Genomic DNA, 122322 nt, shown 5'->3' with positions numbered 1-122322 from the left:
TGGTTAGAGCGCTGGCTTCTGGGTTCGATTCCCCGGCCGGGTGGAGATATTTGGGTGTGTCTCATTTCACGTGTAGCCCCTGTTCACCTAGCAATGTAAATGTATGTAAATCGAGGAGAGGAGTTGTGACCTTGTTGTCCCGGTGTGTGGTGTGTGCCTGGTCTCAGGCCTATCCCAAGATCGGAAATAATGAGCTCTGAGCTCGTTCCGTAGGGTAACGTCTGGCTGTCTCGTCAGAGACTGCAGCAGATCAAACAGTGAAACATTACTGAGTGACACCAGCTTGTTTCAGCTTTGAAGTTGTAACTTGTCTGGCGTCTGGCATCAGCAAAGTGGCCACAACCCGCGAGTGAAAGGATTACGAACAAGATAAAAAAAAAAATAATAAATGAATTAATAACAACTAGTTGTACTTTTTTTTCTTTGCTAACAGAAGGATGAAAAAATAGCTATATGTTTGGAGAAATAGCCAATAGCGCGTGTCACCATAATCACCTTCTTTCTCTAACCCCTCAGTCCCGTTCAACTTATGCAACCTTTGCCTCTATCTTTCTTTGTCATTGTGTTTCTATATAAACTGGTGCATTTCCGAAGTTATTTCCTGAATTACTATAACTTTTGTTCCTTCTCTCCATTGTTGACCAATACAGTGGCTTCATAATAATGTGACGTCAAATCAGCTGGTTGGAGCTGCGAAGGGAAAGCCAGGAAACGAGGAGAGCGGGCGGAGCATGGATATTAAGAAATTGCTCAAAAAATAATAATACCAAACTGAAATATCGACAAAAAATTACCAGTACGCGGTATATTGAAAACAAAATAATCACCAGTAGTGATATACCGAAGTGGCTCTGATAACTAAAATATTGATAATACCGAAGCTAGAATACCGGTTATTTCAGTGTCTCGAGATCTCGAGAAAATTATTCCGTTATCTCGGGAAATCATTTCTTATATTGAGATAACGAGATAATTAACTCGTTATCTCAAGTTAGTTCGTTATCACGAGAAAAGGGAGGAAATATAATGTATGAATGTATGGTCCTTCTTGTCTTCAATAGATACGAGGTAGGTGTTAATTATAATGATTTCAACTACGGTGTGGCATTTCCTGTATAACGATTAGTCAGTCACGACACAATAGGCTTATTCACATTTAATCATTGTAGAGAATAACAATTCTTCTTAATACTAACCCGTCAGATACAAGCACGCTGTTTATTCACATATATAAGAGAGTCAGTGACCTTGCCATAACTGAAATGGGTAGGGTTAACAGGAGAGCGCTACATCTCCCACCGGGTAACTGGCAAGGATTCGTGCCCGGGTTGCCCACACCGGAGGCTCGAGCACGAGCCGCCTTATTAACCAGTTACGCCCCCCAAAGAATTTACTGAATCCATGACGCCACCCAGCCCCCTTGCCGTAAATGACAGGCACACGTGTAGGTATAGTATAATAGCACTCGGAAGTGACAGCAGTTCGAGATTTTCTAAGTCCAGCTAGCTGTGTAGCGGTAACATTATGATTATAAATAGCATTGCCATAGCAACATATAAATGTTTAACTAACCATTCCATAGAAATCATTAACACAGTTAAGAGAATTTAACCGTGACTGAGCGTCTAATCTACTCCCAAGGTGTGCACGTGAACATTGTATCGCTGAAGGGAGGAGGAAAAGAAGTAAAACACAAAGTCTTGACTTCACTTACCACAATCCTGCCCGGACACGGCCTTTCGCATCTTACTTCACCTTCACAGAGATCCACATTGACAAGTGACGAGTTTCATGTTCTTTGTTACGAATTTCCTAGGAACAACCCTCGTTTTGAATCACTGACATGACTATATATATATATATATATATATATAGAGAGAGAGAGAGAGAGAGAGAGAGAGAGAGAGAGAGAGAGAGTGTGATAAACATTTCAGTCAACACCAGTACATATAATGTGAATTTCTATACATTCATTCTAAGTTCCCCATTCTGTCATAAGACTACACACCATTAGACACCACACAAGTACTTTCCAGGAATTTTATTCACACCAATCTACACATTTCCTTTTTCTTCTGTTTCATCAGCTTACTTTGTTGGTAATGTCAATGATGGCCTACTTCTTTGAAGACCATGTGCTAGCTGATGTAAAAACAGACCTTGGTCTACTCTTCACTAACAGTATTGTACTATGTAATCCAATTACAAATAAAAGATGCTTTTTTTTTTTCAATTTTCCTAATGACAACTAAATGTAACTCTTAAAAGTGCATCCAAGGTTAGTATGAAATGTCTTCATTTCTACTGTTTTGCCTTCAGATATATCAAACAAGTACTTAACTTCTTGCATCCTTTGTGTAATCAAGACATGATTCTGTAAATATAACTGTACTCAACTCTCATCCGTTTTGTTTGTGCATATTCAATGTGCTTGTGTGTCCGTTGCAAGAAAAAAAATGGGAGCAGGGGTGAGGGACATCTTTCTAAAGCAGTGGTTCTTAACCTGGTGGCACGCCCACACCCTCCATAGGGACATCATTAATTTCCAAGGAGGCACAGACCCTTGGGAAAAAAGCAAGAATTTCTCTAGTCATCTAATTATATTTGTTATTCTCTTTAATGAGAGCATGGTCATGTAATAAGTTTATGAAAAATCTAAATGTATCACCTTTTACTTTTAAATCTGGGATGGAATTGTATTCATAGATGCAAGGGAAGCATGAAGGAAAGGACAAATTCCTAGCAGGAACATGGTAGTAAAAAGAATAAAACTGGCAAGATACACACGAAATCCAAGAACGGATAAATTTGAGACAAAGATTTTAATGCTCTTCATCATTCCTTACTTGCAGATAGTCACTGAGACACAATTATCATCATTCTACATTAATGGAAAATAATAGAAAAGACAAAAAAAATTTAATTTTTACTAGCACTGATGACTTGTTCAACCTAAGGCTTTATTATTAATTCTTGATCAAGTCACTATGTAACAGTTATATAACTTCTTTTATTTCACCATTACTCATGACCTGTCAAAAATAAGTTTTCATTACAAGTCCTTCTTAATGGTTTTATCCTCTATATAGTAAAAAGACCCTTGAGGAAACCATAGCATAAAAACAATAACACACAAATTGGATATAGAAAAATCTGTTTAAAGTTACTACAAATATATTTACTGCATCACATTCTATAACAACCTGAAGCCATCCATCCTCTCTTCTTACCTGGGAAACTTCATCAGTCTGAAAAAAAGAAAAAAAACTAAAATACTATTTGCTTATCAGTAGTAAGCGCACGCACGCACGCACACACACGCACACACGCACACACACACACACACACACACACACACACACACACACACACACACACACACACACACACACACACACACACACCACGTAGTGTAGTGGTTAGCACGCTCGATTCATAACCGATAGGACCCGGGTTCGAGTCCAAGGAGCAGCGAGGCAAAAAACCAAGCCTCTTAATGTCTAGTCTCTGTTCACCTAGCAGTAAATAGGTACAGGATCTAACTTGAGGGATTGTGGCTTTGCTTTCCCAAAGAGTATGAGCTCTTTTCGTAAGAAAAAGGTTGGCTGGGTCACCAGCAGGTGACCATGGTGAATAACTAAAACAAACAAAAAAACAAATAAACAAACAAACAAACAAACAAACAAACAAACAAACAAACAAACAAACAAACAAACAAACAAACACACACACACACACACACACACACACACACACACACACACACACACACACACACACACACAAAACAAAAACAAAAAAAAAAGCACCACTCTGACAAAATGTGCTAAAATAGCTCCTAGGGGAAGCACTACAGCATGTGTTGGAACCTACAGTGACCTAGACTGTATGTACAGGTGGATAGAGGGCCATAAGGTTCTCCAGTCTCCAAAATAAGTAAGATTTGGGTACCATACAGAGCAGAAAAATAGAGATATAAGGAACTAGGTGGCGCTGCCAGACATATTGGATCAAAGCAAACGCCATGCTTTGAAAACCAAAGGTTTATCAAAACACTAGCTGGCCTGAAGAGACTGGTTGATGATAACACAGACAAGGATTTTTCTGGATTTAGAGAGGAAAGAGGTAATATGAGGAGGCTGATAAACATGGAAAAGGCGATAAGATACATAAAGGAGGTGATGTTAAGTATGATGAAAAAACAATGTAAGTTAATAAAAGAAAACACTGAACTAAAGGTGAGATTAGAGGAATGTGAGAAAGTAGGAGAAATCAATCAAGAGATGAAGGAGGAGATGCAAGAGATAAAGAAACAAAACGATATACTAAAGGCTACATGTTTTGACTATGAAGAATCCTTATGGAGCCTACAGAAAAAAATACAGGAAGAGGAGGATAAGTAGAGAGTGAAATGGGTGAAAGCAAATTGGAAGAAATACGAAATGCTGGAGACAGGAACAGGAAGAAAAAGTTAAATTTTTAGAGGTAGAAAGGAAAAAAAATACAAGACCTAAGATGCTGTCATACAACTAATTAAGAAGAAAGAAGATCTAGTAAGGGATAGTGGATTAGAGGAAATCTATCTTAACTTTGGGATGAAGGAAAAAATCCAAACAAGTTCGTGAAAGAGCAAGGGGAGAGAGAATTGGCCAAAACTATTATCAAACAGGTCCAAGACAGCACACAGGAGTTAGACCAGAAAGTGGAGGAAGTGCTTAGGTTGGGAGGATTTAGTGAAACGGGAGAGACCAATGAAAGTGAGAATGGGATCGCAGGAGACAGTGTAGGAGATTATGACAAGAAAAGGGAAACTGGCTGATGATACTGAATTTAAGGATATATGAATAGAAAGAGATGTAAACCTGGAAGAGAGGGAAAAGGAGAAAGTGCTAAGAAATTAATCTAAGGAAAAAAAAACAAAAAAAAACACGGATCGAGAAAAAGAATTTCTACTGAAGGGTTCTAGATATAAGACTGAAGTGGTATCTTCAGAAGGAGGAGATGGTCATGGAAGAGGCAAGAAATTAAAAATGACTTATACTAATACAGATGGGTTGTTATCCAGTGTGTTGGAGGTTATAGACATTATTTGAGAGAAAAAAAAGACCAGATGTAATGTGCATAGCAGAAACAAAACTAAAGCAGGAAATCCGTGTTAGCTTTAAAGAAGACAGATATAATAGCTGGAGAAGAGACAGGAAGGGTAAAGGGGAAGGATGAGTGTTAATAATGGTTCATGATAATATATGTGTGGAGGAAGGTGATGGTATGGTGGAAGAAATGGGAGTAACAATCAAGGGGAATAGGGGAAAAAAAAGGAAAATCGTAGTTACATATGTGCCACCTAAGACAAATACATGAAGAACTGAGGAACATAAGGAAATGCAGAGAGGTGATCAAGTGCCTAGATAATATAAGAGATGGAAAAATACTATTAGTAGGAGACTAACTGTAAAAGAGTAAACTGGAGAGAAATGGAAGTAATGGGTAATGCTGGTGTTATAGTTGACTATAGTGAATACACTGGATCAGTGGGTGGAAGAATCAACACGGTACAGGGGGGGAAGAAGAATCATCATTGCTCGACCTAGTACAGTGGAGACTCAATACTCGAACATCTAAATACCCAAACTTTTCAATACTTAAATGCAAAAGTTCTATTTAATACTCAAAAAAATACCTGATAGTTGAACGTCCACACACATGGTTGTAAACAAAGGCTCCCTGGCATCCCCCTTCCCCCTCCACCAGTTGTGACTTGTGCTGCCATGGTCATCAGAATAACATTCTCATGCATTCTATCTGTAGTTTTTCTTTTACAAACTTACATACCACCAAAGGTTTATTTGTAGTGAAAATATCTGGTAATCAAACGGCTGCACATTTGGTCATACACAAAGCTCTGTCATCTCCTTCTAGCAGTCGCCACTGTATGGTTCTGATATTGTATGACTGGTAATACCGGTAATACCGATATACTGGACACCAGTGTGCATCCCTAGTCGTGCCACAGTCTTGAGAAAAACAACATTCTTCTACATTCTGTTCAGTAGTTTTTCATTTAGAAACTTACGATGGCACCAAAGATGCCTGTTAGTGATGAAAATAAGGAATCTGGTGAGAGTGCAACTGTTAGAGAGCCACAGCACTCCATTAGTGGATTCACAGGAATCACACCAGAAGAAACTTTATGGATGGTGACTTATCCTCCAGCGACCTTCCTCCTCCTCCCCATCCTTCTCCCCTCTTCTTCTATGTTATCCATCACCAGCCTTCACTTACAGTATGTACAAATCAAAATTGTAAAAATAAAAAATACATTGAAATTTATATAAACTTGAGGTTTTGGTAAGATTAGAACAAATTACCTAATTTATAGGTATCAATACTCGAACAGCCATTTGGAACTAATTAAGTCCAAGTATTGAGTCTCCACTGTATTCATTAAGCCAGAGCCCTCTCCCAGCATACCAAACCTTAGTCCAATAAGAAAAAGTGATCATGTAACATTAATGTTGGAAAAGCAGGAGGAGGACTGGATGAGATACAGAGAAGACCACAAAAAAGAGATTAAATTATGCATGAGCAGATTTTGAAAAGTTAAGAAATTTTTTTTGTTGATACTGAATGGAGACCCATTATGAATGGAAGGACAATACAGGGGAAATATGAAATATTCCTACAGAAATATAATGGAGTGAACAAATACCTACTTATCCATAGAGTAAAGAAAAGTATACATATTGGTACAATGCCAGATGTATACAAGCTAAAAGGGAAAAAAGATAAAGCTTGGAAGACACTCAAAAACCAGAGAAATGAAAACAACCAACAGCAGTATAAGGATAAGACAAATTAATATATTAGAGTAAGGAGAGAGAAGAAAGAAACTTTGAGAAAGATGTGGTGCAAAAAAGCAAAGAGAACCCCAAGCTTTTCTACAAATTCATAAATGGTAAGATGAAGGATAAAGAAACAATAGAAAAATAATTAAAGGAGGGAAGACATACCAAACAGCAAAGGAAATGAGTGAAATAACGAATAAGAGTTTCAAAACTGTGTTCACTGAAAAAGAGATATTTACAGAACCAAATAGGGTATTGCATTGCCGAGGATTGCAGGAAATCATAGTGCACAATGAAGATATTGGAAGACTACTAGATAATTTGGATGTCAGAAAAGCAAAGGGGCCAGATGGTGTATCAGGCTGGGCACTAAAGGAATGTAAAGAGCAGCGGTTAGACCCAACTTTGAAATGGTTACAAGTTCATTAAAAGAAGGCAAAATACCACTGGAATGGAAGAAAACCAACACAATCCCAATATTCAAGGGAGGAAAGTCGACTGAGCCATTAACCCCCTTCCTCACTGCAAGACTGTTTTGTGGTATGTGTGTACCACACACAGAAACAACCTTGTGGTACCGTGTATTATGGCTGTGGTACATGCATACCACACTAATACATTAATGTGTATCACCAAAGCCTGAATGTGGATTTTGCCTTTTCAGGCCCCACTTCCTGCTGAAACAATAACAAACGCTTGAGGCGTTATCTTTAGCCACCCCTGCATCACAAGACCTCCCCCCCCCACCATTAGACAATCAATACAGGGGTTCATATTTCATGCAGAAACTAAAGTCAATCATTATTCTCTTGTTTGAAAATACAAATATTATTCCCATACTCCACTTGAGAACATCAGTTGTCTATTGTTTGCCTTGGAGAGATTTATCACTTCTAGCTAGATCATGACATCTGCTTCCTCATCTAGCAGTGATCATGATTATCATAACTATGAGATAGACAGTGATGATATACTGGAAGACTCTCCAGATGAATTATTTGGATTATGATCCTGGAAAAGAGATAGAAGACAGTGAAATTGACAGTATTACTAGTGCAGAAACACTTTTAGCAAGTGAGGGAGAGCAGTCTGGTGATGATTCTGCCTTAGGGCCACCCGACCCCAAGTACATCATGTTTCACCCTCTTATCTGACCCATTTGCTGATAAGCAACTTGATGTGCTTCCTTTCTTGAAACAGGAATTTACTAATGTGCATCCTGAGATTATTACACACCATGAAACTGATCCAATGTCTGTCCTTCAGTATTTCAAACTATTTGGAGAGTGACATTGTTTCGTCACTTTGTTCTTGGACCAACACTGGCACTACTTATCATTTCTGTGATAATCATACCAATGATCCACACAGATTTATGGGTAGGAAGTGGATCAATGTGGCTGAAGATGAGATGTATGTGTTTGTTGCTTTACAGCGACTCATGGGCCTCAATCCTCTACAGTCTACACAATATAGCTGATTACTGGTTTCAAATAAACGTTAGGTAAAGCAATGGGCGTGAGGTGTGCAGATGCACAGGCATGGGCGTTGGGGGGATAAGGGGGAAATGCCTTGTTTACATCGACAGGTGATTGCAGTAAGGAAGGGGTTAAATTACAGACCGGTGTCATTTACAAGTGTTGTGGGGAAGATATGTGACACTTTTATCAAAGAAAATGTGTTAAACATCTGGAAGAACAGGTTAAATCAAACAGAAAATTTGGGTTCAGGACAGGAAGGTCATGTGTGTCAAACATATTAAGTTCCTACTCAAGAGTAATAGAAGGACTAGAAAGCAGAGATGGATGGGTGGACACAGTATACCTGGATACAGAAGAGGCTTTTGATAAAGATTACTTTGGAAGTTACAGAGCATAGGAGGACTGAGAGGAGCTTTGTTAGATTGGATAAGGCATTACTTGAAGGACAGAGAGATGAGAACCATGATCAAAGATACATACTCATCTTGGGGTAAAGTAACAAGTAGTGTGTCACAAGGGTCAGTGTTAACCCCCACTGACATGCAAAATGGGGTAACCAGTTATATTAATTTGTTTGCTGATGATGCAAAGACTCATCAAAACTCGAAAAGACTGTTTGCTGCTGCAGGACGATATAAACAAAATTAGTGAGTGGAGTAAGATGTGGAAGTTAGAGTTCAATGCCAAGAATTGAATTAGGAAAGAGTAAGAGAAGACAGGTCTGGAATTATGTGATGGGAGAGGAACAGATAATGAAGATTAAAGAGGAAAAAGATCTGGGAGTGGTTATACAGGAAAATCTGAACCCTGAAAAACATATAAGATATTTGGATGATCATATATAAAATGCTGATTAATATAGAGTGGCATTTCAATACATGGACAAAGATATGAAAAAAAGACATATGAAAAAAATAATTACGAGCATGATACATCCAAAGTTGGAATATGCAGGAGTGGTGTGGTTGACGGGCTTGAAAAAAAGATGTAAAAAGATTAGAACTGATCCAGAAGATAGCTACAAAGATGATGCCAGAACAAAAGGATCTAACAAATGAAGAAAGGCTGAAGGATATGGGACTGCCAACCTTACAAGATAGAAGAGAACAAGGAGACATAATAACAATGCATAAAATAGTAAATGGCATTGAAAAGATTAACAAGGGAGGTTTGGTACTGGTGACAGAAGCTGGAAGCAAAAGAGTACATGTAAAGATCAGGATGAGGCAGTGTGTGAAGGATATTGGAAAATACAGTTTTCCACATAGAATGGTGGAAAAGTAGAATGCATTGAATGATGAAGTTGTTATAGCACATAATGTGCATAACTTTAAAGGAAAACTGAATAAATGGAGACATAGAGACAGGACACGATGAGCCCCACTCGAACCCTTTACAATACAACTAGGTAAATGCGCGCGCACACACACACACACACACATCACTGAAAGAGGACTTTAAATAATAAACAGTGGTTTAATAGAAACTGTGAAGAAGCAAAAAAGAACAAAGAAAAGGCATGGAAGAAACTTAAGAAAAACAGTGATGTATTATCAAGAGAAGTTTACAAAACAGCAAGGAATAGATATGTTGAAGTAAGGAGAACAGCACAAAAGGAATATGAACAGAGAGTGGTGGAAAACTGTGATAGTGACCCTAAAATGTTTTACAAATTCATAAATGGAAAACTAAATAAAAGGGAGGCAATAGAAAAGGTAAAAAATGGGGAAGAAGTATATGAGGATGCTAGAGATATAGCTGAAATTTTGAACGACAACTTTTGCAAAGTGTTTACAAAGGAGGAGCATTTTATAGGAGAAAGGCCTACGGAGATAAAGCAAATGCAGGACATCATGGTTACTAAAGAAGATGTAAGGAAAATTATAAGCAATTTGGATATCAAAAAATCAATGGGGCCTGATGGCATATCTGGAAGGTTGCTAAAAGAATGTAAGGATCAATTGTTGAACCCTGTATTTGATATTGTGGAAACCTCCATACGAACAGGAATAGTCCCGAAAGAGTGGAAAAGAGCTGACATTGTGCCTATATATAAGAATGGTAGTAGAATGGAACCGTTAAATTACAGACCAGTATCGTTGACTAGTATATTGTGCAAGGTATGTGAAGAAGTAATTAAAGCTAAGTGGAGTGAGTATCTAGAAAGTGAAAACATTCTGAGTGAAAGGCAGTTTGGTTTCAGAAAAGGAAGATCGTGCGTATCCAATTTATTATGTTTTTATTCAAGAGTGACTGACATACAACATAGAGAGGGATGGGTGGATGCTATCTACCTGGACTTGAGAAAGGCCTTTGATAAAGTACCACACAATAGACTGATGTGGAAACTAAAGAAGATTGGAGGAGTAAATGATAAACTAGCAAAATGGATGGAAAATTACTTAATGGGAAGAGAAATGAGAACAGTGGTGAAGGGAAGGAAGTCCGAGTGGAAGAAGGTAACCAGTGGAGTTCCACAAGGGTCAGTGCTTGGTCCCATCATGTTTTTTATTTATGTTAATGATATGCCAGTAGGAATTGACAGTTACATGAATATGTTTGCGGACGATACTAAAATTATGAGGAGAGTAAAGAATGTGGAAGATTGTAACAAGTTACAGGAAGATCTTGATAAAATATATGAGTGGAGTAAAGAGTGGCAGATGGAATTTAATATAAACAAGAGCCATGTTATGAAAATGGGAAGAAGTAGATACAGACCAAACAGGGATTACAGGCTGGGTGATGAGAAAATTGAAGAGACCAATGAGGAGAAAGACTTAGGAGTAACCGTGCAAAACACTCTGTCACCGGAGAAACACATTAATAAGATATTTGGGAAAACATATAACATGCTTCAAAATATTGGCCTTGCATTCCACTACCTAGATGAAGGAATGATGAAGATATTATGTACCTTAATAAGACCCCAGTTAGAATATGCAGCTTGTGTCTGGTCACCGCATATGAAGAAAAATGTGAAGAAGGTGGAAAGGGTACAGAGGCTAGCAACAAGGATGGTACCAGGACACAGGGAGTTAGACTATGAGGAAAGACTGAGGAAGCTGGGGCTGACCACACTAGAAGAGAGAAGAACAAGAGGAGACATAACTATGTATAAATTGGTGAACAAGATTGACATACTGGACAGAGAATTGATAAAGGTGACCGCAAGTAATTACCTCCGAGGACATGGAAAAAAAACTAATAAAGGACATCTGTCTAAATGACGTGAGAAAGTACAGTTTCCCACATCGTAGTATTGATAAGTGGAATAAACTGAGCAGTGATGTCGTTGACGCGGTGTGTGTCAATCAGATGAAAGAGAGATATGACAGGAGTGGACAAGGAGACAGGACACAGAGAGCTTAGCTCGGGCCCTGTAATACACAAATAGGTAAATACAAATAGGTAAATACACAATTCCCCTACTCAGCCAACACCCAAACACTCTTCCAGCAATAAAAAGACAGTAGTTAAACAAGAAATCACTCACTCACATAATCTATTCACCACACTAAATATGTATGTATATATATATATATATATATATATATATATATATATATATATATATATATATATATATATATATATATATATATTTTGCTACTCAGAAAAGAAACTAAATTTTTTTACAATCTACCACAAAGCCCATTTTATCATCTGAAAATAATCTACAACATCTCCCTGTCAGCTATGTGTGTAATATAATGATCTCTAACTTCATGAACATGTAAAATACATCCTTTCCTGTAACTAAATACAGTGGAGACTCAATAGTCAAACCTTATTTGTTCCAAATGACTGTTCAAGTATCAAAAAGTTTGACTATTGATACCTATAAATCAGATCATTCATTCTCATCCTAGCAAAACCTCAAGTTTATATATATATATATATATATATATATATATATATATATATATATATATATATATATATATATATATATATATATATATATATATATATATATATATATATATATATATATATATATATATATATATATATTTATTTATTTATTTATTTATTTTTTTTTTTTTTTTTTTTTCTAACATACCATAAATGAAGGCTGGTGATGGATAACTTAGATGAGGAGGGGAGAAGGATGGGAAGGAGGACAAAGGTTGGAGGAGGATGAGTCACCATCCATGAAAACGTCTTTGTAACTTTTCTCCTGGTGTGATTCATGTGAATCCACTAGTGGAGTGCTGTGGCTCACTAACACTTGCATTCTCACTAGATTCCTTATTTTCACCACTAATAAGCCTCTTTGGTGCCACCGTAAATTTCTAAATGAAAAACTACCAACAGAACGCACAAGGATGTTGTTTTTCTCAAGATTGCGGCAGGACAAGGGATGCACACCGGCATCCAGTATACTGGTATTACAGTAGTACCATTATTACCGGTATTACCAGTAATATGGTATCAAAATGGGACAGTGACGGTTGTGAGAAGGGAGAGGACAGAACTTTGTACAGGGGATCCTCGTGATTCGACCGTTCGCAGTTTGAATTATCGCCAATTCAAACTCAGTTAATTAATACCCAATCCTCAAGGTTCGACTGACTGACTTGCCAATTCAACATCTCGTGCGCCACCCACCCGATCAAATCTGCCGCCACCCCAAATTCGAGGTAAAATTCCTGTAAGGAGTTATCACACTGGCCTATGATACGCAGAACGAGGAACATCCGCTCCAGACAGCTGGAACTTTCCCGGGATTAGCAGCAAAGTTGGGATGGCTTCATATCCATTCCAGTTCTTCGTATGCTATCCTAATGAAAAAATAAACATGAGATATGTAATAAAACCTTATCATTCAAACTAAAAAGAAAGTGTCTGAATTTTTCATATATTGAATATTAAATATTTCATCAGCCTAGAAAGATTAAATATATGTATATCATGTTGATAGTTTGGGTTCATGGCAACCATCCCCCAACTCCAAAAGTTGCTCATGCGCAGCTCTTGGTTCTTCCCTAGTTTCCTTTTCTTCCTTTTCTTCAATAACTGGAAGTAAAAGTGCAATGGCAACACGAAGCACAGGTTGAGATATAAACGGCATGGTTTTGTTCTGGTTTGTTTTGATTAGGTTTTGTCTTGGTTGCTGGGCCGTTTGCCTAGCATAGCAAGAACGCGACCAGCTTGTGTGTGATAATGTTCCTGGTTTCACACCAAGAACCATAGCTCGCATTCTGTGTACCATAGGCCAGTGTGATACTCCCTTAAACCAATACTATCATGTGCAATATAAATGAAGCCTTTAATAGTACTAATTTAGTCTAAGTTCATGTCTTTTTAGTGGTTATAGTGATGTTTTGGGGGAGTCTAGGCTGGAGGTTGGTCCCTATCCCTCCTAATTCATAAGTATCTTATGGGAGATTGCTTCATGATTTAAATAAACACTGATTTGACCGATGAAAAACCGCCCTAACCCCGTCGAATTGCAAGGATCTCCTGTATACGACCAATTGTGTGGCCATTTGATTACCAGATATTTTCACCACTGATAAACCTTTGGTGTTAATATAAGTTTATAAATGAAAAACTAGACAGAATGAACAAAAGTGTTATTCTGACGACTGCAGCAGCACAATTGATGGAGGGAGAGGGAGAGGCCAGGGAGCCTTTGTTTACAACCACGTGTGTGGGCATTCAACAATCAGGTACAGGCAACCCCCATTTAACGAAGGTTCACACAACGAAATTTCGCTACAACGAAGATTTCATTTTACTACCATCTGCTCGTTTAACGAACACCAAACTCGCTTTAATGAAGTTTTATCCAGGTAATTTTTTCCAAATTTGAAAGCCCCACCGTATCATGCAAGCTGACAGGCTTTTGAATACATCAGGAGCTGCTGGTACTAAGGCCTGCCTCAGGAGAAATCCTGAGACACCTGTAGAATAAAGATCAAGATCAAGCCTCTTGTGGACAACACAGGCACTGTCGATAAAAAGGCCTGACTCGGAAGAAATTCAGCATCACCTGTAGCATCAAGATCAAGATCAAGATCACGCGCACCACTCACTCCCCAGTCAAAACATAACAGCGTCACCAGCAGCTCATCTTCCCTAGTTCAACTTACCACCAAAACGCTCTGCAATGTGGCCTAACGTTAATAAGAAGACCAGGAAGTGTCTTACTCTCGAAGTGAAGCTGGGTATTATTCACAGACACGAGAGGCCAGAAAACTAATAACATTGCTGGCCACCATCTTGACTCCATCTACTGTCTACTATTTTCAAGTCAGCAGACTCTATTAAGAAGGCTGGTGAGACCGTATCTTCCTTGCAAGCTAAAAGAACCACCTGAACTCGTGACTCTACAATGGATAAAATGGAAAGCCTTGTGGAAATGTGGTACATAAGTTTTGTATGCGGTACCATGATGCGCACTTTGTTTACATTCCACAGGTTGCCAATTAGTGTATTTCCCATTTCACTCTCCTTCCCTTCATAAAGTTAAGATCATCAACATTATAAAGTTACGTACATACATACATTAGTGTACATTATAATGACTTAAATTAAACTACCTAAATGTTTAACTTCATAACTTTTACTTTCATTAAACCTTTTACTGTACTATGATGCACTCTCGCTTTGCTTACTCTCGATGTAAGTTCAAATCAGGGGTTAAACTTGTTATAATCGGTTCGCTTAACGAAGTTTCGCTTAACGAAGTGTTTTTTAGGAATGTAACCCCTTCGTTAAACGGGGGTTGCCTGTATTTATTTTAGTATTAAATCGAACTTCCACATTCAAGTATTGAAAAGTTTGACTATTTAGACGTTCGAGTATTGAGTCTCCACTGTACTTTTCTTGTATGTATGTCACATGACTCATAAATGTCCTTCCAATCCTAAAATTATACTGCTTCTCACAAATGACTACCTTTCCTTCTCAGACTTTTTCATCAACATTAAACCATGCATCTTATTTACAAAGCACATGTGCTTATTTTCCTTTAACAAATACATTCATATTAATCATTATTACCATTAAACAGAGAAAACATACATGTATTTGCCCAGTCACACTGCACAACATTCCACATGAAGAGTATATTCATCAATCCTATTGACTAATCAAAATTGTTACTTAACTGTTTTTCAAATATTTAACTGCATACTCATCTAAACCTGCAATTTACCTTGCTTCCTCACTACCTCTGGCACTTCTTTATCAAAATCAATAATTTATCTATTCTTACAATCCGAAAACATTAATCTCTTCACTATTAACAGGTTATCATAGTATTCTGCAGATATCACCTCTACAGAACTGATGAATTATTCCTGCAAATCACAGCCCTAAGTGACAATACACAAGGCTTCATTTTACTTATTTGTGACTCATGACATATTGACAAACTAGCACCATATCATAAGTTGCAAAACAAAGGCGGTGGGTGGGAAGGGGATGATGCCATGAAATGCGTGATTGACACGTGTTGTATGTAGCCTGTCATTCTCATCTGCATCTAAGAGCAAGTTGAAGTGTGAAGTGATCATTGACAATGACTTAAAAGGATCAGATATTAATGAAATTCAGTTAGACAGTATCATACGTAACTAATATAAGGAACATTTGCCAGAGAATAACACAACAATTACAAAACCACCAACACAACCACTCCATGTATCCCAATCCTTTACACATATGATTTTCTTTCATAAAATATGCACCTTGTAGATAAAATCTACCTGAATATCTGACAAGTTTCATATTATAAATGATACAATGAGTGTGTAGGGATAAATATAAACTGCACCCACAAAATTAGGAGAAAAGTGTGGAACATTAATAAAACTAACCTAGCTTGAAGGAAACACATACATATGAACACATTTGAATTTTCTGCTGCAATGACTCTGAAGACATTAGATAATATGATCCAGGGTTTTAGTAAAAGTCTGTATGTTTTACAAAATCATAAAAACTTACAAGCTTAATCACAGAATTTGTGAAGACAGGATGGCTGAGGAAGTATCTCATTTATGATGAGGCTGGCAGGTACACTTCCTGAGCACGATCTGCCCAAGCTGTCACTCGATAGAGCACCAGCAGAAGCCTCTGCTTCTGACTAGCTAGTAGCATGTGTTGGAGCCACCAAACACATAGGTATCACTGTAGAAATAATAAGTGCAATTAGAAGGTGGCATTGGTAAAATGACCTGACCAACTTACCATACAAATACTCTAAAACATTCCACACTGGGTAGGCTAATTCTACTTTGTAATTTTGTAAGTGCTTCGCAAGGCAATATATAAGAAAAATCGTTTTATAGCACAGAAAATTTTGTACAAAAGCACTGTTATTCATGAGCAAACTCATTTAATTTAAAATTTTACAATAAATCAACACATATTACTGCAGTGACAACAAAATACAGCATAGAGCTGGTGAAACAAGTCAGCCAGAGCTGATAGGCAACTTTACCTGCAGAGCCACAGACCGATGCTGATTCCGGCAGCTAAGATTCTTGATATAAGGGGCATATTTTTGTTATGCCACTATTAGATTAAAATAATCAAGCCATGTCACCAGAGTGCACAATGATCCTGAGGGTGATACTACATCTAACAATAATCACTCAATACAGCAAAGGTGAAGTTTGTCATTTCAAGGGCCGACAGATGAGGGCACACAGGTGACATGGTTGTGTAAACCAGTGCTTACTAATTGCATTTTAAATTAACTAAAAAATGAAAATCAGGTGAGGGAAATAATAAGATGAGAAACAAGAAAACACAGATTTCAAAGTATATGTTGGGTGAGTCAAATGAATTAGCCCAGGGGATTCTGACAATGCCTTATCCAGACAGGAGAGGACCATTCATCCTAAAGGAGCCATGATCCTGTGCCTAGCTAGCACCATCTAGGCTGTCCCACATCACAAGTTTACAGAGCCACAGGCAGACGGGAGACACAAAGCAGAGGCTGGGTAGAAACAAGTTTGTTGTGAGCTAAGGTAAATCTGGAAGATCCACTTGTGTTGGTATTGTCAATGACCCCCGTGACACAAGTTCTCTTCCTTCAGATAATGTAAAGCAAACACCACTAAGGTTGCATGAGCTAGTCATTTCTAATCAACACGTTTGGGGATTAAGGTTTGCATTGGCTGTTTCCAAGTTTCCCCACTACAGTAACTTTTTGTCAGTCATGCAACCTTTTTTTTTAGAGGTATGAAAATTTACCCACTGGGAGGCATTTCCTGCCATAAACATGCTACTTTTTATTTAAACACCCATTCATTTTACTATAAATTTATTTTCCTTAACCTATATGAAAACATTGAAAATGAGCCAATGGTCTCAATTGCACAAAAGGTAACTATGTAAAGTAAGAGATATTGATACAAGATCTCATAGCCTTAAGTTAAAATCAGTTATTTGATCTGAACAATAGAAATAGATTTGCGTCTCATATAAATAGAATTTGGCAAAGATTTAAAGAATTTTTACGTTACTTTCTAAACTAAAAATTAAGAAGAATTACATGAGTTCAAAATACATTTTGAAAATAAGATAGATTTTAGCTACTTAGAAAGTAGCACAAGTGGCAGGGTGGGCTGAGTGGTCACGGCTCAGAGCCTATTGACCAGGTATTACATCCGCTTGGCTGTCCCCATTGCTCTCCGAATTAACATCCCCTACTATTTCTGGGGCCTGGGGAGCCATTGGTACATCGGTGTTTAACTCTTTCTGATCCTCTACATCCTCCCCGTTCTCCTCTGCCTGGTCCATGGCCTGGGGTTTTGCCCCCTCCCCCTCGGGGGCGTCCGAACTCTCCGCATTAGCTTCACTAGTGGCTGACGCCTCCCCTTTATTTTCATCTTTAATGTTGCCTTGCATGGCTGCTTCCGCCAATATTTTATCCACATCCTGTAAATTGTGTGAAATATAATGTTAATATGGCGTGGGTCGGGCCAGGGCCTGGTCCACTACCGGAAGACCAAGAGGAGGGACCACTTACATCACAACCAACAACCACAACAAAAATTTTGTTTTAAATCAAATTGAGAAAATAACATCAAAAGTTAGAACTATACAGCATCATGCTGAGATTAAGATTTAACTGCATTATTAATTTATTCTGTGAAAGCAAAGCCTGTAAATTTAAGGCACTTTTGTATAATCTTTTAATTCTACTTCTGAAAATTTACAATTCAAGATCAAAGAGCAATGAGCTCATGCATCAGTGGTTCAGATAACATACACTTGACAATCCCGGACCAGTTCCCACAGGAAGATTAGGTGATGTTCTCAATCCATCAGCATAAAATGGATTTGGCAAAATACAGAGGTTTAATTAAATAATACTCATAGTAATAAATATACTATGTACTTAGAAAATATATTTGAGTGGTTTGTGACAACATCACCTTACATCACAGTCGTCTTGCTTCTTGACCATCAGGTCCATGAAGAAGGATGGTTGGTCACCCATTATTTATTTATTTTTTTTTTTTTTGTCAGTAATTAGTATGCCAGTCAGGAGGAAATGACTGTCTCCAGTTTTGTCAGTAAGATATTGACTAAACTAAGCTTCAAGTGACCAATGATTTGAAAAGTTAATGATCAACTTGTTCCCAATATCTCTCTTCTCCCTCTGCCAAAGAACCACTACAGCTGGGTGGACCACACCATGCCTCCTCCACACGCCCCACCTCGAATAGCTACCCACACTACCAATCAAGAAAGACTTACCTCCTCTGGATGGGCCCCTATGTACTCAAGCTTGGCCTCCCGCAACATGGTGGTCACCTTGTTCCTCTGCTCCTTGAATTCGTCCCAATCTTCTTTACTCTTGGTCTTCTTTGCCTTCTGGTGTAACTTGTGTTTCTTCATTATTTCATTCTTCATTCCATCTGTTACCCAAGGTTTATTCATTTCTCCCTAAGAGAAAAAAAAATTACAACTCAAACTAATGAAGAAATGTGACAGTGTAAATATGCATATAAAGACACTATATTCAGATGTAGTGTAATATATCTATGAAAGTAAAAGGATCTGAACAAGTCACACATACTACATATTTCCTAAGTCCTAGCTATACAACATTACTTGCCTGAACAAGTCACACATACTACATATTTCCTAAGTCCTAGCTATAAAACATTACTTGCCCACTCAGGATTTGATCCTAAGAAGCAAACTGCCTTTGCACAAATGAATCACATTAACATTAGTGGTTGTGAAAAAGGTGTTCTTTTAAGTGGGAGGCTCTCACTTTACTAGTCACTTTCATGTATGTAGGTTACACAATCAATACTTCCCTGTCAGGGAGTTGATGCATAGTCCTCTTTTTGTTGTAGTCCCACTCCACAACAGTTGTAGAAATGCAAGTGAAAATATTTTATACTGAGCATTTAGGCATGTCCCCTTTGGAAATTAGGCTTTCTGCTGCCCTACTGAATACATATACAGGCAACCCCCGCTTAACGAAGGTTCACACAACGAAATTTCGCTACAACGAAGGTTTCCTTTTACTACCGTCTGTTCATTTAACGAACACCAAACTCGCTTTAACGATATTTGATCCAGGTAATTGTTTCCAAATTTGAAAGCCCCACTGTATCACGCAAGTCGACAGGCTTTTGAATACACCAGCGCCTCTCGTGGACAAAACGGGCACCACTCACTCCCCCTAGTTCAAAACAATAACAGCGTCAGCAGCAGCTCGTCTTTCCTCGCTCTACATGCCACCAAAACACCCTGCAATGTCGCCTAGCATTGCTAAGAAGACCAAGAAGTCTCTTACTCTTAAAGTGAAGCTGGATATTATTCACAGACACGAGAGAGGCAAGGAAACTAATAGCATTGCTTCCCACCATGACTTGACTCCATCTACTGTCTATCATTTTCAAGTCAGGAGACTCTATTAAGAAGGCTGGTGAGATCATATCTTCCTTGCAAGATAAACGAACCACCTGAACTCTTGACTCTGCAATGGATAAAATGGAAAGCCTTGTGGAAATGTTGTACATAAGTTTTGTATGCGGTAGAAGGTTGCGCCCTTTGTTTACATTCCAGAGGTTGCCAGCTAGCGTATTTCCCGCTCCAGTCTCCCTCCCTTAATAAATTTAACCCGAAAACTGCTGTACGCCTTCTGGGTGGCTTGGCGGCAAACTGCTGTACGCCTTCTGGAAGCACTCTTTTTAAACAGGCACCATAAAGTTTCCGTGATTTGTATTTCTTTGAAATTATTTTTTTGTGTTCTAATAACCTTTCTTTTAGTAATTTATATCTTTCTAATAAGAATTTGGTTATTTATATCATATTTATAAAGGAAAACAATGAAACCACTATGTTTTTATTTTATTTAGTCGACATTGCATTCCTTTCATAGATATTAGAGTTTGAGTCTCATGTATGGTAAGAGGAAGCTATAATTTAGTAGTATAGAAGTTGTTTTTGTATAATAGAAAAGAGATAAAGCAAATAAGATTATGTAAACAAGACCATCTTCACTAGACGTTTGTAACACTGTCAGACGTGTCAGCCCGGCCCGCACCACGTGTCATGAGTCATGACTCATCCTCTCTCTCTCTCTCTCTCTCTCTCTCTCTCTCTCTCTCACACACACACACACACACACACACGGCCCGGTAGCTCAGTGGTTAGAGCGCTGGCTTCACAAGCCAGAGGACCAGGGTTCGATTCCCCGGCCAGGTGGAGATATTTGGGTGTGTCTCCTTTCACATGTAGCCCCTGTTCACCTAGCAGTGAGTAGGTACGGGATGTAAATAGAGGAGTTGTGACCTTGTTGTCCCGGTGTGTGGTGTGTGCCTGGTCTCAGGCTTATCCGAAGATCGGAAATAATGAGCTCTGAGCTCGTTCCGTAGGGTAACGTCTGGCTGTCTCGTCAGAGACTGCAGCAGATCAAATAGTGAATTACACACACACACACAACACACACAGATATATAGTATGATATGTATGTTATTGTGGCTTACACGGAACTAATATTTCGTTACTTTATTTATTGTGAACCAAGCAAAAGAGTATTTTTGTTTCACTTATTTATTTTGAACAAAGTGTGAGAGAGAGAGAGAGAGAGAGAGAGAGAGAGAGAGAGAGAGAGAGAGAGAGAGAGAGAGAGAGAGAGAGAGAGAGAGAGAGAGAGAGAGAGAGAGAGAGAAAAAATTGTAAAACAATAGGAGGTAATTTTGCATTACCATTACCAGTGCATATGCATTTTTATTTGACCAATTTATCCATTCCATATGTACGTTATTTACTCCATATACTTTGATGCCATTTACTTTATTTGCGATTCAAAATATTAGTCAGAATATATTACTTATACGGAAATTGCCATTATAAAAATAAAATACTTTTGTTTTATCATTTATTTCTCTTGAAGAGAGAGAGAGAGAGAGAGAGAGAGAGAGAGAGAGAGAGAGAGAGAGAGAGAGAGAGAGAGAGAGAGAGAGAGAGAGAGAGAGAGAACATTCGAGCGTTGACAACACTGTCCCATCGACGAACAGTGGCAACAAGCAGTCTGTGTGTATCCCCCCTGCTGCCTCTCCCTACCTCCCATCTCCCATCCTGCTCTCCACAATGCCTCCAGATACTGCCAGAAATCCATTTTTGTGGCAAAAAATACTTAGAAATATTGTAGCTACAGTAAATTTTGACTTACAGAATTGTGAAATGAAGTATCTGTGACACATCTTTATAGAGTATATATCTTTCATTGAAAGTCAATCGTTCGCTCAGTGCACTTTTTTTTTCTAATTCCAGTTCTTGTTGCCCTTTGCCATTTCTCTCTTACATAAAAAAAATAAATGAAATATACATACATTTTTAGTCACAAAGAAGTTCAATCTTACAATGGTGAAGCACACAGAGGTGCATGGCCTTAAAAATCTTTAACTGTCTTTGCTTTCATGTGTTCAACCAAGTAGCTCATCAATATAGCTAGTCAACATTTTCGTTGCAAAAAAGTAGTAGGTAATTATAGTTTCTTGTGTATTTTCCTGAAAGCCAAGCCAGATTGTTCAGCCTTTCACATGTCTTCCTTTTCTCTTATACTACAAGAAGTAGCCTTAAGTGAGTCTTGCCCAGCTTCTAAATTTTGAATTTACATTGACATCTTAGACATGCTCATTTTAGTGAGCTATAGTCTGTTCAATCCATGAATGAATGAATATATATATATATATATATATATATATATATATATATATATATATATATATATATATATATATATATATTAATTTTTTACTTTTTTTTGCACACCACTTCTATGAGGTAAAAGTAAGGGTTTTAGCCATGACACTTGACCTGACTCGAACTGGGTGAGGAAACTCAATGGACTTCATAGATGGAACAGACTACAGTATGTCTTTTTTCAGAAAAGCACAAAACAAAATTACAGTAAATATCATCACATAGATTCAGAGCAGAAGACATCCTCAAGATGACACTGAGTTATTTCCAGCATCATTCCATTACACACAGGTAGGCAGAGAGGACAAAAGAGAAAAGAACTACTTAAAAAACCAAGGTTATTTTTATTTTATTTATTTTTTTTTTATATAAGGGAAACCTGACCAAGGTAAACAAAAACTGAGATTAAAAAGGTGCCAGTCCCCAAACAGTTTGCAAGAAGTGTTGTTGGAAGGAGACTCCAAGGATGGTAAAGGAGTCTTTTTTTTTTTTTCCAAAATTCTAAATTTTGCATGATCTAAATTTTGCATGAACAATGTATGTGTACTTAGATGCATGTAATTTTATGTGAAGAAAGAGAGTTGTCTTTAGAGGGCAGGCTGTGACTGCCCCTTTGTGTTATGGGAGAAAAAAAAAAAAAGGAGAAATGGTCAGTGAGGTCACAGTTGGCTTTAATAAAAAGTTCACAGCACCCCCTGAACTAGTGCTATTAGACCTCACTGGGAGGAAGTATCATTTCAGCAAGTGTCTACTGCCTCCTCCATGAAAATTGGAAACAATATCCCCCTTCAATTCACCTGAAGCAGTGAGGGTTGGGAAAGACACATGCAATGTAATGTGTGATAGTGCATTTAAAACATAGATTATAATGGGTCAGAGCTAATCTTTGGGTGAGGACAATGCCTGACCTCAATTGCCTAGTATACATTACATGTGTACATGTATAGTACATTAAATTATCTTTATATCAAAAGACATACTGACATGTTCAAATCTAGTACATATGCTTATAAGGTTCAAATGTAAGTTATTTGTAAGCTTCGAAGAAATCACTTTGATCTGTTTTATTCAAATAAAAGAAAATACTGGTATGGTGCAAGATGCACCATACCATCATTTTTTCTTTTTAAGAAATACATGAAATGTGAATACCTCATCATATCCTTCACATTTGCTGTTTTATTTTGCTGACTACATCAATTTTGTGTACTGATACTTGATTTCCAGAAAACTAGTCATTTAAATATGCGACAAAACTATTCTATTCAGACAGACTATGATGTGATTTGAATAGATATCTGTTTCTCAGCCATATCACTTACATATATCTTTACTGAAACATACTTGCTCCACAATGGTAGAGTCTAATACTTGTGTCCCATCTAATCTCCATTCTGCTATGCATAACTGTCATACAGCAATCCCCTAATGGCAAAACAATGAAGCTTATTTCAAAGACCTCCTAATCAGGTACTTGACTCAATTTACCTGACATTTCAATTACAGTGGTACCTCTAGATACGAAAGCTTCTGTATAAGAAAATTTCATTTTACGAAATGATATGCGAAGATTTTTTTGCTTCATATTATGAAAAATTACTCAGCATATGAAAGATACAAAACAAAACTCAAAATTCCTACGTGCAGAAAATTTTAAAATTCTCGCCATTTAGAAACTGAAAAAAAAATAAATAAATACCATATTTTACGGCTAGCAAGACGCTGCATCTTGAAAGATGCACCCCAATATTTGAAAGAAATTTCTAAGAGAAAAAAAGTCATTCTCATACAAGAGCATATTCACAATATACCCGACCACTGAACACAAAAACATCAAAAGCAAGGAATGTGCAAGACACTATTGTTTCAGCATTCTTTATAAATTTGCTGGAGCACTCACCACAAACTTAAAACTATGTAAATAAATACCCCACAAGTAAATACGTATACACAGTGAAACACTCCATCTCTTCTTGTTTTAGTGGCGAACAACAGCATGTATTGTTTACATTACGGAATCCCTTGTCCGATCGCCAAAACTGAATGCGTCAGTGCCACAGTTCGTATTTATTTCATTTCGCAATCGTGCTTCACAGGCTTTATCATTGTGAATATAATTCACAAGTGGAGTTTTGACTCTTGCTTGAACGAGTAAGCCATTTGGATGTTCTATTAATAAAAGTAAAAAGGAACCTGGCATGTATTTACCAAGTTGTATTTACCTAGTTGTAGTTTTACAGGGCCTGGGCTTTATGCTCGTGTGGCCCTGTCTCCATATCTACACTTATCCAATTTTTCTTTAAAGCTATGCACACTCGTTGCTGACACCACTTCCTCACACAAACTGTTCCAAGTCTCAACACATCTTTGCAGGAAACTATAATTTTTAACATCTCTCAGACATCTTCCCTTCCTCAGTTTCTTACTATGCGATCTTGTGCTTCTAACATCATATTCTTCTCCTCAGGATTAGTTTCTCATTATCCACTTGATCCATTCCTTTAATCAATTTATAAACTTGTATTAGATCCCCTCTCTCCCTTCTCTATTCCAGGGTTGGTAGATCCATAGCTTTTAGTCTCTCCTCATATGTCATCCCTTCAAATTCTGGAACCATTCTTTTAGCCATTTTTTGTAGTCTCTCCAATTTCCTTATGTTTCTTTTAATGAGGGGTCCACACTACTCCTGCATATTCCAATCTGGGTCTTATTATAGTACTTATCAATTTCTTCATCATTTCTTTGTCCATGTAGTGAAATGCCAATCCAATATTCCTTAGCAAATTATATCTCTCTGAAAATTCTATCAATATGGCTTACTGGTTGATTATTTTCTTCCATCGTAACTCACAAGTCCTTTTCCTTTTTTACTTTTTCTAGTTCTACTCCATCTCCCATCTTATAGATTCCCACTGGTTGTCTTTCACTTTTTCCCATTTCCATGACATGGCTTTTGTCCACATTGAATTCCATCTCCCATTTTTTACTCCATTTCCAGATCTTGTTTAAGTCTTCCTGCAGTATTTCACATACGTGTGTGTTGCTATTAGACGAGGGAGCCGGCCATTTTCTCCACACGCCGAGTAGGCTGCAGGAAGGATTATGGTATTGGAAATACTTGTAACAGCTAATAATAATAATTTTAAGTGTTTCGTAGAGTTAAGTGTTAATGTTTCCTGCCATTTTCTATATTTTCTGCCATTTGCCCTCCTCCTCTGCTGCCACTTTCATTTTCAGACATAGCCTCACTCGAAAGGCAAGGTTCCACATCTTCATATAATTTTCGTATTATTATTTCTCCTTTATTATTGCATTATGTTCTATTATCTACTTCATTTACAGGTATTAACAGTTAGGTTAGGTATATTGAATGATTCAAATGTATTTGGCTCTTATTTCATTCTGATTTTACCCTTATTATAAAATTTAATGTGGTGTTTTCGTAGAACTTGGAACGAATTAGGCAATTTACATGTAAAACGCTATTCATTATACAAAAAAAAATCATGATACGAAAGCCACCCCAAAACTAATTAATTTCGTATCTCGAGGTACCACTGTACTTATAAATTTCCCAACCTACTTCAATACCCAAGATGCTTAGAATAGTAAGATCTACACAAGAACAGAGTTGAGGATATAGAGTTTGGAAAATATAACTAAGATAAAAAAAATATATATATATATACATATAGAAAAAAAAAAGAAAAGATAAATATCAAACCAAGGCAAGCCACTCTGTTACCTAATGTTTTAGGCTCCGAACTCACAACAAACTTGGGAACTTGGTGGGAAAACAAAATATAAACTGGAGTTATTGCTGCTAATCTTATGGTGGGCACCATCTTTGATATACCACAGAAAATCTTCTGAAATCACTAGTCTATACAGCACTACTATAGTGTAGGCATCCCATCACTTACCTCTCAGTGGCACAGTTTGGGGAATGCCAGCAGTCGTCAGATCTTAGCCAGTACTACAATCTAGAGAAAGAACTCTCTCTCTCTCTCTCTCTCTCTCTCTCTCTCTCTCTCTATATATATATATATATATATATATATATATATATATATATATATATATATATATATATATATATATATATATATATATTTAAGGATTGTGATCATGATATTATGTAGCCCAACAAAGAAGAGCAAAAATTATATATATGTTACACTATTGCACGTGTGTATTTACCTAGTTGTAGTTTTACAGGGCCTGGGCTTTATGCTCGTGTGGCCCCATCTCCATATCTACACTTATCCAATCTTACTTTAAAAGTATGCACACTCGTTGCAGACACTACTTCTTCATTCAAACTGTTCCACGTCTCAATACATCTTTGCGGGAAACTATATCTTTTAACATCTCTCAGACATCTTCCTTTTCTCAGCTTTTTACTTTGCGATCTTGTGCTTCGGATGTCATATTCTTCTCGCAGGATCAGTTTCTCATTATCCACTTGGTCCATTCCGTTGATCAATCTATAAACTTGTATCAGGTCTCCTCTCTTCCTTCTTTGTTCCAGGGTTAGTAGATCCATAACCTTAAGTCTCTCCTCATATGTCATCCCTTCAAATTCTGGAACCATTCTTGTAGCCATTTTTTGTAGTCTCTCCAATTTCCTTATGTGTTTTTTTTTTTATGAGGGATCCACACTACTCCTGCATATTCCAATCTGGGTCTTATTATAGTACTTATCAATTTCTTCATCATTTCTTTGTCCAAGTAGTGAAATGCTACTCCAATATTCCTTAGCAAATTATATGTTTCTCTAAAAATTCTATCAATATGGCTTACTGGTTGATTGTTTTCTTCCATCGTCACTCCTAAGTCCTTTTCCTTTTTACTTTCTCCAGTTCTACTCCATCTCCCATCTTATAGATTCCCACAGGTCGTCTTTCACTCTTTCCCATTTCCATGACATGGCTTTTGTTCACATTGAATTCCATTTCCACTTTTACTCCATTCCCAGATCTTATTTAGGTCTTCTTGCAGTATTTCACAATCCTCTTTTGCTTTATAACTCTGCACAGTTTCATATCATCTGCAAACAGATTTATGTAGCTGTTCACTCCTTCTGGCATGTCGTTAATATAAATGAGGAAAAGTATTGGTGCCAATACTGACCCTGTGGCACTCCGCTTTCTACTGCTCTCCACTTGGACTTCATATCTTTAACTACCGTCCTTATTTCTCTCCCCCTCAAATAATTTTCTATCCATCTCAATGTGCTTCCTTTTAAGCCACCCTTCTCCTCTAACTTCCATAGTAATCTTGCATGTGGCACTTTGTCAAACGCCTTTTTAAATCCAAATAAATACAGTCAACCCATCCTCTCTCTCTTGTACTCTATCAACTATTCTAGAATAGAAACTCAATAAATTAGTTACACAAGACCGTCTTTTCTAAAACCAAATTGGCTATTTGATATTAATTTGTTGTCTTCAAGGAACTCGATCCATTGTTTCTTTATTATTCTTTCACACATCTTGCATATTACACTAGTTAGTGATACCGGTCTGTAATTTAAAGGTTCTTCCTTCCTTCCGCTCTTATATATGGGAACCACCTCAGCTCTTTTCCATTCTACTGGTACTGTTCCATTTTCTATTGAGCATTTTATGATGTATATAGGACTTGCTAGTTCTTCCCTACATTCTTTCAGTATTCTGCCTGAGACTTCATCTGGTCCCATTGCCTTCTCTTCATCCAGTTCCTTCATTAACTCTTTTATTTCAAGCTTGGTTACTTTAATCTCTTTCATATAGACTGTCTCTCTATTACCCTGTGGCCTTTCAAATTTGGATTCCTTAGTAAAGACCTCCTGGAATTTATTATTTAATAGTTCTGCCATACTTTTGGGTCTTCCACCATCCCGTTCTCTCCTTTTAACCTTTCTATTGTTTCTTTTGCCTAATTTTTCCATTTATGAATCTATAGAACAATTTTGGTTGCTCCTTACATTTTTCGACAATGTCCTTTTCAAAGTTCTTTTCCTCTTCCTTCCTCACCTTAACATATTCATTTCTCGCTGCCTTGAAGTTTTCCTTATTTGCTGGATTTCTATTTCTCCTCCACCTTTTCCATGCTCCATCTCTTTTCTCCTTTGCCCTAGCACACCTTGCATTAAACTAATCTTTCTTTCCTTCTTCTTTAGGTCTATATTTCGGGACATATTCCGACTCCTGTTTTGTATATTTCCAAAAATAAGTTATACTTCTCTTGCATCATCTCTGAGTTTTCCATCTCCTCCCAGTTTACGTTTTTAAAATAGTTCTTGAGATTCTCAATATCAGCCTTTCTGTAATTTAATCGGTCACTTTTGTATGAATTGTCTCTATCTTCCTTTCCCTCTTCTATATCTATTTCTAATATTACATGATCACTCTTTCCCAACGGGCACTTATATCTTATATCATCATTCATTTGTATACCCCTTTTAAAAACTAGGTCCAATCTCGCCAGCTCGTTGTTTCCTCTGAATCTTGTGCATTCCTTTACTCTCTGGTCCATCATATTGTCTATCATTAGGTTCAAGAATCTTTCTCCCCAGGCTTCTTCCCCATACCACTTTCATAATTTTCCCAGTCCACTTCTTTACAGTTGAAATCTCCTACTAATATAACTTTTTTCCTTTCTTTAACGATTCTCGTTAGACTCCTTATTGTGTCATCTATCATGTCTTTATATTCTTGATTGGTCCATGAATTTGTTTTGGTGGCACATATGTTACAATGATTGTTAACTCTTTTTTATTAATATGCATCTTAACATACAATACTTCTGCTTTTCCTTCCCCACATTCCACTTGGTTTATCACTATCTCCTTCCTTAACATTATCATGACTCCTCCTCCTCCTTTACCCACTCTGTCTCTTCTCCATACATTATACCTATTATCCAAGTTTATTTTGATTGCCTCATTTAGTTTTGTTTCAGCCAGGCATACAATATCCGGATTTTCTTTCTTTATGTAATCTCTAATTCTAATTTACTTGATAAAACCCCGTCTATGTTCGTATACATCATTTTAGTCTTTTGCCTTTATCATTCTTAGTTAAACTTGTTCCACTTTTCTCTTCCTTCTCGTTTATATACCATTTCCTTATCCTGTCTCCTAGAATTCTCCAAAAATGCCTTTTTTCTTCTTCTGACCTTTCATTATTTTTTTCCCTTACTGCTGCTGCCAGTTCATTGTATCTCTTCCTTTCTTCCTCATTTCTATTTTTTTTTTTTTTTGTATAGATATCCTTGCAGCCTTCTGTTTCTCTAAGTTTTGTTGTTCTATATAATATTTCTTCTATTGCTGCTTGTGATTTTAGTAGTATTTTAATTGGTCTCGTTTTTCCTTCTTGATATGGTCCCATTCTGTTTATTTCTTCTACTTCCTCTTCCAAGTTCTGCCTATCTTCGTCGTTTAGATTCTTCAGTAGGTCTTTGACTGATTTCATTTCTTCTTTTCTCTTTTGGTCTATATTTTATATTTTTTTCTTTTATTCCAAATACGACTACACTTTTTTTTTTCTACAATTTCTCTAACTAGATTTTCTTTTGTCTTGAGGACTCCTATCATTTTGTTTGTCATATTTTCTTCTTTTCTTTAAGTTGTTCTTGAATCACCTCCTGAAAATCAGCCTTATCTTTCTTATCTTGGACTCTCCATGCTTGTACTTCTTTTTTAATCACGTTTCTGTACTCTTTTCCTCTTACTTGTTTACTAGATCTTTCAGCTTCTCTTTTTCTTTCTCGGCTTTACCAAGTCCTTCTTCCATCTGCTTCTTGTAGTTAGCTACTTCCTTTTTTAGTTCTTCGTTTTCCGCTCTTAGCCTAGCTTCGTTTTCTTACACTTTTTTTATCCTTTCTCTCAGTTTTATAAACTCTTTTTCCTGTTCTTCATTCTCTTTCATTTCCATATTCTCCTTTATCAATTTATCTAGTTTATGTTCAATATTTAACACTCTTAAGTAGTGAAGTATTCGCCGTATCGAAGCCTTCGAATACGCGCTTTCCCTCACCAGCATAGTCATCATCAGCTTTCAATCCTTCTCTAGTCTCATGTCTGCATTTTGATGGAATCTCTTTTTCATTCATCATTCCTTAATAATTGCTTTCATGAAAAAAAAAATGAGTCCACACTACCTGCCCAGGCCATTGTAAATACTGTACAACAGGTATGTAGTGAAGATCAGCTGATTGTTGACAGCGTCTCTCAGAAAATTCTCTCAATATGGCTTGCCGGTTGATTATTTTCGTCCATCATCACTCTCAAATCCTTTTCCTTTTTATTTTCTCCACTTCTACTCCATCTCCCATCTTATAGATTCCCACTGGTCGTCTTTCACTCTTTCCCATTTCCATGACATGGCTTTTGTTCATATTGAATTCCATCTCCCACTTTTTACTCCATTCCCAGATCTTATTTAGGTCTTTTTGCAGTATTTCACAATCTGTGTGTGTGTGTGTGTGTGTGTGTGTGTGTGTGTGTGTGTGTGTGTGTGTGTGTGTGTGTGTGTGTGTGTGTGTGTGTGTGTGTGTGTGTGTGTATTTACCTAGTTGTAGTTTTACAGGGCCTGGGCTTTATGCTCGTGTGGCCCCGTCTCCATATCTACACTTATCCAATCTTACTTTAAAAGTGTGCACACTTGTTGCAGACACTACTTCTTCATCATCATGTGTGTGTGTGTGTGTGTGTGTGTGTGTGTGTGTGTGTGTGTGTGTGTGTGTGTGTGTGTGTGTGTGTGTGTGTGTGTGTGTGTTTCACTGTTTGATCTGCTGCAGTCTCTGATGAGACAGCCAGATGTTACCCTCACAGCTCAGAGCTCATTATTTCCGATCTTCAGTTAGGCCTGAGACCAGGCACACACCACACACTGGGACAACAAGGTCACAACTCCTTGATTTACATCCTGCACTACTCACTGCTAGGTGAACACTACGTGAAAGGAGACACACCCAAATATCTCCACCTGGCTAGGGAATCGAACCCCGGTCCTCTGGCTTGTGTGTGTAATTCACTGTTTGATCTGCTGCAGTCTCTGACGAGACAGCCAGGCATTACCCTCAGAACAGCTCAGAGCTCATTATTTCCATCTTATAGGCCTGAGACCAGGCACACACACACACCCACAAGGTCACAACTCCTCGATTTACATCCTCACCTACTCACTGCTAGGTGAACAGGTGCTACACGTGAAAGGAGACACACCAAATATCTCCACCCGGCCAATCAACCCTCCTCTGGTTTGTGAAGCTAGCGAACTAACCACTGAGCTACTGGACCGTACTGAGCTACCGGGCCGTGTGTGTGTGTGTGTGTGTATTTATCTAGTTGTATTTACCTATTTGGTTTTACAGGGCCCGGGCTTTATGCTCATGTGGCCCCGTCTCCATATCTACACTTATCCAATCTTACTTTAAAACTATGCACACTCGTTGCAGACACTACTTCTTCATTCAAACTGTTCCACGTCTCAATACATCTTTGTGGGAAACTATACTTTTTTAATATCTCTTACACATCTTCCCTTCCTCAGCTTCTTACTATGCAATCTTGTGCTTCGACTGGCATATTCTTCTCTTAGGATCAGATACTCCTTGTCCACTTGGTCCATTCCGTTTATCAATTTATAAACTTATATGAGATCCTCTCTCTCCCTTCTCTGCTCCAATGTTGGAAGATCCAAAGCCTTTAGTCTCTCCTCATATGTCATCCCTTCAATTTCTGGGACCATTCTTGTAGCCATTTTTTGTATTCCCTCCAGCTTCCTTATGTGTTTCTTTTTATGAGGGGTCCACACAACTCCTGCATATTCCAATCTGGGTCTTATTATAGTACTTATCAGTTTCTTCATCATTTCTTTGTCCATGTAGTGAAATGCTATTCCAATATTCTTTAGCAAATTGTCTCTTAGAAAATTCTATCAATATGGCTTGCCGGTTGATTATTTTCTTCCACCATCACTCCCACATCCTTTTCCTGCATTTCTATTTCTCCTTCACCTTTTCCATGCTGCATCTCTTTTCTCCTTTGCCCTGGCACACTTTGCGTTAAACCAATCTTTCTTTCCTTCTTCCTTAGGTCTATATTTCAAGATATATTCTCTGACTCCTGTTTTGTATATTTCCAAAAATAAGTTATATTTCTCTTGCACCCCCTCAGAGTTTTCCATCTCCTCCCAGTTAGCGTATTTGAAATAGTATTTGAGATTCTCTATTTCAGCCTTTCTGTAATTTAATCGGTCTTCTTTGTATGATTCATCTCTATCTTCTTTTCCCTCTTCTATATCCATTTCTAATATTACATGATCACTCTTTCCCAATGGGCACTTATATTTTATATCATTATTCATTTGTATACCCCTTGTAAAAACCAGGTCTAATCTCGCCGGCTCATCGTTTCCTCTGATTCTTGTGTTTTCCTTTACTTTTTTATCCATCATATTATCTGTCATTAGGTTTAGGAATCTTTCTCCCCAGGCTTCTTCCCAAATACCACTTTCATAATTTTCCCAGTCCACTTCTTTACAGTTGAAGTCTCCTACTAATAACACTTTTCTCCTTTCTTTAATGACTCTCGTTAGGCTCCTTATAGTGTCATCTATCATGTCTTTATATTCTTGGATGGTCCATGCATTCGTTTTTGGTGGCACATATTACAATGATTGTTAATTTTTTTTTATTAATATGCATCTTAATATAAAGTACTTCTGCTTTTCCTTTCCCATATTCCACATGGTTTATCACCATCTCCTTCCTTAACATTATCATGACTCCTCCTCCTCCTTTACCCACTCTGTCTCTTCTCCATACGTTATACCTATTATAATTATCTATGTCTATTTTGATTGTCTCATTTAGTTTTGTTTCAGCCAGGCATACAGTATCAGGTTTTTCTTTCCTTATGTAATCCTTTAATTCTAATTTATTTGATAGAACCTGATCTATGTTTGTATACATCATTTTTAGTTTCTTGCCCTTATCACTTTTAGTTACACTTGGTCCACTGTTGCCTCTTCCTTCTCTCTTATAAACCATTTTCTTATCCTGTCTCCTGGAATTCTCCAAAAACATGCCTTTTTTTCCTCCTCTGACCTTTCATTACTTTTTGCCCTTACTGCTGCTGCCAATTCGTTGTATCTCTTCCTTTCTTCCTCATTCTTATTTTTCCTTATATATATATATATATATATATATATATATATATATATATATATATATATATATATATATATATATATATATATATATATATATATATATATATATATATATATATATATATATATATATATATATATATATATCCTTGCAGCCTTCTGTTTCTCTGAGTTTTGTTGTTCTATATAATATCTCTTCTGTTGCTGCTTGTGATTTTAGTAGTATCTTAATTGGTCTTGTTGTTCCATCTTGATAAGGTCCCATTCTGTGAATTTCCTCCACTTCCTCCTCTAGATTCTGCCTATCTTCATCATTTAGATTTTTTAGTAGGTCTTTAACAGACTTCATTTCCTCCTTTTCCCTTCTTGGTCTATATTTTACATTTTTTTTCTTTTAGTCCAAAGATAATTACACTTTTTTTTTTCTGCAATTTCCCTTACTAGGTTTTCCTTTTCCTTAAGAACTCCAATCATTTTGTTTGCCAAGTTCTCGTCTCTTTCTTTTAGTTGTTCTTGAATCACCTCCTGTAAGTTATCTTTGTCTTTCTTATCTTGTACTCTCTATGCCTGTACTTCTTTTTTAATCACGTCATGTACTCTTTCCTTTTTTTTGGCTAACTAGATCTTTCAGGTTCTCTTTTTCTTTCTCTACTTTACCGAGTTCTTCATCCATCTGTTTCTTATATTTGGCTAGTTCTTTTCTCAGTTCTGCATTCTCTACTCTTAACCTAGCTTCACTTTCTTCCACTTTTTTTCATCCTTTCTTTCAAGTTGAGAAACTCTTTCTCCTGTTTTCTCCTCTTCATCGTTCTCTTTACTTCTCATACTTTCTTTTATCCAGCTGTCTAATTTTTTCTCCAAAGTTAAAACTCGCCTATGGAGGGCGGTACTTGTCTCATCAAATCCTCTGAATCTAGCCTCTCCCTCATCGTCATCATTATCCTTTTCTTGTACTCCTTCCCTATTCTCATACCTGCTTATGGGGTGTAAGTTCTTTCCAACTTATGGTGCCTTTCAATGTAGTTTCTGGAGACTATTGCCACACGTCACACATTTCCCCAGGTCTCTGTAAACACACAACCTCTGGTATTGAGATCAGTTGATCGCGGGGAGCGTTGGTCCACCCGTCCGACCTTGACCTTGTCTCGACCGAGTGTGTGCGTGTGTATTTATCTAGTTGTAGTTTTACAGGGCCTGGGCTTTATGCTCGTGTGGCTCCGTCTCCATATCTACACTTATCCAATTTTTCTTTAAAACTATGTGTGTATGTGTGTGTGTGTTTATATCCTTGTGTTTACCTAGTTGTGTTGTACAGGGTTCGAGCAGGGCTTATCTCCATATCTCCATATATCTAATTTTTCTCTAAAGCTATGCAGATTATGTGTTGTAACAACTTCATCACTCAATGCATTTCACTTTTTCACCATTCTATGTAGAAAACTGTATTTTCCAACACCTTTCACACACTACCTCTTTCTAATCTTCTTTTCATGTCTGTTGTCTTTCCAGCAAATTCTGTCACCAGCACCAGGTCTTCCTTGTCTATCTTTCCAATGCCATAACTATTTTAAACAAAGTTATTAGGTCTCCTCTTTCTCTTCTATCCTTCAGCCTTTCTTCATATGTTAGGTCCTTTAGTTGCAGTACCATCTTTGTAGCTATCTTCTGGATCCATTCTAATCTTCTTATATCCTTTTTCAAGCTCGGCCACCACACCAATGCTTCATATTCCAACTCTGGTGGACATATCATGCTCGTAATAAGTTTTTCATCATATCTTTGTCCAAGTACTGAAATGCCACTCTAACATTAGTCAACATTTTATATGATGATCCAAATATCTTATTTACATGTTTTTCAGAGTTCAGATTTTCTTGTATAACCACTCCCAGATCTTTTCCTCTTTAGTCTTCATTATTTGTTCCTCTTCCATCAGATACTTCCATACCAGTCTTCTTTTACTCTTTCCCAATACTACCAACATGTGACATTACTTGACATTGAATTCTGATGTCCATTTCTTACTCCACCCATAAATTTTGTTTATATCTTACTGCAGCAGCAAACAGTCCTCTCAGGTCTTGATTATTCTTAGTGATTTTGCATCATTAACAAACAAATTAATATAACTGGTCACTCCATTCTGTATGTCATTTCATCAACCTGGAACATAATGGGGGCTAACACTGACCCTTGTTACATTACTCCAAGATGAGTATGTATCTCTGATCACAGTTCTAACACTGACCCTTGTTACATTACTCCAAGATGAGTATGTATCTCTGATCACAGTTCTCATCTCTCTGTCCTTCAATTAATCCCTTATCCAATCTAACATAATTCCTCTCAGTTCTTCTATGTAGTCTGCTATGAGGGACTTTATCAAAAAGCCTTTATTTTGTCTATGTACACTGTGTCCACCCATCCATCTCTGACCTCCAGAGGAAGAAAGAAACTTCAAGAAAGAAGGAACTGTGTTCACTGAAGAATTTGCAGAACCAAATAGGACATTGCATTGCCATGGACTGCAAGAAATCATAGTACACAAAGATATTGGAAGACTACTAGACAATTTGGATGTCAGAAAAAATGTAAAGAGCAGCAGTTATATCCAATTTGGGAAATAATTACAAGTTCATTAAAAGAAGGGAGAGTACCACTAGAATGAAAGAGTCAATATAATCCCAATGTTCAAAGGAGGAAAGTCAACTGAGCCATTAAATTACAGACTGGTGTTACTTACAAGTGTTGTGGGGAAGATATGTGAAATTATCAAAGAAAAATGGGTTAAACATCTGGAAGAACAATCTATATCAAACAATATGGGTTGAGGACAGGACGGTCATGTGTGTCAAACTTATTAAGTTTCTACTCAAGAGTAATAGAAGGACTGAAGAGCAGAGATTGATGGGTGGACACGATATACCTGGACATTAAAAAAAAAAAAAAAAAAAAAAGGCTTTTGATAAAGTTCCTTATGGCAGACTACTTTGGAAGTTAGAGAGCATAGGAGGACTGAAAGGAACTTTGTTTGGTTATATAAGGGATTATTTGAAGGACAGAGATGAGAACTGTGATCAGAGATACATACTTATCTTTGGGTAGAGTAAGAAGTGGAGTGCCACAAGGGTCAGTGTTAGCCCCATTATGTTCCAGGTATATGTAAATGACATACAAAATGGGGTAAACAGTTACATTAATTTGTTTGCTGATGATTCAAATTGCTAAGAGTAATCAAAATCCAAGAGGACTGTTTGCTGCTGCAGGAAGATATGGAAGATATAAACAAAATCTACGAGTGGAGTGGAAATTAGAGTTCAATGCCAAGAAATGTCATGTAATGGAATTGGGAAAGAGTAAGAGAAGAACGCTATGAAAGTATCTGATGGGAGAGGAAAAAATAATAAAGAGGAAAAAGATCTGGGAGTGATTATACAGGAAAATCTGAACCCAGGAAAACACGATATTTGGATTAGCATATAAAATGTTGACTAATAGTAGAGTAGCATTTCAATTCATGGACAAAGATATGATGAAAAAAATTATTATGAGCATGATACGTCCTAAGCTGGAATATGCAACAGTGATGTTGTCACCAAGCTCTAAAACAGATACAGGCAAGCCCCGCTTTACAAACGGGTTATGTTCCTTGAAAAACCGTTTGTTGCGTGAATTTTCGTTACGTGAACCAATTATAACAGGTTTGACCCCTAACTTGAACTTCCATTGAGAGTAAAACAAAGCAATAGTACATCATAGTAAAGTAAAAATTATGAAATTAAACATTTAAGCAGTTTAATTTAAGACTAGGTCATTATAATGTACACTAATGTTGATGATCCTAAACTAATGAAGGGAGGGAGAGTGGACAGGGAAAAATGCTAGCTGGCAACCTGTCGAATGTAAACAAAGGATGCATCATTGTACTGCATACACAACTTATATACCACATTTCCACAAGGCTTTCCATTTTATTCATTGCAGAGTCAAGAGTTTGGATAGTTCTTTTAGTTTGCAAGTAAGATACTGTCTCACCAGCCTTCTTAATAGAGTCTGCTAACTTGAAAATAGTAGAGACATTATATGGAGTCAAGCCAGGTGGCGGGCAATGATATTAGTTTTCTTGCCTCTCGTGTCTCGTGTTGCTAGCTGGCAACCTGTCGAATGTAAACAAAGGATGCATCATTGTACTGCATACACAACTTATATACCACATTTCCACAAGGCTTTCCATTTTATTCATTGCAGAGTCAAGAGTTTGGATAGTTCTTTTAGTTTGCAAGTAAGATACTGTCTCACCAGCCTTCTTAATAGAGTCTGCTAACTTGAAAATAGTAGAGACATTATATGGAGTCAAGCCAGGTGGCGGGCAATGATATTAGTTTTCTTGCCTCTCGTGTCTGAGAGTAATATCTAGCTTCACTTCAAGAGTAAGAGACTTCCTAGTCTTCTTAGCAACACTAGGCAACATTGCAGGGCTGGTTGCAGGGCATTTTGATGGCATGTTGAGCAAGGGAAGATGAGCTGCTGCTGGAATCTGTTATTGTTTTGAACTAAGAGTGGGGAAGGTTAGGGGAGTGAGTGGTGCGCGTTTTGTCCACGAGAGGCACAGGTGTATTCAAAAGTCTGTCGGATTGCGTGATACGGTGGGGCTTTCAAACTTGGAAAAAATTACCTGGATAAAATTTCATTAAAGCGAGTTTGGTGTTTGTCACACGAGCAGATGATAGTAAAAGGAAACGTTCGTTGTAGCGATATTTCGTTGTGTGAATGTTCGTTAAGCGGGGGTTGCCTGTATAAGATTACAACGGATTCAGAAGATAGCTACAAAAATGGTGCCAGAACTAAAGGACCTAACATATGAAGAAAGGCTGAAGGAAATGGGACTGCCAACCTTACAATATACAAGAGAATGAGTATGACGATGTGGCATGTCAGGACGGGCGACGTTGCCAGTCGACCCGAGGCGGAACTTCCCCTGGGGGGAAGGGGGAGGAGTCAGGTCACCACGCAGGTGCAAATCGACTCACTTGTCATCTAGTCACCACGATGGAAGGATACACTGTCGGATCCTCGTCTATGTGTTGTACAGCCAAACCAAGAAGTTTGTCTACAGGATTCATAAATAAAGCTTGCAAGGACCACTTTTACCAATAAATCAAGCGAGGAAGAGGACAGCAGATGCAGATGGTATATCTGAAGGCACAGTGAAGATGATTTGTCCCAGTGCAAACAAGATATACACCACACAGCATCACAACCTTATCAGCGATTCTTTGCCCCACTCATTATATTACACTGGGTATCTCGAGAGGACATAATAGTAAATATTTGGTAAATTATCAGCCTCATTTTCACTTTTATAACCAGTATCTTAACTATATTTAATTTACCTATGGCATCTTCATGTTTTGTCCATCACTTATATTTTTTTTAGCGAAGTCATGCATTAAAATAAATAAAGAACAGTTATTCCATTTTCCTTAAAGTAATGAGAGATATGGCAGCGTTGCAAAGATTATAGGCCTAGCCCTACAGGTCAGTACAATATATATATATATATATATATATATATATATATATATATATAGAGAGAGAGAGAGAGAGAGAGAGAGAGAGAGAGAGAGAGAGAGAGAGAGAGAGAGAGAGAGAGAGAGAGAGAGAGAGAGATTGTTTCCTACACACACACACAAACATAAGTAAAGATGGAAATTGCAAGAGGCTGCCAGGCCAACAAGTGGCAATCCCTGCATGATTAAAGCTACCTAATTCCATCTATCATCCCCATCCATAAATTTAGCTAATCTTTTAAGGCTCCCTACTGACTCAGCCATGACTACATGACCACTGAGTCTGTTCCACTCATCAACCACTGTTTCTTCCCATTTTTCTCCTAAACCTGAATTTTTCAAGCTTTAACCCATTATTTCTTGTTGTCCCCCCTACTGATCCTAAGAACTTCACTCATGTCCCCTTTGTTATAACCCTTATACCACTTAAATACTTCTATCAGGTCTTCTCTTAACCTAGTCTTTCTAAAGGGGTTATCACACTGGCCTATGATACACGGAACAAGGAACATCCGCTCCAGATAGCTGGAACTTGCTCAGGATTGGCGGAACAAAGTTGGGATGGTTTCATATGCATTCCAGTTCTCCATATGCTATCCCAATGAAAAAATAAACATAATATATGTAATAAAAACCTTTTATTTAAACAAAAAAGAACGTACCTAAATTTTTCATATTGGAATATTAAATAATATTTAATCAGTTTAGAAAGATAAAATAAATATATATCAGGTTGATAGTTTGGGCTCATGGCAACCACCTCTGACTCCAAAATTGTCGTCGCGCACATCTCGGTTCTTCTCTAGTTTCTTTTACTTACTTTTCTTCAATAAGAGGAAGTGCAAATGCAATTCCAGAACGAACCACAGGTTGAAAAATAAGTGGCATGGTTTTGTTCTGGTTTGTTTTGACTATGCTTAGTCTTGTTTGCTGGGCCGCTTGCCTAGCATAGCAAGAACACCGCCAGCTTGTGTGTGATAATGTTCCTGGTTTCACACCAAGAACCATCACCCGCGTTCCACGTATCATGGGCCAGTGTGATATCCCCTTAAGGAATGCAGATTGAGTTTCTTCAGTCTTGCTTCATAGGGAATATCCCTCATCCCCTGTATCTAATAGTGTAACATAGATATAATTTTTCCTCCTATCCCTTGCCAGGCTACAGAATATCATGATCATGATGCTGTTTATAAAAAAAAATAAAATAAAATAAAAAGAGAGAGAGAGAGAGAGAGAGAGAGAGAGAGAGAGAGAGAGAGAGAGAGAGAGAGAGAGAGAGAGAGAGAATCTTTCACTAGATTTGCAAAAGTGTACATCTGGCAACTGCTGACATCCCCAAACTGCGCCAGTTGAAAGAAAGGTAAGTGACAGAATGTCTATACTATGGTAGGGCTGTCTACCCTAAGAACATTAATCTAACCCAGCATTACCTAACCTTATTAGGTTATGTAAGGTAATGAGGGGTTAAGAGCTGAAAACATTAGTAAATAGAGTGGCGTATCTTGTCTTAATATTTACCCATCAAAAAAAAAAATAAATAAATAAAATGCATCAAGGGACTACGATCATGTATCTTGGATTTAAGATGCAACTGCTTGGCTGGAATGATCGCTGGAAATTTTATAAACTTAATTTCAATCATAGTCCATTATGGGCCAGTGGTGTAGTGGAACCATGCGAGCTTTGCAGTCCAAGAGGTCTCTAAGCGCATGCATGGGTTCGAATCCTGTCCACGGTCCGAGTGTAGGTTGGGCTTCCTCACTCGGGGCAACGGTTTCCTAGCGAGTGGGCTTTGAGATAGGAGGTACCCCAAAAAGTACCTCCTTTAGCCCATAAATTCCCGTGAAAAGCCCACATGGTATAAATGGTATAAGTGACAATTACTAAAAACTACCAATAAATAATGTTGGTTCATACAGTCTACATCTTGTCAAGTGGTCCAAATGAATTACCTGCTTGTCTTTGTTCTTGATCATGGATATACCACCCCCTCTTCCCCTAACTGGCCCTCTGCCCCTCACCACACCCCGGCCCCGACCTCGGCCTCTTAAGGGAGGTCTTGGAGGTCCCATCATGCCAGGTCCTGGGGGCCCAAAGGGTGGTCCCATGGGCATTGGAGGTGGTGGCAACATCCCCTGCATTCCACCTCGTCCTCTAGGTCCCATGCCCCCTCTTGGGGGAGGGGGACCCATTCCTCGACCCATTCCCATTGGAGGACCTGGCGGTCCCAGCCTGCCTGGCCCAGGGAGTGGTCGCGGCACTAGGCGACCTGGTGGAGCCATGTGATCAGGTCTACGGCCCGGCCCTGGGGGAGGCATTCGGCCAGGGGGTGGCCCCATTCCCATCGGAGGCGGCGGCCCCATTGGACCCCGGGGAGGCCCCATGTTGTGGGGACGCCTCATGCCTGGTGGGGGGAAAAGGGGACGCGACATGAGCGGCGGCGGCTTCTGGGCGCCGCCGCCACGGCCACCTCGCTGGTTCCCCCTGCCGCGGCTGCCCCCGCCACGGCCGCGCACTCCACCTCCACGGCGGTCTGCGCTTCCATTTACTTGACGGCGCATTACCAACACTTGCTGAGGATAACACTAGCAGGTGTTCTCAGAAAACACTTGTCACAATCTACACGACTCCGGCGTCCCGACCTCTCTCACCAATACGCATGAACGATCGATCTCGCCAATCACAAGACATGTCTGGCCTCGCGTAGGACGACCGCCAGCCAATGGGCGCCTCTTTCTCCTACAGGCAAGAGATCAGGGATGTAATGTGTTATTGATCTGTTTCTGGGATAAGAATTTTTCTTCCATAACATAAAACATGAAGAAATACACAAAGGAACTATTAATTTCTCCAGATTAGAAAGACAGCGTGAGTCAACCAGCACTACGAAAGAAAATATTCAAACTTGAGATTAATAGGACAGGTAATTTTTTGCCAAAAATGACAAGACCTTGAGGAGAAAGTATGAATATCAAGCACAACGATAGCAGACATTGATATGTGAATGTGAAAAGGACTGAAGAGCATGGTTTAGTTTTTTCTAGCAGTACTTCCCAACCTGAGGAACGTAAGTACAGTACGAGTATACACTATAATGGTGGCGAGAGTCTTCCAGGTAGTACAATACATAAGCACTTTTGCTATCATATGCGATTTTTACTTGAATTAATTAATCTCTCAGAAAAAAAAAATAAATAAATAAATAAAAAAAAAAAAATATATATATATATATATATATATATATATATATATATATATATATATATATATATATATATATATATATATATATATATATATATATATATATATATATATATATATATATATATATATATATATATATATATATATATATATATATATATATATATATATATATATATATATATATATATATATATATATATATATATATATATATATATATATATATATATATATATATATATATATATATATATATATATATATATATATATATATATATATATATATATATATATATATATATATATATATATATATATATATATATATATATATATATATATATATATATATATATATATATATATATATATATATATATATATATATATATATATATATATATATATATATATATATATATATATATATATATATATATATATATATATATATATATATATATATATATATATACATATTATTGCCTTACACAAGATAATCTAGAATCTATCACCAGGTGAAGAAACAGATGCATCCCTTGCATTAACATAGTTGAGTTGTTGTTGGTTAATTTATGTTTTCCTTGTGAATAAATCTATATTTGCTGGAACTGATTTTTTTTTTTTTCTGGAACCAGGTGGTAGCGGACCTCCGAGTGGTAATTGCTTAGGAAAAGTTTGGGAACCACTGCTTCTGAGAATCAGTAAGGAAGCCGAGTGAAGTATTGAATACGAACATGGAAAATCTATAATATCTTAACGAAGGCCGTGACTCTGTGATCCAGATGAGAGATTAAAAATTTCTCTCATCCTTGGTCACCATCACGTAATTGAAATAAAGAAAATACATAAATAGACAATAATAATGATAATAATAATAATAATAATGATAATAATAATGATGATAATAATAATGGTAATAATAATAATAATAATAATAATAATAATAATAATAATAATAATAATAATAATAATAATAATAATAATAATAATAATAATAATAATAATAATAATAATAATAATAATAATAATAATAATAATAATAATAATAATAATAATAATAATAATAATAATAATAATAATAATAATAATAATAATAATAATAATAATAATAATGATAATAATAATAATAGTTAATAGTAGTAGTAGTAGTAGTAGTAGTAGTAGTAGTAGTAGCAGCATTATCATTATTATTGTTATTATTATTATTTCATTAAAATTTTATTATTATTGTTATTATTATTATTTTTCATTATTATTATCATCATCATCATCATTAAGATAATGATAATAATTAATAATAATAATAATAATAATAATAATAATAATAATAATAATAATAATAATATTATTATTATTATTATTATTATTATTATTATTATTATTAATATTATTATTATTATACCAGTAAGTAGTAGTAGTAGTAGTAGTAGTAGTAGTAGTAGTTTTTTCATGTTATGACCTATAGCGCCTGTAGGTATACTTGAAGAGTATGGGAACTGCTGTTAAGTTTCCACCCATTAGTGGCGCAAGCAATTTTATTTATAGTGGTACCCATATTAGAGCCCATATCACCACTCAAACGCATCTTTGGTGTAACCACCTAGAACCTGGGTATCATGATGACATGTAGGTAACTTTAAACCACTCCACAAATGGCAAAGTTTCAAAGCAGTAAGTGGTGAGATTCGGACCTACACGTGGACGTCTGCCTGATCCCATGTTCATTATCCACTATGCCACCGAAGAGAGTAGAGTAGATGGTAAGGAATTGTCTAGATATACACAGTAATAGTAGCACCAATAATTATAATGATAACAATAATAACGTAATAATTATAATAATAAAAAAAAATAATAATAATAATAATAATAATATTATTAATATTATTATTATTAATAACAACAATAATGATAATAATAATAATAATAATAATAATAATAATAATAATAATAATAATAATAATAATAATAATAATAATAATAATAATAATAATAATAATAATAATAATAATAATAATAATAATAATAATAATAATGATAATAATAATGTTGATAATGTATATAATAATAATAATAATAATAATAATAATAATAATAATAATAATAATAATAATAATAATAATAATAATAATAATAATAATAACAATAATAATAATGATAATAATGATAATAATAATAATAATATGAAGAAGAAGAAGAAGAAGAAGAAGGAGAATGGTGAGACAATGATAATAACGAATGAAAATAATAATAATAATAATAATAATAATAATAATAATAATAATAATAATAATAATAATAATAATAATAATAATAATAATAATAATAATAATAATATTATTATTATTATTATTATTATTATTATTATTATTATTATTATTATTATTATTATTGTGTGTGTGTGTATTATTATTATTCATTCGTTATTATCATTACTCTCACCATTCTCCTTCTTCTTCTTCTTCTTCTTCTTCTTCTTCATATTATTATTGTTATTATTATCATTATTATTATTATTGTTATTATTATTACTATTATTATTATTATCATTATTATTATTATTATTATTATTTTCATTCATTGGTATCATTGTATCATTATCATTCATTATTATCATTATCATTCACTAGTAGTAGTAGTAGTAGTAGTAGTAGTAGTAGTAGTAGTAGTAGTATTTATCAGTGCAGAAACATACTATGAGAAAAAATGTGCATAACAGGTTTTATTAGTCATGAGAGAGAAGGATGACATTTAAGAAGATCGACAATGTATTATATGCCATTACTTACCTTCACAGCATTTCTTTGTGATTACAATATCATCTACGAGAGAGAGAGAGAGAGAGAGAGAGAGAGAGAGAGAGAGAGAGAGAGAGAGAGAGAATTAATAATAATGACTATAATCGGTTTATGAAAATTGCAGTAAAGTATACATACTGAAAATAAACAAAGGAGAAAGATGGGAGGTTTCACCTCAGCAGCAGGCCCCTCCCGAGTTTCTCCAGGGTTTTTTGATGCCTGGTATAAACAGCTTGGGCAGACTCAGGGCGGTCATGCAGGGCGTCTTCATAGTTGGTATAGGCAGGGCCAAGGATGACCCTGCACGCTCTCTCCTGCACATTCACCAGCTGTTGCTGTTGAGTGGAGCTGAGAGAAGATCATGCTGTGGAGCCATACATAATATTGAGAAAAATGGATAAAGGTCGTTTCACACCAGAGACGAGGCACCCGACGCACGGGGTGCGAAGCTGCGTAGCTGAAGGCCGTTTCACGCCGGAGACGAGGCACCGACGCAGGAGACTTTGGTTGCTATGGGTATGTTCAGTGTTCACACCGGGCGCGATACTATAGGGAAGCCATTCCCTGCGGTGAAGACTGGCTGACTTGACAGTTCTTTCTGCAGCGAAGGTAGACAATACTTTATGGTCCCCTGACGTAGAGGAGGAGGAAGAAGAGCAAGAGGAATTATTGTTATGTTTAGCCTTGAATAGTAAGAGAAAAAAAGAATTGGGTATATTAAGCAAGTATGAAACGACTGGAATGTGGTGAATATCATCACCTTATTTAAGAGCTAGAAAAGGATGAGGGAAATTTGGATAGTATTTCAGACTGACTCCAGCTCAGTCCTCTTAAGTTCTATCATTCAGTGAACAAGATATTAAGAAACAAGGCACCAACAGCAGGACATCCATCAGTTCGCGGTGAAGGGCAATGAGTGAGAGAGGGATAGTTGAGGTGTCAGATCAGTGCGGTCAAAAAAAGGTGTTGGCCTCTGAGACGAAGGCACAAAGGCTGGAGTCCCAAGGAGTGTGAGTCATCGATGCTATGGCCAGAAAAATCGCCTGCCCAGTGATCTTGGAATCGGTGCACGCGGTGTGGATGGCATGTGTCCTAAAGTTTCGCATCTGGTGTGAATACTCCTATTGGAAATACACTGAGGCGATTTTAAGGCACGCTGCTTCCTGCCGCGTGCGTCGGGTGCCTCGTCTCCGGTGTGAAACGGCCTTAAAATCGCCTCAGTGTATTTTCAATAGGAGTGTTCACACCGGATGCGAAATTTTGGGATACATGCCAGCCATACCACGTGCACCGATTCCAAGATCGGTGGCAAGCGATTTTTTTTGGCCATAGCATCGATGACTCACGCCCCTTGGGATTCACGTCTTTGTGCTTTCGTTTGTGTCATTTGTTGACAGAAATAACGACATCCCTTTTATTGTAAGCGCAGAGTATTCAAGGCTGTCCTGACGTCCACCCTGTTATAGGATTATAAATCTTGGCTTAACGGTGAGGTAAAACCTGTTCACAAGCAATACATGTGGTGCATCAAACAGCTATTGGGAGTCCGAAGGACCACCTCAAATGAGTTCTGTCTGCTTGAACTTGGTTACCCACCCTTGCAAGCTTGAGTAAAACAGAGACAGAGAATTTTTTTTTTTTTTTTTTTTCTATTTGCATGTGGAGGGAACGAGGTGGCCTGGAAGACGACCCTTTAGCACACACAATTAAGATAACCATGCATGGACCATAGATCTCTGACTTCCCGCTACTTATACGAGCTTATTCACTCCGATGTGGATGAATTACAACTATCAATTAAAAATATGAAAGAGAAACTTAGGGTGTCAGTCTCAGCAGGGTGAACATGTATAATACAATCAATCCACACTATTCAGTGCATGACATTTACACACTAAAATCGGAGTGAATGAGTTCCAGCGCGTTAGCTGGACTCGCCTGTAAATAAGCGGACACAGTGGCAGTGGATGAGGGTCGGTGAAACAAGTGTGGTAGAGGTCGCTTGCTCATGGAGGAGCGACTATGCTCCTGTGGGCAGGTACAGACAGAGAGACATGTCATTGAACATTGCCCTCGCACCACAGCCTTGCCCCAACACAACGGTATTACCACCATTGAGAGAGAATTTGTTTGTTGAAAGAAAAGATTACAGTACTATCTGTCACATCTGTCATAATGTTTTTTAGTTGAATACTTATAATCATGCACTCCTACTCCCAAGTGTTTTTTTTTTATTTATTTATTTTTTTTTTTTTTACGTTATTCTGTCTTTTCTATTGATGTATTCTTTCCACGTTTATCTTACTTATTTATCTTCAGGTGATTTTGTTTTACATTAGCGTTAAGTTTTAAAGTTTGTTCTAGTTGTATCATATATGTTTCATTTTTAGGTGGCTTCTTGTTTTATATTAGTATTCTGCTTAAGTTGCATTTAATATAGTTTTATAAGTTATGTGTTTTACGGTGTATTTTTTTTCTTGTTTTATTTATTTATTTTTTTTTTTATGAGTGTCTCTTGGTTTTTACTTAGTATGGAGTTGAATGTATGTACCACTTTAATAATTGTTATACGAGAATGATTGCGCTACACACAAATATTTTAACCGGTTATATATAAAGATTGGACCATTTATTAATTTTCTTATGCATCTTATGTATTTCATCAGGTTTGTGGACAATAAAGTATCTATATATCTATGTATCTGTGAAACGGTCTTAAAGGCCGTTTCACACCGGAGAGAAGGCACCTGCCCTGACGCATGTTGTGGGAAGCTGCATGGCTTCAAATCGCCTCAGTGTATTTTCAATAGTGTTCACACCGGATGCGAAACTTTAGGACACATGCCAGCCACACCGAGCGCACTGATACAAGATTTTATTTTATTTTTTTTTTTTTGTACAGCGGGATAGGTGCGCGCCGTCTACTTCAATATAACTTCCTTATTTCATATATGCTTCATATATCCAATTCTTTTTCCTCCTATCAATCAAGGCTAAAAATAATATTAATAACTCCCCTTCCTCCACCTCCTACTACACGTCAGAGGACCATAGAGTACTGCTTTCTTCCTTCGCTGCAGAAGGAATTGTCAAGTCACTCAGCCTCCACCGCAGGTTATGTCTTTCCTATAGCATCGCGTCCGCTGTGAACATACCCTTAACAACCAAAGTCAGCCCCTGCTCTCGTGCGTCGTGTGCCTTGTCTCAAGTGTGAAATGTGAAATATGAAAGATATGATCATACCTTTTCGCTAATCTCTCGATTTACATAAACACTTCTCAACTAAAAAGCAGAGTTGCGCAGTGTTTTTGTAAACCAATCCGTATTTCCACACCTGAGATTTTCAAGAAAAAAAATAAATAAATAAAGACGACAGTCCGCACTCTGTAGCATTACTTTCGGCCGTTTTTGGCGGTCTGTGCTACCAGGCATATTTTCCCGCCATTTGAGTGACATCACTCATTCAGGTTTGCATGCTCTCTCTCTCTCTCTCTCTCTCTCTCTCTAATAATAATAATAATAATAATAATAATAATAATAATAATAATAATAATAATAATAAGTTACAATGACTTCCAATTACTGGTAACCGTACATACATCACAATGATTGCAAGCATACATAATCCCATTTCGTTATATATATATATATATATATATATATATATATATATATATATATATATATATATATATATATATATATATATATATATATATATATATATATGGAGCTCTGATGTATAATTGACTTGTATTTTGTTTGATTTTTCTAGGTGCTGACTAGATTTTTCGGGCGCGCTTTAATAGTTTTGGGTACGGTAAAGGAAGTGCGGAGGTGCGGTACCGGATCGAGGGAAAAAATTTTAGGTGCTGAAGTACTGGTACGGACTATCTACGTTTCGAGGTCCAGCAGAGGAGCGGTACCGGACTACCTGATATCTAGTAACGCGCCCACCTCTGCCTAGTTCGGGTTCGAGCGGGGCTCATAGTGTCCTGTCTCCATATCTCCACTTACCTATTTTTTCTTTAAAGCTATGCACATTATGTGCTGCAGCAACTTCATCATTTAACGTATTCCACTTTTCCACCGTTCTATGTAAAAAACTGTTTTTTTCAAATATCTTTTACACACTGGCTCTTCGGTGTATTTACCTAGTTGTATTTACCTAGTTGTAGTTTTACAGGGCCGGGGCTTTATGCTCGTGTGGTCCCGTCTCCATATCTACACTTATCCAATTTTTCTTTAAAACTATGTACACTCTTTGCTGATACCACTTCCTCACTCAAACTGTTCCAAGTCTCAACACATCTTTGCGGGAAACTAAATTTTTTAACATCTCTCAGACATCGTCCCTTCCTTAGTTTCTTACTATGCGATCTTGTGCTTCTAAAGTCATATTCTTCTCTCAAGATCAGTTTCTCATTATCCACTTCATCCATTCCATTAATCAATTTATAAACTTGTATCAGATCCCCTCTCTTCTCTGCTCCAAGGTTGGTAGATCCATTGCCTTTAGTCTCTCCTCATATGCCATCCCTTTAAATTCTGGAACCATTCTTGTAGCCATTTTTGTAGTCTCTAATTTTCTTATGTGTTTCTTTTATGGGGAGTCCACACAACTCCTGCATATTCCAATCTAGGTCTTATTTTAGTACTTATCAATTTCTTCATCATTTCCTTGTCCATATAGTGAAATGCTACTCCAATATTCCTTAGCAAATTATACGTCTCTCTGAAAATTCTATCAATATGGCTAACCGGTTGATTATTTTCTTCCATTGCCACTCCCAAGTCCTTTTCCTTTTTACTTTTTCTAGTTCTACTTTTTTGCCTCATTCGTGATTTTTTTGCAAGTGGCGTAATTCTTTTTTGTACAAAATCGTTCTATACTTTTAGATATATGTATTCATGCAAAAAGTGTGCAAAGTGTCAGTTCTGTATTACAAAAAAGACAGGAGATATTGACCATGGAAGTGGGAGAAATGTGTTTTGAGAAAATCACGAATACACTTTATTTTCTTACAAGGCTTGAATGCCAATGCTTTAGTGTGCCCTTTGTAATACGACCTTTAGAATATGTATATGATAGAAAACGTAAATTGACAATGGCAATCTATAAAAAATAATTTTACACGAAAGAAAAAATATATATTTATATATACTTGTCACAAATACACCACACATGTTGACACACACACACACAGACTGTATGAGTATGCTGTGCAGACATTGTGTGTGTGTGTGTGTGTATATATATATATATATATATATATATATATATATATATATATATATATATATATATGTGTGTGTGTGTGTGTGTGTGTGTAATTCACTGTTTGATCTGCTGCAGTCTCTGACGAGACAGCCAGACGTTACCCTACAGAACGAGCTCAGAGCTCATTATTTCCGATCTTGGGATAGGTCTGAGACCAGGCACACACCACACACCGGGACAACAAGGTCACAACTCCTCGATTTACATCCCGTACCTACCCACTGCCAGGTGAGCAGGGGCTACACGTCAAAGGAGACACATCCAAATATCTCCACCCGGCCGGGGAATCGAACCCCGGTCATCTGACTTGTGAAGCCAGCGCTCTAACCACTGAGCTACCGGGCCGTTGTGTGTGTGTGTGTGTGTGTGTGTGTGTGCAGAGCTGGCCTATTGCGATGCAGCGGCTGGGATGGGGCGCGAGAGGGGTAGCTTTTGGGGACAGGGAATGGGTTATATGGCTCAGATATGTGTTTCACACTTACCATGTTGTAGTTCTATGGCAAAGGAAATATTTTACCACAAAAATGAAAAATGCAAAATGAAGTGATTTTCGTCAATTATCTGTGTGGTCTCCCCTTATCCAATTTTTCTTTAAAACTATGCACACGCGTTGCTGACACCACTTCCTCACTCAAACTGTTCCAAGTCTCAACACATGTTTGCGGGAAACTATATTTTTTAACATCTCTCAGACATCTTCCCTTCCTCAGTTTCTTACTGTGCTTCTAATGTCATATTCTTCTCTCAGGATTAGTTTTTCATTATCCACTTAATCCATTTCTTTAATCAATTTATAAACTTGTATCAGATCCCCTCTCTCCCTTCTTTGTTCCAGGGTTGGTAAATCCATAGCCTTTAGTCTCTCCTCATATGTCATCCCTTCAAAATCTGGAACCATTCTTGTAGCCATTTTTTGTAGTCTCTCCAACTTCCTTATGTGTTTCTTTTTATGGGGTCCACACAACTCCTGCATATTCCAATCTGGGTCTTATTATAGTACTTATCAATTTCTTCATCATTTCTTTGTCCATGTAGTGAAATGCTAATCCAATATTCCTTAGCAAATTATGTCTCTCTGAAAATTCTATCAATATGGCTTACCGGTTGATTATTTTCTTCCATCGTCACTCCCAAGTCCTTTTCCTATTTTACTTTTTCTAGTTCTACTCCATCTCCCATCTTATAGATTCCCACTGGTCGTCTTTCACTTTTTCCCATTTCCATGACATGGCTTTTGTCCACATTGAATTCCATCTCCCATTTTTTACTCCATTTCCAGATCTTGTTTAAGTCTTCCTGCAGTATTTCACAATCCTCTTTTGTTTTATGACTCTGCACAGTTTCGCATCGTCCGCAAACAGATTTATGTAGCTGTTCACTCCTTCTGGCATTTCGTTTATATGTATGAGAAAAAGTATTGGCGCCAATACTGACATCGTGGCACTCCGCTGTCTACTGCTCTCCACTTGGACTTCATATCTTTAACTACCGTCCTTATTTCTCTCCCCCTCAAGTAATTTTCTATCCATCTCAATGTGCTTCCTTTTAAGCCACCCTTCTCCTCTAACTTTCATAGTAATCTTTCATGTAGCACTTTATCAAACGCCTTTTTTTAGATCTAAATAAATACAATCAATCCATCCCTCTCTCTCTTGTACTTTATCAACTATTCTAGAGTAAAAACTCAGTAAATTTGTTACACACGACCGACCTTTTCTAAAACCAAATTGGCTATATGATAATAATTTGTTGTCTTCAAGAAACTCGATCCATTGTTTCTTTATTACTCTTTCACACATCTTGCATATTACACTAGTTAGTGATACCAGTCTGTAATTTAAAGGTTTTTCCTTCCTTCCGCTCTTATATATGGGAACTACCTCAGCTCTTTTCTATTCTACTGTTCCATTTTCTATTGAGCATTTTATGATGTATATAGGACTTGCTAGTTCTTCTCTACATTCTTTTAATATTCTGCCTGAGACTTCATCCAGTCCCATTGCCTTCTCTTCATCTAATTCCGTCATCAACTTTTTTATTTCAAGCTTGGTTACTTTAATCTCTTTCATATCTATTACCCTGTGGTCTTTCCAATTTGGATTCCTTAGTAAAGACTTCCTGAAATTTGCTATTTAATAGTTCTGCCATACATTTTGGGTCTTCCACCATTCCGTTCTCTCCTTTTAACCTTTCTATTGTTTCTTTTTGCCTTATTTTTCCATTTATGAATCTGTAGAACAATTTCGGTTGTTCCTTACATTTTTCGACAATGTCCTTTTCATAGTTCCTTTCTTCTTCCTTTCTCACCTTAGCATATTCATTTCTTGCTGTTTTGAAGTTTTCCTTATTTTCTGGATTTCTATTTCTCCTCCACCTTTTCCATGCTCCATCTCTTTTCTCCTTTGCCCTAGCACACCTTGCATTAAACCAATCTTTCTTTCCTTCTTCTTTAGGTCTATATTTCGGGACATATTCCCTGACTCCTGTTTTGTATATTTCCAAAAATAAGTTATATTTGTCTTGCATTGTCTCTGAGTTTTCCATCTCCTCCCAGTTTACGTTTTTAAAATAGTTCTTGAGATTCTCAATATCAGCCTTTCTGTAATTTAATCGGTCTCCTTTGTATGATTCGTCTCTATCTTCCTTTCCTCTTCTATATCCATTTCTAATATTACATGGTCACTCTTTCCCAATGGGCACTTATATCTTATATCATCGTTCATTTGTATACCCCTTGTAAAACTAGGTCCAATCTCGCCGGCTCATCGTTTCCTCTGAATCTTGTGTTTTCCTTTACTCTTTGGACCATCATATTATCTATCATTAGATTCAGGAATCTATCTCCCCAGGCTTCTTCCCCCATACCACTTTCATAATTTTCCCAGTCCACCTCCTTACAGTTGAAATCTCCTACTAATATCACTTTTCTCCTTTCTTTAATGATTCTCGTTAGACTCCTTATTGTGTCATCTATCATGTCTTTATATTCTTGATTGGTCCATGAATTTGTTTTTGGTGGCACATATGTTCCAATGATTGTTAACTCCTTTTTATTAATATGTATCTTAATATACAGTATTTCTGATTTTCCTTCCCAAACTCCACTTGATTTACCACCATCTCTTTCCTTAACATCATCATGACTCCTCCTCCTTTACCCACTCTGTCTCTCCTCCATATATTATACCTTTTATCTATGTCTATTTTATTGCCTCATTTAACTTTGTTTCCACCAGGCATACAATATCTGGTTCTTCTTTCTTTATGTAATCTCTTAATTCTAATTTACTTGATAAAACCCCATCTATGTTCGTATACATCATTTTTAATCTCTTGTTCTTATCATTTTTAGTTAAACTTGCTCCATTTTTTTTTCTTCCTTCTCTTTTATATACCATTTCCTTATCCTGTCTCCTATAATTCTCCAAAAATGCCTTCTTCCCTCCTCTGACCTTTCATTATTTTTTTCCCTTGCTTCTGCCACCAGTTCGTTGTGTCTCTTCCTTTCCTCCTCGTTTCTATTTTTCTATATATATATATATATATATATATATATATATATATATATATATATATATATATATATATATATATATATATATATATATATATATATATATATATATATATATATATATATATATATATATATATATATATATATATATATATATATATATATATATATATATATATATATATATATATATATATGCAACCTTCTGTTTCTCTGAGTTTTGTTGTTTTACATAGTATTTCTTCTGTTGCTGCTTGTGATTTTAGTAGTATCTTAATAATTATTATTATTGGTCTCACTGTTCCTTCTTGATATGGTCCCATTCTGTGGATTTCTTCTTCCTCTACTAAGTTCTGTCTATCCTCGTCATTTAGATTTTTTTTAGTAGGTCTTTTACTGATTTAGTTTCCTCTTTTTCCGTTCTTGTGTGTGTGTGTGTGTGTGTGTGTATGTGTTAGCTAACCATGTAATAATTGTTATAAGCCACTGTTTAATTGCATGTAATTTTGTGAGCGAGTGCATTTATTGTATAAGTAAAAAATATCTTTATCAGTATATTGATCATCTGCATGTTTCGTTCATCTATCTTAATTGTAAGCTAGAATAGGCATGGGTAATTTTCGCCCAGCTAGAGGAATGACATCGATGGCAGGCAGGATTTGGGCAACCTATGGCGTTTAGAGAGAGAGAGAGAGAGAGAGCACGAAATACTGTACGTGACGAAACGAAAGGAGGAAGACAAGAAAAAGCGAGTGGAGTCACAGGAGTATAGTTAACGTGCGACTGGCTGATTAGCGCGGGTGCCTACCGTCTCTGAGCCGGTTTTGCACAGTGATTTGTGTACTTCATCGGACTTAAGAAGCTCTGTGGCCGTTTTCAAAATTAACGGCTTTGTCGTCGCCACATCCTGAACCACGTAATGCTGTAAGGTGTCCGTATACCTGCTGGTGGATGTACCATATTTCAGCGTTTCTTAGAATACCTATTATAAATTACTTATTTTCTTTAAAATGTAGATTCTACTGTACTGCTGCACTTTACATTGTAGGTGTTTAAAAGATTTACACGCGTAATTTCCTGCGTGAAATTCATAGTGACAAAGACCATGGTGATGTTCCCAGACCTTGGAACATTGGAGTGCGCCATATGTGATTGTATCTATATAGTTTACCCATTACCGCCTTACTATTTTTCAGTTATTCTTAGGCTAAATTCTTACTAAGTATACAAGATTCCACTTCGTGTCAGCTTCAATCACTTAAAAGTAAAGGACTGTTGCAAATCTCACAATATCTTGGCAACCAGCTCTCGACTTCCTGAATTATGAACAGTACAAACCTAGAGCCCCTAGGGCCTAAAACATTGATATTGGTCACAATTAGAATAGGTACACTTCTCCATACTCAGTTGTTGCAGTAGCTCACTACAGTGCAACTTAACATTTGGTTAATAATGCAAGAAATTCTGTAACAGATTCTTTTATTGGCCATTATCGTTTCTTCTTGCAGTCAAATAAACATCACTGTAAGGACAGAATTTCACCCAGCACAGACTAACCTGACTAACCAAGTGACACCAGGAACAATCAACACTACCACACTGCGACCTGAGGACATACCCATTCAGCCCATAAACTCCAGCATTAAGTTCTTTCTGCACCTACAAGGTGATTTGGACTTGAAACATTTCTAATGGGATGGCATTATAATTTAGCATAACTTAATGTACAGAGAAGCACTTTTACATTGTTCACATATAGTAGCCTTGGGTCTGAATCCAATTTTAGGCCGCCATGCATGCCACTGTCATTCCCCAGACCTCTTCGTAGTAACTTTGTCAACATCTTAGGCACCATCCACCTTCTGCATGTGCTTGACCAGATCAATGACACGGTTGGAATAGCCAAACTCGTTATCATACCAGGAAACAACCTTAACAAAGGTCTTGCTCAGCTGAATTCCAGCCTTAGCATCAAAGATAGAGGACCTCTCATCTCCAGTGAAGTCACAAGAGACGACATCATCCTCAGTGTATCCCAGGACACCCTTGAGGGGACCCTCAGCAGCAGCCTTCATGGCAGCCTTGATATCATCATAAGAGCAATCCTTGCCCAAAATGCAAGTCAGGTCAACCACGGACACATCAGGGGTGGGGACACGGAAGGCCATGCCAGTAAGCTTTCCGTTCAGCTCTGGGATGACCTTGCCTACAGCCTTAGCAGCACCAGTGGAGGATGGGATGATGTTCTGTGCAGCACCACGGCCACCGCGCCAATCCTTAGCAGAGGGTCCATCAACAGTCTTCTGGGTGGCAGTAACAGCATGTACAGTGGTCATGAGACCCTGGACAATCTCAAAGTTGTCATGAAGTACCTTAGCAACTGGTGCCAGGCAGTTGGTAGTGCAGGAGGCATTGGAGACCACCTTCATGTCCTTAGAATACTTCTCCAAATTCACACCACACACAAACATGGGTGCATCAGCTGAAGGAGCAGAGATGATAACCTTCTTGGCACCACCAGTGAAGTGAGCAGAGGCCTTCTCGATGGTGGTGAACACACCAGTAGATTCAACAACATACTCAGCGCCAGCCTTGCTCCATGGAATGTTCTCGGGCTTCATCTCATTGTATACAGTAATCTTGTGGCCATCAACAACCAGAGCTCCATCCTCTGCCTTCACCTCACCCTTGTACACGCCATGGGTGGAGTCATACTTGAACATGTACACCATGTAGTCCAGGGCAATGAAAGGATCATTCACCGCCACAACCTGGAAAACAAGAAAAATCTTTTAAGTATGCACACAACAAATAATCAATTATTGGGAAAGTTTAAGAAAAAATTGAAATTATTAAAGTATGTAGAGGTAAGCCTAACAAACAACAAACCTAACCCTATGCCATTATGCTCCAAAATTTGACATTTAATATTATAAAAGCAGGCATACTACAATATGAAGCATTTGCAGCATAATCCCACCAATAATGAATTCAAGGTAGCTTTACTAATAAACAGCTTTTAGGTTGAGTTACTAGCAATTATCATGAAATGTAATGCAATCATGAGGCACAGATGACTGCTTACTAAATGAAGCAGCTTTCCTACCTATAATTTTACCAAAAGCAACACCTATCATATATTTCCCCATGACTGCTGCCACACATGTCACACACTGGAGTTTCCCCCATTCCTGTCTCTCCATCTCGCACACTTCTCAAATTTCCTAAATACATAGAGAGAGACTTTAGTGTATTCATAGATAGGAAAGCTGCTTCTAGAAGTTGTCAAGCTTAGACACATTTCCTGAACAGAACAAGCTAACAGACTGGACCAACCTGTATCATCACCGAAATGCCTACCCTTCTGCAAACACTTCAAACCTATTGATCCACATCGATTACATTTAAAGTATCCCTTCAAACCAATTTACATTTAAATACGCAGATTAAGAAAACCTCACTTCCTCACAACAAAAAAACCTCAACCCTAGTTAAAATGCTTCAATGTTGTGTTCCCCTGACCTACTTCCACTTATTTCCCGCATCAGTGACAGTAAGCAGCGGTTTTAATTAGTTAATAACTAGTAATGCAACTGGAAAATAATTAAAACGTAGTTGAGCAAGAAAATTTCCGACTTAAAAACACCTACCTCCCCAATAACAATAATTCTACCAGATCTTGTATTTCCTTGTCACTTAAATCAAATTCATTAATTCACATTATGAAAGCGACATTCAAAGATTATAGACAAACCAGCCTTTCTTTGTGAGAACGTTCATTATCGACCAAAGCTCAGTATGTACACAAGGCAGAGGCGAGGGAGTAAAACAAATTTCTGGGTAAACGTTCGTTCTAGTAGGTCACTAAGGACGTCTTTATGTGCAAGGTCATAGCCAAGGAGAGAGTAGGCTTGTGCCAAGTGAAGCTGGGGGGGGGTGGACGGGTTGGTTACTAAGGGCGACCAGGGGTTGATGCGATGACAACAACAATCAATATATTGTAATGATAGCATAGACATACACACCTCGGCGCCCTTCAGCAGAGCAGCACGAAGTACCAGGCGGCCGATGCGGCCAAATCCGTTGATACCGATCTTAGACATGTTGGTGTTGGAGTTGGTGAGGTGATGCAAGAGGAATATCTGAAATCAAGAATATTTGTTAAAATCACATTTTAACGAATACATTTGTATCAGAGAGCTGTGATGGACTGATCACATTCCATGACACAGCGGATCAATAGCTGACCACACCCAGCTGGCGGATCCTGCTGAAACCGGCTTTCCTAGAGCAGCGCCATTACCCAAGTGCTCGGTAAGCCGTCACCCGTTATCTAGCTTGTTTACAAGTCAAAACAAACTATATTTTGTATGTCATATCCACCAAAATGTACTTCACATACGTCATTCTCTTTTGAAACTATAACACCTTAATGACAAGGCAAAATAACGATCTCAAGAACTGAAAATTGCAAGCACTCACCGCTCTGGTCTGACTAGACTGACGCCGGAGGAAGCCTTACCATCGTAGTTATGGCTGAGCTCGACGTCACTTTCGGATGCCAACAGACTTATTTTGTTTAACGTTTATTTATCGGTCAAATAGATACAAAGCCTTAAGCTATGTAAACATTAGTAATTGGAACTATATAATGTATTTCAGTTTGTACGTTGAATATCATTATGTATGAAATAAAAATACTAATAAACTAGTAACAAAAAATACGTAATTGACAACAGAAATCAGGCCGGCTGTGCGCCTGCTCCGTGCAGCCACACACACACAGCCTCCTTGGGCGACCTTCACTGCCCCTCACAGGAACATAAATATTGGGAAATAAATTATATGTATGAACAAAAGTTATCATTTATGTCATCGTTCCAGTAATCATAACCCTTTATACTGTAATTAAGTGTTTTCACTGCTTTTGATGCCACCCATGATACATTTCCTGCAACAATTACGAATGAAATACCTAACTTGTATATGTTGATCAATTGTGTTCTTTATGAAAATCCTTTCTTGTGTTCATTAGAGTTCAATATACAGTTATATCAAGGCAAAGGATCCACTTTTTGCTCTGGGAGACAGGAACCTAGCTGAAGGTCATGTGAAGGTGACCCCGCCACAGCCACCTTAGTCTCCTAACATGAAGGACACTGGTGCCATACAACAAATACACCCAGACACTCAAGTGAACAAATAAGACAACCTGCAATATGATCTCGTGGTTCGAAGTCCGAACACAGATATTGCATAACTGGTGATCCGAATACCATTGCATCATATCCCCTGTCCCCTCCCTAACCGTCCTTCTCACTTCCCCTATTATGTTTATACCTGCATAATATTCTCAAGTTGACTTTGAAGCCGCTGTTGAGGGCATTATGTTCAGTATTACAATTTGTACTACTATTGAGACGAAGTGGAAGTGACGGAATGAGGAATAATGTGTGGTTAGAGAACGTAAAATTTTTCCATCCCAGCATCGATCCACACACACACACACACACGTTATTCAGCACATTAATTAATTTGTTTGCATGTACATTGTGTATTACTAAAGATATTCACTTCATCAGAGCAGAAACGTTTAGTAAGTGTTTTGCAGTGAACATTTAAAACCTTTGAACTTCACTTAAAACCGATAAGTGCATTAATAGAACAGATTCTCTACCACTGCATATTCTGTTCAGAACTCGTAAGATGCAAAATATACATGGCCTCTGTCTACGCCATTCTATTGCGTCTCTACCACATTGTAATATGTTGAACCTGATGGCCTTGGCATTATATGTTTTGCCAGTTTTCCACGACGGTCGCGATCTTCATCTATAGGACAGAAAACCTATTATGTTGCGCTCAATATGCTCAACAGAGGAAATCTTTGATACACTAAATAAAAACTAACATTGATATTTGTACAGAAATCTAAGTAGTAGCATTATGCCACTAATACAACATGACATATGTAGGTTGAAACCTATAGGTAGCTTGTCATTACACTCTATGGTACAGTGTTTCCAGTGAAACCTAGAGGAGACAATAGACAAGCCGCCGGCTAAAGTAAAAGACCCAAGGAAATGTTTGGCTGGAGTCAGGGGTGGTTGGGGTGGGTGTGACATTGGGGGTATGGGGAGGATAGATGGCACCAGCTTGTTGCTACGCCATGAAAGTAAAAAGTTGACTTAAACAAAACATTAGGACTCCTTTAATACAAATGCATGAGAGGAAAATACCGCAACCGTATTAGCAAGAATACCATTTACCAAGGTAGAAATCCTTTAATGGATATAAATAACTTAATTTCACCCCCCCCCAAAGAAAAAAAAAAAAGCCTACTACTGTGCCTGTTTGTCATGTGATGTGGCAACTATTATCTGACTGATAGAATCGAGCATACTCACTAAATGGTCAATGGGTTGCCTATCTACAAGACAGATCGATGCACTTGTACGTATATGTAAAGAGGACATTAACCTTTCAGATTATGAAAACGAACGCATTCTCAAGAAGAAATGGTTGTTTTAAAAAATTACCTTCCTATATTCTCTCTCTCTCTCTCTCTCTCTCTCTCTCTCTCTCTCTCTCTCAAGTTCAATAAATCCTCTTAAAGCTATCTTATCATTATCGAAGAAATATATAATAATGAAATAAAGCGTTAAGGGTATGTAGAGGAGGGATAATGGATACGTTTCATCAGCGTGTATTGTATAACTAAGTAGTATACACTGACTTTTATATTGGAGATTGTTATGCTTCAAACTTTCAATGTACGTACAGTGTTGGTTTCAGTATCATCCTGCATTGTTCTACTTCATGCTGTGGTTTGATTATTACAGTCACATGATCGATGCCATCGAAACCGCCAGGCTTGATGAGAACCCACTCCACGTGCCAGACTGCTATTTTTAGTTCGTCATCCTTCCCTTGCCCTCCACGGGAGCTTACGGCACCCCGCTACATGGCAGAGGGGTAATAATACCTTTATTCCTAATACTACATAACTATTCATACGAGTGAAACTCTGTATGTGCATGTTATGAATTCATCTGTCTCTATGATCTTGAATGTTCAGCTGCCAAGTGCCATGTGGTGGATTATTTGACCGCCACGGTCAAGGACAATCCGGCCAAGGTCACCCTCAGTGAACCTTTGCAGCTCCGAACGGGCTGAAAGGACCACTGCTCTGCACACAATTTCTAGAGGAAAATAGCGATAGTGGATCCACAATAGATTGTATCTAACTTGTGTATTGACATATTTATAATAAATAATTTTGTAAGTTGATTTTTCTAAACGTTTCGGAGTGATTTATAATTTACATAATTAATATGTACAGTTTTTGTGATATATATATATATATATATATATATATATATATATATATATATATATATATATATATATATATATTTAATGTAAGGTCAAGAGCGACAAAAACTGTGATAAAAAAAAAAAAAAGGAACCACTGAGGTGCCGGTTCCCAAACAGGTAGCAGGAAATGTGGACGGAAATTTTATCTTTTTTTTTTCGGTGCATTGTGGGCTATTTGGTATGTTTTACCCATTTTTTATTATTTTATTCCTTTCAAATGTTTTTTTTTTTTTTATAAAGTTAGTGTAATAGTTTAAAAACTTTTTGTAGATCCTGAAGATGCCTTCTATGTAAAGACGAAACATCAAGAATAAATGAAGAAATTGAAGTCCTACTGATATCCCTGTTTTTTCTCCTAATACACACACATATATATATATATATATATATATATATATATATATATATATATATATATATATATATATATATATATATATATATATATATATATATATATATATATATATATATATATATATATATATATATATATATATATATATATATATATATATATATATATATATATATATATATATGTGTGTGTGTGTGTGTGTGTGTGTGTGTGTGTGTGTGTGTGTGTATATATATATATATATATATATATATATATATATATATATATATATATATATATATATATATATATATATATATATATATATATACGTCTATGAATGTGGGCGGCATGCACTAGCTCATATCCTATACCAGTGGTTCTCAAACTTTTCAAACTTACGAAATCCTTTCGCACTTTTCGTATTCGGCGGAACCCCCCTACAACCCCTTCACCCAATATAGATAGAACCCCCATATGTGATTACAGGCGCTAGATGGACGTGGACTTCACGTAGTCACCCAGTCTCTCTCTCTCTCTCTCTCTCTCTCTCTCTCTCTCTCTCTCTCTCTCTCTCTACTAAAATGCAAATTATTTTATCCCTTTCATATTTATTTTTGTCCATTCCTGTTCTCACTGATAAATAAAGTAAGGTATTGTCAAACGTATATAGATTTTTGCCACGGAACTCTTGAATGATTTCATAGAACCCTGGGGATCTGCAGAACACAGTTTGAGAACCAGTGTCCTATATACAAATTTCACCGTTACATGGACAACACACATGCCTGTACATGCCATGATTAACACCTCTCATGGCAGGCTGCTAGAATGAAGATACAACGGTAAGTAGGATAAAAGTATTATTGAATCTTTATCCATGCTCCGTTTGATTGCTCATCGAAAAAAAGAAGGATCAATAGAGTGAGTTATACATTCTCCGTTATTGTTATTACTATCATTGTTATTATTATTATTATTATTATTATTATTATTATTATTATTATTATTATTATTATTATTATTATTATACTTATTATTATTGTTGTTGTTGTTTGATGATAGTAATGGTATTATTATTATTGTTATTATTATTATTATTATTATTATTATTATTATTATTATTATTATTATTATTATTATTATTATCATTACTATTATTATCATTATTATTATTATTATTATTACTATTATTATTATTATTATTATTATTATTATTATTATTATCATTATTATTATTATTATCATTATTATTATTATTATTATTATTATTATTATTATTATTATTATCATTGTTATTATCAGTAATAATAATAATAATAATAATAATGATAGTAGAAGTGTGGCTCGCGGTAGCTCCCTTGATGGCTCGCATGTCATGAGGGTTCAGTGCCCGCTGGCTGCGTGGATTAAGCTTTTCCTCCGTTGCTGGACGGAAACTGTCAGTGATCTTGTCCTTCCTTTCCCCACTTTCTCTTCCCCTGTGACATATGACCACGATGTTGTGGTGCATTGCTGCCATCCTCACCATATCTGTGCAGAGGTTAGTTGTGCGAATAACTTTATTTTTTTTTTTTTTTTCTCACGTTATAGCATTTAGACGACAGTTATCTTCAAATTTCCCTTGGCTGATTGTTTTCAGATGCAGCAATAGTAAGTCTCTGGAATTCTGAGATTGATATTATAGGAGTAAGGACATAAGAGGAATTTCATCTATTCGAGTTAAGCATGAACATTTTCTATCTAGAATCATAACAATACTAAAGGGTATTTTTAACCCTTTCAGTACTAGGACACATTTTTACCTTGAGATTTGTGTACGATTAGACCATTTTATTGACACCAGGAAGGGTCTATGGAGATCAGAAGATTAACGGCCACAGTCTTCACTATTTCAATCCATACATGAGTTTCTGAAACTGAATAAATTCTCCAAATAGTAAACAGAATGAATATGAAAAATCGTCATGGTACTGAGGAGGTTAAACACAACTCATGATCACCCACACAGTTTCATCATAATCACACAGAACGTTGGATCAATGAAAATACATGAATGAACACTAACTACGGAAGGTTACTTTAGCTGTTCCACAATGGAATGACAGTGCATACCAGTCTCTCCACCTCTCCCTTCCATCTACATAAAGGAAATGCAAAATGACACATGACGTGATTTATGCCTGTGTGTTATGAACCTTTTCTTTTATATATTATATCAAAATGTAAAATACAACCATGAGTTTAGTGAAAAATGCATGCAGAGTAATGATAACTGAGTTTTTTGTTTGAAGTTCCATTCTGACTAAAAGAAAAACTGCTTTATCAGTGAATACGTTAATCTTTTCATACCTTAGTAAAGGGCCTGCTAAGTATGAAAAAAAAAAGACATCTACAATGGAAAGGCAACTAATCTTTGTCGTCATAACCCATTCTCTCTCATGAATTTACAGGAAATAACTAACAACTTATTGGTAAACAAAGCAATCAACCAAACAAATAAGTACCTGAATAAATAAATAAATATGAACACAAAAGAAATGCACGACCTCATCTCCTCATTCTGATCAACTTCTCAAAGGAGAGAGAGAGAGAGAGAGAGAGAGAGAGAGAGAGAGAGAGAGAGAGAGAGAGAGAGAGAGAGAGAGAGAGAGAGAGAGAGAGAGAGAGAGAGATGAATTTAAAGACTGTGAATTTTCAAAGAGATTGCCTAATAACCTGTCATCAACCAGAACCGAATTATATGCTATCCTGGAAGGCCTTGATATTGTTTCATGCATGGGTAAAAATATTTATTTTTTCATTGATAGCCAGAGTGCATTGTATGAGCTTGTGTCTTCCTCCCCTGCAGACTGTGATATTACAAACAGGTGTTTAACTGTTATATATAATCTGGAGAAAAACAATATACATGTATATTTTATATGGGTTCCATCCCATATAGGCTTATATCTTAGTGAAAAAGCAGATAGTCTTGCTCGAAGAGCAGTTAGAGATGATGACAGCGTACCTGATAGTGAATGTACATATAGTCGTATAAGGTCAATCCTTAGAACTAATGTTTTTGCTATCATTGATAATGATCTTGATAAATGTTGTGAGATGGGTAGTGCAAGTAGTAGGCATTATAAGCAGATTTTAAATAATTCAAAGGAGTATACATATGGCAGACACAGTCACATGATGGACTTAATTACTATGAGACTTAGACTTAGATATGAATATTATTGGGAGGTTTGTAGAGGAGCTGAACCTGAGCCTTGTGCTTTATGTGCAAGGCCGGGAGGTCACTCACTACAGCACTATGTACAATACTGTCCACTAATTGAAGAGTTCAGACCGCAGGGACACTGGAACCATTATGATATGATCATTTATTTCATAGATAATAATGTCATACCCAAAATCATTAAAAAACATCCACTGTTTGCCTATAGATCGTAAATAATGTGATACTGCAATAATATTTGTATTTTCTGTAAACTTTTCTTTATTTTGTTAAAATTGTACTGTACAATATTGTAATACTAACGGTTTAGGGAATAGTTGGCAAGATCCGACTTTTCCTTTGTTGTAAAACAACAATAAAACTATTGAATTGAGAGAGAGAGAGAGAGAGAGAGAGAGAGAGAGAGAGAGAGAGAGAGAGAGAGAGAGAGAGAGAGAGAGAGAGAGAGAGAGAGAGAGAGAGAGAGAGAACATTTAAACTGAGTTTATGAATATCTTGATATACTCTAAACTAGTCTAAAGCATACACATCTAAGTTTGCTCTTTTTCAGTTAATATTGAACAATATATGATATGATACCAACCATGGATAGATTTCACTGTCACCAATAAATAAATAAATACATTCACCCCGCTCCTAAAAAGTATGATTGTTCTAATTCTTGAAACTAAAGTTCTATTGTTTTTATTTCCTACCTATACAAAAGTTCTTTTTGATCTCTACTCAACAGGTATATATATATATATATATATATATATATATATATATATATATATATATATATATATATATATATATATATATATATTTTTTTTTTTTTCCATATCCATCATTTCACACCCTTCGATCTCATCGCGTCAAGGTCAATATCTTCTGGCTTTCATTACTGAGGCTTGGTCATCCTCTTCTAAATATTTTGGTAAACATTAAATGTTGCCTTAGACATTATCAAAAGCTTTAGTTATAGTCTGATACAAAGGTTTGATTTCCAAAATATCCTCCTACGGCTTCTATCCTTCTCTCTGCAACTGCACCTCGAATTTCCTCTCTGACCATTCTATTGTTGGTATTGAATAGACGGTCACTGTTCTTCTAAATCAATTAACATGTAGTGATGTTACTCAGGGATATCTCCTGTCATCCACTCTTCCTATTATTCATCAATGATCTTCCAAACCAAACTTCCTGTCTAATCCACTCATGCGCTGATGATAGCAGATCACGCAGGAAAATCACGAAAAACCTGACATATGATCTCTCTAAAATTTGTGATTATGAGCAGAGCAAAGGCATTGTTCAATGACACTTAATTTTCCTCCTCTTTTACACTAAACTTCCTGTTTATCTTTTACTTATAATCTTTCACATCTCATCTCAAGCTAAAGCATCCATGAAATTAAGTGTTCTGAGTCTTCTCTACCATTTTTTTTCTCTCAATCCCTTTCCTCCTCCTCCCACAAAAAAAGAAAAGAAAAAAGAGACAAAAAAAAAAAACTTATAACTCTGTACAGGGACTTTATCCGTCCATGTATGGAGAATGCTTCATATTTATTGCGGGGGAGGAGGGAGGCGGCTCACTCATACAGCTCTTTTTAGACAAGGTGGAATCAAAAGCTTTTCGTCTTATTAACTGTCTTCACTGTCTTCAGCCTATTTCTCACCAGCGCAATGTTGCATCATTGTTATCTTGTACCGCTATTTTCATGTCAACTGTTCCTCTTGCTAAGTGCATGCCTCCTCCATTCATCCGTGGCCTCGCTGCATAAAAATTTCTAATTTTCTCATCACTTTTATGTCCAATGCAAGATTTAACCATCATTCATCCCTTTCTCTGGTGAACTCTGGAACTCTTTGCTTGCTACTGTAGGTTACATATTTCCACCTTCCCGTGATTTGAGTTTTTCAAGAGGGAGGTTTCAAGACACTCTTTGATTTTGACTGCCATTTTCGACTCTGTTAGCTCTCGATCTTTACTTTAGTGACCTTTTTTTATTGCGATTTTTTATTTGCCTTGCCTTTCCCACGCGCGCGCACGCGTTTTTTTTTTTTTTTTTTTGTGTGTGTGTGTGTGTGTGTGTGTGTGTGTGTGTGTGTGTGTGTGTGTGTGAATAAAAAAGAAAGAAAGAAAAAAACAATGCTACGATATACAGGAAGCCAAGCATGTAGAGATGGGTGTGTTTATGTAAGATAATTTTGGAACACTGATATGTAGAGGTTAGAAAAAGACGTTAATATATGAATGAAATAACGATGATGGATTTCGAAGTGATTGTTTATTGACATTTTATGGTATGGTAATATTCTAATCTAAGGACATGGAGAAGCAATTCTCATAAAACATTCATATGATGGTATACCACATAAGACTTTCTTTACAGCAGAAAAAAAAAAATGTATGATAAAATAAATAATTCACATATCATTATCATCATCAGCAGCGAAACCAGAAACAACAGCGATATACATACTCATTATCTCACTCCACTGGAGACTTGAGATAGTTAATCCAGCTGCTACACAGTATACCAAGTATACCAAATCATGTAATTAAGTTCAAATAAGGGTTCAGGGCGTCTTGGCACGGAGCCTACAGCATGAACAGATACAACAAAATTGTGTAATCTACTGTTCACTCGAGAACTCTCTCTCTCTCTCTCTCTCTCTCTCTCTGAAAAAAAAGAGAACTTATAGCCTAACAGAATATATATATATATATATATATATATATATATATATATATATATATATATATATATATATATATATATATATATTCGTTTTCATTATTAAAATCAATAAAATAAAGCGAACTTATAAATTTGCTATGAATGAATATTTACCGGTACGCTCCCACATAGGAAAATAAAACTTACAGAGGTAAATAATTAACGAAGATTATTTTATGTAACGAAATACATATTGACAAGCTAAGCAACCTTTATAATTTCAAAAACGGACGATTATTGGAAACTTTTGTCTCCGGTAGCTACCCTGCCTTCTCGAGTCCCGTAAATAGCGCGCAATCATAAGTGAAGACGGTTCCTGAGCAGAAGTCGTGTTCACAATGGTTGGCCAGGAGAAAACAATCCCAAATGGAATTAAATTTCTGTTTGGTGGAATGGCGGGGTGAGTGCATAATTCTGAAAGAAGCAATACATCAGTTTAAGTCAAAATATATCAAATTTTGTAAGTAGATGAAATTATTTGGTTGTTAGGACGGATACACCTGGCCCCGGCGATGCGTCCGCATTGACCTCTTTGAAGTATCCCGTCACTTAGTGACAATGCTGAGGTGGGTCAACTCTGTTACCAGACAACTCCCTGGCTTCATGGTCCATTGTAGTAGACGAGTAGAGTCGGAGGTTGGGTATGCTGGTGTCGGCGGTTGGTCTGGAATATTGTCAAGCCATACATCCAAATGGCTCTTGAAGGTGTCGGCTGACACACCATGTATGTTTCTGAGTTTCACTGAGATGCAGTGAAAGTCAGGTTCTTATGTATGTAAAACTGAAATACAGCAATACTCAGATTCTAAGAGATGATTCAAGAGTCGTCCTCACGTACAAATATAGATTATGGCATATTTGTCTCTTGAATGGAAATTGTTGCAGTTTCTTAATTGTTTTCTAGTAGTTAAAATGTTGAATTCCCTGCATCTTGTCAAATGTTGAATTCCCTGCATCTTGTCAAATGTTGAATTCCCTGCATCTTGTCTATAAATGTTCTTCCTTTCCTTGAATATGTTTGGGGGCACTCTTGTAAAGAAACGGTCCCTCCCGCCCGTCTCGATTCCTGGCTCTCCTTTCGCAGCTCCTCTACCCAGCTGATTTGACGTCACATATATGAAACCATGCTATTGGTCAACGAGAGACACAGCAGCAAAGTTGCCTCTCTCTCTCTCTCTCTCTCTCTCTCTCTCTCTCTCTCTCTCTCTCTCTCTCTCTCTCTCTCTCTCTCTCATTGAACAATAATGTGGCTCCATATATGTGACATCAGATCAGCTGGGTGGAGGAAGGGAGAGCCAGGAATTGAGACGAGCGGGCAGGACGGTTTCTTTATGAGAGTGCCAGTTTGGGCTTGGTCATGCAGGTTTATGTTAGGTATACAAATATAGATTATGGCACATTTGTCTCTTGAATGGAAATTGTTGCAGTTTCTTAATTGTTTTCTAGTAGTTAAAATGTTGAATTCCCTGGATCTTGTCTATAAATGTTCTTTGGAAAGTTTGTGGAGCATTTATTTAAGTTATTTTGCTTGATGACTAGATCTGACAACAGTATTCTAAGCTTGGATACACCAGAGTCTTCCATGTAGTCAATATACACTATTACTTCTAGTATAGAAGGTCCTTAGGATCCAGCCTCACAACTGTCTTGCTGTGGTTCTTTTGCCTTGTTCTCTTACCTGTAGTGCTTCCCACCCCCACACATCAGTAGGAGAATAGCAATGGGAAGCTGCACTGCTGATGTAGCAGTCCTTAAACATGTTCTTTGGTAATAAAAGCTAACAACTGGGTGGAAAGAGCATCATAAGTACCAGTATATAAATGTCTGGCTGAACCACAAAAACTGTTACTCAAGCAAGAATCTTTTCTAAATTTCCAGCTTGGTTTAAGAATGAGCAATTTTTAAAATCATAACCCCTTGTGCTACTCAACAAGGATAAGGAAAGAGATCATCTCTAGAAATTGACAAATGTCCATGAAAAATTTGCCAACATTTAATAATATATCTGATTAATCTCCCTTCTACTGAGTACAAGTCAAGTTCATTGTTTTTAGGCACTGGAAGTCGTCCAAGCCCTCCATCCCACAAATTTTTTGTGTCCATCTTCTTTGAACTGTCTCCTGTTGTCTAACATTCCCCATACAACCCTAATGAAGGATGCTATTTTAGTGATGTGGTCAAAGAAGAAAGCTCATACATCTCACGAGAACTTTTACTAACTTATTGGTTGCAGTATGTTGAATTATTCAAAGTTTCCTAATGTCCATATTGTAGAAGAAGTTGTGCAACCATTCTCATAGTTTATCATATATCCTAAAGCCTTTAATCTTGCATAGAAGGATTCCAAGGTGAACTTTATTGAAGGTTTTGGTGAAATCAAGATATATGACATTTATATTATCACCTCGTATGTTTTGCAAAATTTCTCATAGAAAGCTAGTAGTTGTGAGTGGCAGGATCAACCTTTCCTGAACCTATATTGACCAACACTGATGTTCTCTGTATGGTTAGTAAGTTTAGACCAGATTGACCTTACATTGTTTTTATTAGGTGAGATGTTAGTACCACAGGTTTACAATTCTTTGCCAAGCCTTTGCCACCTCTTTTATATATGGTGTGATAATGTCAAATTTAAGTAACTTGGAGGAACTTGTCAAATATTAGCATTAGTGGTATATATTGGTAATTGGCATTTATTATTTTAGCAACTGTACATGGAAACCTCCTGGCCCTGCAAATGAGTTTGGTGGTATTTGTCAATAGCAGAAACTATGTTGTCAGCTGTTATTGCCACTGATGTAAGCAAGTGCTCTATATCTTGAGGTTCAGCAAAGGAAGCTTGGTTGTCTTTTATTTATTTATTTTTTATTTATTTATTTTTTTTTAAGTATTGTTGATATGTTTTTAATTTTCTTTTTTGCATAGAATTTGCTCTTTTCCTTGGATGTGCTCAGCTGCTTGCAATTGTTCTTGCAAATATTCTTGTCTGTGGTGATGTGCAAGCACTGATTTTTTGTACTAGAAACCACTGCACTTTAAGATATAATATCAGATGTAGAACAAAACCCATAAATGTAGGATTTTTATATTAGGGTAGGAAATTGGTACATCATATGTTTTGGACATTGATCAATAAACAAATATTGAACTACATAAATGTACTTGTTTACTCATGTAGATCCACAAGGAATATGTCTGCCTAGGTAGATACTATGTAGGACTTGGCACAATGTGAGCTTGACTATTCTAATAGTAAAAATATACAGAAATTTCTCAATTTATGCATGTTCAAATTATACGATTTCAGAATAACACAAGGTAAAAAATAATTTTTCAAATTACGCAGATTGTTTAGAATAACATAATGTCAAGAAAATCAAGTTGTGTGGCTGGTTTAGTTTCGTGATGCAGCCACCAGGTGGCACCACGTATTTTCCAACCAACTCGCTGTCCCATTGATCATTGTCCAAAAATCTTGTCTTTAAATGGACTTCCTAAAAAATAAAGCTTATTATGAAATTTTTTACTGTTTACATCTACATGGGATAATAAAAATGTTTCATATTTCATTGTTACCCCCACACTGCTAATGTTGATGTCTCTCTCTCCGCTATGCTCTCTCAGTTTCTTACCAAACATATTGTATATATCCCACAACCCATATCCTACAACTTAAGGCAATGGTACCTGCTAGATGTATCGGGTAGATATTGTTGTCTAGCAGGTGGAGCTGCTACCAGTAAAACATCACCGACTCATTTGTCTTGTCAAAATGCTAGTGGCTTTGTTTACATTGTGACTTCATGGAAGAGGGTTGGAACATGTGAAAATGCTAGTGACTTTGTTTACATTGTGACCTCATGGAAGAGGGTTGGAACATGTGGTGTCTAGATGCAGATAAGAATGAATGTAAAAAACCTAGTCATTTTTTTCATATTACACAAATTATTTAGAATAACATGATATCAAGATCCTTTGCTGGTATGGCAAATCTCGAGTTACAAGATTTCGCCAGATGTTTATTTGGGCCACCATAGTCATCACAGCTGATCGCAGCACAGAAGCGCTTCACATGCAGGACAACTAGTGATGCATGATAAACATTGTCAGGAAAATCAGCATTTACTGTCTTGCTGTCAGTTAGACCCCATTACCATAGCTATGCCCATTCTTTGTTTATTGGTGCTGAAAGATGCACAAAAGCATTTGTTAGAGGGCACTTGCTACAGGGTATGTGTGTGGAGTCGTTTTCTCTGATGTGGCTGTGGATTCAGGAATGGATTAATCCATTCTATATTGATTCTTATGGGTAAAATGGTTTTGATACATGAATATATATATATATATATATATATATATATATATATATATATATATATATATATATATATATATATATATATATATATATATATATATATACACAGGTAACTCGATTTACACGATAGATGTGTTCCAAGAGGCATCGCATATTTCAAAATTCGCTTAAAACAAACTTGTAATTCTCATAAGAAACAACAGATAATAGGGGGAATGCAGGATGTGGTCCAAATCGAGTATAAGCAAACCAACCGCGCAAATTTAATTAGTTATAATATTTTTCCGCTCTCATTAACAAAAAACGCGTAAATTAAACACGCGTAAATCAAGAGTTACCTGTGTGTGTGTGTGTGTGTGTGTGTATATATATATATATATATATATATATATATATATATATATATATATATATATATATATATATATATATATATATATATATATATATATATATATATATATATATATATATATATATATATATATATATATATATACAGGGGATCCTCGCGATTCGATCGTTTGCAGTTCGAATTATCGCCAATTCGAACTCAGTTAATTAATAGTTAATACCCAATCCTCAAGGTTCGACCGACTGACTCGCCAATTCGACATTCATATCTCGCGCACCACCCACCCGATCAAATTCGCTGCAAACCCGCCAGGCGAAAGCATAAGCCGACGCTACCTTGTGTGTCGTAGGCGGTGTCACACTAGCATTTTTCCATGAACTTTTTCTGTCAAATTTCTGAAGACTGTCAACTTTTGTCGACACTGGTCATCATGCACAACCTCGCTTCCACATTTGTCGCATTTGTCAACTGTAAACAAACATGGCAGCCCTTCACCCCCAGCAAGCTGTTGCTATTTTTTCGTTGCTATTTTTGGCCTTTAATGATCTCTATGGAAACTCTTCAGACAGCTTTGTTCACTCATAAATAACAGAGCGGCTCATCTTGGCCAGTTGTTCCATGGAAGTTCTTCTTTGGAACGTTGCAGTGCCAGAAAAATTTAAACAAACAACTGAACTACTTTTCACTGCTAGGCTAGCACAAAATAATCTATATACTGTATATACAAATATATTTACATCTACTTATCAATATTCTATTGATTTGAGATTATAGCATCATTCAAATTAACAAGAAAATTAATTTTATTATAAAAGTGTTAATTAGAATCCATAGATCTTAATTGGACTAAAAATTTTTGTTTCGTCTGACTCAAGACAACAGAAAGCTACTTCCAGTCCCAGCCCTAAGAAGCAGTTTCCTGCCTTTCAGAGATAAGCTTGAGCTTATAAGAAAGTGTGAGGCAGATATAGCTCACAGTGTCATTGCAATGCAAATAAGTGTCCCTAGATCAACAGTATTAACAATTTGGAAGAACAGGGACAAGTACCGCGAGCCCGCTGCAAGTGTTTTTATTTCCAAAAATGTACTGTACAGCATCCTAATGTGTTTAATAAAGAAAAGTTAGATATAAATGAAACCTTTAATAGTACTGATTTAGTCTTACTATTTCAAATCTGAGTGCAAATAAATTGAAATCCACATGAAGGCATGAAAAGAACAACAAAGAAAGATAATAAAATTTCTTCTTTACATTGTACAAACATTTGAAATCAATCTGATGAACTTCTCAAATCTCCTTTTTACATCAAAGTTTGCTTACTCTGGAGTGTGGTAAGCAGAAAAACATTCTGGACACAGCCCTTTGTCATACTTCACGCATCCATACACTGATCGTGATCCACAGTGGGCACAACAACCACGTGAACTGTTGTGATTCCGTGCAACAAAATGATCTTGACGGTCAACTCGTACCTCATCGACACCAGGTGCAGCTACTACCTTTCTGCCACTGCTTTTCCTTTGTGTCCCATAGTGCAACAAGTAGTAGTTTGCAACATAACGTCGAAACTCTAAGAATGTCTCGCAGTTTCTGACGCCAGCATGGTGTCCAATTCACCAAGCATTTTGTGCTGACACATCCACCAACCATGTAAATATGGGGGAAACCACCATTTTTTCTCCACGCATTGTTGTTCGGTAGTTGTTGACATGTTGATCTTGCCAGTCTGTGTCCCCCATAGGTTCATTGCATTTCTTTATAGCATGTGGTCTTTGTACTTGGATATGACCACCATCATCTTTGGAAAACCTTCCAACAGGCCCAACAAGATGAGATTTGTATATTGTTGAGCCAGTTGTCACAACGCTGTTATCCTTCCAGCGAACTAGTGTTACGCTTTCTCTGTCACTTGTAGCTTGAGCCACTGAATATGAACCTCTGGGTGCTTTTATCATATCTTCTACTGTTTTCATCCTGCATTGTTTTGCAATGCAATTGGCCCTCATTGTTCCGGTGGCATTGTATTCACGACGTTTCAGCTCAACCAAGAGTTCTAAGAACGTGAAACGGTTGTCAAATGTAATATGGTATGGCAACCCCTTTTTGTCCACAGTGAGTTTGTCTAAGAGTGAGAGGACTGTCGCAGAAGATTTTCCGAATCACGCAACCAGATAATCATACTGCCACCAAGTATGCTGATACAGTATTCAAACAGAACACCTCATAACCAAATCTTATTGGTTTCTGAATGATGTGCTGTTTCAGAGAATTGCGCCCAAAATATTCAATCATAGCCTCGTCATGGAAGAGGTGCTGAGTAGGCACAAAATGTTCCACAAATCATCCAATTCGCCATCTTCTAACAAGTCGAGAATCTCTGTAACATTGAGTGTCCGGGGTCTGTAAAAGATTGTAAAAAAAGCATGTTACTAAATGGGATCCTACTAGTGTGTGTGTGTGTGTGTGTGTGTACTTCCATAATTTATATGGGAGGATTAATGCATGTTACTGAAAGACATCATCCTAGTGGTTGAGAACTCAACCACTCAAGTATAAGTGTTTGCTGGTTTCATCATGTAGGAATTAGAATAGTGTCACTACTTGCAGTCTATAGCCACACTCTTTATCAAACAGCATAACAAATTGCATACCCATGGTGCTTATAATAATAGAGAAATACAACATTGAACCTTACCTGGTGTTATATGTAGAGGCCATCACAACGTGCACTTGAATTTGATGCCATTTTCTGTTACCAAGTTCCTTCCAGAGAGAGCGGTAAAAGCCTCAAACTGTTGCAAATAGATCTGAAATTGATGTTAATACCTGAAAGTTCACAAAAAACTACAAATAAGCAACAAAATCATGCAGAAGTTATATGATGTAATGTGGTTGAGAAGTCGACCACTAGGATCTGATGGGTTAAGTATTTTATGGGAAAAATTGCTTCACGATTCGAATGAACGTTGATTCGATTGATGTAAAACCGCCCTAACCCTGTCGAATTGCGAGGACCCCCTTATATATATATATATATATATATATATATATAATGTCCTTTGTTTTCTCTCTCTTGATTGTTGCTTAACTATTTCTGCAAAATTCCCTTTTTCTTGCTCTTGTTCTTTTTCCCAGAACTACTTCTGTTCTTCCTATTTAGTTTCACTTATCACATTTTCTGACCCCACATTAGTGTCTTAACTTTTCCTCTAGCCCTTGCAGTGCCACTTCATAGTCCTTACATTTTTCCTTAAGGACATTGTTTTCCCTTTTTATTTAATCCAGAGTTTTCTTCATGTCATTGTTGATTTTAACAGTATTCTCTAACCTGTCACATTTCTCTCTTAGCTCTCGGTTTTCCACAGTCAGCTGATCCTGCTTCTCAAATAACCTGGAGATCATCTCTCTCAGACACCTTATTTCTTTTTCTACTGATATCTTTTGCATACTGGTTTTATTCTCTATAAAGCTGGAAAATTCCCTCTCATTGCTCCAACCTCCCAGCTTTCATAATCCCAATGGTGTTTCATTCGTCTTCTTGGGTCTTGCTCCCCTGCTGTTTACATTTACAGCAGTGCCATATGTATTCTCATCCCCTTCCATTACTTTTCAGCCAAATTCAATATAAATTGGAGACATGATTACTAGCCTAATCCCCTCCCACCTCTGCAATACATCATGAGGTCTGCTGATCTTCATAGTTGGCAGTATGTACGTCCAAAACTGGAGCTGTTGTGTATATGGCTGCCTTGTATGATGTCATTGCTGTGTGTATTTACTTAGTTGTATTTACCTAGTTGTATTGTACATGGTTCAAGTGAAGCTCATAGTGTCCTGTCTCCATGTCTCCATTCATCCAATTTTTCCTTAAAGTTATACACATTATGTGCTGTAACAACTTCTTTATTCAATGCATTCCACTTCTCTACCGTTCTATTTGAAAACTGTTTTTTCCAGTATCCTTCACACACTGCCTTATCCTGATCTTTACATGACCTCTTGTCCTTCAATTTTCTTCTGTCACCACCAGCAGGTCTTCCTTGTCTATCTTTTCAGTGCCATTGATTATCTTGTACATTGTTATTAGTTTTTGTCATTCTCTTCTATCTTGTAAGGTTGGTAGTCCCATTTCCTTCAGCCGTTCTTCATATGTTAGGTCCTATAGTTCCGCACCATCTTTGTAGCAATCTTCTGTATCCATTCTAGTCTTCTTATATCTATTTTTAGAGCTTGGAGACCACACCACAGCTGCATATTCCAACTTTGGATTTATCATGCTTGTGATAATTTTTTTCATCATATCTTTGTCCATGAATTTAAATGCCACTCTTATATTAGTCAACATTTTATATGATAATTCAAATACCTTGCTTATGTGTTTTTGGGGTTCATATTTTCCTGTATAATCACTCCCAGATCTTTTTCCTCTTTAGTCTTCATTATTTGTACCTCTCCCATCAGATAGTTCCATAGCGGTCTTCCTTTGCTCTTTCTTAGTTCCATTATGTAACATTTCTTGGCATTGAACTTCAATTTTCACTTCTTACTCCACTCATAGATTTTGTTTATATCTTCCTGTAACAGCAAACAGTCCTCCTGGGTTTTGATAACTCTTAGCACCTCTGCATCATCAGCAAATGAATTAATATAACTGTTTACCCGATTATGAATGTCCTTTACATAAATCTGAACATAATGGGGCTAACACTGACCCTTGTGGCACTCCACTTGTTATTTTACCCCAATATGTGTATGTATCTCTGCTCACAGTTCTTATCTCCCAGTTCTTCAAATAATCCCATGTCCATTCTAACAAAGTTCCTTGCAGGCCTCCTATGTTTTCTAGTTTCCAAAGTAGTCTTCCATGAGGGACTTTATCAAAACCCTTTTTTATGTCCAGGTATACTGTGTCCACCCATCCATCTCTGCTTTCCAGTCCTTCTATTACTCTTGAGTAGAAGCTTAATAAGTTCGACACACATGACTGTCCTGTCCTGAACCCAAATTGTCTGTTCAATATCACTTGTTCTTCTTCCAGATGTTTAACCCATTTATCTTTGATAATTATTTCACACAACTTCTCCATAACACTTGTAAGTGACACCGGTCAATAATTTATTGGCTCAGTTGCTTTTCCTCCTTTAAATATCAGTATTACATTGGCTCTCTTCCATTGTAGTGGAACTTTTCCTTCATTTAATGAACTTGTAATTATTTCCAAAATTGGGTCCAACAGTTGCTCTTTACATTCTTTTAGCATCTAGCCTGATATACCATCTGGCCCCATTGCTTTTCTGACATCAAAATTATCTAATTATCATCCAATATCCTCTTTGTGCACTGTGATTTCCTGTAATCCTTGGCAATGCAATGTCCTATTTGGTTCTGTAAAATCTTCTACAGTGAATGCACTTTTGAAGCTCTCATTCATTATTTCACACATTTCCTTCTCTGCTTGGTATGTCTTCCCTCCTTTGATTATTTTTTCTATTGTTTCCTTGTTATTCATTTTGTCACTTATAAATAATATAATTTGTAGAGAAGCTTCGGTTGTACACCACATGTTTCACAAAGTTTCTTTCTTCATCTCTCCTTACTCTAATATATTCATTTCTCGCATCCTTATACTGCTGTCTGTTATTGTTATTTCTCTGCTTTATGAGTTTCTTACAAGCTTTATCTTTTACCTTTTTATCTTCTGTGCATCTAGCATTGTACCATGAGTGCATTTTTTTTTCTTAACTCTGAAAAGGTACGTATTTCTTCACTCCTTTTTCTATGAAAAAAAAATTCATATTTCCCTTGTATTGTCCTTTCATATATTATGTTTCTCCATTCAATTTCAGCAAAAAAAATTTCATTAATTTTTCAAAATTTGGTCTTATTTATTTATTTATTTATTATTATTATTATTATTATTATTATTATTTTTTTTTTTTTTTTTTTTTTTTTTTTTTTTTACGGTAAGGCCTATAGCGCCTGTAGGCTCACTTGAAGAGTGTGTAGGAAGTGCTGTTCAGCTTCCGCCCGTTGTTGGCGCAGGCAGTTTTATTTATAGTGGTACCCATATTAGGGCCCATATCACCACCCAAGCTCATCTTGGGTGTAACCACCTAGAATCTGGGTATCATGGTGACATGTAAGTAACTTTAAACCACTCAACAAATGGCAAAGGGGTTTTAAGGCTGTACGTGGTGGGATTTGAACCTACGTGGAAACGTCTGCCCGATTTCACGCTCACCACCTTATCCACTGCGCCACCGCCTCATCTCTGTATCTTATCCCATCTTCCTCCTGTATTTCCAGCTGTAATGTCACATGATCACTTCTTCCCATGGAACTAAAGTATTGTATGCTAGGAGGGACTCTGGCACCTTTGTGAATATTAGGTCAAGCATCGATGGTTCTTCTTTCCCTCTATACCTTGTTGACTCCACCCATTGGTCCATTGTATTTACCATAGTCAACTGTAACACCTCCTCGCTCCATTGTCCAGCATTAGCTATTACTTCTATCTCTCTCTCTCCCTTTTATTCTTTTTACAGTTAAAGTCTCCAACTAAAAGTATTCTTCCATCTTGCCTTATTATACTAAGCACTTAATCACTTCTCTTTGCATATCTTTGTTACTCAGTTCCCCATATATTTGTCTTAGGTGGCACATCTGTAACTATGATTTTTTTTCTCTTCAATTCCTCTGATTTGATTGTTACTCCCATTAATTTCACCATGCCCTCACCATATTGTACATCCTCCACACATATATTATCAATAACCATTATTAGCACTCCTCCTCCCCCTTTACCCTTCCTGTGTTTTCTCCAGCTATTATATCCCTCCTCTTTAAAGTTAACATGGATCTCTGCTCTTAGTTTTGTTTTCTCTTAGTTTTGTTTTAACAAAGCACATTACATCCAGCTTTTTCTCTTTCAAATAATCCTTGATCTCCAACACACTAGATAACAACCCATCTGTATTAGTATATGCCACTCTTAATTTGTTGCTGCCTCCATGACATCCTCCTTCTTTCATAGATAGCACTTCTTTAGTCTCATATCTAGAACTCTAGTAGAAATTCTTTTTCTTGATCTCTGTCCTTTTCTTGTTTTTTTCCTTAGCTTAATTTCTTAGCACTCTCTCTTTTTCCCTCTCCTCCAGGTTCATATCTCTTTTTATCCATATATCTTTATGTTCAATATCATCGGCCAGCTTCCCTTTCCTTGTCATAATTTCCTCCACCGCCACCTGCTATCTCATTCTCACTTTCATTGGGATCTTACCCCCTTCACTAAATCTTCCCAACCTGATCACTTCCTCCACCTCCTGGTCCAACTCCTGTGTGCTGTCCTGGATCTGTTTGGTAATAGTTTTGGCTAATTCCCTCTTCATGCTCTCTCATGAACGTCTTTGGATTTTTTTTCCTTTATCCCAAAAATCAAGAAACATTTCCTCTTATCCACTGTATCACTGTCCATGTGTATGCATCTAAGTATATAATTCTTACTTTCTTTTACATAGCATGGGGGCAACATGCTTTGTACAGCCACTAGACCTTGTCAAGAATAGGATGCAAGTTGCCACAAGCAGGGAACACAAGACAAGCTTCCATGTAATCAAGCACATAGTGCAGAGTGAAGGTGTGGTAGCTCTTTACTCTGGTCTGTCTGCTGGGCTGCTGCGCCAGGCCACCTACACCACCACTCGTCTTGGTATTTACACTTGGCTGTTTGAGAAAGCCTCAGGGTAAGGATCCTATAGTGTAATGGTAGCAAATATATAGGAAGTCATTGTAAATTTTTTAATATTTTTATGTAAAGGTACATTTTACAGCTCAGCAAATATCACTAAAGTTTACAAATGCTTGTCATCATATAGGATAAAGCTATGGCATAAGTGATCAAACTCCTGTTGCCATTATGAATACTGTTGTTAATTTATCCTTAATCATACTTTATAATTACTTTAGTGCTTTTTAAGAGGGGATGCACTTAATACTTATTATTTTCTTCAAACATTGTCAGCTGACATCAGAATATGATTCTTGAGCTTCTAAATAAATCCTTGCCAGTGGTAAACACAGATTAGTGTAAATTCATTGAAAGCTCTGAATTTTACATATGATGTAGTGAGTTTTTCTTGCTGAGAGTTATTAGATTCAGTGACAGTTCTCTCATGACCTTAAAGGATAGAGAAATTTTCAATAGATTATGGGAGCTTCAGACTTTACATTGGTGTCATTAAGAAGACAGTTTTCATCAGTTCTTTTGTTAGTATATTACACTTTCCTCTTGTACATAGAACAGTGTTGTTCCAGCACTTCCATCATTGCCATGCTACTTATTACCTCTCAGTTTAGCCAAAGTATCAGAAAATTACCATGGATTATGTCTGTCATTATAACAAAGCTTATGTAATTCCCTAAGCTTTTATTTTCTTGTAGGCCCAATGGTGAGCCCCCAAACTTCCTGATGAAGGCTTGCCTAGGTATGGCAGCAGGTGTGGTGGGCTCCTTCGTAGGCACCCCTGCAGAGGTTAGTCCACTTGAGGATCCTATTTGAGTTATAGCATAGAACATTATGAACAAGAAATCCACACAAAAGTGTATTTTCTCAATTTGCACATGATTATATCAGTCACAAACTGACTCTCAATCTCAAGAGCCAACAGCCAAATATGATATCTCTTGGTGTATTTGTGATTTTGGCCTTGAGCAGGCATGAATATCTATTATTAATCTATTAATAATAAGTTTTGAAAATTCACTCTGAAGTAAGAATCAATAGTGAAAAGAAAATATAAATCATCAGTATATCAGTCTCATCCTTTTTTTTTCACATGAATGGCAAGCAAGACCACAGCAGAAGACATGAAGTTCGTAGATCCCTGTAGGGAAAAAGTATTACATCCTATAAACTTGCAATCTGGCTAAGGGAATGCTTTCAAACTTATGTAATATCAACAAAATTAGGAAGATTCTGATGCTTGTGTGAATAGCAACAGCAAAGCTTTCCTTTGTCAGTTTAAAAATTATTATGCTGCAAGTTTTTGTAGTAAAATGGTGCTCTGCTGTCTGCTGTTTCCATTAGTAGAGTTTTTATGCTGATGATATTAATTAAAAATTTCTTGATAATATATTCTAGCACTATGATATACATTGGCCTTTATTTTTAACTAGCTATGTTATAACTGGCTGGGAGTTTATTCTGTGTTTTTATTTATTTTATTTCATTTTATTAATTTTTATTTATTTGTTTATTTATATATTTTTTTCCCAGGTGTCATTGATACGAATGACTTCAGATGGTAGACTGCCTCCAGCTGAACGTCGCAATTACAAGAATGTGTTGGATGCACTCGTGAGAATGACTCGAGAGGAGGGTCTGTTCACACTTTGGAGGGGAGCCATACCAACAATGGGGAGAGCCATGGTAGTAAATGCTGCTCAGTTAGCATCATACTCCCAAGCAAAACAGGCCTTATTGGGAACTGGTGAGAATATGTATTTTGTATTAAAATATTAATTTTCAAGTGATATATTGAAGAAATATAAACTACTGAACACATGGAGGCCTGCTTAATGTTTTATCTTTATATTCCTTAAAAACCAACAGTTTTGAAATGTAGTAAATTGAGAATCTGTCATATTTTTTTGTTTCATGCTTACATGTACACCTAACCCTCCGTTATCGCGTGAAATTGGAGCCTAAGAAACCGGGTGATAACGGAAAACGCGATAACAGAAGTGAAAATAAGTAGGAAATTAATTAATTGGTGCCTTAACCCAAAAATTTTCCCCAAAAAATTTTCCTGTTACCCTAAATTTACTACCATTAATACTGGAGTAGCTTATTACCTAAGATTTGACAATCTGAAATTAATGAAAACCAGCTCTGAACAACAGAATACCACGTGTGAGACTGAGGAGGGATGGTGGTGGTGGTGGTGGTGGTGGTGGTGGTGGTGGTGGTGGTGAGCAAAGTGACTGGAACCAATCAGTTCCCTCATTCAAATCACGTGACGTTAATACACAGCGATGATTGGCTGCTGGCTCCTCCTCGTCCTCATGATCATCATCTTTCTCCCCACTACCTCTTCTTCCTCCACCTCCCTCTATCTAAACATTCATCAGTGTGTGGTTGGGATATGGGTACTACTACTACTATGGGTGCGCGATAACAACTTTCCAGATACACTAAAACTGAAATTTGCAGATTTTCATAAGTGTGCGATAACGCCTAAAAGTGATAATGGAAGGGTGCGGTAACGGAGGGTTAGGTGTATGTAGTTACTACTTGTATATATGAAATATATATTACATGCATCACATTTTGAATATTTAGTTCAAAGTAGCCAAGGCAGGACAGCAGTGCTTGCTGGTTCAAAACTGTTCACTGTAGAAGAGGATTTTACAGAACCAAATAGGACATTGCATTGCCAAGGATTACAGGAAATCACAGTGCGCAAAGAGGATATTGGAAGATTATTAAATAATTTGGATGTCAGAAAAGCAAAGGGGCCGGATGATGTATCAGGCTGAGTGCTAAAAAGAGGAACTGTTGGATCCAGTTTGGAAAATAATTACAAGTTCACTAAATGAAGGGAAAGTTCCACTAGAATGGAAGAGAGCCAACATAATACTGATATTTAAAGGAGGAAAGGCAACTGAGCCATTAAGTTAGAGACTGGTGTCACTTACAAGTGTTATGGGGAAGTTGTGTGAAATCATTATCAAAGAAAAATGAGTTAAACATCTGGAATAAGAACAAGTCATATCGAACAGACAATTTGAGTTCAGGACAGGATTGTCATGTGTGTCAAACTTATTAAGTTTCTATTCGAGAGTAATAGAAGGACTGTAAAGCAGAGATGGATGGGTGGACACAATATACTTGGACATAAAAAGGGCTTTTGATAAAGTCCGTCATGGAAGACTACTTTGGAAACTAGAGAACATAGGTGGACTGTGAGGAACCTTGTTAGAATGGACAAGGGATTATTTGAAGGACAGGGAGATAACTGTGATCAGAGGTACATACTTATCTTGGGGTAAAGTAACAAGCGGAGTACCACAAGGGTCAGTGTTAGCCCCCATTATGTTTCAGATTTATGTAAACAATATTCACAATGGGGTAAACAGTTATATTGATTTATTTGCTGATGATTATCAAAACCAGAGAGGGCTGTCTGCTGTTGCAGGAAGATATAAATAAGAGCAGGAAGTGGAAATTGGAGTTTAATGCCAAGAAATGTCACATAATAGAACTAGGGAAGAGTAAGAGAAGACTGTTATGGAACTATTTGATGGGAGAGGAAGACTAGAAAGGAAAAAAAGATCTGGGAGTGCTCATACAGGAAAATCTGAGCCCCAAAAAACATTTAAGCAAGATATTTGGACTATGATATAGAATGTTGACTAATATATGAGTGGCTTTCAATATATGGACCAAGATATGATGAAAAAAATCATCACAAGCATATGTCCAAGGCTGGAATATGCAGCAGTGGTATGGTCTCCAAGCTCTAAAAAGAATATAAGAAAATTGGAAAGAATACAGAAGATTGCTACAAAGATGGTGCCAGAATTAAAGGACCTAACATATGAAGAACGAGTGAAGGAAATGGGACTGCCAACCTTACAAGAGAGAAGAGAACGTAGGGACCTGATAACAATGTGCAAGATAGTCAATAGCATTGAAAAGATAGACAAAGAAGATTGAAGGACAAGAGGACATGAAAAGAAGATCATGATGGGGCAGTGTGTCAAGGATATTGGATAAAACAGTTTTCCACACTGAATGGTGGAAAAATGGAATGCATTGGATAAAACAGTTTTCCACACTGAATGGTGGAAAAATGGAATGCATTGGATAATGAAGTTGTTACAGCACATAATGTGCATAACTTTAAGGAAAAATTAAATGAATGGAGATATGGAGACGACACTATGAGCCCTGCTCGAACCCTATACAATACAACTAGGTAAATACACACACACACACACACACAGACAGAATAACATTTATTTCTACAAGTATTCTATCACCCATGAAATTAATTTAATTTTTCATAGCCATCATCAAAATATATCAAAATTACTTAACCTCTTAGGTTGGATCTTATATTAATTTCTGCCTTAGTTCTCAATTAGTCTCTGAAGTAAGATATTTTTTGTTCATTCAGTGACTTTTTCCTAAGAAATTTTTCTTAGTAAATCATCAACTGTACTCATACTCTAATTCATTCATTAATCTTCCTCAGGCTACTTCCGAGAGAATATTTTCCTTCACTTTTGTGCTTCCATGATCTCCGGCCTGGTTACGACTGCTGCTTCCATGCCTGTTGACATTGCAAAAACAAGGTGAGATTATTATTTCACTCTAATGTTGATTTGGTTTATCAATAGCAAACCATACAGTGTAGTTGTTATAACAATGAACTATTTTTAGTTTTGCTGTCACCTTCAAGTCTTTCCCTGAAGTAAATAGACAAAGGTAACTAGTAAAGACTACAAGCTGAACAGCCATTGTACATAAATTTTTTTTTCTTATTATTAATCTTGTGATTATTGTCTTAATTATTATTTTTCTATTTACATTTTTGTTTAGTTTGTCATTTATTTTATTTGTTTATGTTTATCTATTGTGTGTGTGTGTGTGTGTGTGTGTTTGCTTTTGTATTTACCTAGTTGTATTGTACAAGGTTCGAGCGGGGCTCATAGTGTCCTGTCTCCATTTATCCAATTTTTCCTTAAAGTTATGCACATTATGTGCTGTAACAACTTCATTACTCAATGTATTCCACTTCTCCACTGTATTTTCCAATATCCTTCACACACTGCCTCTTCCTTATCTTCTTTACACGACCTCTTGTCCTTCCATCATCTTCTGTCACTAGCACCAGGTCTTCCTTGTCAATCTTTTTCAATGCCATTAACTATCTTGTACATAGTTATTAGGTCTCCTCATTCTCTTCTTTCCTGTAAGGTTGGTAGTCCCATTTCCTTCAGCCGTTCTTCATATGTTAGGTCCTTTAGTTCCGGCACCATCTTTGTAGCAATCTTCTGTATCCATTCTAATCTTCTTATATCTTTTTTAGAGCTTGGAGACCACACCACAACTGCATATTCCAGCTTGGGACATATCATACTAATGATGATTTTTTCATCATATCTTTGTCCATGAATTGAAATGCCACTCTTATATTAGTCAACATTTTATATGATGATCCAAATATCTTGCTTATGTTTTTTTCGGGGTTCAGATTTTCCTGTATAATCACTCCCAGATCTTTTTCCTCTTTAGTCTTCATTATTTGTTCCCCCTCTCATCAAATAGTTCCATACCAGTCTTCCTTTGCTCTTTCCTAGTTCCATTATGTGACATTTCTTGGCATTGAACTCCAATTCCCACTTCCTACTCCACTCATAGATCTTGTTTATATCTTCCTGTAACAGCTAACAGTCCTCCCGGGTTTTGATAACTCTTAGTAACTTTGTATCATCAGCAAATAACTTCATGTAACTTTATCCCATTGTGAATGTTGTTTACATAAATCCGAAACATAATGGGGGCTAACACTGAAACTTGTGGCACTCTGCTTGTTACTTTACCCCAAGATGAATATATATCCCTGATCATAGTTCTCATCTCCCTGTCCTTCAAATAATCTCTTCTCTATTCTAACAAAGTTCCTTGCAGTCCTCCTATGTTCCCTAGTTTCCAAAGTAGTCTGCTGTGAGGGACTTTATCAAAAGCTTTTTTTTTTTATGTCCAGATATACTGTGTCCACCCAACTATCTATTTTCCAGTCCTCTTATTACTCTCGAGTAGAAGCTTGATAAATTAGACACACATGACCGTCCTGTCCTGAACCCAGATTGTCTGTGATATGACTTGTTCTTCTTCCAGATGTTTAACCCATTTTTCTTTGATAATTATTTCACACAACTTTTTCATAACATTTGCAAGTGATACTGGTCTGTAATTTAATGGCTCATATGCCTTTCCCCCCTTTAAATATGGGTATTATGTTGGCTCTTTTCCATTCTAGTGGAACTTTCCCTTTATTTAGGGAACTTGTAATTATTTCCCAAATTGGATCCAATAGTTGTTCTTTACATTCTTTTAGCATACAGCCTGATACATCATCTGGCCCCATTGCTTTTCTGACATCCAAGTTATCCAATAATCTTCTAATATCCTCTTTGTGCACTGTGATTTCCTGTAATCCTTGGTAATGCAATGTCCTATTAGGTTCTGCAAAATCTTCTTATACAGTGAACACTATTTGAAGCTCTCATTCATTACCTTACACATTTCCTTCTCTGTTTGTTATATTTTCCCTCCTTAAATTATTTTTTCTATTGTTTCCTTGTCCTTCATTTTGCCATTTATGAATTTATAGAAAAGCCTGGGTTTGTCTTTGCTTTTACTCACCACATCTTTCTCAAAGTTTCTTTCTTCCTCTTTCCTTACTCTTAATACAGGCAACCCCTGCTTAACGAAGGGGTTACGTTCCTAAAGAACACTTCGTTAAACGAAACTTCGTTAAGCGAACCGATTATAACAAGTTTAACCCGTGATTTGAACTTCCATTGAGAGTAAGCAAAGCGAGAATGCATCATAGAACAGTAAAAGGTTTAACCCGTACAGCGTCAGCAGATCTGAGACTTTGTGATTTCGCCAGTGCTGGCCACATCATGGATTTTTTTTTTTTTTTTTTTTTTTTTTTTTTTTCTTAACCACTCTTAAATGATGTGAAACAAATGAAAATGACAGTCATTCCTCCCAGAACTGACTGGAAGTGGTATTAATTGGTGCGAGATGTTTTGCGCTAAGGTTAGCAACTTAGCAAAGCCTTATGTGACTAGTTTATTCGCTTCCTCGTTTCTCACCAGTCGATCCCCGAGTTGGACACATGCATAATATCGTTCCTGAGTTGAAAGAAAAACAACACGTCATGTTTTGCTGTTTGGGAGTGTTTGTGGCTAAAAATAGACACGAAACATCGTGATGGAGTGTTGCCTTTCGTGGTGCAAATATTTCCCGAGTAATATGTACTTGTTTTTCCTTATAACAAAGCGATTGGAAAATTCTTATTTATGTCATACAAAGTTTTCACTACCACAATATAACAGTTACCAAAAACAACTGAAATGGTAAGAGTAAGTAATGGAAATTACGCTCCGTTCATATTAATGGAGTTGAGGGGTCAGTTTCCTGCTACACCGAGCTAAAGGCAGCAGAAACTACTAAAGTTCAGAAATGTAATAAATAAATACAGGAAGCACTCATGTTAGCAGGGACAAGGAGGCAGCATGAGCAATGTCTACAGTGCATGATGGCGGTATAATGGTAGGTTTTGAGGACGCAATACCTCCGAAAATGCGAGGAAGCTCGCCGACGTATCTCATACATCTCTGACGCCTGGTTCGCTCAGAGTAGCTGACGTATCTCGTACGTCTCTGACGCTGTACGGGTTAATGAAAGTAAAAATTATGAAGTTAAACATTTAGGTAGTTTAAGTCATTATAATGTACACTAATGTATGTATGTACGTAACTTTATAATGTTGATGATCTTAACTTTATGAAGGGAGGGAGAGTGAACCGGGAAATACACTAACCGGCAACCTGTGGAATGTAAACAAAGTGCGCATCATGGTACCACATACAAAACTTATGTACCATATTTCCACAAGGCTTTCCATTTTATCCATTGTAGAGTCACGAGTTCAGGTGGTTCTTTTAGCTTTCAAGGAAGATGCGGTCTCACCAGCCTTCTTAATGGAGTCTGCTGACTTGAAAATAGTAGACGTTAGATGGAGTCAAGATGGTGGCAAGCAATGTTATTAGTTTTCTAGCCTCTCTCTTGTCTGTGAATAATACCCAGCTTCACTTCGAGAGTAAGACACTTCCTGGTCTTCTTATTAACGTTAGGCCACATTGCAGGGCGTTTTGGTGGTAAGTTGAACTAGGGAAGATGAGCTGCTGGTGACGCTGTTATGTTTTGACTGGGGAGTGAGTGGTGCTCGTGATCTTGATCTTGATGCTACAGGTGACGCAGAATTTCTTCTGAGTCAGGCCTTTGTATCGGCAGCACCTGTGTTGTCCACGAGAGGCTTGATCTTGATCTTTAAGGTGTCTCAGGGTTTCTCCTGAGGCAGGCCTTATTACCAGCAGCTCCTGGTGTATTCAAAAGCCTGTCAGCTTGCATGATATGGTGGGGCTTTCAAATTTGGAAAAAATTACCTGGATAAAACTTCGTTAAAGCAAGTTTGGTGTTCGTTTAATGAGCAGATGGTAGTAAAACGAAACCTTCGTTGTAGCGAAATTTCGTTGTGTGAACCTTCGTTAAACGTGGGTTGCCTGTATATTAATTTCTTGCATCCCTATATTGTCATCTGTTATTGTCATTTCTCTGCTTTATGAGTTTCTGCCAAGCTTTATCTTTTGCCTTTTTCACGTTTGTCCATCTAGCATTGTACCAAGTGTGTATTTTTTTCTTTAACTATAAAAAGGTACATACTTTTTACTCCTTCATTACATTTTGTTAGAACATTTCATATTTTCCTTGTATTGTCCTTTTGTACATAATGTTTTTCCATTCATTGTCAGCAAAAAGTTCTTAATTTTTCAAAATCTGCCCTTGCATAATTTAATCTCTTTTATTATTTTTTTTAAGTCATCTCAGTAACTTATCCCATCCTCCTGTATTTTTATCTCTAATGTCACACGATCACTTCTTCCCATTGGACTAAGGGATTATATGCTGGGAGGGGGCTCTCGTTTCTTTATGAATACTAGGTCAAGTAATGATGGTTCTTCTTCCCCCCTGTACCTTGTTGACTCCTCCACCCACTGGTCCATTATATTTACCATAGTCAACTGTAACACTTCTTCACTCCACTGTCCAGCATTATCCATTACTTCCATCTCTATTTTATTTTTTTTTTACAGGTAAAGTCTCCAACTAAAAGTATTCTTCCATCCCTTCTCAACATATTATCTAAGTACTTAATCACTTCTCTCTGCATATCTTTATGTTCCTCAGTTCCCCATGTGTTTGTTGTAGGTGGCACATATTCAACTATGATTTTCCTTTTGTCAATTTCTCTGTTTTAATTGTTACTCCCATTACTTCCACCTTGCCTTCACCATATTGCACAACCTCCACACATATATCTTCACGAACCATTATTAGCTCTCCTCCTCCCCCTTTATCCTTCCTATCTTTTCTCTAGCTATTATCCCTCTTCCATAAAGTTAACATGGATCTCCGTTCTTACTTTTGTTTCAACAGTGCACATTACATCTGTCCTTTTCTCTTTCAAATAATCCTTAACCTTCAACATGCTGAATATCCACATCAGTATAGGTTACTCTTGACTTCTTGCCTTCTCCATGACCTCCTTCTTCTTCTGTAGATACCATATCTTTAGTCTCATATCTAGAACCCTCCAGTAGAAATTCTTTTTCTCGATCTCCATCCCTTTTCTCATTTTTTCCTTAACTTCATTTCTTAGCACTTTCTCTTTTTCCCTCTCCTCAAATCTCTTTTTATCTATATATCTTTGTGTTCAGTATCATCGGCCAGCTTCGCTTTCCTTGTCATAATTTCCTCCACTACCACCTGCGATCTCATTCTCACTTTTATTGGTCTCCTACCCCCTTCACTATATCTTCCCAACCTAATCATGTCCTCCACCTCCTGTTCTAGCTCCTGTGTGCTGTCCTGGACCTGTTTCATAATAGTTTTGGTGAAGTCTCTCTTCATGCTCTCATAAACTTTTTTTTTTTTATCCCAAAAATCACAAAACATTCCTCTTATCCACTGTATCTCTCACTAGATCTTCTTTCTCCTTACTTACTTGTTTAACAGCATCTTTTGTTTTTTTCATGAATTTGTCTCTTTACTACCTCTGAAAATTTTACTTTTTCGTCTTCCTGTTCTTGTTTCCTTGCATTTCGTAATTCCTTCAGCCTGCTTTCACCCAAGCCACCTTCCACCCTGTCCTCAATCTCATCCTTTACTTTTTCCTGTAAGTTCCTTAAGGAGTTTTCGTAGTCTTACCATGTAACTTTTAGTACATCATTTTGTTTCTTTATCTCCTATATCTCCTTTAATCATAATTTCCTCCACTGCTGCCTGTGATCTCATTCTCACTTTCATCAGTCTCTTACCCCCTTCACTAAATCTTGCCAACCTAATTAATTCCTGGTCTAACTCCTGTGTGCTGTCCTGGACCTGTTTGATAATAGTTTTGGCCAATTCTCTCTCTTCTTGCTCTTTCACGAACTTGTTTGGATTTTTCTTCCTTCATCCCAAAATTTAAGAAGCATTTCCTCTTATCCACTGCATCCCTCATTAGATCTTCTTTCTCCGTAATTACTTGTATAACAGTGTCCTTTGTCTTTTCCTGAATTTTCTTCCTTACTACCCCTGAAAATTTTACTTTTTCCTCTTCTTGTTCCTGTTTCCATGCATTTTGTAATTCACCCAATGCATTCTCTACTTTATTCTCCCCATCCTGTTTTTTTTTTTTTTTTGTAGGCTTCTGAAGAAATCTTCATAGTCTCATGTTGCCTTTAGTATATTGTTTTGTTTATCTCCTGCATCTCCTCCTTCATCTCTCGATTTATTTATCTTACTTTCTCACTTTCCTCTAATCCAACTTTTAGTTTAGTGTTTTATTTTATCAATTTGTCTTGTTTATCCATCATACTTGACATGGCTTCCTTCATGTATCTTATCTCTCTTTCCATGTTTATCAGCCTCCTCATATTACCACTTTCCTCTCTAAATCCAGAAAAATCTTTGTATTATCATCACTCATGCTCATCAGGCCAACAGGTGTTTTGATAAACCTATGGTTTTCAAAACATGGCGTTTGTTTTGATCCCATATGTTTGGCCGTGCCACCTAGCTATGCCTCTCTCTCTCCATTTTTCCTTTATACAGTATCCAAAATCTTATTTATTTTGGAGACAGGAGAACTCTATGGCCCCCTACCCCCCTGTACATACGTATAGGTCAGGCTACAACGCCTGCTGCAGTGCTTCCCTTGGGGGATGTTTTTGCACTTCTTGTTGGTATAGCGGTACTTGTGTGTGTGTGTGTGTGTGTGTGTGTGTGTGTGTGTGTGTGTGTGTGTATTTACCTAGTTGTAGTTTTACAGGGCCTGTGCTTTATGCTCGTGTGGCCCCGTCTCCATATCTACACTTATACAATCTTACTTTAAAAGTATGCACACTCGTTGCAGACACTTCTTCATTCAAACTGTTCCACGTCTTAATTCATCTTTGCGGGAAACTATATTTTTTTACATCTCTCAGACATCTTCCCTTTCTCAGCTTTTTACTATGCGATCTTGTGCTTCGAATGTCATATTCTTCTCTCAGGATCAGTTTCTCATTATCCACTTGGTCCATTCCGTTGATCAATTTATAAACTTGTATCAGATCCCCTCTCTCCCTTCTTTGTTCCAGGTTTGGTAGATCCATAGCCTTTATTCTCTCCTCATATGTCATCCCTTCAAATTCCGGAACCATTCTTGTAGCCATTTTTTGCAGTCTCTCCAACTTCCTTATGTGTTTCTTTTTATGAGGGGTCCACATTACTCCTGCATATTCCAATCTGGGTCTTATAGTACTTATCAATTTCTTCATCATTTCTTTGTCCATGTAGTGAAATGCTACTCCAATTTTCCTTAACAAATTATGTCTCTAAAAATTCTATCAATATGGCTTACCGGTTGATTGTTTTCTTCTATCGTCACTCCCAAGTCCTTTTCCTTTCTTACTTTCTCCAGTTCTACTCCATCTCCCATCTTATAGATTCCCACAGGTCGTCTTTCTCTCTTTTCCATTTCCATGACATGGCTTTTGTCCACATTGAATTCCATTTCCCACTTTTTACTCCATTTCCAGATCTTATTTAGGTCTTCTTGCAGTATTTCACAATCTTCTTTTTGCTTTATAACTCTGCACAGTTTCGTATCATTTGCAAACAGATTTATGTAGCTGTTCACTCCTTCTGGCATGTTGTTAATATAAATGAGGAAAAGTATTGGTGCCAATATTGATCCCTGCGGCACTCCGCTTTCTACTGCTTTCCACTTGGACTTCATATCTTGAACTACTGTCCTTATTTCTCTCCCCCTCAAATAATTTTCTATCCATCTCAATGTGTTTCCTTTTAAGCCACCTTTCTCCTCTATCTTCCATAGTAATCTTGCATGTGGCACTTTGTCAAACGCCTTTTTTAAATCCAAATAAATACAGTTAACCCATCCCTCTCTCTCTTGCTCTCTATCAACTATTCTAGAAAACTCAATAAATTAGTTACACACGACTGTCGTTTTCTAAAACCAAATTGGCTATTTGGTATTAATTTGTTGTCTTCAAGGAACTCGATCCATTGTTTCTTTATTATTCTTTCACACATCTTGCATATTACACTAGTTAGTGATACCGGTCTGTAATTTAAAGGTTCTTCCTTCCTTCTGCTCTTATATATGGGAACCACCTCAGCTCTTTTCCAATCTACTGGTACTGTTCCATTTTCTATTGAGCATTTTATGATGTATATAGGACTTGCTAGTTCTTCCCTACATTCTTTCAGTATTCTGCCTGAGACTTCATCCGGTCCCATTGCCTGCTCTCCATCCAGTTCCTTCATTAACTTTTTATTTCAAGCTTGGTTACTTTAACCTCTTTCATATAGACTGTCTCTCTATTACCCTGTGGCCTTTCAAATTTGGATTCCTTAGTAAAGACCTCCTGGAATTTACTATTTAATAGTTCTGCCATTGTTTGGAGGAGGTAGTAGACACCTACTGAAACAATAACTTACTCCCAGTGAGATCTAATAGCACTAGTTCAGGAGATGCTGTGAACCTTCCATTAAAGCTAGTTGTGATCTCATTGAATGATTCCCTTTGTGTCTCACAACTCAAGGGGGTAGTCACAGCCTACCCTCTAAAGACAGCTCTCCTTCTTCACACAAAACTACATGCACTTACCACACATACACCCTTCACTCCAAATCAAAATTTAAAAGAAAAATGGGACCCGAAATAAACAACCTTCGGAGTCCCCCTCTGGGGAGAGGACCAAAAATGTCCCCAGGTCGGACACCTCTCCTGTTGAAGACCACAAATGCCTTGACACCTCCCTCAACTTTTTTTACATTAACTTCTGCAACATTTGTGGTCTTAGATCTAATTTTCAATCTGTGGAACACCACCTCTCCTCTACTAAACCTCATCTTCTTTTCCTCACCAAAACACAGCTGTCTGAGGCAACTGACAGTAGCCCCTTCTCTGTTCCCTCCTACTTTCTCTATTCTCATTTTCATTCCAAAGCTGGATGTTGCGTCTATGTACTCAACGACTTAACTTGCTCTCGTGTCCACGCTCTTGAGTCTTCCGAATTTTCCATCATCTGGCTACAACTTAACAGTCACTCTCAAACTAAATTCATCTGTGCTGTTTATCTCTCCCCTAACTCTTCTGACTATAGTAATTTCTTCGACTACTTAACTTCTAAAGTGGAGCACATTCTGTCCCTCTACCCTTTCGCTGAGATTTCCATTCTTAGAGATTTCAATGTTCACCACCAGCTTTGGCTTTCCTCTCCCTTCACTGACCACCCTGGTGAACTAGCCTTCAACTTTGCTATCCTCCATGACCTAGAGCAATTGGTGCAACACCCTACTCGTATTCCTGACCGTCTTGGAGACACGCCCAACATTCTTGATCTCTTCTTCACCTCTAACCCTTCTGCTTATGCTGTCACCCTTTCATCTCCGTTGGGCTCCTCCGATCACAATCTCATTTCTGTATCTTGTCCTATTTTTCCAATCCTCCATGAGGATCCCCAAGCGAAGGTGCCTCTGGCATTTTGCCTCTGCCAGTTGGGGGACCTGAGGAGGTATTATCTGATTTTCCTGGAATGATTATTGCTTCCGTGTCAGAGACTCATCTTTTTGTGCTGAACGCATAACAGAGGTGTTAGTATCTGGCATGGAGGCGTACATTCCTCATTCTTTTTCTCGACCTAAACCTTCTAAACCTTGGTTTAACTCAGCCTGTTCTCGTGCTATACATGATAGAGGTTGCCCACAAAAGGTACTTGAGCCTTCCATCTCCTGAATCTCATGCACTTTATATCTCTGCCCAGAATCATGCCAAGTCTGTTCTTCAACTTGCCAAACACTCTTTCATAAATAGGAAATGTCAAAATCTTTCAAACTCAAACTCTCATCGTGACTTCTGGCATCTAGCCAAAAACATCTCAAATAACTTCACTTCTTCATCTTTCCCTCCTTTATTTCATCCTGATGGCACCACTGCCATCTTTTCTGTCTCTAAAGCTGAACTCTTTTCTCAAACCTTTGCTCACAACTCCACCTTGGACAATTCTGGGCTTGTCCCTCCCTCTCCTCCTCCCTCTGACTATTTCATGTCTACAATCAAAATTCTTTGTAATGATGTTTTCCATGCCCTTGCTGGCCTAAACCCTCAGAAGGCCTATGGACCTGTTGGGGTCCCTCCTATTGTTCTCAAAAACTGTGCTTCTGTGCTTGCACCTTGCCTGGCCAAACTCTTCCAACTTTGTCTATCAACCTCTACCTTTCCTTCCTGCTGGAAGTTCGCCTGCATTCAGCCTGTTCCTAAAAAGGGTGACCGTTCTAACTCCTCAAACTACCGTCCTATAGCTTTAATTTCTTGCTTGTCTAAAGTTTTTGTATCTATCCTGAATAGGAAGATTCTCAAACATCTGTCACTTCACAATCTTCTGTCTGATGGCCAGTATGGCTTCCGTCAAGGTCGCTCTACTGGTGATCTTCTGGCTTTCCTTACTGAGTCTTGGTCATCCTCTTTTAGAGATTTCGGTGAAACTTTTGCTGTTGCGTTAGACATATCAAAAGCTTTTGATAGAGTCTGGCATAAAGCTTTGATTTCAAAACTGCCCTCCTACGGCTTCTATCCTTCTCTCTGCAACTTTATCTCAAGTTTCCTTTCCGACCGCTCTATTGCTGCTGTGTTAGACGGCTACTGTTCTTCTAAACCTATTAATAGTGGTGTTCCTCAGGGTTCTGTCCTGTCACCCACTCTTTCTATTAATCAAACTTCTTGCCCTATCCACTCCTGTGCTGATGACACGTTCTTTCAGAGACATCCAACCCTTCAGGAAATCAACAGATCACGTGGGGACGCCACGGAACGCCTGACTTCCGATCTTTCTAAGATTTCCGATTGGGGCAGAGAAAATCTAGTAGTTTTCAATGCCTCAAAAACTCAATTCCTCCATCTATCAACTCGACACAACCTTCCAGACAACTATCCCCTCTTCTTCAATGACTCTCAACTGTCTCCCTCTTCCACAATGAATATCCTCGGTCTGTCCTTTCCTCATAATCTTAACTGGAAACTTCACATCTCATCTCTTGCTAAAATGGCTTCTATGAAATTAGGTGTTCTGAGGTGTCTCCGACAGTTTTTCTCGCCCCTCCAACTGCTTACTCTGTATAAGGGCCTTATCCGTCCCTGTATGGAGTACTCTTCGCATATTTGGGGGGGTTCCAGTCACACAGCTTTTCTTGATAGGGTGGAATCGAAAGCTCTTTGTCTTATCAACTCCCCTCCTCTGACTAACTGTCTTCAGTCTCTTTCTCACTGCCGAAATGTTGCATCCCTTTCTATATTTTATCGCTATTTTCGTGGTAACTGTTCTACTGATCTTGCTAACTGCATGCCTCCCCTCCTCCTGCGGCCACGCTGCACAAGGCTTTCTTCTTCCTCTCATCCCTATTCTGTCCAACTCTCAATGCAAGAGTTAACCAGTACGCTCAATCATTCATTCCTTTCACTGGTAAACTCTGCCTAATTCTGGGTGACGGTTTTGGCTTTTTTTGAACTCTTTGGAGAGCCAGCGCTCAAGTGGGCCTTTTTCAAACTTTTTTTTTTTTTTTTTTTTTTTTTTTTTCTCTCTCCCTTGGCTGGCCCTCTTCCCTAAGTAAAAAAAAAAAAAAAAACTTTTTGGGTCTTCCACCATCCCGTTCTCTCCTTTTGACCTTTCTATTGTTTCTTGTTGCCTAATTTTTCCATTTATGAATCTGTAGAACAATTTTGTTTGCTCCTTACATTTTTCGACAATGCCCTTTTCAAAGTTCTTTTCCTCTTCCTTCCTCACCTTAACATATTCATTTCTCGCTGCCTTGAAGTTTTCCTTATTTACTAGATTTCTATTTCTCCTCCACCTTTTCCATGCTCCATCTCTTTTCTCCTTTGCCCTAGCACACCTTGCATTAAACCAATCTTTCTTTCCTTCTTCTTTAGGTCTATATTTCGGGACATATTCCCTGATTCCTGTTTTGTACATTTCCAAAAATAGGTTATTCTTTTCTTGCATCGTCTCTGAGTTTTCCATCTCCTCCCAGTTTACATTTTTAAAATAGTTCTTGAGATTCTCAATGTCAGCCTTTCTGTAATTTAATCGGTCTCCTTTGTATGAATCGTCTCTATCTTCCTTTCCCTCTTCTATATCCATTTCTAATATTACATGGTCACTCTTTCCCAATGGGCACTTATATCTTACATCATCATTCATTTGTATACCCCTAGTAAAAAACTAGGTCCAATCTCGCCGGCCGGCTCGTCGTTTCCTCTGAATCTTGTGCTTTCCTTTACTATCTGGTCCATCATATTGTCTGTCATTAGGTTCAAGAATCTTTCTCCCCAGGCTTCTTCCCCCATACCACTTTCATAATTTTCCCAGTCCACTTCTTTACAGTTGAAATCTCCTACTAATATAACTTTTTTCCTTTCTTTAACAATTCTCGTTAGACTCCTTATTGTGTCATCTATCATGTCTTTATATTCTTGATTGGTCCATGAATTTGTTTTTGGTGGCACATATGTTACAATGATTGTTAATTCTTTTTTATTAATATGCATCTTAACATACAATACTTATGCTTTTCCTTCCCCACATTCCACTTGGTTTATCACTATCTCCTTCCTTAACATAATCATGACTCCTCCTCCTTTACCCCCTCTGTCTCTTCTCCATACGTTATACCTATTATCCAAGTCTATTTTGATTGCCTTGTTTAGTTTTGTTTCAGCCAGGCATACAATATCCGGATTTTCTTTATTTATGTAATCTCTTAATTCTAATTTACTTCTTAAAACCCCGTCTATGTTTGTATACATCATTTTTAGTCTTTTGTCTTTATCATTTTTAGTTAAACTTGTTCCACTTTTTTCTCTTCCTTCTCGTTTATATACTTATCCTGTCTCCTAAAATTCTCCAAAAAGATGTTTTTTTTTTTTCTTCTGACCTTTCATTATTCTTTTCCCTTACTGCTGCTGCCAGTTCATTGTATCTCTTCCTTTCTTCCTCATTTCCATTTTTCTTTATATAGATATCCTTGCAGCCTTCTGTTTCTCTAATTTTTTTTTTTGTTCTCTATAATATTTCTTCTGTTGCTGCTTGTGATTTTAGTAGTATTTTAATTGGTCTCGTTTTTCCTTCTTGATATGGTCCCATTCTGTTTATTTCTTCTACTTCCTCTTCCAAGTTCTGCCTATCTTCGTCGTTTAGATTCTTCAGTAGGTCTTTGACTGATTTCATTTCTTCTTTTTCTCTTTTTGGTCTATATTTTATATTTTTTTCTTTTATTCCAAATACGACTACACTCTTCTTTTTTTCTGCAATTTCTCTAACTAGATTTTCTTTTGTCTTGAGGACTCCTATCATTTTGTTTGTCATATTTTCTTCTTTTTCTTTAAGTTGTTCTTGAATCACCTCCTGAAAATCAGCCTTATCTTTCTTATCTTTGACTCTCCATGCTTGTACTTTTTTAATCACGTTTCTGTACTCTTTCCTCTTACTTGTTTATTAGATCTTTCAGCTTCTCTTTTTCTTTCTTGGCTTTACCGAGTCCTTCTTCCATCTGCTTCTTGTAGTAAGCTACTTCTTTTTTTAGTTCTTCGTTTTCCGCTCTTAGCCTAGCTTTGTTTTCTTCCATTTTTTTTTTATCCTTTCTCTCAGTTTTATAAACTCTTTTTCCTGTTCTTCATTCTCTTTCATTTCCATATTCTCCTTTATCAATTTATCTAGTTTATGTTCAATATTTAACACTCTTAAGTAGTGAAGTATTCATCAAGCCTTGAATCGCGCTTTCCCTCACCAGCATAGTCATCATCAGCTTTCATTCCTTCTCTAGTCTCATGTCTGCATTTTGATGGAATCTCTTTTTCATTCATCATTCCTTAATAATTGCTTTCATGAAAAAAAAAAAATGAGTCCACACTACCTGCCCAGGCCATTGTAAATACTGTACAACAGGTATGTAGTGAAGATCAGCTGATTGTCAGAACGTGTGTGTGTGTGTCGACTGTCTGTGTGTATTTACCTATTTGTGTATTACAGGGCCCGAGCTAAGCTCTCTCTGTCCTGTCTCCTTGTCCATTCCTGTCATATCGCTCTTTCATCTGATTGACACACACCGCGTCAACGACATCACTGCTCAGTTTATTCCACTTATCAATGCTACGATGCGGAAACTGTATTTTCTCACGTCATTTAGACAGATGTCTTTATTAGCTTTTTCCATGTCCTCGGAGATGATTACTTGTGGTCACCTTTATCAACTCTCTGTCCAGTATGTCAATCTTGTTCACCAATTTATACATAGTTATCATGTCTCCTCTTCTTCTTCTCTCTTCTAATGTGGTCAGCCCCAGCTTCCTCAGTCTTTCTTCATAGTCTAACTCCCTGAGTCCTGGTACCATCCTTGTTGCCAGCCTCTGTACCCTTTCTACCTTCTTCACATTTTGCTTCATATGCGGTGACCAGACACAAGCTGCATATTCTAACTGGGGTCTTATTAAGGTACATAATATCATCTTCATCATTCCTTCATCTAGGTAGTGGAATGCAAGGCCAATATTTTGAAGCATGTTATATGTTTTCCAAAAAATCTTGTTAATGTGTTTCTCCGGTGACAAAGTGTTTTGCACAGTTACTCCTAAGTCTTTCTCCTCATTGGTCTCTTTAATTTTCTCATCACCCAGCCTATAATCCCAGTTTGGTCTGTATCTACTTCTTCCCATTTTCATAACATGGCTCTTGTCTATATTAAATTCCATCTGCCACTCCTTACTCCACTCATATATTTTATCAAGATCTTCCTGTAACTTGTTACAATCATCCACATTCCTTACTCTCCTCATAATTTTAGTATTGTCCACAAACATGTTCATGTAACTGTCAATTCCTACTGGCATATCATTAACATAAATAAAAAACATGATAGCACTGACCCTTGTGGAACTCCACTGGTTACCTTCTTCCACTCGGACTTCCTTCCTCTCACCACTGTTCTCATTTCTCTTCCCACTAAGTAATTTTCCATCCATTTTGCTAGTTTATCATTTACTCCTCCAATCTTCTTTAGTTTCCACATCAGTCTATTGTGTGGTACTTTATCAAAGGCCTTTCTCAAGTCCAGGTAGATAGCATCCACCCATCCCTCTCTATGTTGTAGTATGTCAGTCACTCTTGAATAAAAACATAATAAATTGGATAAGCACGATCTTCCTTTTCTGAAACCAAACTGTCTTTCACTCAGAATGTTTTTACTTTCTAGATACTCACTCCACTTAGCTTTAATTACTTCTTCACATACCTTGCACAATATACTAGTCAACGATACTGGTCTATAATTTAGCGGTTCCATTCTACTACCATTCTTATATATAGGCACAATGTCAGCTCTTTTCCACTCTTTCGGGACTATTCCTGTTCGTATGGAGGTTTCCACAATATCAAATACGGGGTTCAACAATTGATCCTTACATTCATTTAGCAACCTCCCAGATATGCCATCAGGCCCCATTGATTTATTAATATCCAGACTGCTTATAATTTTCCTTACATCTTACTTAGTAACCATGATGTCCTGCATTTGCTTTATATCTGTAGATCTTCCTCCCATAAAATGCTCCTCCTTTGTAAACACTTTGCAAAAGTTGTCGTTCAAAATTTCAGCTATATCTCTAGCATCCTCATATACTTCTTCCCCATTTTTTTACCTTTACTATTGCCTCCCTTATATTTAGTTTTCCATTTATGAATTTGTAAAACATTTTTGGGTCACTATCACAGTTTTCCACCACCCTCTGTTCATATTCCTTCTGTGCTGTTCTCCTTACTTCAACATATCTATTCCTTGCTGTTTTGTAAACTTCTCTTGATAATACATCACTGTTTTTCTTAAGTTTCTTCCATGCCTTTTCTTTGTTCTTTTTTGCTTCTTCACAATTTCTATTAAACTACTGTTTATTATTTAAAGTCCTCTTTCTGTAATATGGCACAAACTTTTTCACAGCAGAGTTATACAAATCCATAAATTTATCGTATTTCAATTGCATATCCCTTTCCTGGTATACCACGGACCAGTCAATTTCATTAAAGAATTCCCTTATATGGTTATAATTTGCCCTAATATAATTTAATTTTTCCTCCCTGCGTTCCACAATCTTATTCGTGCTTAATTCCATATCCAGCTCAAAGCTTAGGACATCATGATCGCTTCTCCTCAAGGGACATTTATGTTCAATTTCCTCTTTTAGAGAGATGCCCCTGGTAAATACCAAATCCAACCTTGCTGCAACATCTTGTCCCCTGCACCTTGTTGGTGATCTCACCCACTGTGTCATCAAGTTATTTGTTGCTAGCTTTAACAATTCTTCTGCCCACTCACCACCGTTCACCACTTTGTAGTCTTCCCACACTATTTCTTTACAATTAAAGTCTCCGACTATCATCACTCTATCCTTTCTGATGAGTTCTTGCTTCATTCTGTCTAGAGTATTTCTCATCACCATTTGGTACTGTTCATATTCCCAAGCAGTGGTTCTGGGTGGTATGTATACTGTTATAATATTAATGTCCCTCTTGTCATCTGTTATAAGCATACTTATCACTTCTTCATTTCTCTTACTATAGTTCACCTCCTTCACTATCAGATCTTCCTTAGTAAGAACCATTATACCACCACCTCCTTTATTTTTTCTATCATTTTTCCATACTTTGTAGTGTTTTACAACAAACCAGTCTAGCTTTATTTCGGGCCTTAGCTTTGTTTCCACTTGTGTTTTCTTAGTTGTGACATTTGGGAGAAGAGCTAAGATCTTACTGTCTCATCTCCATAATTGTTTGTATCCAACTTTTGTGTGTTTGTATATATGTGTGTTATGGGGAGGGGAGGGAATGGCCTTGCCATTTCCTGATGACAATGAAGCTTTCACACACTTGACCTGAAAGGGAACACTGACAGTTTCTACCTAAAAATCCCCACTTCATTAACCTTATGCAGAAAACCTTAAATCTACTTAATGTTACAAAAAGGCTGACACATGGATGTGGTGTTGCTTACTGTGTGCCCTCCACAAAGAATACAATTTATTGATTTGTAAGGAAGGGAAATGTAACTCATGTCCCAAAGTAGAGTTGATTGCCTTTCACCATCATATTTTAATTTTTATTTAACTATAACAACTTTATCACTTTAAACAACATTGAGTAAAAATATATCATCATTATTACTGGATATGGTTGAGCTACTTTTCATGGTTCGGACTAGATAATTTTGTAAAGATAATTGCCTTTGTAGTAGATAATGGTAACTGTCATTAGAAATGTGTTGAGTTATAGTTTCCAGGATCTGATGGTTTTATGAACAATGGCTAATCTCATACACTTACCTGTATTGAAGAAATAATTTGATGATAATTTCTAATTTATTGCTTTTCTATGCTTTTTTTTCTTAACAGAATTCAGAATATGAAGATGATTGATGGAAAACCTGAATATAAAGGAGCATTGGATGTTCTTGGATCTGTAATACGTAAAGAAGGCTTCTTCTCCCTCTGGAAGGGATTCACCCCTTACTACATGCGTCTTGGCCCTCATACAGTCCTCACCTTTATCTTCCTTGAGCAGATGAATCTAATGTACAAGAAACACGTTCTTGGAGATTCCTCAGCCAAGGGAGGAGGATTGTAGATTAGACTGCAATATGTGAAGGCATTCAAAATCTCTCACTTTTTGCAAAATAGTAAAAGAAGCAGTGCAATAAGAAAAAGTTAAAGACAGTTTTAAGTACTGCATAGGATAATTATGTGCTTTAGACACAAATAACACAATTAGTTTTACCATTCTCATGATTTTGATAATGGGAATTATTTCTTAGTAGAGCTAAAGAAAACACTGCTTTATTAGACTACATGGAAAAATTAACTAAAACTGTGACTTCTTGAATTGCTGCTGCTACCATGACCATTGCCAATAATACTATATGCCGGAATTCCTTGCTCAGTTATGGAACAAACTGCGATCTCTCTCTCTCTCTCTCTCTCTCTCTCTCTCTCTCTCTCTTTAAAATTTCAGTTATTCAAAGGTGCATTTTAAATAAGGTTTTCCCAACAAGTTTTCATAAAATATTCTAGGATGATCATTTATTTCATCACTTATATTGCTACATAAAAATTAAGCACTAAGCACAAAAAAATGGTAAATATTGAGTTATATGCATAATTCTTCAAACTAATAAAGATATGTAGGGTGCATTGTATATTTGGTTAATGTTTGCTGAGGCTAATGCTATTTGAGAGTTATTCATACTAAAGGCTAACTTGTATATTACTCATTGTAGACGAAATGCATGCATTAAAAGTAATTATTTAGTTCTACTTTTATAACTAAGATTTGAAATGTTAAACTTTACCTTGCAGGAGTCACTATGAAAATGTAAAAACTCAAAATAATGTCACATTGCTTATTACTAACGACCCTGATGTGATGGCCTCCCACTTATGCTACACCTCTGATGTCTCACTACAAAATCAGACTAGAGTCAAGGCTTACTAGATTGCCATGCATATCTATTCATAATGTTCAAAAGCTGTTCACAACAATTTAGTATAAATTTTGTTACTTCTTACTTAGAATGGCTGCTATCTAAAGAGCTACCATATCTATTTGCAGGAAGAAATTATAAGTATCATATCAGAACTAAAAATTAGTTTTCATATTTGAAGTACATCAGTACTGGCTTTTATTTATTTCGTTTATTTTCTTATTTGTAGCACAGGAGTCAGTGGTTTGGAAGTATGGTTATTTTCATCAAAATGTTAGATAAATGATTAACCATTGTTAAATGATTCCTTCAGAACTGGATATGGCCTTTAAACAAAGATGACTTATAAATGATGATGATAGTTTTATTATGTTCAGTACAATTACCAAAGTAAATTACAATAGTCATAGGCATGTGAAGAAATTTGAAATATGAAATGAATATAGATTTCTAGAAATGTAATTCTGTTTCCCTACAGTTTGATAAGTCATTGCAGTGTTGTCATGATGACCCTTTTAACTTATGTGTATCTGAATGTGGCAAATCTTATTGGCAGTAGCAGCTCGTGATTAGGCTGAACCTCTTCTGGTTTCAGTAAAACTGACTTCAGACAAAATGTATGTTTAATTTATTATTCATTGAGTCACTGAGTGTGACATTAGGTATATTTTGTGAACAGATCTGAACCCTCACAAAGTCATATATACATAATTGTGCACATTCTCAGGTTCAAAACTTAAGAAGACAATGGATTTATTTAACAAAATTTCCAATAACTTTTCTTTATTGCTGGCTTTTCTCTTGAGGTGATGCGCACTGTTCTGTCGAGAGATTAGAAGTGCCTCAGGAGATGTGTTTTTTTTGTGGTAGATCACAATTTCTAAAAAAAATTACACAAGTAAAATAGAAGGCAGCAAGCTACAATGTTATAGTAAAACATCCATAAATCCTGAAGTGTCCAGGTGCTTTTAGAACTTGATGTTAGCAATGAATAAGTTATAAACATATTCATGTATGAAGTGACAACTGGTACAAAATTTGCAGAATTTGGTCTCGCAATATTGAACACTATTGCTAACACAGCTATGGTATAAACCCATATTATCGGAACTTAGTCATAATCTTCATGATGAAAAATTTCAGTAACATGGTAACTGATATCAACTATAACTGTACCATTGTGCATTTTTTATTTATTTATCAAGCATCATGTGCTATGTATTCAGTCTCAAAACCTAGAGTGCATGTTGCTAGTGAAAGATGATGATGATGATGTTTTTAGAGATGGGAAACTGGCCTAGAAAAAAAAAAAAAAAAAAAAAAAAAAAAAAAGCCTACTCAATTGCCAGTCCTCTTGCAGGTCAGTCAACTGAAAGAAAGGGACATATGTCTTGAGACCTCCCTCTTAAAAGAAGTCAAGTTGTAGGAAGTTGGAAATACAGAAGCAGGAGTTCCAGAATTTACCAGAGAGTGGTTTGAATTACTGAAAATACTGGTTAATTCTTGCATTAGAGAGCTGGACAGAATAGAGATAAAAAGAAATATGTTGTTAAATGAAAGGCTCATCCCCAATTTTTCTCAAACCTTTTGTTGTGTTGCTAAAGAAATAAGTACATTGATCTTCATTAATGAGATAATTATAAAAAGAATACAGCTGTAATATTTCAATAGTTATTGCAGTAGGTAAGAAGCAGTTATTTATGGCAAATCAGAGGAATTGTTTCAATGGCAATGAACAAGTGTTAACCAATTAACCATAACCAAGACTATATTATGCAGAAAGTGTGCCATATGAGATGAGAGATGCCTTTAGCAAATGTTTGCCTATATATTTAGCAGGCTTATATACCTACAATGGGTAACTGAAAAAAAAATGAAAATTGAAACATGTAGTATTGACAAGCCTGGTGTTGTTGATTTTAATTCAATATAGACAACAGTAAAAATCCCAATTCTACAGAGGAGTATGATGCAAATTTGTAAGAAGGGTAGATGTACTTATATTGAGCAAAGAGGCTCCTACATTCTAGATCAGAACTACAATAGTTGGAAATTACATATTGTGAAACTAACATTGTTGCATTTCTGAATGTAAATTCTATACATTTAAAAGCTAATTTTGTGTTTAATTATTGTACAATTATATTAGTTGGATAAGTTTTGGTTTAGGCAAAATAATATACCATTTCCTGACTGAATATCATAATGTGTGTGTGTGTGTGTGTGTGTGTGTGTGTGTGTGTGTGTGTATATATATATATATATATATATATATATATATATATATATATATATATATATATATATATATATATATATATATATATATATATATATATAAAACATTTCTTGAATAACATACTATATTTATGCAAATCTCCTAAGGCACAAACAGTTGCATAAAAGTTTTTAAGTGAAATGTTTTTGCTAATATGACCATCCAAACCCTCTTTATTGTCTCAACAATCATTGCTGTATAAATTAACAAGATGTAAATTGAGTGTATAACTGTTTGCAATGAAGAATATTTATTCAATTATTAATTTGGTGAAATTGTTGTTTGAACATTCATAGATGAGGAGTGCAAATTTTTTTTGAAGTTTATTGTATATTTTATAAATCAACATGACAGATTTAAGTACCAGATTAAGGTAGGTAGCTGAGATGTCACACTTTGTCTTATTGTAGGAATATGAATACGAAAGAGGTGCTTGTGATGATTAAAGGATGTGGATCTCAAGAATAACAAAGAAAACCTCAAAAATGTTAAAACTTATCTGTTACACCTGTTCTATCTATCGGTACTTAATTGACGTAAATATTTGTTATGTATGTGTATGATTGTTATATTCATCAATGATGAATAGTTGCATTTTGTTGTTCCTATATAGTATATTAGCATTATATTTGGTCTGTTACAAGATTCTATTGAATGCAAATATTATTCTTTTTATATTTTGTTCAAGTAGTTTTTTTCACAAGTAAAATATTGACACTGACCATTAATGTGAGTCTTCCCAGTCACACTTAAAGCTTTTGACAGCTACATTCATATCAGTGATAACAGTATTGTTATTAATTGCGCTTGAACATTTAGAAAAGATGTACAGGAATTTCTCATTCATACCATAGATAAAACTGTATTTTTATAGTTGAAGGTTACTAGCTTCATACTTGATATTTCGGTTTAACATGTTCGAGGATATATCTAGAATATTTGTATTGAAGCTGCTTCTAAGGACCCAATGTGTCTAAGACAAAATGTCTGATGTTCTGTTTAGAACTTGAAATTAATCTTTTCCTTGTTCATTTGCCCTGATTGTATATTTGTACATAATAAATGTCACTTAAAAAGTCATGATAATTATTTGATTTACTACTAATGGAATTAAAATTGCACACAGTAATAAGCTTTGTCATCCATGTTTTGTAACATACATACACACACACACACACACACAAGACGTGCAAAAACAGCTCCCAGGGGAAGCACTACAGCAGGTGTTGGAATCTGCAGTGACCTTGACTGTATGTACAGTGGGGTAGGGGGTCTTCAAAATAAACAAGATTTGGGTGCAGTATAGAACAGAAAATGGAGGGACAGAAGGAACTAGGTGGCACTGCCAGAAGTATAGGATAAAATCAAATGCCAAGTTTTGAAAACCAAGGGTTTATCGAAACATCAGTTGGCCTGAAGAGACTGGGTGATGATAACACGGACAAGGATTTATATGAGGAAAGGGAGATAAGATACATGAAGGAAGTGATATCAAGTATGATGAAAAAAAAAGATAAGCTAATAAAAGAAAACACTGAACTAAAGGTGAGATTAGAGGAATGTGAGTAAAGGCCTGTCCACATCAGGAAACATTGTTTGGAAACAATGTTTCCCAATAGTTTGGAAAATTTCTTGGAAACTGTTTCCACACAATGTTTCCTGTCCATACCTCAGTTGTCATCAGGATGCCTGTGAGTGTAGAAATTGCTGCAGTAGCCTCTGAATTTTACATTATGCCTACAGAAAGTTTTTCAGCAATATCCATCACAGCATCCATCTTCTTAATCTTATTTTCATAATCTCCACATGTCACATCCCACAATGCTGGGGATGAATGCTGACCATATGTTGGTGACGCTGCAAGCCTCATGCGGATACTGATTCATCACTTCCATCACACACACACACACAGTGTGGGAAACAAATACACGTGGAATATTGTTTGGAAACAGTTTGCAAACTTTGTTTCCACACTGTTTGCAAACTGTTTGGAAAGAGTTGGGAAACACTGTTTCCAAACAATGTTTCCTAGTGTGAACAGGCCTTAAGTAAGAGAAATTAATCAAGAGATGAAGGAGGAAATGCAAGAGATAAACAAAGCAATATACAAAAGGCTACATGTTGCAACTTTGAAGAATCCTTAAGGAGCGTACAGAAAAAAATACAGGAAGGGAAGGATAAAGTAAAGAATAGAATGGATGAAAGCAAATTGGAAGATTTACAAAATGCTTGGAAAGAGGAACAGGAAGAAGTTAAATTTTCAGAGGTAATAAGGAAACAAATACAGAAGACAAAAGACGCTGTTATACAAGTAATTAAGGAGAAATAAGATCTAGTAAAAGATACAGTGGATAAGAGGAAATATATCTTAACTTTGAGATGAAGGAAAAAAAAAATCAAAAGTTTGTGAGAGAGCGAGGAGAGAGAGAATTGGCCAAAACTATTATCAAACAGGTCCAGGACAGCACAAAGGAGTTAGACCAGGAAGTGGAGGACGTGATTAGGTTGGGAAGATTTAGTGGAGGTAGGAAAAAGACCAATGAAAGTGAGAATGAGATCGCAGGAGGCAGTGGAGCAGATTACGACAAGAAAAGGGAAACTGGCTGATGATACTGAATTTAAGGATATATGGATAAAAAGAGATATGAATCTGGAAGAGGGGAAAAGAAAAAAGTGCTAAGAAATTAAGCGAAGGAAAAAAAACTAGCAAAGGATGGAGATCGAGAAAAAGAATTTCTACTGGAGAGTTTTAGATATGAGACTGAAGAAGTGGTATCTTCAGAAGGAGGTCATGGAAGAGGCAAGAAATTAAGAGTGACTTAAACTAATATAGATGGGTTGTTATCCAGTGTGTTGGAGGTTAGAGATTATTTGAAAGAAAAAAGACCGGATGTAATGTGCATAGTAGAATCAAAATTAAAGCAGGAGATCCATGTTAGCTTTAAAGAAGAGGGATATAATAGCTGGAGAAGAAACAGGAAGGGAAAAGGGGAGAAGTGTTAATAATGGTTTGTGACAATATACTATGTGTGGAGGAAGTGCAATATGGTGATGGCATGGTGGAAATAATGGAAGTAACAATCAAGACAGAAATTGAAAAAAGAAGAAAAAAAAAAGAGAAATTCAGTTATGTATGTGCCACCTAAGACAAATACATGGAGAACTGAAGAGCATAAGGATATGCAAAGAGAGGTGATTTAAGTGCTTAGATAATATGATAATAAGATATGGAAAAAATACTACTAGTAGGAAACTAACTGTAAAAAGAGTAAATTGGAGAGAGATGGAAGTAAGGGCTAATGCTGGATCGTGGAGTGAAGAGGTGTTACTGTTGACTGCGGTGAATACACTGGATCAGTGGGTGGAAGAATCAATATGGTACAGCAGGGAAGAAGAACCATTGCTTGTCCTAGTATTCACAAAGAAGCCAGAGCCCCCTCCCAGCATACAATACTGTTACGGCACTACCCCCTTTCACTGTGGTCCCCCACTATCTATTCGTCCACATGTGGCACGGCAGGAGAGGCCAAGAAGAGCATACTTAACACGTAACATTAGAAAGACATAAGCGTCTAAGCCCTAAGGGAAGCTTATACCACTGGAGTTATGTACTCTAGTCTACGGTCTATTAGCTCAAGGTGTAGCCAGAGGAAGAGGCTGCACGCTGCATGTCCAACCCGCCATGAGGATACAGTAGGTGAGGGGCACGGTTCGCCATGCAGGCACTTAGACGGGAGCGTTTCCTCACTGGCAGCCTACAGGGAAACCTGAAACAGGACTAAGTAACAAGTAACAAGTAAGTAAGGAATTATTCAGGGTCCCCTGTAGGCTGCTGGTGAAGAAACGCTCTCAATGTCTGCATGGTGTACCATACCCCTCACCTACTGCATCCTCACGGCGGGTTGGGCAGACAGCATGCAGTCTCTTCCTCTGGCGACGTCTTAAGGAAGTAGACTGCAGACTAGAGTACACAACTCCAGTGGTATAAATGTCCCTTAGGTGCTTACGTCTGTCTAACTCAAGTGACAAGGACACGTTTCTTTGGTTATCCTCCCTGTGTGGTTCATTTGCTAAACTCAGTCCTGAGTAGTATCTAATCCCTTAAGGCTATCCCAGAGACATAGAGGATCAGAGAAAACGAAGCCTTTTCCAAGTCTGTTTATTGTGAAGACAATTTGCTAAATACATGGCAGGAATATAGACACCTACCATCTTCCTACGTGTACTGTGCAAAGTGACGCTTTCTCGCTCTTCTACACATGAATCATACACTAATCTTAAAACGTATTCATACTGAAAAAATAGGGAGCCTCGATCACAAGATTGACCTTATGACCAAAAGATCAGGAAAATATAATTCAGAGCTGGAGTCACAGGCCTGAATCAGCCTCTTCCAGGAGTAGTCTGTGAGTTTCTGTGAGTAATACATTTCCCAATACAAACAATCAAAGAAACTTGCATAACTAAATAACAAAAAAAATGTCCCCCCGCCTCCATACTCCAATTCTCTATTACAGGCTTCTATGAACGGGAAGGGGGGGTAGTTTAAAGCCCCTTACATAACGTTGTCCCCCTATGGAAAGATAGCCGACCCAGCTATCACACACACACACACACACACACACACACACACACACAAAAAAAAAAAAAAAAAAAAAAAAAATGGACATAAAAATATTACGTTACATAATCTCCGTGCCATGGACCTCGGCTTCCTCCTGTTCCTCATGGGCATGTCGATATTACCAGAGCGCCCCACTGCAGCCTCCTTGACGTCACTCGCTGCTCTGGCGGCTATCAGCGTCGCTGTCATCATCTTCGCCATCTCCGAGTCCTGATTCCAGGCGAGACACTCCCCTGCTATTCGCTCCTCTTACACTGAACATCACCTCTAAGGATCAAAGGTACTTCCTGGCTACGTACCTTTAACTTCCCCTCTCGGAGATCAAAACTTGCTCCCAGGAGGCAAGGGTCTTCCAAGGCAGCGACGAAGAATGGCAACCTTTCCAGCACGCTTCCCATGCTGATATTCACCACACAGTGACACACTGAACTGTGACGCCACACAGCTTTTGTGTAGCTTCTGACACGCTGCTCACATCCACCAAGTCCTCTCCCACGAATGTCTTCTCGAAGCCCGTGTCCACCACGGAACAGAGACCCCATTCACCGTGCCAGCCACATGCACGGAAGTAGGTGCTACTGTCAACTGGCAGCTTATTCCTGGTGGGGCAGCATGGTCTCCGGCTGATGCTTCGCCCTGCAGCTCAGCACGGCTGCGTTTCCCGCCTCCACCACTCCTTTTGAGTCCTGGCAGTCCCTCAAACCGTGTCCGGTTTGGTCACAACTCTAGTAGCATGGCCTGAAAAGCATATGGCCGGTGTCCTTCAGAGAGCGTGATCTTCCTGACTGGTCACACTGCTCCCGCTCATGGCCCAACTTGCCACATCCCCACCAGGCTCCACTGAACCCTCCAAGGGTCTCCTTCCGCGGGCGTTTAAATTCGTCTTGTTCGCCGTCGTCCTTCTTGCTTTCACATGGCGGGGCAGGGCGTCAGTTCCTCCTTCATAACGGGGCAGAACCAACCTTGGGATAGTGGTCCTTAAGAAGGCCTCTATCTCAGAACCTCGGGTAAGCGCTTCCTGGACGTCCTTTGGGCGAGTCTGCTTCACGTAGATCTGTAGACACGAGTCCTGAAGGGCGTCTACAAAGTAGTCCCTTGCCATGTCCTCTTGCGCCGCCGGGTATGCCCAGCGAACCAAGGATTCCATCTCCTGTGCCAGCTGTGTCAGAGGCTCACCTCAGCCCCTCACCCGCACCTTCAAGTGTGACCTGTGCACCTCCGCTTACTGAAGATGACCAGAATGGCGCTGCAGGGCCTCTACCACATGCCTGTAAGACAATCTCTGAGCAGGCGTCAAGTGGCTCAGGACCTCCACCGCCTGGCCCCGTAGATAGGAGACTAACTGCAGTGCCCATTCCGCGTCGCTCCACCTGTGGACGTCCGTCAACAACTAGAACTGGGCCTGGTAAGCCTCCCAAGGCACCTTGCCATCGAACTCCGCTGGCTTCCTCCATTTATGACGGGCCCTTAGAGAAGGAAGTGTGGACCGGCTGCCCGTACAGTCCCCCTCCTCGCTGCTGGGAGACGAAGGAAGGCGCAGAAAGGCGGCGCCAGCTCCAAGCGCCAGGACAGCGCACAGCCCTAACCGGTGTCCCTGCGTCATCTTGGTCTTCCACTGCTTCCTTCTTGAAGTAGATTGCACTGATTGGAGTCTCCCGGTGTTTCTCCTCAGCACGGGCACACCGCTCCTCAACAATCGCCCCCAAATTCCCGCAGAGCATGGGCACAATACTCTTTCATCTCCTCCTTAACACTGTCACATTTCACGTAAGTGTACTGCTTATTCTCGTCCTGCACTGTCTGCATGTTACTTGCCACTTGGTAAAACTGTTGTTCCATCCGATCTTTCAGCTGTAACAGCTGTACCATTTCCCATGACAACTATTCCAACTGCGAAGACTGCTTCCTTACCTCCAGTCTCAGCTCCTGTGACTGCTCCTCCATCTGTTGAGATTGTGCCTTCAATTGCTGTTACATCCACTGCATGAACAGGTCAAGCTTGTCTGGAACAGGAGGCAGTCCCGCTGATACTTGGTGACACCACATCCTCTTCCGAGACGGGAGAAGTACCCCGCGGCTCGTACTGGCTGCTACCACGATCTCTTCTGCGCTGTTCACTGAGTCGTCTGCCATCTCACCTTCTCTAGCGTCTCCCGGCAAGACAACCTACAGCCCATTGTCTCTTCGTGCACACGTGGCAAGGCAGGGGAGGCCGAGGAGAGCATACGTAACACTTCACCTGCGTTAACCACACAGAACAGGACTTAGCCAGGGTTCCCCTGTAGGCTGCCGGCGAGGAAATGCTCCCGTCGAAGCGCCTGGGAGGCGTACCGTGCCCCTCACCTTACTGTATCCTCACAGCGGGTTGGGCAGACAGCATGCAGCCTCTTCCTCTAGCGACGCCTTAAGCTAGAAGACAGCGCGAACTAGAGTACATAACTCCAGCGGTATACTCGTAAGCTTCCCTTATAGGCACTTAAGTCTTTCTAACTCAGGCCAAGTTTCTTTGGTTATCCTCCCTGTGTGGTTCATTTGCCAAACTTAACCCTGAGCGGTATCTAGTCCGTTAAAGCTATCCCAGAGGCAGAGAGGATCAGAGAAATCCAATTGGCATATACATGGCAGGAATATAGACACCTCCTACCACCTTCCCAAATGTACTGTGCCAAGTGGCGCTTCTTCGCTTGTCTACCTACACATGAACTATTCACTAATCATAACGACAATACCAAGCCAGAAGTTTATTCATACATTTCCCAATACAAACAATCAAAGAAACTTACATAGGATAACTAAATAACTCTGGTTACAAGGGAAAAAAAATGTCGATCCCCCTCCACACTCCAATTCTCTACTCACAGGCTTCTATAAACTTGGAAGAGGGGGTTAACTTAAAGCTCCTTACGTAACAACACCTTAGTTCAATGGGAAGAAGTGATCATGTAACATTAGTGTTGGAAATGCAGGAAGAGGATGGGGTAAGATACAGAGAAAATTACAAAAAAAGAGAGATTAAATTATGCAAGAGCAGATTTTGAAAAGTTAAGAATTTTTTTGCTGACATTGAATGGAGGTACATTTTGAACAGAAGGATAGTACTAATACAGTGGAAATATGGAATATTCCTACATAAATATAACGAAGGAGTGAAGAAATACGTACTTATCTATAGAGTAATGAAAAGTATACATGCTTGGTACAATGCCAGATGTATAAAAGGTAAAAGGGAAAAAGATAAACCTTGGAAGAAACTCAAAAACCAGAGAAATTAAAACAACCGAGAACAGTATAAGGATGTGAGAAATTAGTATATCAGAGTAAGGAGAGAGGAAGAAACTTTGAGAAAGATGTGGTGCGAAAAAGCGAAAATAAACCCAAGCTTTTCTACAAATTTAGAAATGGTAAGATGAAGAATAAGTAAACATTAGAAAAATGGAAAAATGGAAGACATACCAAACAGCAAAGGAAATGAGTGAAATAATGATTGAGAGTTTCAAAAATGTGTTCCCTGAAAAAGAGGAATTTGCAGAACCAAATAGGGCATTGCGTTGCCGAGGATTGCAGGAAATCATAGTGCACAAATAAGGTATTGGAAGACTAGTAGATAATTTGGACGTCAGAAAAGCAATGGGGTCTGATGGTGCATCAGGCTGGGCACTATAGGAATGGAAAGAGCAGCTGTTAGACCCAATTTGTGAAATGGTTGCAAGTTCATTAAAAGAAGGGAGAGTACCACTGGAATGGAAGAGAGCCAACATATTCAAGGGAAGAAAGTCAACTGAGCCATTAGATTATAAGTGTTGTGGGGAAGATATGTGAAACTGCTATCGAATAAAAATTGGTTAAATATCTGGAAGAAGAACAGATTATATCGAACAGACAATTTGGGTTCAAGACAGAAGGGTCATATGTGTCGAACTTATAAGTTTCTACTCAGGAGTAATAAAAGGACTGGAGAGCAGAGATGGACACACTGTATACCTGGACATAAAACAAAAACAAAAAAGAAAGGCTAATGTAAAAGTCCCTCACGGCAGAATACTTTGGAAGTTAGAGAGCATAAGAGGACTGAGAGGAACTTTGTCAAATTGGATAAGGGATTATTTAAGGATAGAGAGATGAGAACTGTTATCAGAGATACATACTTGGGGTAAAGTAACAAGTGGAGTGCCACATTAAGGGTCAGCGTTAGCCTCCATTATGTTGTAGGTATATGTAAATGACATACAAAATGGGAAACCAGTTATAATAATTTGTTTGCTGATGATGCAAAATTGTTAAGAGTAATCAGAACTCGAGAAGACTTTTTTGTTGCTGCAGGAAGATATAAACAAAATTTACGAGTGGAGTAAGAAGTGAAAGCTAGAGTTCAAAGCCAAGAAATGTCACGTAATGGAATTAGGAAAGAGTAAGAGAAGACCGGTATGGAATTATCTGATGAGAGAGGAACAAATAATAGACTAAAGAGAGAGAGAAAAAAAAAAAAATCTGGGAGTAGTTATACAGGAAAATCTGAACCCCGAAAAACACATAAGTAAGATATTTGGAGTAGCATATCAAACTTTGACTAATATGAGTGTCATTTCAGTACATGGACAAAGATTTGATGAAAAAAAAAATATATATTACGAGCATGATACGTCCAAAGTTGGAATACGCAGCTGTGGTGTGGTCATCGAGCTTGAAAAAAAGTGTTTCTTAACCTTTTTCGACCTCAGCACCCCTATTGGTCAGGCCTAAGCAGTCCAGCACCCTCCACCATTGGCTAACACCGTACCGAACATGTACTACACTGGTAATATACACTGGGCTCTGCCGCGGTGGCGAGGGAGCGGGGACGACGGGACGTCTTGCCGTCTGGTGTACACGTACCGAACGTGTACACTGGTAATATACGAAGCTTGTAATACTGATTAAATATTAAATAGTGGAACGCTCGTACAAATCAAGTGTTTTATATCACTATGCTGCAACATATATGAAAATCACGTTAAAGTTTACCCCGGTATTGAATTTTAAAATATGCGATAAAAATACGTTTGCCCAAACGTATTCCTTTTACCTTTTACCGCCACATATGTGACCTTCCTCAACACCCCCCGAAATTGATTTCAGCACCTCAGGTTTAGGGAGGCGGTGGCGTAGTGGATAAGGTGGTGAGCGTGGGATCGGGCAGACGTCCACGCGTAGGTTCGAATCCCACCACGTACTGCCTTAAACACTTTGCCATTTGTCGAGTGGTTTAAAGTTACCTACATATCACCATGATACCCAGGTTCTAGGTGGTTACACCCAAGATGAGCTTGGGTGGTGATATGGGCCCTAATATGGGTACCACTATAAATAAAATTGCCTGCGCCACTAATAGGCGGAAGCTGAACAGCGCTTCCCATACACTCTTCAAGTGTGCCTACAGGCGCTATAGGCCTTACCGTAAAAAAATAAATAAATAAATAAAAATAAGAAACGCTGCCTTAGAAGATTAGAACGGATCCAAAAGATAGCAACAAAGATGGTGCCGGAACTAAATAAAGGACCTGACACATGAGGAAAGGCTGAAGGATATGGGACTGCCAAGCTTACAAGATAGAAGAGAACGAGGAGACCTAATAACAATGTATAGAATAGTAAATGACATTGAAAAGAGTGACAAGGATGACCTGCTGGTGCTGGTGACAAAAGAAGCTGGAAGGACAAGAGGACATAATAATAATAAGATTAAGATGAGGGAGTGTGACTGTGTGAAGGATACTGGAAAATAGTTTTCCACATAGAGCGGTGGAAAAGTGAAATGTGATGAAGTTGTTACTTTAAACTTTAAAGAAAAAAATATATAAATGGAGACATGGAGACAGGACACTATGAGCCCCGCCTGAACCCTATACAATACAACTAGGTAAATACACACACACACACACACACACACACACACACACACACATTCCAAGAGGACACTCCGAGATCATGAAAAATCAATGTTTGAAGTACATTATAAAGTTTAGTTTTCCACATAAGATGGCGGACATCTGGAATTGATTGAATGAAGTGACTGTAGCAGCAGAAAGATGTGCATAGATTTAAGGAAAAGTTGGATAAAAGGAGATAATGGAGACAGGTCTCTCTGAGTCCCGCTCGAACCCTGTAATATACAATTACGTAGGTAAATAGACACACATTCTTCGCATCAAATTAATTGTGTGTGTGTGTGTGTGTGTATATATATATATATATATATATATATATATATATATATATATATATATATATATATATATATTATGTGTGTGTGTGTGTATTCACCTAGTTATATTCACCTAGTTGTAATTTTACAGGGCCTGGGTATCATACTCGTGTGGCCCCGTCTCCATATCTACACACATCCAACTTTCCTTTAAAACTATGCACACTCCTTGCTGACACCACCTCCTCACTCAAACCATTCCACACCTCCACACATCTTTGTGGGAAACTATATTTTTCACATCCTTCAAGCATATTCCCTTGGCTATCTTTTTACTATGCGATCTTGTAGTTCTATTTAAGTTTTCCTCTCTCAACATCATTTGCTCATTATCCACTTCATCCAGTCCATTCAACAGTTTATAAACCTGTATTAAATCTCCTCTTTCTCTTCTTTGTTCCAAGGTAGGCAAATTCATTTCTTTTAATCTCTCCTCATAGGTCATTTCTGCCAATTCCGGAACCATTTTGTTGCCATTCTCTGCAATCTCTCCAACTTCCTTATATGCTTCTTTTTATAAGGGGACCAAACCACTCCAGCATATTCCAATCTTGGTCTAATTACCATACTAATTAATTTCTTCATCATATCTTTATCCATATAATGGAAGGCTAATCCAATATTTTTATCAAATTATACGTTTCTCCAAACATCTTATCAATATGAGCCTCAAACTGCCCATGGTCTTGTATTATCACTCCCAAATCCTTTTCCTTTTCCACCTTTTTCAACACTACTTCTTCACCCATCTTATATGACCCTCTTGGCCGTCTTCCACTCTTCCCATCTCCATCACATGACTTTTGCTCAGATTAAATTCCATTTGCCACCTCTTGCTCCACTCCCAAATCTTATCCAGGTCTGCCTGTAAAATTTCACAATCTTCTTCACTCTTCACACACCTACACAACTTCGCATCATCCGCAAACAAATTAATATAACTGTTTACTCCTCTGGCATGTCATTAATATATACCAGGAAAAGTATTGGTGCCAGCACTGAGCCTTGTGGGACTCCACTCTCCACCACCAACCAGTCCGACTTTGCATCCCTTATTACCGTTCTCATCTCCCTCCATCTCAAGTAGTTTTCCATCCACTTTAACACTTTTCCTTTCAGTCCTCCATAAATCTCTACTTTCCATAACAGTCTCATGTGAGGTACCTTGTCAAAAGCTTTCTTTAAATCCAAATATACACAGTCCATCCATCCCTCTCTCTCTGTATTTTGTCAACCACTCTTGAATAAAAGCTCAGTAGATTTGTTACACATGACCTCCCTTTCCTGAAGCCAAATTGATGATCCGATAATAACTTATGATCCTCCAGGAACCGTATCCAATATTTCTTTATCACCCTCTCACAAATCTTACCGACCACACTTGTTAGAGACACAGGTCTATAGTTAAGAGGCTCTTCCTTACTGCCTCCCTTATAAATGGGCACCACTTCAGCTCTCTTCCACTCTACTGGTACTTCCCTGTTTCTAATGAACACCTTATAATATCATATAATGGATCAATCAATTCTTCTCTACACTCCTTCAATAATTTTCCTGAAACTTCATCTGGTCCCATCGCTTTATCATCTTTAAGTTCCTCCAACATTTTATATAACTCCTTTTAGGTATCTTAATGTCATCCATGTGCACATTTCCTTGTACATTCTGTGGCTTTACAAACATTGTTTCTTTAGTAAATACTTGCTGAAACCTATTATTTAGCAATTCCGCTATATTCTTAGGGTCATCTACTATCCCTTGCTCTCCTTTTAATCTTTCAATGGACTCTCTCTTTTAAGTTTACCATTTATGAACCTGTAAAACAATTTTGGATGTTCCTTACTCTTGTCTACAATATCTTTTCAAATTTTCTTTCTTCCTCCTCCTTACCCTCACATACTCATTTCTCGCCACTCTATAATTCTCCTTATTTAGTATATTCCTGCTCTTTTCCATCTTTTCCAAGCCACATCTCTCTTTTCCTTAGCCTTAACACAAGTTGCATTAAACCAATCCTTTCTTCCTTCCTCTCTCGGTTTATACTTTGGTACAAATTTCATAACTCCTTCTTTATAATATTTCATAAAAATCTCATATTTCTTTTGCACTTCTCTGATTTGTAACATCTCCTCCCAATCTAATTTTCTGAAATAATTTTTCAAACTTTCTGTGTCCATCTTTCTATAATTCAATCTACCACTCCTGTATGTCTCGTCCTTCCTTCGCTGTGTTGTTGCTATCTGCATTTCCATAACCACATGATCACTCTTTCCCAAAGGACACTTGTATTGTATATCTCCACATAGGTACACTTCTCTTGTTAACACCAAATCCAGTCTAGCCGGTTCATCATCTCCTCTATATCTAGTATTTTCCTTCACCCTCTGTTCCATCATATTTTCCATCATTAGATTAAGAAATCTCTCTCCCATGCTTCTTCTCCAACACCACTTACTAGATTTTCCCAATCCACCTCCTTACAATTAAAATCTCCTACTAGTATCACCTTTCTTTTTCCAGATAATACACTTTCCAAACTCTGTAAAGTATCCTTGATCATATTGTCGTATTCCTTAATGTCCAAGAATTTGTTTTAGGAGGTACATAGGTCACCATGATTATTAATTCTTTTCCATCACTTTTTATCCTTATGCTTATCACTTCTGCGTTGTTCTTCCCATACCAAACCTTATCCACATTTATTTATTTCTTCGTCATAATCATAACTCCTCCTCCACCTTTACTCTCCCTATCCTTTCTCCATATATTATATTTATTATCCAAATTTATCTTTGTTTTTTCATGCAATTTTGTCTCAGTCAAACACACTATATCAGGCTTCTCCACCATCATATAGTCTTGCAATTCCAATCTACTTGACAGTATCCCATCTATATTAGTATACATTACGGTCCACCCACTGCTCCCTCTAGGGGTTCCTCCGTATTCCTTCTTTCCACATACCACTTTCTGACTCTCTCTCCTATAACTCTCCAAAAAAACTTTTCTCTTTCCTCCTCAGACCGCTCATCATTTTTCCTTCTCGCCTCTTCCACCAATTCCTTATATCTTCTCCTCTCTTCCTCATTTCTATTCTTTCTCACAAACACCTCTTTACAACCTTCTATCTCTCTTAACTTTGATGTTCTATATAGGACATCCTCCGCAGATTGTTGTGACTTCAGTACTACTTTAATCGGTCTGCTCACTCCCTCCTTATACGGACCCAGTCTATGGATCTCTTCCACTTCTTCTTGTAGGTCTTTTTTTTCATCATCATTTAGATTTTTGAACAGATCTCTTACCGTTTTCAATTCTTCCTTAATTCTCTTAGGCTTATATGTTATATTTTGTTCTTTCATCCCAAATATTAACACACTCTTCTTCTTTTCTGCTATTTCCCTTATCAATGTTTCCTTATTCTTCATTACATTAACCAGTTCCTTGGACCTTTCTTTTTTGTCTTCCTTCAACTGATCTTTAATTATTTCTTGTAATCCAACCATCTCTGCTTCCCTCGACTCAGTCCATTGTGTTTTCTTCAGTTCCCATTCCCTTTCAAACCTTTCATTCTGCTCACTAATCATTTCCTTAAAGTCATCTTTCTCCTTTACTACTCTATCCATTTTCTCCTCCAACCGTCTCTTGTATTTTTCAACCTCCACCTTCAAATGCGCATTCTCATCCACCAATCGTTTTTCATTTTCCTCCAGTCTCTTAACTCTTTCCTTCAAAGCCTTGCGGAATTCTCTATCCTGCTCCTCCTCACTCCTCTGAACTTTTAATTCCTTCACTAACTCTTCAAATCTCTTCTCCAACATCACCAATCTACCTTGCAATGTTGCCCCTGTTGTAGATGGACTCATGCTTTGACTGGCCACTTTCGGCTTTTCTCCCTGGGCCTCATCAACATATTTTGAATTTGGTAATTTATTTCTTACCGGTCTATCCATTTTTTCTTATTTTCCTGGGAACATGTGGGTGTGTGGTCACTGGGGGGCCAGGCCTGGTAGTTACGTGTGTGGTTGGATGCGTTGGCGGATGCTATGGCTGTCCTTTGTGGGTTCCCGCTCTGTCGTTTGGAGTGTGGAGGTTCTCACACCTCCGATCACTCCCATGTACACGCCACCAGGCTACGTTCACTCTGTACACTCGTTCACTCGCTCTGGTCGCCCCTCAACAGCAATAACTATTCTCACTCAAGTACATTGCTTAGCGTGTGGAGTGTTAGTTAGATGCCGCTCTTGCGCAGGAGGCACGTCCGCTCTCCACGGAGCGCGGTGTGTGTGTGTGTGTGTGTGTGTGTAACAGTGTGTTTATATGAAAGTGATAAAGAAGTATCTAAATGACAAACAGAAACCACAAAAGGTAAATGAATTAATAGAATACCACAATATGTGAGAAAATTGAAATGAAAATTAAAGATATTGGAGAAATTATTTTCAATTATTATTATTATTATTATTATTATTATTATTATTATTATTATTATTATTACTATTATTATTATTATGATTATATTTATTATTATTATTGTTATTATTATTATTATTATTATTATTATTATTATTGTTGTTGTTGTTGTTGTTGTTGTTGTTATCATAATTATAATCATTATAATAATGATAATAATAATAATAATAATAATAATAATAATAATAATAAATGATAATAATAATAACTATTTCTATTATTATTATTATTATTATATTATTATTATTATTGTTATCATTTTTACTATTATTAGTATTGTTATTATTATCATTGTCACATTATCATTATTATTATTATTATTATATTATTATTATTATTATTGTTATTATTATCATTATTAGTATTATCATTATTGTTGTATTTATTTTGTGTTTGGTGAGTGACACCAAAAGTAAAAAAAATTAGATGTGAGGCAATGTAATAAAAAAATATATATAGTGAGTGTGAAGAAGGGCAAAACAAGGTGCAGCTAGAATGTATATGAAAAAAAAAATGAATGTTGGAACTTATCGTGGTGGGGGAGAGGTTGAGGAGCGTGTTTATTTATTTATTTTTATTTTATTTTTATTTTTTTTTTGCCATGTCTTAAAGATATTAACGATAGTTGAGAAGGCAACATATGTATATGAGTGAGAAAAGATAAGTTAAGAGAGAGAAAGGATTATTAGTGATCGAGTGACTTTAATTCCTCCTTTTTATATATATATATATATATATATATATATATATATATATATATATATATATATATATATATATATATATATATATATACTACCTATTATCTCTATTGTTCACTATGTGGCCTTGAGAACCCTACTGACTAATTAATGTTTCAATAGTGTTTGCTATTGGATGTTTCAAACTTTCAAAGGTTCAAAATGTAATTGTGAAAATTCTCATCTCTGGCTCTGTCTTGCTTTTTGACATGTCTTATAACTTAGACTCTTAATTCACTGTTTGATAACTTTGATGTCTCCTTTTCAATGCATAAGCTAGCTAATTCTAATTCTTTAAAGCGGCTGCAACCTTTATGTTATTCCAGCATTAACAATCCAAAGATCATGATATTTCGTATAATAGACCCTAACAGCAATAACTGGAATTGCTCATAATAATGATGGAAGCGAAGGTGAAAGGAATCACAGTTGTTGGAAATTGACTACCAAAGATATGAAACTATATGCTGAATATAAGGCTGATACGTACTATTTATATAGGTAGTGAAAGTAAACATGCTAGGACACGTCATGTACCAGATAATTATGACAGAAAAAAAAAGTAAAAAGTATGCTAATGAAAGGGAGTGCATACTGAAAACCAGGAAGAGTAATGAAATA

The 122322-nt window shown here is 37.2% G+C and overlaps 4 protein-coding genes across 5 annotated transcripts; 2 read left to right on the top strand and 2 right to left on the bottom strand.

Annotated features, from left to right (window-relative positions):
* Window positions 1–17595: 17595 nt before the first annotated feature.
* LOC123517709 (formin-like protein 20) lies at window positions 17596–41938 on the bottom strand. The gene is made up of 3 exons (XM_045278069.1): window positions 41210–41938; window positions 19055–19243; window positions 17596–18229 (listed from the first exon to the last, which is right to left on the bottom strand). Exons 1-3 carry the CDS (start codon window positions 41816–41818, stop codon window positions 17939–17941), a joined length of 1089 nt encoding a protein of 362 aa, XP_045134004.1. The 5' UTR covers window positions 41819–41938; the 3' UTR covers window positions 17596–17938.
* Window positions 41939–55530: 13592 nt separating this feature from the next.
* Window positions 55531–58661, bottom strand: LOC123517708 (glyceraldehyde-3-phosphate dehydrogenase). The gene is made up of 3 exons (XM_045278068.1): window positions 58551–58661; window positions 58094–58210; window positions 55531–56839 (listed from the first exon to the last, which is right to left on the bottom strand). The coding sequence occupies exons 2-3, from the start codon at window positions 58169–58171 to the stop codon at window positions 55913–55915; spliced, it is 1005 nt and encodes a 334-aa protein (XP_045134003.1). The 5' UTR covers window positions 58172–58210; window positions 58551–58661; the 3' UTR covers window positions 55531–55912.
* A 9322-nt stretch (window positions 58662–67983) lies between these two features.
* On the top strand, window positions 67984–106703 carry LOC123517707 (mitochondrial 2-oxoglutarate/malate carrier protein-like). 2 transcript variants are annotated; one of them, XM_045278066.1, is made up of 6 exons: window positions 67984–68140; window positions 79932–80156; window positions 80854–80944; window positions 81689–81902; window positions 84672–84771; window positions 102261–106703. In XM_045278066.1, the coding sequence occupies exons 1-6, from the start codon at window positions 68079–68081 to the stop codon at window positions 102490–102492; spliced, it is 924 nt and encodes a 307-aa protein (XP_045134001.1). In that variant the 5' UTR covers window positions 67984–68078; the 3' UTR covers window positions 102493–106703. The 2 variants fall into 2 exon arrangements, with proteins under 2 accessions (XP_045134001.1, XP_045134002.1); XM_045278067.1 differs by lacking the exon at window positions 67984–68140 and adding an exon at window positions 74667–74812.
* Window positions 106704–111369: 4666 nt separating this feature from the next.
* On the top strand, window positions 111370–111882 carry LOC123517383 (proline-rich proteoglycan 2-like). Its single transcript, XM_045277394.1, has one exon. It carries the CDS (start codon window positions 111370–111372, stop codon window positions 111880–111882), a length of 513 nt encoding a protein of 170 aa, XP_045133329.1.
* The last annotated feature ends 10440 nt before the right edge of the window (window positions 111883–122322 follow it).

This window comes from Portunus trituberculatus, chromosome 42 (genome assembly GCF_017591435.1).
Source record: "Portunus trituberculatus isolate SZX2019 chromosome 42, ASM1759143v1, whole genome shotgun sequence".
Lineage (NCBI taxonomy): Eukaryota > Metazoa > Arthropoda > Malacostraca > Decapoda > Portunidae > Portunus > Portunus trituberculatus.
This window is presented reverse-complemented; position numbering and strand designations above follow the sequence as displayed.

Coding starts and splice junctions, on each gene's coding strand:
- LOC123517707 (XM_045278066.1), top strand. CDS start 68,079: ATGGTTGGCCAGGAGAAAACAATCCCAAATGGAATTAAATTTCTGTTT. Junction 68,141..79,931: donor CTGTTTGGTGGAATGGCGGG/GTGAGTGCATAA, acceptor TCTTTTACATAG/CATGGGGGCAACATGCTTTG. Junction 80,945..81,688: donor TCGTAGGCACCCCTGCAGAG/GTTAGTCCACTT, acceptor TTTTTTTCCCAG/GTGTCATTGATACGAATGAC.
- LOC123517383 (XM_045277394.1), top strand. CDS start 111,370: ATGCCCAGCGAACCAAGGATTCCATCTCCTGTGCCAGCTGTGTCAGAG.
- LOC123517708 (XM_045278068.1), bottom strand. CDS start 58,171: ATGTCTAAGATCGGTATCAACGGATTTGGCCGCATCGGCCGCCTGGTA. Junction 56,840..58,093: donor CTCTGCTGAAGGGCGCCGAG/GTGTGTATGTCT, acceptor CTTGTTTTCCAG/GTTGTGGCGGTGAATGATCC.
- LOC123517709 (XM_045278069.1), bottom strand. CDS start 41,818: ATGCGCCGTCAAGTAAATGGAAGCGCAGACCGCCGTGGAGGTGGAGTG. Junction 19,244..41,209: donor TCAAGAACAAAGACAAGCAG/GTAATTCATTTG, acceptor TTTTTCTCTTAG/GGAGAAATGAATAAACCTTG. Junction 18,230..19,054: donor TAGGGGCCCATCCAGAGGAG/GTAAGTCTTTCT, acceptor CACAATTTACAG/GATGTGGATAAAATATTGGC.